Source organism: Chlorocebus sabaeus, chromosome 28 (genome assembly GCF_047675955.1).
Source record: "Chlorocebus sabaeus isolate Y175 chromosome 28, mChlSab1.0.hap1, whole genome shotgun sequence".
Classification (NCBI taxonomy): domain Eukaryota; kingdom Metazoa; phylum Chordata; class Mammalia; order Primates; family Cercopithecidae; genus Chlorocebus; species Chlorocebus sabaeus.
In genome coordinates this window covers 15,377,893-15,504,558 of record NC_132931.1, presented here as the reverse complement: position 1 = coordinate 15,504,558, position 126,666 = coordinate 15,377,893, and the positions used below count along the sequence as shown (strand labels likewise).

The 126,666-nt window shown below is 50.6% G+C and overlaps 2 protein-coding genes across 6 annotated transcripts; both read left to right on the top strand.

Annotated features, from left to right (window-relative positions):
- The first annotated feature begins 21,053 nt into the window (after window positions 1-21,053).
- Window positions 21,054-82,917, top strand: GRID2IP (Grid2 interacting protein). 4 transcript variants are annotated; one of them, XM_037995471.2, is made up of 22 exons: window positions 21,054-21,721; window positions 33,275-33,429; window positions 47,806-48,054; window positions 48,266-48,351; window positions 52,889-52,958; window positions 53,323-53,417; window positions 54,083-54,266; window positions 61,532-61,686; window positions 64,526-64,654; window positions 64,878-64,975; window positions 65,186-65,303; window positions 66,629-66,984; window positions 67,544-67,960; window positions 70,046-70,133; window positions 71,098-71,175; window positions 72,275-72,471; window positions 72,797-72,952; window positions 73,087-73,173; window positions 73,837-73,966; window positions 74,053-74,171; window positions 77,913-78,077; window positions 78,320-82,917. In XM_037995471.2, exons 1-22 carry the CDS (start codon window positions 21,293-21,295, stop codon window positions 78,389-78,391), a joined length of 3,633 nt encoding a protein of 1,210 aa, XP_037851399.1. In that variant the 5' UTR covers window positions 21,054-21,292; the 3' UTR covers window positions 78,392-82,917. The 4 variants fall into 4 exon arrangements, with proteins under 4 accessions (XP_037851399.1, XP_008016936.1, XP_037851400.1 ...); XM_008018745.3 differs by having other exon boundaries at window positions 64,523-64,654; XM_037995472.2 differs by lacking the exons at window positions 21,054-21,721; window positions 33,275-33,429 and adding an exon at window positions 43,049-43,191.
- Window positions 82,918-90,263: 7,346 nt separating this feature from the next.
- On the top strand, window positions 90,264-114,762 carry KDELR2 (KDEL endoplasmic reticulum protein retention receptor 2). Of its 2 annotated transcripts, XM_008018737.3 has the most exons (5): window positions 90,264-90,517; window positions 100,575-100,675; window positions 106,289-106,447; window positions 109,636-109,888; window positions 112,678-114,762. In XM_008018737.3, exons 1-5 carry the CDS (start codon window positions 90,427-90,429, stop codon window positions 112,710-112,712), a joined length of 639 nt encoding a protein of 212 aa, XP_008016928.1. In that variant the 5' UTR covers window positions 90,264-90,426; the 3' UTR covers window positions 112,713-114,762. The 2 variants fall into 2 exon arrangements, with proteins under 2 accessions (XP_008016928.1, XP_008016929.1); XM_008018738.3 differs by lacking the exon at window positions 109,636-109,888 and having other exon boundaries at window positions 90,302-90,517; window positions 112,678-113,137.
- Window positions 114,763-126,666: the final 11,904 nt, after the last annotated feature.

The following is a 126,666-nucleotide window of genomic DNA, read 5'->3' as shown; positions in this document are numbered from 1 at the left end:
AACTTTGACACTAAAAATAATTTTTTTTAAGTTTGTGTAGGAGGTAAAAGGACAAAAAGGGAGCTCTTTTTAAGCTAAATCTCCGGCCACCTTGCCCCCACACACTCACATACCCAGCTAATGCTAGCACGACTGTTGAGGGGAAGAGCAGCAGGTAGAAGGAACAGGAAGGGCAACTTCAAAGCATGGTCCACTAGGTTTATTTAAATTTATTTATTTATTTTTATATTCTTTTTTTTTTGAGATGGAGTCTTGCTTCTTTGCCCAGGCTGGAGTGCAATGGTCTGATTTCAGCTCACTGTAACCTCTGCCTCTTGAGTTCAAGCAATTCTCCTGCCTCAGCCTCTCCAGGAGCTGGGATCCCAGGCACATGCCACCACACCTGGCTAATTTTTGTTTTTGTTTTTGTTTTTTTTGAGATGGAGTCTCGCTCTGTCGCCCAGGCTAGAGTGCAGTGGCGCGATCTCGGCTCACTGCAAGCTCCGCCTACCGGGTTCACGCCATTCTCCTGCCTCAGCCTCCCGAGTAGCTGGGACTACAGGCGCCCGCCACCACGCCCGGCTAATTTTTTGTAGTTTTAGTAGAGATGGGGTTTCACTGTGTTAGCCAGGATGGTCTCGATCTCCCGACCTCATGATCCACCTGCCTCGGCTTCCCAAAGTGCTGGGATTACAGGCGTGAGCCACCACGCCCGGCTGAATTTTTGTGTTTTAAGTAGGGACGGGGTTTCACCATGTTGGCCAGGCTGGTCTTGAACTCCTGACCTCAAGAGATCCACCCACCTCAGCCTCCCAAAGTACTGGGATTACAGGCGTGAGTCACCACATCCGCTATTTTATTTATTTTTATATTTATTTTATTTTTATTTTTATTTTTTGAGGCAGAGTCTTTCTCTGTCACCCTGGCTGGAGTAAAGTGGCGCGATCTTGGCTCACTGCAACCTCCGTCTCCTGTGTTCAGTCAATTCTCCTGCCTCAGCCTCTGGAGTACCTGGGACTACAGGCACATGCAACCACGCCTGACTCATTTTTGTACTTTTAGTAGAGACAGGGTTTCACCATGTTGGCCAGGCTGGTCTCAAACTCCTGACCTCAAGTGATTCACCCACCTCAGCTTCCCAGAGTGCTGGGATTAGAAGTGTGAGCCACCATACCTGACCATGCCTGGCCAATTTATCAATTTACATTTAAATCTTAAATTTAAATATAAATTTAAATTTTAAATTTTAGAGACAGGATCTTGCTCTGTTGCCCAGATGGATCTCCGATTCATGGCCTCAAGTGATCCTCCCACCTCAGCATCCCAAAATGCTGGGATTACAGGCACCACTATGCCCGGCCCACTACACTGACTTCTATCAGCCTGCCTTATTCTAGGCAGGACTGGAGATGGCTGACATAGGCTCACAAAAAGAAGGTAAAATAACTTTAAAGAGACAAAGCACAGTGGCTCATGGCTATAATCCCAGCACTTTGGGAGGCCAAGGTGGGAGGATCACTCGAGGCCAGAAGTTCGAGTCCACCCTGGGTAACAAGAAAATACGAAAACTAGCCAGCCTTGATGGTGCACTCCTGAGTCCCAGCTACTCAGGAGGCTAAGGTGGGAGGATCACCTGAGCCCAGGAATTTGAAGCTGCAGTGAGCCATGATCATGTCACTGCACTCCAGCCTGGGCAACAGAGCGAGACCCTGACTCAAATAAATACATACATACATAACTTTAAAGAGATTAGAAGCGGGGCCAGGCGCAGTGGCTCACGCCTGTAATCCCAGTACTTTGGGAGGCTGAGGCGGGTGGATCACTTGAGGTCGAGGGTTCGAGACCAGCCTGACCAACATGGTGAAACCCATCTCTACTAAAAATACAAAAATTAGCTGGGCATGGTGGTGCACGCCTGTAATCTCACCTACCTGGGAGGCTGAGGCAGGAGAATTGCTGGAACGTGGGAGGCGGAGCTTGCGGTGATCCAGGATCGTGCCACTGTACTCCAGCCTGGGCAACACAGTGAGACTCTGAAAAAAAAAAAAGAGATTAGAAGGGGAAACAAGAAGAGGATGTAAACATAAGACAAGGTGAAGCTAGGCATACCCATGGGCTGTTCTTACTTCGAGGGGGAAGTGACGGGGCTCAGAGAGGCTCCCACAGACACCAGGGCTCACGGACCAGCACACTGGACTTTGATGTGGTCATTGATGAAACTTCAGTATGTAAAGCCACTGAGACTGGAGGTTGTTTGTTACAGTAGCTGATATTAACAGCACTAATACACTGTGCTGGCTGTTGGTGAAAGCCATAGCGTAGCCCAGTGCTAACCATCAAGCCTGCCTTCGAAATGCTGTTACATTGGCTGGGCTCAGTGGCTCATGCCTGTAATCCCAGCACTTTGGGAGGCCGAGGCGGATGGATCGCCTGAGGTTAGGAGTTTGACACCAGCCTGGCCAATGTGGCAAAACCTCATCTCTACTAAAAATATGAAAATTAGCTGAGCATGGTGGCAGGCACCTGTAATCCCAGAACTTTGGGAGGCTGAGGTGGGAGGATTGCTTGATCCCAGGAGTTTGAGACCAGCGTGAGCAACATAGCAAAACCTTCTCTACAAGTAATAAAAAAAATCAGTCGGGAACAGGTGCGGTGGCTCACGTCTGTAATCCCAGTACTTTGAGAGGCTGAGGTGGGAGGATCATTTGAGCCCAGGAGTTTGAGACCAACCTGAGCAACATACCAACACCCCTTCTTTAGAAGTAATAAAAAATCAGGCAGGCATGGTGGTACATGCCTGTGGTCCCAGCTGCTCTGGAGGCTGAGGCAGGAGGATGGCTTGAGCCTGGGAGATCGAGGCTGAAGTGAGCCATGATCATCACACCACTGCACTCCAGCCTGGGTGGCAGAGCAAGATTGTGACTTAAAAAAAAAAAAAAAAAATCCTTTGTTTGGACCCTGTCTCCTCAGTCCAGAGAGGCTGGATGCGTCAGGGTAGACTTGGCAGGAAGAGACCGAGATTGCCAGCCAATTTTAAACGGGTGTCTGGGTTTTCCCAATCATTCCCTGTCTGACCTCCTTTGCTGTCCTTGGCCAAAGCCTACCCAGGCTCTCAACACATCCAGAATGAAGAGCCCTTTAGCCATATTCTGATAACATTTCACTGTGGCCATGCATTCATTTGCTGGGGCTACCTTAACAAAATACTACAGCCTGGGTGGCTTTCACACCAGGCATTTATTTTCTTGCAGTTCTGGAGACCGGAAGTCTGAAATCAAGGCGTTGGCAGGGCTGGTTCCTCCTGAGGCCTCACTCCTTGGCTTGTGAATGACTGCCTTCATACTGTGTCTTCACATGGTCTACCTTCTGCGCGTGTTCATGTCCAAATGTCCTCTTCTTGTTTTTATGTATTTATTTTTTTAGAGACAGAGCCTCTCTCTGTCGCCCAGGCTGGAGTGCAGTGGCATGATCATGGCTCACTGCAGCCTCCACTTCCTGGGTTCAAGCAATTCTCCCACCTCAGCTTCCTGAGTAGCTGGGACTACAGGCATGCACCGATACATCCGGCTAATTTTGAATTTTTTTGTAGAGACAGGGTCTCGCTATGTTGACCAGTCTGGGCTCAAGCGATCCTCCTGCTTTGGCCTCCCCTAAAATTTCCTCTTCTTATAACGACACCAGTGAGTTTGGATTAGGATCCACCCTAATGACCCCATTTTAACTTAATTACCTGTTTAAAAGTCCTATTTCTAGGCCGGGCGCACTGCAGCCTGGGCAACAGAGTGAGACTCTGTATCTAAAAACAAACAGAAAAGAATTTGAACCTGTGTCCAAAATGCACACACAGAAACTCTTTAAAACAATGAAAACTTTTTTTTTTTTTGTTTGTTTGTTTTTTTGTTTTGTTTTGAGACAGGGTTTTACTCTTCACCCAGGCTGGAATATAGTGGCAAGATCGAGGCTCACTGCAGTCTCGACCTCCTGGGCGCAAGTGATCCTCCCATCTCAGCCTCCTGAGTAGCAGGGATTACAGGTGTGCACCACCATACCCACTTAATTTATTGTAGAGATGGAGTTTCGCCATGCTGCCCAGACAGGTCTCAAATTCCTGGGCTCAAGCAATCTGCTAGCCTCGGCCTCCCAAAATGCTGGGATTACAGGTGTGAGCCACTGTGTCTGGCCAAAACAGTTTTTTCTAAAGGACAAAATATGTGAATCAGTACATCATCAAAGGAGAAATACAGGTAGCAAATAAGGATATGAAAAGACACTAAACATCATTTGACATTAGGAAAAGGCAAATTAAAACTTCCCACTTGTAATCCCAGCAGTTTTTTTTTTTTTTTTCTTGAGACGGTGTCTCGCTCTGTTGCCCAGGCTGGAGTGCAGTGGCGCGATCTCGGCTCACTGCAAGCTCTGCCTCCCAGGTTTATGCCATTCTCCTGCCTCAGCCTCCCGAGTAGCTGGGACTACATGCACCTGCCACCACGCCTGGCTAATTTTTTTGTATTTTTAGTAGAGATGTAGTTTCACCGTGTTAGCCAGGATGGTCTCGATCTCCTGACCTTGTGATCCACCCACCTCGGCTTCCCAAAGTGCTGGGATTACAAGCGTGAGCCACCATGCCTGGCCAATCCTAGCACTTTGGGAGGCTAAAGCAGGAGGATTACTTGAACTTGGGAGTTCAAAACCAGCCTGGGCAACATAGAGAGACCCTGCCTGAATAAAGAGAGGAAAAAATGGCCAGGCATGATGGCTCACACCTGTAATCCCAGCACTGTGGGAGGCTTAGTGGGGTAGATCACCTGAGGTCAGAAATTTGAGACCAGCCTGGCCAACATGGCGAAACCCCATCTCTGCTAAAACTACAAACATTAGCCGGGCGTGGCGGCATGTGCCTGTAGTCCCAGCTACTTGGGAGGCTGAGGCTGGAGAATTGCTTGAACCTGGGAGGCAGAGGTTTCGGTGAGCCCAAGATAGAGCCACTGCACTCCAGCCTGGACAATGCAGCGAGACTCCATCTCAAAAAAAAAAAAAAAGAAAGAAACAAAGAAAAAGGAAAAGAAGGCCAGGCGCAGTGGCTCAAGCCTGTAATCCCAGCACTTTGGGAGGCCGAGACGGGCGGATCATGAGGTCAGGAGATCGAGACCATCCTGGCTAACACGGTGAAACCCGTCTCTACTAAAAAAATACAAAAAAAACTAGCCGGGCGAGGTGGCGGGCGCCTGTAGTCCCAGCTACTCGGGAGGCTGAAGCAGGAGAATGGCGTGAACCCGGGAGGCGGAGCTTGCAGTGAGCTGAGATCCGGCCACTGTACTCCAGCCTGGGCGGCAGAGCGAGACTCCGTCTCAAAAAAAAAAACAAAAAAAACAAAAAAAACAAAAAAAAAACTAGCCGGGCAAGATGGCGGGCGCCTGTAGTCCCAGCTACTCGGGAGGCTGAGGCAGGAGAATGGCGCAAACCCGGGAGGCGGAGCTTGCAGTGAGCTGAGATCCGGCCACTGCACTCCAGCCCGGGCGACAACACGAGACTCCGTCTCAAAAATAAATAAATAAAATAAATAAATAAATAAATAAATAAAAATAAAAAGGAAAAGGAAAAGAAAAAAAAGAAGTAAAAACAAAAATCAATGAGCATCAAGGAGATATCACAACATATCTGTTAGAATGTCTAAAATCCTAAAATCCCTCCCACCCAACCCCCCCCCCCCCCACCGAAAGCCTAACAATACCCATTGCCTGTAGACACGTGGAGTGGCTTGGGGATGCAAAGTGATGCAACCCCTTTGGAGACAGTTTGTCAGCTCCTCACAGAGCTAAACATAGACTTACCATATGATCTGGCAGTCAGGATCCTAGGTGTTTACCCAACTGATTTGCAAACTTATGTCTAAGCAAAAGTCTGTATGTAAATGTTTATAGCAGAGTCATTCCTAATTGCTAAAAGCTGGAAGCAACCAAGATGTTCCTTAGTAAGTGAACGTACACCTAAAACCACTATAACACAAAAAGCTTATTTTGAAAAACTGCAACATTGGGAAACATAACTGAGTTGTCAGAAGAGCATAATACTAGTGATTATAATAATAATCATAAAATAATGCTTACCTTGCGCCACATGGGAGTCTGTCTTGGAGATTTCTTTTTTTGTTTGTTTGTTTGTTTGTCTGTTTGAGACGGAGTTTAACTCTTGTTGCCCAGGCAGGAGTACAATGGCACAATCTCGGCTCACTGCAACCTCTGCCTCCCGGGTTCAAGAGATTCTCCTGCCTCAGCCTCCTGAGTAGCTGGGATTACAGGCATGTGCCAACACTCCTGGCTAATTTTGTATTTTTTAGTAGAGACGGGGTTTCTCCATGTTGGTCAGGCCAGTCTTGAACTCCCGACCTCAGATGATCCGCCTGCCTCGGCCTCCCAAAGTGTTGGGATTACAGGCATAAGGCACTGCACCTGGCCAGAGATTTCTTTAAGACTCCTGGGTTGGCCGGGCGTGGTGGCTCACGCTTGTAATCCCAGCACTTTGAGAGGCCGAGGCAGGCGGATCACGAGGTCAAGTTCGAGACCAGCCTGGCCAATGTGGTGAAACCCTCTCTCTACTAAAAATACAAAAATTAGCTGGGCGTGGTGGTGGGCACCTGCAATCCCAGCTACCCAGGAGGCTGAGGCTTGATCCTGGGAGGCGAAGGTTGCAGTGAGCCAAGATAGCACCATTGCACTCCAGCCTGGGCAAAAGAGCAAGACTCCATCTCAAAAAAAAAAAAAAAAAAGAGATTCCTGGGGTAGTTGGAGTGGCTCATGTCTGTAATCCCAGCACTTTGGGAGGCTGAGGTGGGAGGATCACTTGAGCCCAGGAGTTCAAGAGTTCAAGACCAACCTGAGCAACACAGCGATTCCTCATCTCTATAAAAATAACAACAATAATAATAATAAATTAACCTGACACAATGATGCTCACCTGTAGTCCTAGCTGCTCGGGAGGCTGGGATGGGAGGATCCCTTTAGCCTTGGAGTTGGAGGTTGCAGTGAGCTATGACTATTCCACTGTACCCCAGCTTGGGAGACACGGCTAGACCCTGTCTCTCTCTCTCTCTCTTTTTTTTTTTTTTTGAGATGGCATCTCACTCTGTTTCCAAGCTGGTGTGAAGTGGCTCCATTTCGGCTCACGGCAACCTCCACCTCCCAGGTTCAAGCAATTCTCCTGCCTCAGCCTCCCAAGTAGTTGGGACTACAGGTGTGAGCCACCACGCCCAGCTAATTTTTGTGTTTTTTAGTAGATACAGGGTTTCACTCTGTTGGCCGGGATGGTCTCAGTCTCTTGATGTCGTGATCTGCCCACCTCAGCCTCCCAAAGTGGTGGGATTACAGGCGTGAGCCACTGTGCCTGGCCCTTTTTTTTTTAGCGAGTCTCTCTCTGTCTCCTAGGCTAGAATGCCGTGGCGCGATCTCAGCTCACTGCAACCTCCACCTCCCGAGTTCAAGCCTTTCTCCTGCCTCAGCCTCCCAAGTAGCTGGGATTACAGGCACCCGCCACCATGCCTGGCTAATTTTTTGGCCTCCCAAAGTGCTAGGATCACAGGCGTGAGCCACTGCACCTGGCCAGAGACCCTGCCTCTTAAAACAAAAAACAAAAAAAAACGAAAAAAGTCAGGCTTCATGGCTCACGCCTATAATCCCAGCACTTTGGGAAGCTGAGGTAGGAGGATTGCTTCAGCCCAGGAGTTCAAGACCAGCCTAGGCAACATAGGGACACCCCGTCTTTACAAAAAAAAAATTACTTAGGGCAGCCTGGGGAGGGGAATGTACTTCTTCTGTTAAAGGAGTGGGGCTGCAGTGTAGATTTTATTAATGTCTTCATTCATGTCACAAATATTTATTAAGCGTCTGTGACTCGACAAACATTATTCTGGGTGCCACAGATACAGCAATAAACAAAACGGAGAGAAATACCCGCCCTCCTAGTGTTTGCATTCTCATGGGTGGAGAGGACAATAAACAGGATGAATCCATAGGACACCTGGGGACATGTCAGATGGTGATGCACCTCCTCCACTCTCCTCCCTGAAATTAGGGGAGGCTCATGGAACAGGAGACATCTGCACGGAAACTGGGAGCGGGGAAGTGGAGGCACGTAGACATGGGAGAAATGGTCCATTCAGAGGAAAGAGCTTGTGCAAAGGTCCTGAGGAGGAGCTCAGTGCTTGGCTTGGGCCAGGAGTGACTGGGCAAGGGGTCCTGTAGCAGGGGGAAAAGTCAGAAAGGTGCAAGGACCTGATTGGGGTCCTGCAGGCCGTGTGAGGACTTAAGTGATGGGGAGCAATTTCAGCATACAAGCCAGGTGCAGTAGCTAACTTCTGTAATCCCAACACTTAGGGAGGCAGAGGTGGGAGGACCGCTTGAGTCAGGAGTTCGAAACCAGCCTGGGCAACAGAGTAAGATCTTTTCCTCCACAAAAACAAACAAGTAAATAACAGCAAACAAACAAAAACAAGTTTGAGGCTGGGCGCAGTGACTCAAGCCTGTAATCCCAGCACTTTGGGAGGCCAAGTCGAGCAGATCACTAGAGGTCTGGATTTCAAGACCAGCCTGGCCAACATGGTGAAACCCCGTCTCTACTGAAAATACAAAAATTAATAGGGATTGATGGTGGGCACCTGTAATCCCAGCTACTCCGGAGGCTGAGGCAGGAGAATTGCTTGAACCCAGGAGGTGGAGGTTGCAGTGAACCAAGACTGTACCCCAGCCTGGGCGACAGAGCAAGACTGCCTCAAAACAGAACAAAACAAAACAAAAATAAAAACAAAAAACAACAACAAGTTTGAGCAGAAGAACTACAGGGTCTGACTTTCCTTTTTATAGGATGGCCTGAGGATACAACTTGTTCAGGCTGGTCTCAAACCCTGGACACAAATGATCCTCCACCTCCGCCTCCCAAAGTACTGGGATAACAGGCATGAGCCACTGAGCCCAGCCTGACTTTCCTAACAGCTCCTTCTGGGTGCTATGTTGACAATAGACTGCAGGGGGCAAGGGAAGATCGAGGAGGAAGTGGTGGAACCATTCCAAGACGTGGATGATGGCAGCTTGGACCAGGGTGGTGGCCTGGAAAGTGGAGAGAAGGGGGTGAGTTCTGGTTCTAATTTTATTTTATTTTTTTACTTTTTATTTTATTTTAGAGAAAAGGCCATGCTCTAGTAGGCCACAAGGAGCTACTCTTTTCTCTCTCTCTCTCTCTGTTTTTTTTTTTTAATTTGAGACTGGGTCTAACTCCATCACCCAGGCTGGAGGGCAGTGGCGTGATCTCGGCTCACTGCAACCTTAACCTCCTGGACTCAAGCTGAGGCTACAGGCCCCACCACACCCAGCTAATTATTTTTCCTTTTTTTTTTTTTTTTTTTTGGTAGTAATGGGTCTCATTGTGTTACCCAGGTCACCATAACTGAGCTCGAGTTGGGATGTTTTCCAGAAATGCTTTACCCAAAGAGGCTTTCCAGGTTAGTGTGTGTGTGTGTGTGTGTGTGTGTCTGTGTCTGTGTGTGTGTAATAGATTTGTCTATATGTGTTTTTGTTTGTTTGTTTGTTTTGTTTTGTTTTGTTTTTTGAGACGGAATCTCACTCTGTCGCCAGGCTGGGGTGCAATGGCGCGATCTCAGCTCACTGCAACCTCCGCCTCCCAGGTTCAAGGGATTCTCCTGCTTCAGCCTCCCAAGTAGCTGGGGCTACAGGACTACTGCGCCACCACGCCCGGCTAATTTTTGTGTTTTTAGTAGAGACGGGGTTTCACCATGTTGGCCAGGATGATCTCGATCTCTGGACTTTGTGGTCCATCTGCCTTGGCCTCCCAAAGTGCTGGGATTACAGGCGTGAGCCCCCATGCCCGGCCATGCTTTCTTATCTCATTTACATGATAAGCTGATTGCTGGGGTGTTCACAGTATATCCTCACTGAAAAAAAAAAAAAAGTCTGATGTTGTAATAGAATACATGTGAGATCACAGTTCCACATGCTTAACAGGCTGCTTAATTTGTGCTGGATGGTAATTGACATAAACAGTGGCGGTCACATGGGTGACTTGGCATACTCTTCGTCTTCTTGCATTCACACACTGATGTCTCTCCAGGATACTAAAAAATGGAGTTACCTGATACTGCTGATGGGAATATAAGATGGTAAAACCATTATGGAAAATGATTTGGCAGCTTCTTCAAGTTCAGTATACAACCCACTTGTCTTAGCCCATTTGAGCTGCTGTAACAAAAATACCATAAACTGGGTAATTTATAAGCAATCAAAATTTGGCTGGGTGCCGTGGTTCATGCCTGTAATCCCAGCACTTTTGGAGGCTGAGGTAGGCAGATCACCTGAAGTCAGGAGTTCAAGACTGGTCAACAGGGTAAAACCCCGTCTCTACTAAAAATACAAAAACTAGCCGGGCATAGTGGCACATGCCTGTAATTCCAGCTGTTCGGGAGGCTGAGGCAGGGGAACTGCTTGAACCCGGGAGGTGGAGGTTGTAGTGAGCCAAGATCGTACCACTGCACTCCAGCCTGGGAGACACAGCAACTCTGTCTCAGAGAAAAATAAAATAAAATAAAATAAAATAAAATAAAATAAAATAAAATAAAATAAAATAAAATAGAAATTTATGGTTCACAATTCTGGAGGCTGGGAAGTTTAAGATCAAGGTGCAGGCGGATTTGGTGTCTGGTGAAGACCAGTTCCTCATATGTGGTATCTCTTTTTTTTTTTTTTTTGAGATGGAATCTTGCTCTGTCGCCCAGGCTGGAGTGCAGTGACTCAATCTCAGCTCACTGCAAGCTCTGCCTCCAGGGTTCACGCCATTCTCTTGCCTCAGCTTCCCAAATAGCTGGGACTACAGGCGCCCGCCACCACACTTTTTTTTTTTTTTTTTTTTTTTTTTTTGTATTTTTAGTAGAAACGAGGTTTCACTGTGTTAGCCAGGATGTTCTCGATCTCCTGACCTCATGATCCGCCTGCCTCGGCCTCCCAAAGTGTTGGGATTACAGGCGTAAGCCACCACGCCCAGCCCATAGCTGTTATCTTTTATGGTGTCCTCACATAGTGAAAGGACAAATAGCCTCCCTGAAGCCTCTTTTATAAGGACACTAATCCTTCTAATTTATATCTCCCAAAGGTCCCACCTTTTAATATTGTCAGACTGGGGATTAAGTTTCAACCTATGAATTGTAGGGGATGTAAACATTCAGACCATAGCACTACTCACTCTACTTGTTTTAGTTCAGGCTGCCCTAACAGATACCATAGACTGAGTGGCTTAAACAGCAGAAATTTATTTGCTGACAGTTCTGGAGACAGGAGAGCCACGAGCAAGGTGCTGGCCAAATGGGCTCCTGGTGAGGGCTCTTTTTCTGGTTTGTAGACTGCCGTCTTCTTACTGTGTCCTCAATGATCTCTTGTTGGCACACTCTAAGAGATAGTAACTGAGCTCTTTGGTGTCTCTTCTTCTTCTTCTTCTTTCAATACATGATCTGACTCTGTTGCCCACGCTGGAGTCCAGTGGCTAACACAGCTCACTGCAGCCTCAGTCTCCTGGACTCAAGTGATCCTCCCACCTGAGCCTCCTACCTGCGCCTCCCAAGTAGCTGAGACTACAGGCACTTGCCACCATGCCCAGTTAATTTTTGTGTTTTTCATAGAGACGGGGTTTTGCCATGTTGCCCAGACTGGTGTTGAACTCCTGAGCTCAAGCGATCTTCCTCCCAAAGTGCTGGGATTGCAGGCATGAGCCACCATGCCAGGCCTGGTGTCTCTTCTTCTTCTTCTTCTTTTTTTTGAGACGGAGTTTCATTCTCGTTGCCCAGGTTGGAGTGCAATGGCACGATCTCGGCTCACGGCAACCTCCACCTCCCGGGTTCAAGCGATTCTCCTGCCTCAGCCTCCAGAGGAGTAGCTGGGATTACAGGCATGCACCACCATGCCTGGCTAATTTTGTAGTTTTAGTAGAGACGGGGTTTCTCCATGTTGGCCAGGCTGATCTCAAACTCCCGACCTCAGGTGACCCACCAGCCTCGTCCTCTCAAAGTGGTGAGCCACTGTGCCCGGCCTGTCTCTTCTTATAAGGACACTAATCCTATCAGATCAGGGTCTCAGCCTTCTGACCACAGTTGACCTTAATTACTTCCTTAGAGGCTCCAACTCCAAATGCAGAATTATAGGACATTCAGCTGGTGTCCACTGGAGACTTGCTTGGTGTGTATGGGAGCCCCCCCAATCTGATATTATAAATGTTTGTGTTGTTGGCTGGGCACTGTGGCTCACACCTGTAATCCCAGCACTTTGGGAGGTTGAGGCAGGTGGATCACTTGAGGCCAGGAGTTTGAGACCAGCCTGGCCAATATGGTGAAACCCTGTCTCTACTAAAAATACAAATATTAACTGGGCGTGGTGGCACACACCTGTAATCCCAGCTACTTGGGAGGCTGAGACACCAGAATTGCTTGAACTTGGGAGGTGGAGGTTGCAGCGAGGTGAGATGGCGCCAGTGCACTCCAGCCTGGGAGACAGAGTGAGACCCTGTCTCAGAAAGGAAAAAAAAAAAAGAAAGAAAAAGGCTGAGTGCTGTGACTCATGCCTGCAATCCCAGCACTTTGGGAGGCTGAGGCAGATGGATCACAATGTCAGGAGTTCAAGACCAGCCTGGCCAAGATGGTGAAACCCCGTCTCTACTAAAAATGCAAAAACTAGCCAGTCCTGGTGGTGGGTACCTATAATCCCAGCTACTTGGGAGGCTGAGACAGGAGAATCGCTTGAACTTGGGAGACAGAGGTTGCAGTGAGCCAAGATCATGCCACTGTACTCTAGCTTGGGTGACAGAGCAAGACTCCATCCCAAAAAAACAAAAAAGACAAAGAAGTGTTTGTGTTGTTCCATTGAGTGTGAGAGGAGTAGAAAAAAGCTTTTGGGTTATCCAATCTTTTACATCCACCTTTCAACCCTCAGGAGGACTCTGAGTCCAGTACTCTTTCTACCGGAGAAAGGGCATTGCTGCAATCCCAGCCTGACATCCTACTCCATACTCCATGTTCCATCTTCTTGCCAGCAGGAGGAGGAAGGGAAGCCAGCCCCAGGCCAGCAGGCTTTCCCGGGGGTGTCAGCAGATATGGAAAAGTCCCTGGAGACTCTTGGGTGGGTGCTGTTGAGAGGGGTTGGCGTCATTGACTTCTCTCTTCATTTTACACCCCAGGTTCAAATATCAGCAAATCCTAGGGACTTTGCTGGAGTTCCTTAGTTTTTCATTTCAAATTCAGAGTGCCTTAGTTTTTCCCTAAAGCTCTCTGATTTTTTGTTTGCTTTTGTGTGTTTGCTTGCTTTTGTTTGTTGTTTTGTTTTGTTGTGAGACAGGGTTTTGCTCTTGTTGCCCAGGCTGGAGTACAATGGCGTGATCTTGGCTCACCACAACATCCACCTCCTGGGTTCAAGCGATTCTCCTGCCTCAGCCTCCGGAGTATCTGGAATTACAGGCGCCCGCCACCATGCCCGGCTAATTTTGTATTTTTAGTAGCGACGGGGTTTCACCATGTTGGCCAGGCTGGTCTCAAATGCCTGGCCTCAAGCAATCCACCCGCCTCGGCCTTCCAAAGCGCTGGGATTATAGGTGTGAGCCACTGCGCCTGGCCCCCAAAGCATTTTTGCTATCCTGGGTCTCCCCTTCTGCCGATATTCTCAGCCTGTCAGGCTCCCACTGCGGCATTCTCTGCGGAACTGGATTCTCACGCCCTTTTGGGCCTCACAATCTCCTCCAGCATCACTGTTCCCTCTGAACCAAGTGATATACCCCACTCCAAAGCAACACCCCTGAATCCTCTCGACCTACCTGCCATGCTCTGGGACTCACCCCCCACCAGGAGTAAGCAGAAGGGGCCGGCCGGCTTGGGCCCTGGCCAAGCCATCCAGCCATCCTGCTGGTCCACCTGGTAACTGGGGCCTTCTCGGGTTACCCACAGGATCACTTTGCCTTAGAAACTCCAACTGTCACTGCGGGCGCATCAGTAACTGATGCCAAGGCCCTGAGCAGCAGAGGGCCGGCCACAAGCGAGTGTCCTTGGGCGTCCTGGGAGCACTGTGCTCTGAACTCCGTGGTCATTGCAGTCATCAGCGAGAAAGGTGAGCGGACCTGGGCTGGGGGCACAGCACCCACTCATCGGAGATCGGGGGCCCGGAGATGCCTCTTCCTCGTGCTCTGAGCTAGCCCAGGGATCCCCATTAAGAGCCTGCACTCCTGCTTCCAGGGAAGGTGAAGGAAAAGACAGTGGGCCAGGCTAGGGACTCTGATGGGCAGAAGAGAGGGCTTGGGTCAGTCTGCAGGGCTGGGGATACATCAGAGGACTTGCCAGGGTTCAGGAACCCTGGGGATCAGTACTGCGGGCTAACCCAACCAGACTGGGTGTGGAGGTGTTAGAAGTTCCCCGCTTCAGCCCCTGATGGGCGGCCCTGCCACCCACTCACAGGTGTGGGGGCCAGAATAGGTGTGCACGGGGATGCGGGAATTGTGTCTCAGCCCCCAATTCGGTTTCCAACCAGCCCTTCCTTTTTTTTTTTTTTTTTTGAGACAGAGTCTTGCTCTGTCACCCAGCCTGGAGTGCAGTGTCACAATCTCTGCTCACTGCAACCTCCGCCTCCCGGGTTCAAGCGATTCTCCCACCTCAGCCTTCTGAGTAGCTGGCATTACAGGCATGCACCATCACGCCTGGCTAATTTTTGTATTTTCAGCAGGAACGGGGTTTCACCACATTGGCTAGGCTGGTCTCGAACGCCCGAACTCTAGTGATCCACCTGCCTTGGCCTCTGAAAGTGCTGGGATTACAGGCATGAGGCACCGTGCCTGGCCAGCCCTTCCTTGATGATGGCGAGTGGAGTCTCCTCTCATGGTTGACTTTAGGCTCCTCCAGGACAGCGTGATGCCCAAACCCTACCTGGGCACAGGGGACCATGGGAGCCCAGTGCTTTGCCACCAAGCAACAGACGAAGTGTCCCTGAAGCTCCATGCCTAGGGGCCAGCACCACAGCCTAGCAGCTCAGGCTGAGGACCCCTGGGATGTGTTTGGATCTGATCCTGCCAGCCTCAGGGTGTGACAGCCTATTTCCCACCTAGTGCGAGGAGTTCTCTCATTGGGCCCTCTGGTGGCCAGGTGAGAACAGTTCTCACTGGGTGTCACTCAAGGAAATGTCCTTCTAGTCCATCAGAGGTCTCTTCCTCGTCCCCAGTCCCCAACTCCACAGCTTCCTGGAAGTGTTCCCCAGACCTCCTAGGAGAGGCTGGTTCTGCGAGGAAGACGGCCATGGGCAGATCTCCACACATCTGCAGGGGACTGAGTGGCACCCAAGCCCAGGGCCTTGCAAAACCAGCCCTCGGAGGTTCTTCCAAGCCAGCTCAGGAAGCCTTCACACGCTGACCAGAACGATACTGACCACACCACCTACTGCCTACGGTTTCAGAGGCTGCCATGGGCTCCTGCAAGAAACCCTTACTATAAACAGAAACACACACCAGGCTGAGGCGGGAGGATCACTTGAGGCCAGGAATTCAAGACCAGTCTGGGAAACATAGCGACGCCAGGTCTCTATTTTAAAACATGGGCCGGGTGCAGTGGCTCACACCTGTAATCCCAGCACTTTGGGAGGCCGAGGCAGGTGGATCATTTGAGGTCAGGAGTTCAAGACCAGCCTGACCAACATGGTGAAACCCTGTCTCTACTGCAAATACAAAAATTAGCTGGGGGGTAGTGGCACACACCTGTAATCTCAGCTACTTGGGAGGCTGAGGCAGGAGAATCACTTGAGTCTGGGAGGCAGAGGTTGCAGTGAGCCTGTCTGGGTGACAGAGTGAGACTGTCTCAAAAAAAATTTTTTTCTTGTTTTTGTTTTTTGTTTTTTTGAGACGGAGTCTCACTCTGTCGCCCAGGCTAGAGTGCAGTGGTACGATCTTGGCTCACTGCAACCTCTACCTCACAGGTTCAAGAGATTCTCCTGCCCCAGCCTCCCAAGTAGCTGGAATTACAGGCGCCCGCTACCATGTCCGGCTCATTTTTGTATTTGTCGTAGAGACAGGGTTTCACTATGTTGGCCAGGCTGGTCTCAAACTCCTGACCTCAGGTGATCTACCCACCTTGGCCTCCCAAAGTGCTGGGATTACAGGCCTGAGCCACCACTCCCGTCCTTAAAAAAATGTTTTAAAAGATAAAACAGGTTTTTTTAAAAAAAGACACACACAGATTGTTCCATCCAGCATAGTCCATCCTCACCTTTCCACTGGAGACGGATCTCGCTAGCTCAACTGGCCTCTTCTGGAGGACACAGCCACTTCCTCCCTGAGCCCAGGCTAGAGCTAGGAGCCCAGAGACTTGAAATCAGCTGTACCATCCTTCCCCCAGGAGGCCAAGAAGGAGAGTCTGGCCCCTCTCACCAAAAGTCAACAGGAAACGAAATGAAAGTTTCTTTTCTTTTCTTTTCTTTTTTTTTTTTGAGATGGAGTCTTGCTCTGTCACCCAGGCTGGAGTGCAGAGGCGCAATTGATCTTGGCTCATTGTAACCTCTGCCTCCCAGGTTCAAATGATTCTCCTGCCTCAGCCTTCTGAGTAGCTGGGACTATAGGCGCATGCCAGCACGCCGGCTAATGTTTTGATTTTTTTTTTTTTTTTTTTTTTTTTTGAGATGGAGTCTCGCTCTGTCGCCCAGGCTGGAGTGCAGTGGCGTGATCTTGGCTCACTGCAAGCTCCGCCTACCGGGTTCACGCCATTCTCCTGCCTCAGCCTCCCGAGTAGCTGGGACTACAGGCACCCGCCACCACACCCAGCTAATTTTTTGTATTTTTTTTTTTTTAGTAGAGACAGGGTTTCACCGTGTTAGCCAGGATGGTCTCGATCTCCTGACCTCATGATCCACCTGCCTCGGCCTCCCAAAGTGCTGGGATTACAGGCATGAGCCATGGCGCCCGGCCGATTTTTTTGTATTTTTAGTAGAGACAGGATTTCACCGTGTTAGCCAGGATGGTCTTGATCTCCCGACCTCGTGATCCTCCCGCCTCGGCCTCCCAATGTGCTGGGATACAGGCGTGAGCTACTGCGCCCGGCCGAGATGCAACTTTCATATGAGACCTCTTCTTGTTTCCTCTTTACTTAGAGATTTCTAGCACTGAGTATCCTGTTAGTTGCAAGCGATTGGAACTGAACTCTAAACAGCCTTAAATTTTAAAAAATTTATTTATTTACTTATCCATTTGTTTGTTTATTTTTGAGACAGGGTCTCACTCTACTCCCCAGGCTGGAGTGAAGTGGCACCATCATGGCCCACTGCAGCCTCCACCCCCATGGGCTCAACTGATCCTCACACCTCAGCCTCCCAAGTAGATGAAACTACAGGCACGTGCCACATGCCTGGCTAAATTTTTGTGTTTTTTGGGAAGAGATGGTGTCTTGCTATGTGGCCCCAGGCTGATCTCCAACTCCTGAGGTCAAGCAATCCACCCACCTCAGCCTCCCAAAGTGCTGGATTACAGGTGTAAGCCACCGTGCCTGGCCAATTTTTTTTTTTTTTTTTGAGACGGAGTCTCGCTCTGTCGCCCAGGCTGGAGTGCAGTGGCCAGATCTCAGCTCACTGCAAGCTCCGCCTCCCGGGTTTACGCCATTCTCCTGCCTCAGCCTCCGGAGTAGCTGGGACTACAGGCGCCCGCCACCTCGCCCGGCTAGTTTTTTGTATTTTTTTTAGTAGAGACGGGGTTTCACCCGGTTAGCCAGGATGGTCTCGAGCTCCTGACCTCGTGATCCGCCCGTCTCGGCCTCCCATAGTGCTGGGATTACAGGCTTGAGCCACCGCGCCCGGCCCGCCTGGCCAATTTTTATTTCTTTTTAGAGGCAGGGTCTTGCTGTGTCATCCGGGATGCAGTACAGTGATGTGATCATAGCTCACTGCAGCCTCAAACTCCTGGGTTCAGGTAATTCTCCCACCTCAGCCTCCTGAGTAGCTAGGACTGCAGGTGTGTACCACCATGCTCTGCTAATTTTTTAAAGACAGGGTCTGGCTTATGCCTCTAATCCCAGCACTTTCAGAGGCTGAGGTGGGTGAATCACCTGAGGCCAGGAGTTTGAGAACAGCCTGGCCAACATGGCGAAACCCCATCTCTACAAAAAAAAAAATATATATATACAAAAATTAGCCATGTGTGGTGGTGTGCACCTGCAGTTCCAGGTACTCGGGAGGCTGAGGCAGGAGAATCACTTGAACCCAGGAAGCAGAGGTTGCAGTGAGCTAAGATCGAGCCATTGCACTCCAGTGTGGTGACAGAGTGAAACTCCGTCTCGGAAAAAAAAAAAAAAAAAAGACAGGGTTTTGCGCTGTTGTCCAGGCTGTCTTGAACTCCTGGGCTCAAGTGATCCTCCTGTCTCAGTCTTCCAAAGCACTGAGATTACAGGCATGAGCCGCCTCATCCAGCCAAACAGCTTTAAAAAACAACAACCAAAAAGAGGAATGTAGGAGCCTGTGTTACTGAGAAGTCCTTTTGTCAAATGTAAGTTGGGTGCATTTCAGGCATAGCTGGATCCAGGAGTTCGGATGATGTCGTAAGAACTGATCTGCGGCCGGGCGCGGTGGCTCAAGCCTGTAATCCCAGCACTTTGGGAGGCCGAGACGGGCGGATCACGAGGTCAGGAGATCGAGACCATCCTGGCTAACCCGGTGAAACCCCGTCTCTACTAAAAAATACAAAAATCTAGCCGGGCGAGGTGGCGGGCGCCTGTAGTCCCAGCTACTCGGGAGGCTGAGGCAGGAGAATGGCGTGAACCCGGGAGGCGGAGCTTGCAGTGAGCTGAGATCCGGCCACTGCACTCCAGCCTGGGCGACAGAGCGAAACTCCGCCTCAAAAAAAAAAAAAAAAAAAAAAAAAAAAAAGAACTGATCTGCCACATGGTGGCAACATGGCTGCCAGCAGCCCCAAACCTTCGATGTCCATACAGCTAACAGACCCACAGAAAGACGGCTGTCTCTCAGGATCAACATATCAACTCTGCAGGGGCTCCGAAAAGCCCTCTGTGGGACACAGAGGACAACAGCTGAGATACGGTGATTGGTCAGCCTGGTCAATGCCCACCCCTGCCACCAGGGCCAGTACATAAATGTTTGTTCCCCAAATCCCAGGGTATAGGAAAGAGGACATCAACCCACTCCACCTCCTACAATACCGGTGAGGGGAAGCCAGGGAGGGCATTCTCAAGCCAGGCAGGAGATGTCTGGACAGAGGTTTGAGGCTTTGCCTGAGGTGTGTGGGGAGCCTCTGTGGAGAAAGCCTTGGATGGGGGCCTGAGGGCAACCTGGCTCTGCCATTCCCCAACTGTGTGACCTTGAGTTAAGGCCCTCTCCCGTCTCAAGGTGCAGACACAGCACATGCTGGGTCTGAGGAGGTTTCTAAATTCTCCTGCAGGCTGGGTGCAATGGCTCACACGTGTAATCCCAGCACTTTGGGAAGCTGAAGAAGGAGGATCGCTTGAGCCCAGAAGTTTGAGACCTGTCTGGGCACCAGAGTGAGACCCTATTTCTATAAAACTTTTTTAAAAAATTAGGTGGGCATGGTAGTATGCGCCTGTGGTACCAGCCACTCAGGAGGCTGAGGCAGGAGGATGACTTCAGCTTGGAAGGTCAAGTCTGCAGTGAGATATGATGACGTTTCTGCATTCCAGACTGGGCGACAGAGTGAGACTGCCTCTAAAAAACAAAGCAAAATAAAAGAAAGCCCCAGAGGCTGGGCGCTGTGGCTCACGCCTGTAATCACAGCAATTTGGGAGGCCGAGGCAGGTGGATCACCTGAGATCAGGAGTTGGAGACCAGCCTGGCCAATATGGTGAAACTCTGTCTCTACTAAAAATACAAAAAGTAGCTGGGCGTGGTGGTGGGCACCTGTAATCCCAGCTATTCGGGAGGCTGAGGCAGGAGAATTGCTTGAACCTGGGAGTCAGAGGTTGCAGTGAGCCGAGATCACACCACTACACTCCAGCCTGGGTGACAGCACAAGACTCTGTCTCAAAAACTAAATAAAATAAAATAAAGTCCCAGAGATATGAATGGTCTCTGGGAGACCATTCTGCTCCAACATTCTGGGCTTCAGGAAGTATATGATTCATGCCAGATCCTGAAAGGGAATTTTGGCAGATGGAGAGGGGTAAGAAGAGGGATTAAGGTGTAGGAAGTGAGGAGGGCCCATGGAAGCCAAGTATATCGTGTAAGACAGTAAAACAGACCTGTGGAAGCACGAGAGGCCCATGGAAAAGGGTGTGGCCACATTGGTTAAAAATCCAAGGCCCTAGGCCCGGTGCGGTGGCTCACGCCTGTAATCCCAGCACTTTGGGAGACCGAGGTGGGGTGGATCACGAGGTCAGGAGATCGAGACCATCCTGGCTAACACGGTGAAACCCTGTCTCCACTAAAAAAAAAAAAAAAATACAAAAATTAGCTGGGCATGGTGACAGGGGCCTGTAGTCCTAGCTATCAGGAGGCTGAGGCAGGAGAATGGCGTGAACCTGGGAGGCGGAGCTTGCAGTGAGCAGAGACCATGCGCCACTGCACTCCAGCCTCCGCGACAGAGGGAGACTCCATCTCAAAAAAAAAAAAAAATTCCCAGGCACTCAAAAGAAAACTTTAAGGAAGAGTCACTTTTCTTTTACACCCCCTCCCCAATTTTGTTTTTAGTTTAAAAAAAAAAAAAATAGGCCAGGCATGATGGCTCATGTCTATAATCCTAGCATTTTGAGAGGCCAAGGCAGATGAATCACCTGAGGCCGGGAGTTCAAGACCAGCCTGGGTAACATGGTGAAACACTGTCTCTACAAAAAATACAAAAATTAGGCAAGCCTGGCATGGTGGCTCATGCCTGTAATCCCAACACTTTGGGAGGCCAAGGCAGGCAGATCACCTAAGGTCCAGGAGTTTGAGACTAGCCTGACCAATATGGAAAGACTCTGTCTCTACTAAAAATACAAAATTAGCTGGGTGTGGTGGCACATGCCTGTAATCCCAGCTACTTGGGAGGCTGAGGCAGGAGAAATACTTGAATCCAAGAGGCAGAGGTTGTGGTGAGCAAGATCACGCCATTGCACTCCAGCCTGGGCAACAAGAGCAAAACTGCATCTCAAAAAAAAAAAGAACAGACAGATGGAAGGGAATTGAGACAAAGACAGAGTCAGAGAGATAAGTAGAGGCCGTCAGTGGCCCATGCCCTGGGCCTTTGAGTGGCTTTAAAGCCACGGACAGAGCCGCAAGGAAATCCCTGTTCTGTCTCCAGTTGCAGGTGCATGGCCACCGCTGCCATGCCGACCACCAACCAGGGCTGGCCGGAGGACTTTGGCTTCCGGCTAGGTGGCTCCGGCCCCTGCTTCGTCCTGGAGGTGGCCGAGGGAAGCAGCGCGCATGCCGGAGGACTGCGGCCAGGGGACCAGATCCTGGAGGTGGAGGGGCTGGCGGTGGGTGGTCTGAGCCGCGAGCGCCTCGTGCGCCTGGCACGGCGCTGCCCACGTGTGCCGCCCAGCCTGGGTGTGCTCCCAGGTCCCGACGGTGGTCCCGGCCCAGGATCCGGCCCCGCGGCCCCAACCACAGTCTTGCGGTCCCCGCGGTGCGGCCGCGGCCTAGCTCTGGGCCGCGAGCTGCTTCGCTTGGCTGGCCGCAAGCGCCCGGAAGCGGTGCACCGAGAGCGCAGGCGCAAGGCCCAGGAGTTCAGCCGCAAGGTAGGGCGCTGGGGGAAGGAGGAGCTGGAGAGACCTGGAGCGAGACGGACAAGGGAGCGGGAAAAGGGGGCGCTGGGGGGAGGGGCTTATAATGTGGGCGGGGAGTGGGCGGGCGCCGCTCCCCAAGGGCCAAAGGTAAGGAAACTTAAGGGGTCAGATTTAAGAGAAATGCGGGAGTGCTCAACTTCAAAACCTTGCATTTAATTTTGTTTTTTTCGTTTTTTTTTTTTGTTTTTTGAGACAAGAGTTTCACTTTGTCGCCCAGGCTGGAGTGCAGTGGCGAGATCTTGGCTTACTACAACTTCTGCCTCCCAAGTTCAAGTGATTCTCCTGCTTCATTCTTCAAGTAGCTGAGATTACAGGCGTTTGCCACCACACCAGCTAATTTTTTTTTTTTTTTTGTATATTTAGTAGAGACGGGGTTTCACCATGTTGGTCAGTCTGGTCTCAAACTCCTGACCTCAAGTGATCTGCCTGCCCTGACCTCCCAAAATGTTGGGATTACAGGCATGAGCCACTGCACCCGGCCTAATTTTGCAATTTTTATTCACTTGTTTTTCTTTTTTATTAAGGTACTATAGGTGTAAAGTGCATTAAGTGTTCAGCTCAATTTTCCATATGCATACTCCCTTGAATAACCACCCTCCTGATAATATATAAAATAATAGAATATAGATAAAAATGTAATGTAGACTATAGAATAAGTGACACCAGAAGGTTCCCACGTGCCCCTTTCCCTGTCTATCCTCCCCATTAAAACTTAACTGCAGGCCAGGTGCTAGCTGTAATCCTAGCATTTTAGGAGGCCAAGGTGGGAGGATCACTTGAGACCCTGAGTTCAAGGCCAGCCTGGGCAACATAAGGAGACCCCATCTCTATAAAAAAAAAAAAAAATCAAAACCTAGCTGGGCATGGTGGTGCATGCCTTATAGTCCCAGCTACTCAGGAGGCTGAGGCGGGAAGATCGCTTGAGCCTGGGAGTTTGAGGCTGCAGTGAGATATGATTGCACCACTGCATTCCAGCCTGGGTGACAGAGTGAGACCCCATCTCTAAAATAAAAAAATAAAATAAAAAGTGCCACAGATATCGTTTCTTGGCCCTTCATCTAAGATCAAATGTAAAAGAGCCAGTGGGGTGAGGTGGCTCACGCCTGTAATCCCAGCACTTTGGGAGGCCGAGGAGGGCTGATGACTTGAGCTCAGGAGTTTGAGACTAGCCTGGGCAGTGTGGTGAAATCCCATCTCTATCAAAAAAAAAAATATATATATATATATACATATATGTGTGTGTATATATATATAAAAGCAGTCAAGTGTGGTGGCTCACGCCTGTGGTCCCAGCTACTGAACGGGGTTGAGGTGGGAGGATTAATTGAGCTTGGGAGGCGGAGGTTGCAGTGAGCTGAGATCAAGCTACTGCACTGCAGCCTGGGTGACAGAGTGAGACTCCATTCCCTCCAACCAAAAAAAAAGTGTAAAAGAGTCACACCTGTTCTAAGCCCCCACAGAACCAGGATTAGGCCTGCCCTTGCACAGCGGCCTCTCTGGCTTGTTGGCTGCAGGAGGCCCTAGTTTGGGTTCACCAGTCTTCCAAAGGCATTTCCTCTTGACTTTGGCACAAACCAGGCTGTGATAGGTTGTAGGTGGAATATTAGAGTGGCCCTGAAGATTAAGAATCAGGAGCCTGGCCGGGCACGGTGGCTCAAGCCTGTAATCCCAGCACTTTGGGAGGCCGAGACGGGCGGATTGCGAGGTCAGGAGATGGAGACCATCCTGGCTAACACGGTGAAACCCCGTCTCTACTAAAAAAATACAAAAAAAACTAGTCAGGCTTGGTGGCGGGCGCCTGTAGTCCCAGCTACTCGGGAGGCTGAGGCAGGAGAATGGTGTAAACCCAGGAGGCGGAGCTTGCAGTGAGCTGAGATCCAGCCACTGCACTCCAGCCTGGGCGACAGAGCGAGACTCCGTCTCAAAAAAAAAAAAAAAAAAGAATCAGGAGCCTGGAATGGATCAGACCTTCAGCCACAAGAAGAACCCAAGACCTGAGTCACCTGCAGGAAGCGGGGAGTGGCCACAAGGCAAGATGGAGGCACCATTCAGAGACCCAGGACTGGGATGGAAAGAGGGAGGATGGAGTCAGTCTCAGGCCTGAATTTCAAGCAACCCCTGATTTGCAGGAACCTGCCATTTGCTGGACAGATCCAGGCAATTCCAAGAAACCTGGAATGTGACACTGTTATAAAAGAAGAAGCTGCCTAGTATGGTCACATCTACCCCAGGCCACTGACAAGGTCCCCGTACAGCAACCTTCCACACCACCCGCCTTCACTCCCGTCCTCCAGGGCTTTCAGATGGGATCCCAAGGCCTTTATTTCACTAATACTTGAATGGAACCAAAAGTGAGCCTGTGTGCAACTAGGAAATATTCCGGAGCCACAACACTCGGTCCCTACCCCTGCCTGGGCATCGGGCCTCTGTGGACGTGAAGCCTGGAAACTCAGTATTTGCTTGGCGGCTGGGACACTTGAGCTCATAGATTTTTTTTTTTTCTTTTTTCTTTTTTGAGACAGAGTCTCACTCTGTCACCCAGGCTGGAGTGCAGTGGCGCGATCTCAGCTCACTGCAACCTCCACCTCCCGAGTTCAAGTGATTCTCCTGCCTCAGCCTCCTGAGTAGCTGGGATTACAGGTGTGGGCTACCAGGCTCAGCTAATCTTTTTTTTTGATGGGGTTTCACCATATTGGCCAGGCTGGTCTTGAACTCCTGACCTCGTGATCCACCTGCTGCGGCCTCCCAAAGTGCTGGGATTACAAGTGTGAGCCACCACTCCGGCTGACTTTTTTTACATTATTTTCATTTTTAATTTTTGTGGGTACCTAGTAGGTGTGTATATTTATGGGGTATCTGAGATATTTTGATACAGGCATGCAATGTGAAATAAGCATGTCATGGACAATGGGGTACCCATCCCCTCAAGCATTTATCCTTTGAGTTATAAGCAATTTATCTACAGTCTAAGTTTGTATTATTTTTTTTTGGAGACGGAGTCTCACTCTGTTACCCAGACCAGAGTACGGTGGTGCAATCTCGGCTCACTGCAACCTCTGCCTCCCGGGTTTAAGCAATTCTCCTGCCTCAACCTCCCAAGGAGCTGGTATTACAGGAGCCCACCACCATGCCTGGCTAAGTTTTGTATTTATAGTAGAGACGCAGTTTCACTATGTATGTTGTCCAGGCTGGTCTCGAACTCCTGACCTCAGGAGATCTGCCTACCTCAGCCCCCCAAAAGTACTGGAATTATAGGCATGAACTACTGTGCCTGGCCTAAGATATTTTAAAATGTACAATTAAGTTATTATTGATTATAGCCACCCTGCTGTGTTATCAAGCTTACAGACTTTTCCCCTGCAGAGGGGAATCTGCTCAGTTCTGCCCCAGCAACACTTGGCTGTCGGGTTTGGGAGGTCAGGGAGCCTGGAAACTCTGTTGGAGTTTGACTATTGCAGAAATGCCTCCCAGCCCACTGCCCAGGCATCAGGTCTCCACCCACTCTGGCCTCCTCCAGTGCCCAAGCTTGGTCCAGTCCTAACCCCTTCCAAATTAACCCCCTCAGGAGTGTCTCCTCTATCATGTATCCTAGCCTGATCCCCCGAATGGGCTTTTCCGACCCTGAGCAGACCAGCCTCTGTGGCCAGGTACACACACTCGCATACACACAGGACTCAACTCCAGCTTCCCTCCATCACCAATGTCCAGATCTTCCAAAGCTGTGACTTTCTTCCTGTACCCACAACAGGCTCTGCTGCTATAACAAACAAATCCAACATTTTTTGTTGTCGTTGTTGAGACAGGGTCTAGCTCTGTTGCCCAGGTTGGAGTGCAGTGGTGCAATCATAGCTCACTACAGCCTCCAACTCCTGGGCTCAAGTGATCCTCCTGCCTCAGCCCCTCTAGTAGCTGGGACCACAGGTATGCACCACCACACCTGGCTGATTTAAAAAAAAAAAAGATTGGAGAGATGAGGTCTTGCTATGTTGCCCAGGCTAGTCTCAAACTCCTGGCCTCAAGCAGTTCTCCTGCCTCAGCCTCCCAAAGTGCTGGGATTATAGGTGTGAGCCACTATGCCTGATCCAAAATCAACATCTCAGTGCCTTTGCACCACAGAAGTTTACTTTTCAACCACAGAGTCCTCTAGGGGGTCAGGAGACCTTCTAGGGTGGCTTGATGTCCATACGAGGTCTCAGTATTTCAGACTCCTCCATCTCGATGTGAAGCTTCAGGATTCCCTATGGAAGAGGAAGAGAGCATGGAAAATTGTGCATCTGCTGTTAGGACAGCACCTGTCCTCAGTGCTCATTGGTCAGAACTGGTCACACTGCTGTTCCCTAAGGATGCTGGGAAATGTAGTCTAATATGTGTCCAGAAAAGAGGAAAGACCTAGAAATATTGGTGAGTGCAAGTAATGCCTGCTACAATCCCGGATCACCTGCCATGGAACCAAAGGTCTATCCCAGACTCCATCTAATCCCTGCAGCATTGGAAGGGGGCACGTTCAGAGCCCCAAACAGGGCAGGATGCGAAAGAAGACCTGCCTAAGAGCAGGGCTGGGCAGCACCCCGCTGAGGGTAGAATCCGACAGGCTGCCCAGGCCAGTTGCAGTGTGTTTTCAGGCAAGGAGGAACAGGGGAGTGGAGGATTTCGGTTAGGGCTTGCTGGGCACCCACAAAAGCTGAGAGTGAATCTCCAAAAATGACTGCCTCGGGAAGATGAAGGGCCTCCGTGGAGCCCAGTTGGTTTTCTTTCTATCTTTTTTTTTCTTTCTTTTTTTTTTTTTTTTTTTTGAGACAGAGTTTCACTCTTGTTGCCCAGGCTGGAGTGCAGCGGCGTGATCTCGGCTCACTGCAACTTCCACCTCCTGGGTTCAAGCAATTCTCCTGCCTCAGCCTCCCAAGTAGCTGGGATTACAGGCTTGCACCACCACACCCGGCTAATTTTGTACTTTTTTAAGTAGAGACCGGCCAGGCTTGGTGGCTTGGCTGGGCACAGTGGCTCACACCTATAATCCCAGCATTTTGGGAGGCCGAGGCAGATGGGTCATCTGAGGTCAGGAGTTCAAGTAGAGATGGGGTTTCACCATGTTGGTCAAGCTAGTCTCAAACTCCTGACCTCAAGTGATCCGCCTGCCTCTGCCTTCCAAAGTGCTGGGATTACAGGCATGAGACACTGTGCCGGACTGGTTGGTTTTCAATCACCAGCCCTCCAGTTGTCGCCTGCACTCTCTGCCTGCCCCAGTTTTTCCTCCTTGAAGTGGCTGATATTTAATAGAAAATCCATTAGTGTCCCGTGATGATACCTCATGCTTAGATGTAGGCTGAGAACATCTGGGTAATAACTGACACCGAAACCATACTGTGGCACAGGCCCCAGGAGGGAGGAACTATTTTCTCCTCTTTCTTACATAAAACATCTCTGCAGCCAGCCATGTTCTCCTTTGAATCGAGGTTGCTGCTGACTTTGATTTTCAAACCGGCAACCTTTCTCAGCACGGCGCGTGCACGGGGAGGGGGTGGCTGGTGCTGCCAGCCTGGCCCGCTCACAGGGAGGGAAACAGAGGTGAGCTGGGGGCCTGCAGGAAGTTCAATGCAAGGCTGCTTTTTGGTTCAGTCCCATCCACATTCACCGAGTGCCTAATATGTGCCAGGCCCTGTGCTTGGGGCTGGACAGGCATCACACCTGGGTTGGGGAGACAGACGGTTCCACAGACTCATGGTGTGTCTGTGCTAGGATTCAGACGTGCACAGAACGCGGCCTCTGACTGGAAACCTTCGAAGCCTCTTGCTACTTCTCCTCCCTTTTGGAATCATCTAGAAAGCAGGTGGATATACAGTTCTGGAGTTCAACAACGAGCTCTGGGCTGAAGATCGAGGTCTGGGAGTCACCGACTAGGGTTCTTGGCCGGAACAGGGTCGTGGAGAGCCACAAGTGCAAGAGTGAACTGCAGTGGCAAAGGGCAGTGGTACTGCAACAGCACGTGTAGACGGCTCTGGACTAGAAAAGGGAGGAGAATGAGCAGCTTTCGGGATCGAAGGAGGATTGTCTTTTGTTTGTTTGTTTGTTTGTTTGTTTATAGAGACAGGTCTTGCTCTGTCGCCCAGGCTGGAGCGCAGTGGTGTGATTATGGCTCACTGCAGCCTTGATTTCCCAGACCCAAGAGATCCTCCCACCTCAGCCTCCCGAGTAGCTGGGACTACAGGTGTGCACCACCACATCTGGCTAACTTTTTCATTTTTTAGAGACAGGGTCTGGTTATGTTGCCCAGGCTGGTCTCCAACTCCTGGCCTCAAGCGATCCTCTCACCTTGTCCTCCCAAAGCTCTGGGATTATAGGCATAAGCCGCTGTGCCCATTTATTTATTTATAGCTTGAGAGAGACTTGAACATTTATATAAGCTGCAGGGAATGGAGAAGTAGAGATACTGAAAACCATGCAGGCCAGGCGCAGTGGCTCACGCCTGTAAACCCAGCACATTGGGAGGCTGAGGAGAGTGGATCACCTGAGGTCAGGAGTTCCAGACCAGCCTGGCCAATATGGAGAAACTCTGTCTCTACTGAAAACACAAAACATTAGCTGGGTGTGGTGGCAGGTGCCTGTAATCCCAGCTACTCGGGAGGGTGAGGCAGGAGCATCACTTGAACCTGGGAAGCAGAGGCTGCAGTGAGCCGAGATCATGCCACTGTGCTCCAGCCTGGGCAACAAGAGTGACACTCCATCTCAAAAAAAAAAAAAAGAAAGAAAGAAAGAAAGAAAAAGAATATCATGCATTTACCAGTCACTGATCATGGGCCTGTGATGTGCAGGACAGGCCCACCTCTGGTGATCCGCAGGTGATCCGCCCACCTCTGCCTCTCAAAGTGCTGGGATGACAGCTGTGACCCACCACACCCGGCTGGAAGGGGGCCTCTTCAGCCTCTGAGAGCAGAAGATGGAAGGGAAGGTTGTAGAGTCTGTTGAGAAGTTTGTAGGCGGATCAGGGTGAGAGAGGACAGGGGAAACAGCCATGAGCAACACAGACAAGGAGCCTGACTTCTCACACCTAACATTACTGCAGGGGAACAGACAGTAAGCAAGTGGATTAATCAATACACAAGCTATTAAAGATCATGATAGGCCAGGCGCAATGGCTTACACCTGTAATTCCAGCACTTTGGGAGGCTGAGGTGGGCAGATCACCTGAGGTCAGGAGTTCAAGACCAGCCTGGCCAATATGGTGAAACCCCATCTCTACAAAAATTACAAAAATGAGCCAGATGTGGTGGCATTTGCCTGTAATCCCAGCTACCTGGGAGGCTGAGTCAGGAGAACTGCTTGAACTCAGGAGGTGGAGGTTGCAGTGAGCTGAGATCCTGACACTGCACAGAGCAACAGAGTGAGAAACAGAGTGAGACTTTGTCTCAAAAAATAATAAGCACAGTGGTGTGCACCTGTGATCCTGGCTACTCGGAAGGCAGAAATGGGAGGATCACTTGAACATAGGAGTTCAAGGCCACAGGGAGCTATGATCACACCACTGCACTCCAGCCTGGGCAATAGAGCAAGACCCTGCCTCCAAAAAAGAAAAAATAAAAGATGATGATGAATACAGTGGAGGCATAAACAGGGTGAAGTGAGAGTGATGGAACCCCCTTTGACAGGGTGGCCAGGAAAGGGTGGCCAGGAAAGGGTGGCCTGATGAGATGATCTTTGAGCTGAAAGCTGAATGACAAGTAGGTGGCAGGAAGAAAGGGTGGAGACTGGGAATGGTGAGGTGTCTGTGGCCTGGTGGTTTGGCATTGACTAGGAAAAGGGATTTTTTTTTTTTTTTTTTTTTACACAGTCTTGCTCTGTCACCCAGGCTGGAATGCAGTAGCACGATCTTGGTTCACTGCAACCTCCACCTCCCAGGCTCAAGCAATTCTCCTGCCTCAGCCTCCCGAGTAACCGGGATTACAGGCGTTTGCCATCACGCCCAGCTAATTTTTGTATTTGTAGTAGAGATGGGGGGGTTTCACCATGTTGGCCAGGTTGGTCTCGAACTCCTAACCTCAGATGATCCGCCCACCTCTGCCTCTCAAAGTGCTGGGATGACAGCTGTGACCCACCACACCCGGCCGGAAGGGGGCCTCTTCAGCCTCTGAGAGCAGAAGATGGAAGGGAAGGTTGTAGAGTCTGTTGAGAAGTTTGTAGGCGGATGAGGGTGAGAGAGGCGGGGCCTGACAGCCCCTGTTCAGGCTGAAGTTGCACCCACAAGTCCTCAAGAGAGGGAGACGTGAACGACTCATGGACTCACTCAGTCGCCCAGCCTTGCTTCCGGGTCAGCTCCAGCTGTCAGTGTTCAGAGACAACCAGACCCTCAGCCAACAAGGGAGGGGTCTCATGGAGCATGTGCTTTCAGTGGCTAAATTGTATGACGTGTGGGCAATTCGACGATTTTTAATCCATTCACAGAATTTTAACACCCATCACTACCATTCATTTTCAAACAATTTGCTCACTCTAACAAGAAATTTGCACTCCTTAGCCATCACTCCCTATTTCGTGGTTTTATTTTCGTATTTATTTATTGAAATGGGGTCTTGATCTGTTGCCCAGACTGTAGAGTGCAGTGGCACAATCTTGGCTCACTGCAGCCTCAACTTCCTGAGGTCAAGTGATCTTCTCACTTTAGCCTCCCAAGTAGCTGAGACTACAGGCGTGCACCACCATGCCTGGCTAATTAAAAAAAAACAACAAAAAAAAATGTTTGTAGAAATGGAGTCATGCTGTGTTGCCCAGGATGGTCTTGAATTCCTGGCCTCAAACAATCCTCCTGCCTCGGTCTCCCTAAGCACTGGGATTACAGGTATAAGCCACTGCCCCTGGCCCTGCCAGGATCTTGCCTCCCACCTACTTTGGGATTTTCTTTCTTTCTTTCTTTCTTTTTTTTGAGACGGAGTCTTTGCTCTTGTTGCCCAGGCTGGAATGCAATGGCAAGATCTCGGCTTACTGCAACCTCCGACTTCTGGGTTCAAGCAATTCTCTTGCCTCAGCTTCCCGAGTAGCTGGGATGAATAAAGGCACCCACCACCACGCCTGGCTAATTTTTGTATTTTTAGTAGTGATGAGGTTTCACCACGTTGGCCAGGCTGGTCTCGAACACCTCACCTCAAGTGATCCGCCCGCCTCCCAAAGTGCTGGGATTACAGTTGTGAACCACCGCGCCCGGCTGAGACTTTCCTCTTTGGTTTTGGCCTGGATAGCCAAGAAACTACAAATATCTCCCACATGGATGTACTGCAATTATTTAACCCCTACTGTCAGATGTTTATATTGCTGCCAACATCTCAGTGTTAGAAATAATACACAGGTGAACCACCTCACTCATACGTCATCATGCATGTGTCTTGCCAGGATGTATCTAAGAGAAATTCCTAGATGTGAGATCACTGGATAAAAGGATGGGCTTTGGACACACTTAACAACCTGCCTTCCAGAAACATGACCCTTTGCACGCTCATTTCCAACATGACCACTTGCACCTTCATTTCCAGCGTTCCCATTTGCACGCTCGTTTCCAACGTGCCCATTTGCACGCTCATTTCCAGTGTGTCCATTTGCACACTCATTTCCAATGGCCACACAGATATGCCTTGATTAGTATCAACTGGTTTGGGACAAAGACAAAGAAATAAAAGTTTGGAGAGAGAACCGGGGGAGTCAAAATTCAGGCCTAAGCTAATGTGCCAGGACTTTTTTTGTGGAGCCAGAATGTTCTCTGTGGGATCTCTCAGCGCACAGTATGGAAGGGAGTGTAGTATTATAATAATAGTAACTAGCAATTACTGAGTGCCTGGCATGGTTTTAAGCTTTTATATTCATTCCTTTGATCTTTACAATATTTTCCTAACAGCTCTCCTTGGGTTTGAATCCCGACCTTTCACTTTCGTCCCATGATGCCGTCACCTCTACCAGCCTCAGTTTCCTTACATGGAAAATGAAGATGCTGGCCAAGAGAGGTGGCTGATGCCTGTAATCCCAGCACCTTGGGAGGCCATGGTAGAAGGATCACTTGAACCCAGAATTTGAGATCAGCCTGGGCAATATAGCAAGACTCCATCTCTACAGAAAAAAAAATTTTTTTTTAATTAGCCAGGTCTCTTTAAGTAGATGAGGGATTATAAAAAAACAAAGTAGCCAAGCATGTAGGCACACACTTGTGGTCCCAGCTATTCGGGAGGCTAAGGAGGGAGGATCACTTGAGCCCAGGAGGTCGAAGCTGCAGTAAGTTATAATCACACCACTGCACTCCAGCCTAGACAACAGAGTGAGATGATGCCTATAAAAAATTAAACTAAAATAAATTGGCTAGGTGCGGTGGTTGACACGTGTAATCCCAGCACTTTGGGAGTCCAAGGTGGGTAGGTCACCTGAGGTCAGGAGTTTGAGACCAGCCTGGCCAACATGGTAAAACCCCGTCTCTACTAAATACAAAAAATTAGCCAGGTGTGGTCGCAGGCACCTGTAATCCCAGCTACTTTAGAGGCTAAGGCAGGAGAATCTCTTGAATTTGGGAGGCAGAGGTTGCAGTGAGCGGAGATTGAGCCATTGCACCCCAGCCTGGGTGACAGGGTGAGACTCTGTCACAAAAATGAATGAATGAATAAATAAATAAATATACATAAAAAATTAAATAAATAAAATGAAGATACTAACCATGTGACCAGGCCCACTTCGCAGGGCAGATATGAGGATATGAGGTTAGAAATGGCATGATATTGCCGGCTGTGGTGGCTCACATCTGTAATCCCAGCACTTTGGGAGGCCAAGGCAGGTGTATCACCTGAGGTCGGGAGTTTGAGACCAGCATGACCAACATGGAGAAATCCTGTCTCTACTAAAATTACAAAATTAGCTGGGCATGGTGGTGCATGCCTATAATTCCAGCTACTCAGGAGGCTGAGGCAGGAGAATCACTTGAACCCAGGAGGCGGAGGTTGCAGTAAGCCAAGATCGCACCACTGCACTCCAGCCTGGAGACAGAGTGAGACTCTCTCAAAAAAAAAAAAAAAAAAGAAAAAAAGGCCGAGTGCGGTGGCTCAAGCCTGTAATCCCAGCACTTTGGGAGGCTGAGACGGGTGGATCACCAGGTCAGGAGATCGAGACCATCCTGGCTAACACGGTGAAACCCCGTCTCTACTAAAAAATACAAAAAACTAGCCGGGCGAGGTGGCGGGCGCCTGTAGTCCCAGCTACTCCGGAGGCTGAGGCAGGAGAATGGTGTGAACCCGGGAGGCGGAGCTTGCAGTGAGCCGAGATCCGGCCACTGCACTCCAGCCTGGGCGACAGAGCGAGACTCTGTCTCAAAAAAGAAAGAAAGAAAAAAAAAGAAATGGCATGATATGGGCACAGCACTCAGGTGGTATGCCCACGTCAGCCATCCCGTGGAGGTAAACTGAGGGAGGAAAGGAAAGAGGAGAGCAGTTCTCCAGGGTTCCACTCTGGATCCCTTTTGGTCATTCACAGGACCCCTCCTTGCAGGTGGATGAAATCTTGGAGGACCAGCCGACTGCCAAGGAGCAGGTGTTTGCCGCGCTGAAGCAGTTTGCAGCTGAGCAGCGGGTGGATGACCTGGTGTGGGCTCTCACCCTGGCGCTGCCCCGAGAGGCCTGCGGGCCACTCCTGGACAACCTCAGGTACTGCAGGCAGGGGGCAGGATAGACAGGCAGGGTGGGTCTCAATTAGGGCCGTCATTCCCCCACAGCCAACCCAAGCACCCCTTCCAGCCCAGGTGGAAGATGGTAGATGGTAGATGGTAGCCTGCTCTCGAACTGCATGGCAACATACCTGCAACCCCCAAACAAGGGGAGGCCAATGACCCTGAGAAGGCAGCTTTTGGCTCTGCCAGATGCGAGGGTACCACCTTGAGTGATGGGAGAAGGGCTGGGACAGACCTCAGAAAGGATCCACCTTCTGATCTAAAGTCACCATCTTGACCAGGCACGGTGACTTCTGCCTGTAATCCATGCGCTTTGGGAGGCTGAGCTGGGAGAACCGCTTGAGGCCAGGGGTTGGAGACCAGCCCGCCCAACATAGAAAGACCCCATGTCTATAAGAAATAAAAATTAACTGGGTGTGGTGGCACATGCTTGTAGTCCCAGCTACTTGGGAGGCTGAGGCTGGAAGATTTCTTGAATCCAGGAGGGTGGGGCTGCAGTGAGCTATGATTGCGCCACTGCACTCCAGCCTGGGTGACAGAGCAAGACACTGTCTCAAAAAAATAAATAAATAAATAAAAAGATCACAGTCTGCCCTGCTCCACCCTAAAACCTAGATTGTAAAACTCTCCAACAGGATACCAGACACTTCCAATTATTTATTGAGACAGGATAATGGCACAATGTGAGGGCAGGGAAGCCCAGGACTGTGTCATGTGGGGCTCAGTACCCCCCACCACTGCCACTCTACAAATCGTGTCTGCTCTTGGCCCTTTGATTTCCTTTCTTTCCTTTCTTCTCTCTGTTGTTTTCTTTCTTCCTTTCTTCCTTTCCTTCTTTTCATTTTTTTTGAGACAGAGTCTTACTCTGTCGTCCAGTCTGGAGTTCAGTGGCGCGATCTCAGCTCACTGCAAGCTCCGCCTCCCAGGTTCACGCCATTCTCCTGCCTTAGCCTCCCGAGTAGCTGGGACACAGGCGCCTGCCACCACGCCCGGCTAATTTTTTTTTGTATTTTTAGTAGAGACAGAGTTTCACCGTGTTAGCCAGGATGGTCTCAATCTCCTGACCTCGTGACCATCCACCTCGGCCTCCCAGAGTGCTGGGATTACAGGCGTGAGCCACCGCACCTGGCTTGCTTTCTTTCTCTTTCTTTCCCTTCCTTTCCCTTCCCTTTCCCTTCCCTTCCCTCCTTCCGTCTTTCATCTTCCTTTCTTTTGAGACAAAGTCTCACTCTGTCGCCCAGGCTGGAGTGCAGTGGCGTGATCTCGGCTCACTGCAACCTCCGTCTCCCGGGTTCAAGCAATTCTCCTGCCTCAACCTCGTGAGTAACTGAGACTACAGGTGCCACCACACCCAGCTAATTTTTGTATTTTTAGTAAAGATGGGGGTGTCACCATGTTGGCCAGGCTGGTCTCGAACTCCTGACCTCAAGTGATCCACCCACCTCGGCCTCCCAAAGTGTGTGGATTACAGGCGTGAGCCACCGTACCCGGCCTGATTACTCTTCTTGTTTTGTTTTGTTTTGTTTTGTGACAGGATCTCCCTATGTTGCCCAGGCAGAAGGGCAGTGCCATGATCTTGGCTCACTGTAGCCTCCAACTCCTGGGCTCAAGTGATCCTCCTGCCACAGCCTCCTGAGTAGTTGGGACTTCAGGTGTGCACCACCATGCCCAGTTAATTTTTGTATTTTTTTTAGAGATGAGGTTTCACCATGTTGTCCAGGCTGGCCTCAAACTCCTGAGCTCAGTCAATCGCCCACCACGGCCTCCCAAAGTGCTGGCGTTACAGGCATGAGTCAGGTGCCCGGCCCTTTGATGCCTTTTGATGATGATGATGAATGTGTGCCAAGGACCTCAGCAGACCCTAGAGGAACATTATTTCACTGAATCACCCAAGAACTGTTATTAACCCCATTTCCCAGAGACAGCCACACAGCAAATTGGGAGCAGTCACAGGACCGGGGACAGGGTCAGCGGTGCACTTTCTGCTCCTCCGCTCTGTTTTACTCTAAGCTTTTTTGAATCGGAGTCTCGCTCTGTCACCCAGGCTGGTGTGCAGTGGCATTATCTCGGCTCACTGCAAAGTCTGCCTCCCGGGTTCAAGCAATTCTCCTGCCTCAGCCTCCCAAGTAGCTGGGCACCACCACGCCACCACACTTGGCTAATTTTTGTGTTTTTAGTAAAGACGGGGTATCCGCCGGGCACAGTGGCTCACGCCTGTAATCCTAGCACTTTGGGAGTCTGAGGGGGGCAGAGCATGAGATCAAGAGTTCGAGACTAGCCTGGCCAACATAGTGAAATCCCGTCTCTACTAAAAATACAAAAAATTAGCAGGGTGTGGTGGCAGGCGCCTGTAATCCTAGCTACTCGGGAGGCTGAGGCAGAGGAATTGCTTGAACCTGGGAGGCAGAGGTTGCAGCGAGCTGAGATTGCACCACTGCACTCTAGCCCGGTTGACAGAGTGAGACTCCGTCTCAAAAGAAAAAAAAAAAAAAAGAAAGAAAGATGGGGTCTCACCATGTTTGCCAAGCTAGTCTCGAACTCCTGACCTCAAATGATCCGCCCGCCTCAGCCTCCAAAAGTGCTGGAATTACAGACCTGAGCCACCGCGCCTGGCCTGCTCTAACTTTATTTGTCAGAAGAAAAAAAATCCTGGTGGGTCCTCACCTGGAGGGACCCAGGAATCTCGTGACTCCACCTCCATCCTTGGAGGCCCTCGCTGCCTGCCCAGCTTGGACCAAGCCCCCTCTAGGCTGGACTGCTGTTCTCCCTCCCTAGATCCCGCTGGGGTTCCCTCCTCACCCAGCCTCCCGGGCCTGCAACTGCTCCCCCATCCCTCCCCTCCCACTTCCCGGACTCAGCCCGCCCCCTCCCCTTGCTGCCATTCACCCCGCAGCCTGCCCCTCCCTCTGGGCCTGGCCAATGTCAGGGACTGGGCTGGCCACCCTCCCCGCCCCGCACCCCACCCCAGCCCCGACGCAGCTCTCGGTTCTGCAGCGGAGCATAGGCGACCACCACCGAAAGAGGCCACCATGAGCTGTCTGGGGTGAGTAAGGGGTGAGCCCCTTGCTAGGAGAATCATAAGAGGGGAAAAAAAGAAAAAAAGTTATTTCTAGAGCCGAATTTGCCGCGGAGATGATGCGCCGGCTCTGAGCGCTTCCTGGGGAGCTGATTGACAGGCAGCCCCCTGTCCCGCTCCTCCCCACCAGGGATGGGCCAGCGGGGCGCAGGCGGCCCAGCTGTCCCCCAGGAAGTTGGCTCGCTCGTCTCCAGGCTGCTGGCAGCCCGGCACGGCTGGAGGCCCTCTCGGTTCTCCTCCTCTCCCCAGAGCGCTGCTGGCGTCTGTTCCTGCCCCTCTCCCGGGCCAGCCCGCCTGCCCCCCGGGACAGCCCCAAGCCCGCCTTTCCCAGCCGCTGCTGGTCCCCAAGCCGCCGGCAGCCGCTGCAGCAGGTCGGGCAGGGCGCGGGAGGGGGAACACCCTTGGGTGCGCTCGATTTAGAGCCCGGGCAGCGGGAGCCCTGGACACCTGGGGATGCCCGGTCCCCGCAGCCTGAAACGGCAGCCTCTGCTGTAAGCGCCAGGAAAACTGGGGAGGCTACTGGAGGAAGGGGCGGCGCCCAGCTGGGCTTTGCAAGGAGAATGTTACCCTGGCAGTAGAGCTTCAGCCACCCCCTACCTCTTCAAACCCCCACTTACCAACAACTCCCTCCCCAGGGCTCGCCTGTCACCCATGGCCCCACAGTGTGCTGGTCTCTAGGGTGGCAGCAATCTCTGGGCAGCCCCATCTGGAGAGAGGTCAGAGGGGGCATGAAGGAGCCAGAGACGCAGCTGTGATTCCCAGGGTTGGGTGCCAGTTGATGGCTAACTCGGCACAGAGCAACCAGGGCAGGCTTGGAGGAGGCAGAAGGAGGTGGCGGTGCTGTGGCTTAGTGACTGGTGGAGTCTGGTGGTGCCTCCTGTGGATGTGGGAGGACGGTCCCCAAGGAGAGTTCAGATGGGCCAGGTGCTAGCCACACAGCAGAGGGCAGTGCCACCCTGGCCTATGGCATCCAACAGTCCCCAGCTGTGAACCACCCAACAGGGAGTAGAGGGGACCACAGAGGGCCACCACTTGGGCCTTAGGACCCCACACTGGGGAGAGACAAGGTTTAATTTTTTAAAGAATTTATAAATAGAAACAGGGTCTCACTATGTTGCCCAGGCTGGCCCGGCCTCAAGAGATCCTCCCATCTCGGCTTCCCAAAGTTCTGGGATTACAGGTGTGAGCCACTGTACCCCACCAAGAGGTAAGATTTGAGTGAGAGATTGAACAGCCAAAGGGTGGTAGGCAAAAAAATATACACATGTGTGTGTGTCAAAGCTCTGCAAGGAGGCCAGGACCCACCCAAATCAGAGAGGTGTGGCCTCACTAAAGTGTGATCCCAGTGGCCAGCATAGAAGGCTTGGGGAGAAGTAGAAGGGACCAGTGACACCATGAAGCTGGGCCATCTAGCACAGTAGTCACTAGCCACACATGGTTATTTAAAGTTAAATGTGGCCAGGCATGGTGGCTTATGCCTGTAATTCCAGCACTTTAGGAGGCTGAGGCGGGTGGATCACCTGAGGTCAGGAGTTTGAGACCAGCCTGGCCAACATAGTGAAACCCCGTCTCTACTAAAAATACAACAATTAGCTGGGCAGGGCCCAGCGTGGTGGCTCACACCTGTAATCCCAGCAATTTGGGAGGCTGAGGCGGGCAGATCACCTAAGGTTGGGAGTTTGAGACCAGCCTGACCAACATGGAGAAACCCCGTCTCTACTAAAAATACAAAATTAGTTGGGTGTGGTGGCACATGCCTGTAATCCCAGCTACTTGGGAGGCTGAGGCAGGAGAATCGCTTGAACGTGGGAGGCGGAGATTGCAGTGAGCCAAGATCATGCCATTGCACTCCGGCCTGGGCAACAGGAGTGAAACTCTGTCTTAAAAAAAAAAAAAAAAAGAGGCCAGGCGCAGTGGCTCAAGCCTGTAATCCCAGCACTTTGGGAGGCCGAGACGGGCAGATCACGAGGTCAAGAGATCGAGACCATCCTAGCTAACACAGTGAAACCCTGTCTCTACTAAAAAATACCAAAAAAACTAGCCGGGCTAGGTGGCGGGCACCTGTAGTCCCAGCTACTCGGGAGGCTGAGGCAGGAAAATGGCGTGAACCCAGGAGGCTGAGCTTGCAGTGAGCTGAGATCCGGCCACTGCACTCCAGCCTGGGTGACAGAGCAAGATTCCGTCTCAAAAAAAAAACAAAAACAAAAACAAAAAAAAATTTGCTGGGTGTGATGGCAGGTGCCTGTAATCCCAGCTACTTGGGAGACTGAAGCAGGAGAATCGCTTGAACCCGGGAGATGGAGGTTGCAGTGAGCTGAGATCAAGCCACTGCACTCCAGCCTCCAGCCTGGGTGATAGAGCCAGACTCTGTTCCAAAATAAAAAAGTTAAATGTAATTAATATTTGATAAAATATAAAGTTCAGCTTCTCAGTCTCACTAGCCACATTCCAAGCACACAACAGTGACAGTGACATATGGCTAGTGGCTACTGTACAGGACCAGTCGGATGTAGACCTTGTCCATCGTCACAAGATGTTCCCTTGGACAGCACTGCTGCTGTAAAGGGTGAGATGGGTCTGTGGTCACCATGTAAGCAGATTTCCTCTTCCTTCACCACAACAGTTAATCCTGCGACTGGGAGGCTAATTTGGGTCTTTCCCCAAAGGGATCCCGATCTGATGAAGTGAGAAAATGGCTTTCTAATTAGGACAGGCCAGGCAGTTTGGAAATCGTGACATGGCCAGGAGGGAACAGGAAAGCAGAGTCAGCTTTGCAGTCCACTAGTGTTTCAGGAAATATGGGTGGTGGGGTGGGGGGAACAGGGGTGTCAGGTCGGGGGCAGGTCATGGTAGAAGCTGGGATTCGGAATCCGGACAGACCCGGCTTGAATACAGGTTCACTCACTGGCAGTGCAACCTCAAGCAGGTTCACTGACATCCACAGTTTGTCTGTAAAATGGGGTTGGTAGTTTCTGGGTATTCCCAGCAGGGTTCTTGGTAGGAAACCATGTAAATGAACTCACCCAACTGAAAGCAGGAAAGAGGTGAGTTGAGAATCTAAGGGTGGCATGTGAGGGACCATCTGCACCCCGTCACCCTCTTCTGCTTCACTGCCAAGTGTCACAAACACCATAATATAGAGTTATTGGGGCTGGGCGCAGTGGTTCATGCCTGTAAGCCTAGCATTTTGGGAGGCTGAGGCAGGAGGGTTGCTTAAGGCCAGAGTTCAAGACCAGTCTGGGCAGCATAGTGAAACCCTATCTCTACAAAAAATACAAATAAAAAGTGTAGCTGGGTTTAGTGGTTCATGCCTGTAATCCCAGCATTTTGGGCGGCTGAGGTAGGAGGATCACTGGAGCCCAGGAGCTTAAGGCCAGTCTAGACAACATAGCAAGACCCCATCTCTTAAAAAAAAAAAAGTTTAAAAATGAGCTGGGAGCAGTGGTGCCTGCCTATAATCCCAGCGATTTTGGAGGCTGAAGCGGAAGGATTGCTTAAGGCCAGCAGTTGAAGACCAGCCTGGCAACAGAGCGAGACCCTATCTCTACAAAAAAAAATATTAAAATTAGCCAGGCATGGTGGTACATGCCAGTAGTCGTAACTACTTGGGAGGCTGAGGTGGGAGGATCACTTGAGCCCAGGAATTTGAGGCTGCAGTGATTCATGATCATGCCACTGCACTCCAGCCTGGGTGACAGAGCAAGACTCTATCTCTAAAAATAAATAAGAGAGGCCGGGCGCGGTGGCTCAAGCCTGTAATCCCAGCACTTTGGGAGGCCTAGACGGGCGGATCACGAGGTCAGGAGATCGAGACCATCCTGGCTAACCTGGTGAAACCCCGTCTCTACTAAAAAATACAAAAAAACAACTAGCCGGGCGAGGTGGTGGGCGCCTGTAGTCCCAGCTACTCGGGAGGCTGAGGCAGGAAAATGGCATAAACCCAGGAGGCGGAGCTTGCAGTGAGCTGAGATCCGGTCACTGCACTCCAGCCTGGGTGACAGAGCGAGACTTTGTCTCAAATAAATAAATAAATAGGCTGGGAGCGGTGGCTCACACCTGTAATCCTAGCACTTTGGGAGGCCGAGGCAGGCGGATCACGAGGTCAGGAGATCGAGACCATCCTGGCTAACACGGTGAAAGCCCGTCTCTACTAAAAATACAAAAAATTAGCCGGGCGTGGTGGTGCACGCCTGTAGTTCCAGCTACTCAGGAGGCTGAGGCAGGAGAATGACGTGAGCCTGGGAGGCGGAGCTTACAGTGAGCCGAGATCGCGCCACTGCACTCCAGCCTGGGCAACAGAGCGAGACTTCGTCTCAAATAAATAAATAAATAACTAAATAAATAAATAATAAATAAATAAATAAATAAGAGAGATATTGGGGGAATTCTATAAGATGTGTAGATGGAAGCACCAGGCATAAAATATGTGCTCAATTAGTATTGGCTTCTCTTAGGGAAGCTCTTTTTTCCCCAACAGCAGGTGTCCCAAGTAGGGCACTGCTGACATTTGGGAGCTGATATTTCTCTGTTGTCAGGGGCTGTCCTGCACATTATAGGATGTTTACCAGCATCCCAGGCCTCTACCCTCTAGAAGCCAATAGCACAACCCCCTGTCAGTTGTCATTTTATAACAAAATGCCAAGTGACTGCCAAATATCCTCTGGATGGACAAAATCACGACTGTTGAGAAGCACAACTCTGGAGGAATCTTAGGCAGTGCCTTTTGCTGGAGTAGACACTTCAGGGAAGTCCGGCTGTTGCCTGTCCCCTGGTGATGACTTGGTGACTGGGTGACCACCTCATGCTGCCCTGGGTCACCTGGCCACAGGCATGAACAGCTGGCCCCACGGTGCCCACAGAGACCTGGCCCTGGGGTAGTGTGCCTGGATTCGACCCTGGGCATCTGCTTCCTGGTTGCATCTCCTGTGCCCACAGCACGGTGGACGGTTTTCAGAGCCTTTGGCCATGCCTGGTTCTGGATTCTGGGCCACTGCAGCTGGCACAATACAACCAGGAATGGCTCCAATCATAATGGGATGGCTGGAGCCCCACAGACGTCAGGGAGCTGTGCTGGCTTGGAGGCTTGTCAGCTGCTTCTCTCCCTCGCAGAGCTGAGGACAGGGCTTGGAAAGGGCACGGCGTGAGTGGGCACTGGCTCTTGTTTCTGGCTGCTTTCAGGAAGAAGTACAGCCACGGGAGGTCACTTCAAGGTGATGGTCTTGCTGGGGCCAGGAATGGGGGGCTGTGGTGTGTGGGAGAGCAGTGTGGGGGCAGTACCAGAGACCGATGATCGGACCCACAGGGTCCTCCCTGTGCTGCCTACAGGTACCCACGGGCTGCCCCATGGGAGCTGTCCCTCTGAGTGAGACAGAGGGAAAGGCCTGGGGCATCCCGCCTCTGCTGTTCCAGCCTGTCTTTGGCGAGGGCCTCATGCTGATGTTCCTGGTTGGGGGTGCCCCTGAAGAGCCCCTCCCCAGGATGTGCCTTTAACTGGTTACCCCAACTCTATCATTTGTTCATCAGGCCTGATTCTGGGCCTCTCCAGTGGCAGTGGGGACTCCTTGAGACATGACAACACAAGCAGGCATGCTGGGGTCCCCTCCTGCTGCCGTTCAGGGGATGGCAGGCCCAGAGCCCCCAGGGAAGAGTCCAGACCTCCTTTCCTGTCGCCTTCCTCTCCTCTCCTTTAATGTTCCTCCCCTCTTCTCTCTTGGCAGGGCAGGATGCGCAGCTCAGGGAGGCCCTCTACTCCCTCCCTCCCCACTCACCTGGGGATTGTCACAGCCTGGGCGCCCTGTCCTCACTCGCACTCCCTGGGCCTCAGACACTCCACCTCCTCTGTGTTTTGGAATCCAGCTTCTTGTCCCACCCCAACAACCCCCCTCTGGGTCACCTCCCAGCATCACCCCGCTCCTGGTGTGCCAAAACTTTTGGATTCCTTCCACCTCTCCTTGAACCCTGAAACCCTGCCGCGGCTCCCTCCTGTTCCCAGAGTGGGGTCTCAGCTGCTGACCCCGGCGTTCAAAGTCTCCCTATCCAGCCTCTTCTCGGCCACAGCCGAGAATTAGCCAGACATGGTGGTACATGCCTGTAGTTCTAGCTACTCCGGAGGCTGAGGTGGGTCCCTCCCCGACCCCGGAGAAGGTAGAGAGGGCTGCTTCTAGCCGGCCGACTCCTGCTGAGCCCTGGAGTCCAGCGCAAAGGCCATCCCCTCCGGAAAACACTGCATGCTCTACCAAATGCCGTCGGGGCTTCCTCTAAACTGCAGGGACTCGCCACTGTGTGGGGGTTCGGGGCGCAGTGGCTGGAGAGGACGCAGGCGAGGATCCTGGGGAGGGAATAATGGACACAGCCAAAGGGGAGTGAGCGCGGCGGCTTCAAACCGCCCCCAGTTTCCGCTGCACCCCAGAACGACCAAAAGAGTCCCAGCAGGGGAGAGGCGGGGCCACCGGGAGGGGGCGGGGCCACCAAGAGGGGGCGGGGCGGGGCTGCGGGCCGGGACCGCTCGGGAGGGGCCGTGAGCGCTCGCCGGGCAGAGGTGCGTGGAGTCGCGGCGCGCTCGCTCCACTCCCGGGCTCGGCTACCCCCTGCCCTTCGGTACCTGCCGCGCCGCGATCCCCGGCTCCAGATGGGGAAGGACCAGGGCTTCTCTCGGCACTTTCGGTAGATTCGCCCATCGCGTCCGGCGCCTCCGGGAACCGTGCGCCTAGTGCGCCACGGATCCGCTTCGGGCTGGTTTGAAAGGGGGTGGGGCTGGAGCGTGGAGGGGCTTCCCTGCACTGGGTGGGCACCCTCCGAGCCTGGGCGGAGCCCGAGGCTCAGGGAGTTTGGAAATAAACTGGGTGGGTACAGGGGCGGCGAGGTCTAAGCGTTGGGCACTCAGAACCCGTGCGCGGCCCTAAAGAGTCGGTGTTGGGACAAAAGGCTGGGATTGAAAGCCCACTTTCCGCCGGGCGCGGTGGCTCAAGCCTGTAATCCCAGCACTTTGGGAGGCCGAGACGGGCGGATCACGAGGTCAGGAGATCGAGACCATCCTGGCTAACACAGTGAAACCCCGTCTCTACTAAAAAAATACAAAAAAAACTAGCCGGGCGAGGTGGCGGGCGCCTGTAGTCCCAGCTACTCGGGAGGCTGAGGCAGGAGAATGGCGTGAACCCGGGAGGCAGAGCTTGCAGTGAGCAGAGATCTGGCCACTGCACTCCAGCCTGGGCGACAGAGCGAGACTCCGTCTCAAAAAAAAAAAAAAAAAAAAAAGAAAGCCCACTTTCCTTCCTACAACTGGGCTGGTTGAGGGGACAGGACAGAGGGCCGAGACTGAGGTTGGGTGGTCTTGTGAAGATTGGGGGCATCTCATCCTGAGTTTGGGGGGCACGACCTCCCCACTGCCGTGCTCCCTATAGGGAACCAGGGCACCCTTGTCCACCCTTGCTACCATTTCGCTGGCTAATAATCAAAGGTGAGATAGAGAAAGCCGGGTGGGGGGGGGGGGGAGCAGGGGCGGTGGCTCACGTCTGTAATCCCAGCACTTTGGGAGGCCGGGAGGGGGGCGGATCTTTTGAGGTCAGGAGTTCGAGACCAGCCTGACCAACATGGTGAAACCCCTTCTCTACTAAAAATACAAAAAACAGCCGGGTGTGGTGGTGCATGCCTCAAGAGGCCGAGGCAGAAGAATCGCTTGAACCTGGGAGGCGGAGGTTGCAGTGAGCCAAGATTATATCACTGTACTCCATCCTGGGTGACAGAGAATCTCTCTCAAACAACAACAAAAAGGCCAGGCGCGGTGGCTCATGCCTGTAATCCCAGCACTTTGGGAGGCTGAGGCGGGTGGATCACGAGGTCAGGAGATCGAGACCATCCTGGCTAAAACGGTGAAATCCCGTCTCTTCTAAAAATACAAAAAATTAGCCGGGTGTGGAGCCATGCGCCTGTAGTCCCAGCTACTTGGGAGGCTGAGGCAGGAGAATGGCGTGAATCCGGGAGGTGGAGCTTGCAGTGAGCGGAGATCACACCACTGCACTCCAGCCTGGGCAACAGAGTGAGACTCCGAGACTCCATCTCAAAAAAAAAAAAAAGAGAGAGAGAGAAAGCTGGGTGGGAAGGGGACAGGAAATGGAGAGAGAGGACCCTACAAGGGGGCGGAGTAGTAACTTGGAGTTGGATTTAGACCTGACTCTGGCAGAGAGAACAGAACTGACCTGGGGTGCAAGGTCATTGTGTGACCCCCAGGGAGAGTCCTGTGGCCTGAGAGAGGCCTGTTGGCATAGCAGGCACTTCAGAGTCTCGGGACAGTGATTGCTGGACTGCCAGTCAGAGGGATAGTGACTGGTGGCAATAGTTGCTGTGGCCCCCCTGCTCCTGGCTCTGCTGGGTCAGTTGATTTAGGGCAGACCCAGGGCTGGGGACTCTGGGCCAGACTGAGTTGCATGGAGGGCCGGCAGGAGCCAGGTTGGATGTCTGGCTCACCAGGCAGCCTTGGCCTCTGTCTCAGCCCCAAAAACACCAAGTAAGGAAAGGGCCGCCCAGCCTTCTTCCATCTGTGCAGTTGGTGAAAGCCTGATTCCCACCTGGGGGACAGGGCCTTTTCTTTTTTTTTTTTGAGATGGAGTCTCACTCTGTTGCCCAGGCTGAAGTACAGTGGTGCAATCTGGGCTCACTGCAACCTCTGTCCCCCGGGTTCAAGCAATTCTCATGCCTCAGCCTCCTGAGTAGCTGGGATTACAGGAGCGTGCCACCATGCCCGGCTAAGTTTTGTATTTTCAGTAGAGACGGGATTTCACCACATTGGCCAGGCTGGTCTCGAACTCCTGACCTCAGGTAATCTGCCCGCCTCGGCCTCCCAAAGTGCTAGGATTACAGGCTTGAGCCACCGTGCCCGGACAACAGGGCCTTTTCTAGTTGCTGCTGGAAAGTAGAGCTGTGATGTCCTCTTGACTCTGCCCAGGTTGGACTCAGGAGTCGGGTGCATGGGGTGATGTTTTCAGAGTCTGTGGCTAGAGCCGTAATGTGATGGACAGTCTCAGGTGTGTTTCTTCTCGCCTTTGCCTGGATGTGAGACTTGAGGTCTGGGAGGCGCTAGGGAATGTCCAGGCCAGGCAGATGGAGGGGTCAGGTTCCGGAGACCTTAAGTGACCATCTTGGGGGGTGAGGCTGAGTTTCCGGATTTGCAGGAAACATTGCAGGTGGATGGGAATAGACACTGGGCAGAAGTGATCAGGACATTCATCCCATCCTGGCTCCTGGTTATCCCCCGGACTATCCAGACGTGGAGCAGAGCTCACTGCGGGGACAGAGCCTCCTCCCTGAGAATCCACACCCACTTCCTCCCACCAGACAACTTCTTTTGCCTGGCTGGCCTAATTACTCCTACCCACAGAGGTGGAGGGAAGTGTGAGGGCCGCTGGGACCCCGCAGAGGAGTTTGTATTTCAACTGCAAGGCCACTGATCCCTTCTCCCTTCTCCCCCTCATCTTGCCCTTGGCCCTGGCACCTGGTACAAGGAAGAGGGAATGGAGCCTTGGGATGCAGCCAGGGAGGCCTCACAGGCAACCAGACCTTCAGGGGCTCTCATTAGAGGTCCTGCCACAGTGCTGAGTGCTGAAGTCTGGGCTCTGATGCCAGCTATGTAACCATGGAGAGCTATGGGTCCTCTCTGTGCCTCAGAATCCTCTGCCACAGACCGGAGAGTCCATCAGGATGTTAACTGCTGCCGTTACTCAGAGATGGGGTTAGGCTGCTGGTGGACCTTCTGTTGACTGAGTTTCTCCTGTGTGCTGAGCCCTGGTCAGTCACTGTGGCTCAGGATTGAACTGTAGACCTAACCCTTGGAAAGCTTCTAAGGCTGGGTGTTGTAGCTCAGCCCTGTAATCCCAGCACTTTGAGAAGCGGAGGTGGGAGTATCGCTTGATCCCAGGAGTTTGAGACCAGCCTGGGCAACATAGAGCCTCAACTCTCCAAAAAATTTTTTAAAATGCCAGGCACGGTGGCTCATGTCTGTAATCCCAGGACTTTGGGAGGCCAAGGCGGGCAGATCACCTGAGGTCAGGAGCTCAAGACCAGCCTGGCCAACATAGTGAAACCCCTATCTTTACTGAAAACACAAAAATTAGCCGGGCATGGTGGCGTGCACCTGTAATCCCAGCTACTTGGGAGACTGAGGTGGAAGAATTGCTTGAACCAGGGAGGTGGAGGTTCCAGTGAGCCGAGATCTCACCATTGCACTCCAGCCTGGGTGACAGAGCAAGACTCTGTCTGGGAAAAAAAAAAAAAAAAAAATTAGCCTGGTGGCATGTGCCTGTAGTCCTCGCTACAAGGGAGGCTGAGGCAGGAGGATCCCTTGAGACCAGGAGTTCCAGGTTACAGTGAGCTATGATTGAGCTATGATCGTGCCACTGTACTATAGCCTGGGAGACAGAGCAAGACCCTGCCTCAAAAGAGAAAAAAGAGAGAGAGACAGAGAAAGAGTGTTTCTAGCCCCACAGCAGAGACCCCGGGGCCTTCCCCCTGCCTCTTACTTCCAAGGTAACCACTTTGAGAGTGGGAGCCACAGTCCCTTCAGCTTTGAACCCCAGTTCCTGGCTGGCACAGAGAGCAGGGGCTCCCTGCATACATGTAGGATTAAGTTGGAAGGAGGCCAGTGTTGAGTATGGAGCCTCATTCAGCTAAGGAAGCAAAGGAGTGGACCAGGCTGGGGCAAGAGCCTGGGCAAGAGCTTAGAGATAGGACTGAAGGCGGCAGAAGCGGTTTCTGGCAGGTATCTGAGTGGGCAGCTGCAGATAGGACTGGCCAGAGAAGCAAGCAGGAAGACTGGAGGCGTGGTGAGCGGCTTGTAGGTTCCAGTTTCCTCCTGCAGAGCCACCTAGAGACCAGGTGGGAGACAGTGGGTGGTGGGGATCCCTGACTTGGGGCTTGGCCTGGTGGGTGCAGAGGGAGTCAGGGAAGAGGCCAGAGAAGGAGGACAGAGGCAGGAGGAGGAACGGGTGTGTGGACTAGCTTAGAGGGGGCTCAGGCCCTGCAGTGGCCAGAGTCATGGAGGACGGTCCGAATGGGCCATTCCCGAGGTGGAGCGAGCAGGACGACACGTCCTAGCTGGGGGCGCAAGTCTGAGCACCGAGGGGGAGACTGGGGTGCCACCGGCTGCTGATCCCCCCAACCCTCCGCCGCTCCTGGGAAGAGGCGCGAGAGCCCAGGGCGGCGCCCGCGAGGACGCCCCTTCGGGCCGCGGTTTGCAGAGATCCGGGGTCCGGGAACGCGCCCCGACTCCGCCGTCCTCGCCGGCAGGATCTTCATCCCCAAGAAGCACCGGGCGCGCTTCGACGAGGTGGTGTCACAGGGCCTCCTGGGCAAGCTGTGCCGCGCCCGCCGGGCCCAGGGCGCGCAACGACTGCGCCGGAGCCGCAGCGAGGAGCGGCCCGAGCGCCTCCTGGTATCCACGCGCGCCAGCGCCGCGCCGCGCCGCCCGGATGAGCCGCCCCCGCGCAGGGCCTCCTTGCTGGTGGGCGGCCTCGCCGGCCCCGGGGGCGCGCGCAGGTACGCGGGGTTCACAGGCACTGGCCGCTGGCGCTTCCCTGCGGATGGGCTCGGACCGAAACCTGGGGAGAGGGCGCAGGGGTGGGGCTAGTCAGCTGGGTTGCAGAGCGGGACGGAAAGGTTAAGGGGAGAGGGACACGGGACATCTCCAACCTCTGCGCCCTAGGACCCCCTCTCCATCACGCTGCTCGCCCCTTCTTTTTCCCCGCAGGACTGTCCGAGTCTACAAAGGCAACAAGAGCTTCGGCTTCACACTTCGCGGCCACGGGCCTGTCTGGATCGAGTCTGTCCTGCCTGGTGAGGGGGTGGGCCGGTTGCCCTAAGAGTCCCTAAGGCCCAGGATGGGATTGTACCCCATGTAGGCTCCTGCTCAGCAACCCCTCCCTGCCAGGTACCATCCTTGTGTAGACGGTGTCCCCAGAGTGTCCCAGAGCCAGCAGATCTGAATTCCACTCCTACCTAAGATGCTTGAGGCCAGAGCCTTCTGCCTGAGTTGGGGCACCCCACCCCTGCCCCTCTAAATTCAGCATTACCCCAAGCCAAAGGAACCAGGTTCTGCATCCAGACCTTTTCTGTGGCCACAGGAAGGGCCGGGGACACTGTCTAGGACTCTGGGGCAGCCAGGACTGAGCTGGTGCCTACCCAGACTGTGCCCCCAGCAACACCAACTGCTTGGAGTGCCTGCGCTAAACTGGGCTCTTGCCTGGCGGGCCAGACTCAGAGAGCCAAAAGGGCCTCAGGGCATCTGCCTGCTGTCTAACCACCACCCCCTCCAATCTGGACTTTGCTCTCCTCCCACCCCACCTACCCCTTCTTGTTCCTGAAATCATGGCATCTTTTTATTTTATGTTACTTATTTTATTTTAGTTTAATGAGATAGGGTGTCACTCTGTCACCCAGGCTGGAGTGCAGTGGTGCAATCTTGGCTCACTGCAACCTCCATCTCCCAGGCTCAAGTGATCCTCCCACCTCAGCCTCCAGAGTAGCTGGGACCACAGGTGCATGCCACCATGCCTAGCTAATTTTTTGTATTTCTGATAGAGATGGGGTTTTGCCATATTGCCCAGGTTGGTCTTGAACTCGTGAACTCAAGTAATCCTCCTGCCTTGGCCTCCCAAAGTGCTGGGAGTACAGGCGTGAGCCATCATACCTGGCCTATATCTTAAATTAAATTAAAGTAAATTAAATTTTTTGAGCAGAGTTTTGCTCTTGTTGCCGAGGCTAGAGTGCAATGGCACGATAGCCCACTGCAGCCTCTGCCTCCCAGGTTCAAGCGATTCTCCTGCCTCAGCCTCCTGAGTAGCTGGGATTACAGGTGCCTGCCACCACACCCAGCTAATTTTTTGGTATTTTTATTGGAGATGGGGCTTCGCCATGTTGGCCAGGCTGATCTTGAACTCCTGGCCTCAGGTGATCTGCTCGTCTTGGCCTCCTAAAGTTTTGGAATTACAGGCATGAACCACCACACTCGGCCTATTTTATTTTATTTTACAGAGATGAGGTCGGCCGGGCATGGTGGCTCACGCCTGTAATCCCAGCATTTTGGAAGGCCAAGGAGGGCGGATCACAAGGTCGGAGATCAAGACCATCCTCGCTAACACGGGGAAACCCCATCTCTACTAAAAATACAGAAAAAATATTAGCCGGGTGTGGTGGCGGGCACCTGTAGTCCCAACTATTCAGGGAGGCTGAGGCAGGAGAATGGCGTGAACTCAGGAGGCGGAGCTTGCAGTGAGCGGAGATCCCGCCACTGCACTCCAGCCTGGGCGACAGAGCAAGACTCCATCTCAAAAGAAAAAACAAAAAAAAAAAGAGATGAGGTCTTTCTCTTTCACCCAGGCTGGAGTGCAGTGGCATGATCATGGCCCACTGCAGCCTCAAACTCCTGGGCTCAAGGGATCCTCCTGCCTCAGCCTCCTAAATGTTGGGATTACAGGCGTGAGCCACCACGCCCAACCATGGCATCTTGAAGAAGGCAGAATGTCCCCAGTGCAAGAATCCCTTTCTTCCTGCCCCTCCAGTGGGGCAGGGGTGCGTGTGCTTATATTCATTGTGGAAGGTGTTTGTAGGGCAGAGGTGTCTCCTAGAGCTAAATTGAATTCTCCCTCCCTGAACCATCTCCTCAGAACTGGGTCACCTGCTCGGTCCTGCATCCGTCCCCTCCTGGCACCTAAGTGTAATGCTCCTGGTTACACATCCCCATTGGTGGCCATGCCAGTGCGTTCTTTCCACACCCTGCGTGTCAGCACATCTCCAGTGTATGGATCTGTGAGCTGAGCATTGTCTGATCCTGTAGTCCCAGCCTGGGACTGATCCCATGCCTTTCCTGTCATAGGAAGCCAAATGGATGCTTAGATGGAAGCTTTGACAGATGGGCAAACTGAGATCTGTAGTCCCAGCCCTGGAAGAGCACTTCAGTGTCAGTGCATCATGCTCACAGGCTTCAGGCTGTTCTGAGACTTAATCCTGATAAGCGGCATGTTCGGGTTCTTCCCCAATTTGGGCATCACTAAATTGTTGACACCGTATTGTAAGCAAAAGGCCCAAAGCGGCTCTCTAGAGTTTCCTCTAGAAGTGATTCATCTCTCCTCTGTGGATGTGGCTGTTCCAAGCATGCCACCACCACCATCCCCATCTCCCAGTCTCTCCCACATGAGTAGCCAGAGATACCTGGCCCAGGGCCTTGTTAGAATCCAGGTGTGGCCGGGTGCAGCGGCTCACACTTGTAGTCCCAGCACTTTGGGAGGCCGAGGCAGGAAGATCACTTGAGCCCAGGAGTTTGAGACCAGTCTGGGCAATAGTGAGGCACGTGCCTGTAGTCCCAGCCCAGAAGTTCGAGGCTGCAGTGAGCTGTGATCGTGCCACTGCATTCCAGCCTGGGTGACAGAGCAAGACCCTGTCTCAAAAAAAGAAAAAAAAAAAAAAAAAATCCAGGTCTGCTGTTCTTCCCAACCGAACCTTCAAGCTAGTGGTCCCATGCCTTTCCTGTCATAGGAAGCCAAATGGATGTTTAGATGGACGCTTTTACAGATGGGGAAACTGAGGCCTGGAGAGGCTCTGGTAAATTAAGGATCAGAAACTGGGATCTCCTGACTCCTGGCCCAGTGCTCGTTGATCCCCTGCGACAACCTCTCTAGCTATCCCACCATTCCAGGCAGGCCAGATTGGATTCCCCACCACCATCACTCTCTCCTCCTTTTCAGTACAGGGAAAGGACTTCCCCCATCTCGCCTCTCCCAGGAAGTCTTCCCTAATTGTTCCCCCTCTTTTCTGGACAGTTTCCACCTCCCCCAGAGAGAACTTCTCGCAATGTGAGAGTATATTTTATTTAGCCATTGATCATTTTCCCTACTTTCCAAATTACATTTAAATGATGACTCATAAAAGAGGCAGAAAGGGCCGGGCGCGGTGGCTCAAGCCTGTAATCCCAGCACTTTGGGAGGCCGAGATGGGCAGATCATGAGGTCAGGAGATCGAGACCATCCTGGCGAACACGGTGAAACCCCGTCTCTACTAAAAAAAATACAAAAAAACTAGCCGGGCGAGGTGGGGGGCGCCTGTAGTCCCAGCTACTCGGGAGGCTGAGGCAGGAGAATGGCATGAACCCGGGAGGCGGAGCTTGCAGTGAGCTGAGATCCGGCCACTGCACTCCAGCCTGGGCCACAGAGCCAGACTCCGTCTCAAAAAAAAAAAAAAAAAAAAGAGGCAGAAAGGCCAGCGTGGTGGCTCACGGTTGTAATCCCAGCGCTTTGGCAGACTGAGGAAGGAGGATCATTTGAGGTCGGGAGTTTGAGACGAGCCTGGGCAACATGGTAAAACTTCGTCTCTACAAAAAATACAAAAATTAGGTGACCAGGCATGGTAGTTAATACCTGTAATCCCAGCACTTTGGGAGGCCACGGTGGGTGAATCACTTGAGCTCAGGAGTTTGAGACCAGCCTAGGCAATATGGCGAAACCTCGTCTCTACTAAACACACACACACACACACACACACACACACACACAGACACACACACACTAGCCAGGCATGGTGGCTATAGTCCCACCTATTCAGGAGGCTGCGGTGGGAGAATAGCTTGAACCCAGGAGGCAGAGGTTGCAGTGAGCTGAGAGATCATGCCATTGCACTCCAGCCTGGGTGATAGAGTGAGACTCCATAAAAAAAAAAAAAAAAAATTAGCCTGGAGTGGTGGTGGGTGCCTATGGTCCCAGCTACTCAGGCTGAGGTGGGGAGATTGCTTGAGCCTAGGAGGTTGAGGCTGCAGTGGCTCTGTGATCACACCTCTGCACTGCAGCAAGACCCTGTCTCTAAAATTTTAAAAATATATACAGAAGGCTGGACGTGGTAGCTCACGCCTGTAGTCCCCCCGCAAAAAAAAAAAGTATATATGTACAGAAAATAATTCTCTTGAAGCAAAGAGGAATCCCAGACCCTGACAGGAGCTTTCTTTTTTTCTTTTTTTTTCTTTTTTTTTTTGAGACGTAGTCTGGCTCTGTCGCCCAGGCTGGAGTGCAGTGACCGGATCTCAGCTCACTGCAAGCTCCGCCTCCCGGGTTCACGCCATTCTCCTGCCTCAGCCTCCTGAGTAGCTGGGACTACAGGCGCCTGCCGCCATGCCCGGCTAATATTTTGCATTTTTAGTAGAAACAGGGTTTCACCGTGTTAGCCAGGATGGTCTCGATCTCCTGACCTCGTGATCCACCCGCCTCGGCCTCCCAAAGTGCTGGGATTACAGGCGTGAGCCACCGCGCCCGGCCGAAAACAGGATAGCATTCTGCTCTCAAAGTAGTAACCTGCCGCTGACTGGCACACCCTCTCTTCTTGCTTCCAGGGAGTCCAGCTGACAATGCTGCCCTCAAGTCAGGCGACCGGATCCTCTTCCTCAATGGACTGGACATGAGGTCAGAGGCTATTGGGGACACCAGAGGTTGGTGATGAACTGCCCCCACCCCCTGCAAGACTCCTGCCTCTTGGGGCAACCAGGCCATGGTCACAATCTCCTCTCACCAGCTGGTCCCCAAGGTCTGTCCCTTTTCCAGTGGGAATTCTTGAATCTAACCCTCCTCCTCGCCAGTCTCCAACTCTAGCCAGGACCTCAGTTCATCCTTCCAACCAGAAAATACTCCAGCTCCATGCTGGGGACACAGAGTCACACAGAGGTGGTCTTGCTGTGTGGCCTCTGTGGGCAGGACAGGGAGGTCTGGCTGGTGGCCGTGGAGAGGGCTCACCCCAGTCAGGCCCTCCTGGGCCATCTCTGCTTGGCAGGAACTGTTCCCACGACAAGGTGGTGTCCATGCTGCAGGGCAGTGGTGCCATGCCCACGCTGGTGGTGGAGGAAGGGCTCGTCCCATTTGCCAGTGGTGAGACCCCCATGGACACTTGGCTTCCTTGGCCCACAGAGACCCTACCCGGGCTGCTATGTGTGAGATTCACAGTGCAGAGGACTCAGCTCTTCCCCTAAACCTTCAGCTTGCCTCCCCAGGGCTGCCCCCTAAGTGGTGCTGTAGAACCCCGGTGAGACTGGGCACGGTGGCTCATGCCTGGAATCCCAGGACTTTGGGAGGCCAAGGTGGGGGGATAGCTTGTGGCCAGGAGTTTGAGACCAGCCTGGGCAACATGGCGCAACTCTGTCTCTACTAAAAATACAAAAATTAGCTGGGCATGATGGCATGTGCCTGTAGTCCCAGCTATTTGAGGGGCTGAGGCAAGAGAATCACCTAAACCCAGGAGGCGGAGGTTGCAGTGAGCCAAGATCACGCCACTGTACTCCCACCTGGACAACAGAGCGAGACACTGTCTAAACAAACAAACAAAAAACCCTAGCATATAGTTTTAGGGACCCTTCCCAGGACTGACTCCCTCTATCCTTGGCCCCAGTGTCGCACAGCAGGCATGCCTTCCCATGCATGGCACTGGACAGCCACACCCCAGCTCAGGAGGTCCACTGACCTCAAAAGCCAGGGAGACTGCACCTGGCCTGGGGACTCTGGGTCACTCGTGCCTCTCCTGCCTGTGGTCCCAGCAGACTCGGATTCTCTGGACTCGCCCAACCCATCGTCGGCGCTCACCTCCCTGCAGTGGGTGGCGGAGATCCTGCCGTCCAGCATCCGGGTCCAAGGGAGGACCTTCAGCCAGCAGCTGGAGCACCTGCTCACGCCTCCTGAGCGCTATGGGGTCTGCCGGGCCCTCGAGAGCTTCTTCCAGCACAGGTGGCCGGACCAAAGCCGCGGTGGGGACCTGCCCTGGGTGGGCCCTAAGTCCTACCTAGACTCACATCCTAGTCTCCCTGCCTGAGCCTCCTCAGTCCTGTTCTCCTGGGGGATGCTCAGGAAGGTGGCAGCTGGTATCGGGGTCCCAGGGTGGTGGGCAATTAAGCTGCCCTGGAACAATCTCTGACTCACACCTCCTAGCCACGTGACCTTGAGTGAGTCTCAGCCTTCTCTGTGAAGTGAGGCAGACAGGGACCACCCGCAACATTCTTTTTTATTTTTTGAGATGGAGTCTCGCCCTATCACCCAGCTGGAATGCAGTGGTATAATCTCGGCTCCCTGCAACCTCCACCTCCTGGGTTCAAGCGATTCTCCTGCCTCAGCCTCCTGAGTAGCTGGGATTACAGGCATGCACCACCACGCCTGGCTAATTTTTTTGTATTTTTACTAGAGATGGGGTTTCACCGGGTTGTCCAGGCTGGTCTCAAACTCCTGACCTCGTGATCTGCCCACCTTGGCCTCCCAAAGTGCTGGGATTACAGGCGTGAGCCACCGCGCCCGGCCTCACCTGCAGCATTCTTGATGGGGCCTTCACCAGAGCCCCACCTGTGGGCGTTTGTCATGGGCCAGGCCCTTCGGGATAGGGTTTCTGTCTTTCTTTTTGGACCTCAGCTGCAGCCAGCTGCACTTATCACACTCCTCAGTCCATGGGTCATTATTACGGTCTCTGCAAAGCCTGTCACTTGTCCATACCTTTTTGTTTTGTTTGAAGGGTTTTTTTTGTTTTGTTTTGTTTTGTTTTTGAGACGGAGTCTGGCTCTGTCGCCCAGGCTGGAGTGCAGTGGCCGGATCTCAGCTCACTGCAAGCTCCGCCTCCTGGGTTTACGCCATTCTCCTGCCTCAGCCTCCCGAGTACCTGGGACTACAGGCGCCCGCCACCACGCCCGGCTAGTGTTTTGTATTTTTTTAGTAGAGATGGAGTTTCACCGTGTTAGCCAGGATGGTCTCGATCTCTGGTCTCGATCTCCTGACCTTGTGATCCGCCCGTCTCGGCCTCCCAAAGTGCTGGGATTACAGGCTTGAGCCACCGCGCCTGGCCTTGTTTGAAGGGTTTTTTGGGGTTTTTTTGGTTTGTTTTTTGAGATGGATTTTCGCTCTTTTTGCCCAGGCTGGAGTGCAGTGGCGCGATCTTGGCTCACCGCAACCTCCACCTCCCAGGTTCAAGTGATTCTCCTGCCTCAGCCTCCCAAGTTGCTGGGATTACAGGCATGCGCCACCATGCCTGGCTAATTTTGTTTTTTTGTTTGTTTTTTTTTTTTTTGAGACGGAGTCTGGCTCTGTCGCCCGGGCTGGAGTGCAGTGGCGCAATCTCGGCTCACTGCAAGCTCCGCCTCCCGGGTTCCCGCCATTCTCCTGCCTCAGCCTCCTGAGTAGCTGGGACTACAAGCGCCCACCACCTCGCCCGGCTAATTTTTTTGTATTTTTTTTAGTAGAGACGGGGTTTCACTGTGTTAGCCAGGATGATCTTGATTTCCTGACCTCGTGATCCACCCATCTCGGCCTCCCGAAGTGCTGGGATTACAGGCTTGAGCCACCGCGCTCGGCCCTAATTTTGTGTTTTTAGTAGAGATGGGGTTTCTCCATGTTGCCCAGGCTGGTCTCGAACTCCTAACCTCAAGTGATCCACCTACTTTAGCCTGCCAAAGTGCTGGGATTACAGGCGTGAGCCACCGTGCCCGGCCTGGTTTTGTTTTGTTTTTAAAAAAGAGGGGGAGGTCTCACTATGTTACCCAGGCTGGTCTCGAACTCCTGGGCTCAAGTGATCCTCCCAACGTGCTGTACCTGGCTCTGAAGAGTCTTAAGATGTAATTCACATGCTATACAATTTGCCATTTAATTATACAATTCAGTGGTTTTTAGTATATTCACAAATACGTGCAAACATCACCAAGGTCCATTTTAAAACTTCATGACATCAAAAAGAAACCCAGGCCAGACATCTATAATCCCAGCACTTTGGGAGGCTAAGGCAGGAGGATCGCTTGAGCCCAGGAGTTCAAAACCAGCCTGGGCAACAGAGCAAGAAGCCATCTCTACAAAAAGAAAAAATTAGCTAGGTGTGGTGGTGTGTACCTGTAGTTCCAGTTACTAGGGAGGCTGAAGCGGGAGGTTCACTTGAGCCCAGGTGTTCAAGTCTGTAGTGAGCAGTGATTGTGCCACTGCATTCCAGCTTGGGTGACAGAGTGAGGCCCTGTCTCAAAAAAGAAAAAAGAAAAAAACAGGCTGGGTGTGGTGGGTCACACCTGTTATCCTAGCACTTTGGGAGGCTGAGCTGGGCAGATTGCCTGAGCTCAGGAGTTTGAGACCAGCCTGGGCAACACGGTGAAACTCTGTCTCTACTGAAATACAAAAAATTAGCTGGGCGTGGTGGTGGGCACCTGTAGTCTCAGCTACTTGGGAGGCTGAGGCAGGAGAATCACTTGAACCCAGGAGGCAGAGGTTGCAGTGAGCCAAGATCACGCCACTGCTCTCCAGCCTGGGTGACAGAACGAGATTTTGTCTCCAAAAAAGAAAAAAAAGGCTGGGCGCGGTGGCTCAAGCCTGTAATCCTAGCACTTTGGGAGGCCGAGACGGGCGGATCACGAGGTCAGGAGATCGAGACCATCCTGGCTAACATGGTGAAACCCCGTCTCTACTAAAAAATACAAAAAACTAGCCGGGCGCGGTGGCGGGCGCCTGTAGTCCCAGCTACTCGGGAGGCTGAGGCAGGAGAATGGCGTGAACCCGGGAGGCGGAGCTTGCAGTGAGCTGAGATCGGGCCACTGCACTCCAGCCTGGGCGACAGAGCGAGACTCCGTCTCAAAAAAAAAAAAAAAAAAAAAAAATCATTATGCTTTATATCATGTTTTGTGTCTGACTTATTCACCAATTACTATGTGTTTAGCTCTGTCCATATTACTCTGTGTGTATTTCATACATGATTATAACTACAGCCAAATTCCTTTAGATCACAGTGGTGTCCAACTTTTTATTTTTGCTAGTTTCCTTTTTTTAATTTTTATTTTTTATTTGAGATGCAGTCTCACTCTGTCATCAGGCTGGAGTACAGTGGTGTGATCTTGGCTCACTGCAACCTCCACCTCCCAGGTTCAAGCAATTCCCCTGCCTCAGCCTCCCGAGTAGCTGGGACTACAGGCACTCTCCACCACGCCCAGCTAATTTTTGTATTTTTAATAGAGACAGGGTTTCACCATGTTGGCCAGGGTGGTCTTGATCTCTTGACCTCATGATCTGCCCGCTTTGGCCTCCCAAAGTGCTGGGATTACAGGCGTGAACCACTGTGCCTGGCCTATTTGTGCTAGTTTCTTAGCCATAAAAGTGACATCCTGTTATTTTTATTTGGTTTTCTTCTATCTATTTTATTTATTTATTTATTTATTTAGAGACAGAGTCTTGCTCTGTCACCCAGGCTGGAGTGCAGTGGCGCAATCTTGGCTCACTGCAAGCTCCGCCTCCCAGGTTCACGCCATTCTCCTGCCTCAGCCGCCTGAGAAGATGGGAATACAGGCTCCCACCACCATGCCCAGCTAATTTTTTGTATTTTTAGTAGAGGCGGGGTTTCACCATTTTAGCCAGGATGGTCTCAATCTCCTGACCTCGTGATCTGCCCACTTCGGCCTCTCAAAGTGTTGGGATTACAGGTGTGAGCCACCACACCCAGCCTTCTATTACTAATTATTTTAAATGCCTTTTAATATGCTTGTGAACTTTTTCTGGAATTTTCTCTATAAATTACCTGTTCATACCCTTTGTCCATTTTTATTTTCTTGGATTTTTGTCCTTGTTGACTGGCATGAAGTTTCTTGTATATTTTATTTTATTTTATTTTGTTTATTGTCTGAGACAGGGTCTTACTCTGTCACCCAAGCTGGAGTGCAGTGGTGCAAACACAGCTCACTGCAGCCTCGAACTCCCAGGCTAAAGTGATCCTTGTGCCTCTGCCCCCCAGGTAGCTGGGACTACAGGCGCTCACCTACCATGCCCAGCTAATTTTTGTTTGTTTGTTTTGTTTTGTTTAGTGGAGTCAGGGTTTTGCCATGTTGCCCAGACTGGTCTTGAACTCCTGGGCTCAAGTGATTTGCCCATTTTAGCCTCCCAAAGTGCTGAAATTACAGGCATGAGCCACTGCCCCCAGCCCCTTGTATATTTTGTTTTATTTATTTATTTTTTTTGAGGCAGAGTCTTGCTTTGTCGCCCAGGCTGGAGTCCAGTGGCACAATCTCAGCTCACTGCAACCTCTGCCTCCCCAGTTCAAGTGTTTCTTCTGCCTCAGCCTCCGAAGTAGCTGGGATGACAGGCGCCCACCACCATGCCTGGCTAATTTTTGTACTTGTAGTAGACATGGGGTTTCACCATGTTGGCCAGGCTGGTCTCGGACTCCTGACCTCAGGTGATCCCCCTGCCTTAGCCTCCCAAAGTGCTGGGATGACTGGTGTGAGCCACGACAGCTGGACACCTTTGTATATTTTAGATACTGATTTCTCCTTGATTTTGCAAGTTGTAAATTTCTCTCCCGTTTGTTACTTCTGTTATTAGGTCTGTTGTGTCTAATGTTAATGTGTCTAAGTTGGGCTTCCTTGAATAGATAACCTTGCTTTTGCATAATCAAACTCGCCACATTTTTGGTCCTATAGTTTTGTGTAGGGTCCAGCCCTACAGGGCCTGTGTGTTTTTATCTTCATGTGCGGAGACGAGAGATCATAGAAATAAAGACACAAGACAAAGAGATAGAAGAAAAGACAGCTGGGCACGGGGGAACACTACCACAAAAATTCAGAGATCAGTAGTGGTCCTGAATGCCTGGCCGTGCTGTTATTTATTGTGTACAAGGCAAAGGGGCAGGGCATGGAGTGAGAGCCGTCTCCAATGATAGGTAAGGTCATGCGAGTCACGTGTCCACCAGACAGGGAGCCCTTCCCTATTTGGTAGCCGAGGTGGAGAGAGAGGGGACAACTTACGTCATTATTTCTTCTATGCATTTTAAAGACTTCAGTACTTTCGCTAATTCTGCTACTGCTATCTAGAGGTGGAGCTGGGTGTACAGGGCAGAACATGAAAGCGGACCAGGAGCGTGACCACTGAAGCACAGCATCACAGGGAGACTATTAGGCCTCTGGATGGCTGGGGGCGGGCGTGACTGATGGCAGGCCTTCCACAAGAGGTGGTGGAGCAGAGTCTTCTCTAACTTCCCTGGGAAAGATAGACTCCCTTTCCTGGTCTGCTAAGTAACGGGGGCCTTCCCAGGCACTGGCGTTACCGCTAGACCAAGGAGCCCTCTAGTGGCCCTGTCCAGGCACAACAAAGGGCTCATACTAGTCTTTTGATCACTTCCTACTGTACTCCTTCAGCTCCTGTCTCTGTATGGCCTGGGTTTTCCTAGGTTATAATTGTAGAACAAAGATTATTATAATATTGGAATAAACAGCAATGCTATAAACTAATGATTAATAATATTCACATATAATCATATCTATAATCTATTTCCAGTATAACTATTCTTATTCTATATATTTTCTTTATTATACTGGAAGAGCTTGTGCCCTCAGTCTCTAGCCTTGGCACCTGGGTGACTTGCTGCCCACAGTTTTGGCTTTTGAATTTTTTTTTTTTTTTGAAATGGAGCCTCGCTCTGTCCCCCAGGCTGGAGTGCAGTGGCCGGATCTCGGCTCACTGCAAGCTCCGCTTCCCGGGTTCACGCCATTCTCCTGCCTCAGCCTCCTGAGTAGCTGGGACTACAGGCGCCCGCCACCTCGCCCGGCTAGTTTTTTGTATTTTTAGTAGAGATGGGGTTTCACCGTGTTAGCCAGGATGGTCTTGATCTCCTGACCTCGTGATCTGCGTGCCTCAGCCTCCCAAAGTGCTGGAATTACAGGCGTGAGCAACCGCACCCGGCCTGGCTTTTGAAATTTTAAGTTCTTCCCTGCTTCTGGGTCAAAAGATATTCTCCTACTTTATTATTTATTTATTTATTTATTTATTATTTTGAGACGAGGTCTTGCTCTGTTGCCCAGGCTGGGGTGCAATGGCATGATCTCAGCTGACTGCAACCTCCGTCTCTCGGGTTCAAGCGATTCTCCTGCCTCAGCCTCCCCAGTGGCTGGGATTACAGGCACGTGCCACCACGCCTGGCTAATTTTTTTTTGTTAGTAGAGAGGGGTTTTCACCACATTGGCCAGGCTGGTCTCGAACTCCTGAGCTCATGATCCACCCACCTCAGCCTCCCAAAGTGCTGGGATTATAGGCATGAGCCACCATGCGTGGCCTGCTCTATATGTTTTTTGTGTTTTTGAGACAGAGTCTTGCTCTGTCACCCAGGCTGGAGCGCAGTGGCGCAATCTCAGCTCACTACAACCTCCACCTCCCAGTTTAAGTGATTCTCCTACCTCAGCCTCCTGAGTAGCTGGGACTACAGGTACATGCCACCACGCCCAGCTACTTTTTGTATTTTTAGTAGAGAGGGGGGTTTCACTATGTTGGCCAGACTGGTCTCCAACTCCCGATCTGAGGTGATCCAACCACTTCAGCCTCCCAAAGTGCTGGGATTACAGTCATGAGCCACCATGCCTGGCCTCTTCTATACGTTTTAATCTTCACAACAACTCTATGAGGTAGATGCTATTTTTATCCTCATTTTACAGATGAGGAAACTGAGTCACAGAGAAGGTAAGTCACTTGAGAAAGGTCACTTAGCTGGTAAGTGGCAGAGCCGAGATTGGAGTCTGGCTACCCTATCCCTGGAGCCTGCCTTCCTGCCCACTTCTCTTTTTTTTTTTTTTTTTTTTTGAGTCAGAGTCTCACTCTGTCTCGCAGGCTGGAGTGCAGTGACGCAATCTCAGCTCACTGCAACCTCCGATTCCCAGACTTAAGCAATTCTCCTGCCTCAGCCTCCCGAGTAGCTGGGCTTACAGGTGTGCACCACCACGCATGGCTAATTTTTGTATTTTCAGTAGTGACGGGGTTTCACCATGTTGGCCGGGCTGGTCTTGAACTCCTGACCTCAAATGATCCACCTGCCTCGGCCTCTCAAAGTGCTGGGATTATAGGTGTGAGCCACCGTGCCCGGCCCCCACTTCTGTCTTTCAAGGGTAGAGATAGGGCATGAGGGCAGACACTGTGGCTTGGAAGTCCCGTCTTGTCTACGCCCACTCTGTGCATCATGGTAAGCCCGTGAGTATTGAGCCTCTCGTTCCTGCACCTTCCCCCAGGAACATCGACACCCTCATCGTTGACGTCTACCCTGTGCTGGACACCCCTGCCAAGCAGGTCCTGTGGCAGTTCATCTACCAGCTGCTGACCTATGAGGAGCAGGAGCTCTGCCAGGAGAAAATCGCATGCTTCCTGGGCTACACGGCCATGACAGGTAGGCGTCCTCTCCCCTGCCACTTCCCTGCCTGTAGCTGCTGACTGTCCAGCTCACCAGGTGAACATCCAGACACCTGTTCTCACCTGTGAAGTTTTTTTTTTTGGTTATTGTTTGTTCGTTTGTTTGTTTGAGACAGAGTCTCACTCCTGTGCCCCAGGCTGGAGTGCAATGGCGCGATCTTGACTCATTGCAACCTCCACCTCCCGGGTTCAAGCGATTCTCCTGCCTGAGCCTCCTGAGTAACTGGGACTAAAGGCGCCTGCTACCACACCCAGCTAATTTTTTGTATTTTTAGTAGAGAAGAGGTTTCACTGTGTTAACCAAGATGGTCTCTATCTCCTGACCTCATGATCCGCCCTCCTTGGCCTTCCAAAGTGCTGGGATTATAGGTGTGAGCCACCACGCCCAGCCTTTTTTTTTTTTTTTTTTTTTTTTGAGATGGGGTCTTGCTCTGTTGCCCAGGCTGGAGCGTCGTGGTGCCATCACGGCTCACCACAGCCTCAGCCTCCTGGGCTCAAGCAGTCCTCCCGCCCTGACATCCCAAAGCACAGGGATTACAGGTGTGAGCCACTGCGTGTGGCCTCACCTATGAGGTCTTACAGCTGATTTGGGCCCCTCCCACATAGATGTGTCCACAGCCATGCTCGTACACACCCAATACACCAGGGCTAGGCCCACATGTGGCCCCACGGATGTGCCTTCCCAGCGTGACCTTTATGCGGCGTACACAGCATAACCTGAGACTGTAGACACTGCACCTAACCACCTATGGTTTCAGTTTTTGCACCCACAAAATGGAAGTGATCTCAATGGCTGTGCTCGGTACTCTGAGAAGCGTGGCACAGATCAAGGAACTTGTGTAAGGCTGGACGCGGTGGCTCACGCCTATAATCCCAGCGTTTTAGGAGGCTGAGGTGGGAGGATCACTTGAGCTCAGGAGTTCAAGATTAGCCTGGGCAACATAGCAAGAGCCTGTCTCTACCAAAAAAATAAATAAACAAATAATACGTTTTAATTTAGCCAGGTGTAATGCGCAACTGTAGTCCCGGCTAGTTGGGAGGCTGAGGTGGGAAGATGGCTTGAGTCCAGGAGATCGAGGCTGCAGTGAGCTATGATTGAGCTACTGCCCTCAAAAAAAAACAAAAGAAGAAGAAGAAGAAAGAAAAGAAAAGAAAAAAGAAATTCATGTGGCTGCCGTTTACAGACGTGCCAACACCACCACCAGGATCGTGAGCCCACAACCGCATCCCACCTGGCCAGTGGCTCCCAGTGTACTCTTTCTTGCACATACACAGGCCTGTGGTGCCACGTGTGGCTGCCACCAGTCTGTTCAGCGTGCCCTTCGAATGCCCACAAACCCCTGCAACTCAGCATGCAGGCCATGTGGATGGAAGGTGTGCGGAAGCTTGTGTTCTACCCTGGTCTAGGCACCCTGCCCCTGCTATGAAAGCCGCTGCAGGCCAGGCTCGGTGGCTCACGCTGGTAATCCCAGCACTTTGGGAGGCTGAGGTGGGCGGATTGCTTGAGGTCAGGAGTTCAAGACCAGCTTGGGCAACACAACGAGACCCCCATATCTACAAAATACTTAAAAATCAGCCAGGGGTGGTTGGGCATGGTGGCTCACGTCTGTAATCCTAGCAGTTCGGGAGGCCGAGGCAGGTGGATCACTTGAGGTCAGAAGTTCGAGACCAGCTTGGCCAACATGGGACAACCTTGTCTCTACTAAAAATACAAAAATAAGCCAAGCGTGGTGGCACGCACCTGTAATCCCAGCTACTTGAGAGGCTGAGGCAGGAGAATCGCTTGAACCCGGGAGATGGAGGTTATAGTGAGCTGAGATCGCACCACTGCACTCCAGTCTGGGTGACATAGCGAGACTCCATCTCAAAAAAAATAAAAATAAAAAATTAGCCAGGCGTGGTGGCGTGCACCTGTAGTCCCAGCTACTTGGGAGGATGAGGTGGGAGGAGCACTTGAGTTCAGTAGTTGGAGACCAGCCTGGGCAACATAGCAAGATCCCTTCTCTACAAAAAAAATTTTTTTAATTAGCTGGGTATAGTGGCATGCACCTGTAATCCCAGCTACTGGGGAGGCAGGAGGGTCTCTTGAGCCTGGAATTCAAGGCTGCACTTAGCCTTGATCGCACTCCAACCTGGGGGACAGAGTGAGACCTGTCTAAAAAAAAAAAAAAAGGCAGGCGTGGTGGCTCACATCTGTAATCCCCCAGCACTTTGGGAGGCTGAGGCGGGTGGATCACCTGAGATCAGGAGTTCAAGACCAGCCTGGCCAACATGGTGAAACACCATCTCTACTGAAAAAAAAATACAAAATATTAGCCAGGTGTGGTGGTGCATGCCTGTAGTCTCGGCTACTTGGGAGGCTGAGGCTCGGGAATCATTTGAACCTGGGAGGTGGGGGTTGCAGAGAGCTGAGATTGCGCCACTGCACTCCAGCCTGGGCAATAAGAGCAAAACTAGGTCTAAAAAAAAAAAAAAGCAAAAAAAAAAAGACCTATTTTGCCCATAATCCTCTCTGGGCAGCAGTGACTTGGCCTGGGGCAAGCACAGAGAGTTGAGACTCTGGAAGCTGTTGTCACGAGATCTCTGCTAGGCCCCCGAGCTCAGGCTCGCTGCATTTTGGTGCCACTCCTGGCACCTGGTTTCTTGCCCCGGGGCTTCCCCTCAAGAGCTGTTCTGGAGGCAAGCAGGGCAGACCCCGTAGCCTGGGGTCCGCATATTGGTGCAGATGACATCTGCCCTCCCCTCTCTGTTTTGGAGGTCCCTTGTCTGGCTGAGAGGACAAGAGGGCCCCATATTCCCTGCATGTCCCACAGCAGAGCCGGAGCCTGAGCTGGACCTGGAGCCGGAGCCCACACCCGAGCCCCAGCCGCGGAGCTCCATGCGGGCTTCCTCCATGTGCCGCCGCAGCCTCCGGTCCCAGGGTCTGGAGGCTGGCCTCAGCTGCGGTAAGGCCGGTGTTGGGGGGAGGGTATGAAAGGAGCTCAGTTTTTCCACCTGCAAAATGGGCTTGGTGAGGTGGGGCATCCCAGGGAATGGGGCTAAGCAGGGCTCAGGATTGGCCCTCCTGGGTCTGTGGGGCCTGTTGGTTCTGGGCCGGGGCCTGAGCCTTAGAGCTCCGATACATTACCGTACAGACATCGTTACCGTAATGACATTGTTCCTCGGTAGGTCCTGGCGAGTGCCCTGAGATGCCTCTTCCCCTGATCCCAGGCGAGCGCCAAGCGGGCGATGGCACTTCCCTCCCTGAGACCCCCAACCCCAAGATGGTGAGACCTTCTCACTGCCCTCCAGGTGGGGTCAATAGGGGGCGGGGAATGGACGGTCCGTAGGACTGGGCCCAGGAGACCCAGGCCAAGGGGCTGCTTCAGGCTGGGGCAGATCCCTGCCTCCTGGCCCACCCAGGCCTGGCCTCTGAGGCCACATTAGGGCCATGAGGAGAAGCAGGGTGGGCTGGACTCACCCCCGCCTCCCTCCAGATGTCAGCCGTCTATGCAGAGCTCGAGTCTCGACTGAACAGCAGCTTCAAAGGGAAGATGGGGACCGTGTCCAAATCCCGGGCTTCCCCTCCGGGCCCCAGCCCGGCAGTCACCGCAGGTAGGGCTCCAGCCTCTGTCCTCTTGACTGTCCGGGTATTTCCCTCCACCCCAGGCTCAGCCCTGGAGCTGCTTCTCTGCTCCATCAGGGTCAGGGTTGTCCCAGTCCCTCCCATGTCCCTGTGACCCTCACCTCAGCTGTGGATCAAGACAGTAGCCTGGATACCGTGGGTTGTGCCTGTAATCCCAGCACTTTGGGAGGCCAAGGCAGGAGGATCGATTGAGCCCAGGAGTTTGAGACCACCCTGGCAACATAGTGAGACCCCGTCTCTACCAAAAAAAAAAAAAAAAAATTAGCTGGGCATGGTTGCGTATGCCTGTAGTCCTAACTCCTCAAGAGACTGAGCTGGGAGGATCACTTGAGCCCAGGAGTTCAAGGCTGCAGTGAGCTGTGATCGAGCCACTGCACTCTAGCCTGTAAGCAACAGAGCAAGACCCTATCTTAAAAAAGAAAAAGAGGCCGGACGCGGTGGCTCACGCCTGTAATCCCAACACTTTGGGAGGCTGAGGCGGGTGGATCACGAGGTCAGGAGATTGAGACCATCCTGGCTAACACGGTGAAACCCTGTCTGTACAAAAAATACAAAAAAATTAGCCGGGCGTGGTGGCACGTGCCTATAGTACCAGCTACTCAGGAGGCTGAGGCAGGAGAATCGCTTGAACCCAAGAGGCGGAGGCTGCAGTGAGCTGAGATTGCACCACTGCACTCCAGCCTGGGCAACAGCGAGAATCTGTCTCAAAAAGAAAGAAAGAAAGAAAGAAAGAGAGAGAGAGAGAGAGAGAGAGAGAGAGAGAGAGAGAGAGAGAGAAAGAAAGAGAGAGAGAGAGAGAGAGAGAAATAAGGCAGATGTTGGCAGATGACTGTTTCTGAAGAAGTCCCCGAGTTAGCAAGGGGTTATTGGATAAACTATCGAGTGCACGTGTTGTCCTGTGAATGGCACAGCTGGGAAGACAGTTGCTCTGCAGCTCAGAAGGCAGGACCCCTGCGAGATGCCCCGTGACTCTGGGTCTGGGCCCTAGAGAAGCCCCTCCACCCTTTGAGTTAGTGGTGTTCAGTGGCTCCCAGCTGGGACCCCTGGTGACCATTCCAAGGTGAGCTGGCATCCAGCCTGTCCTGAGGCTGAACAATGTCCGGCTCACTGGGTCTGGCCTTTGGTCATGCTTGGAAGGCAGGGCCACCCAGGGTCTTCCTGCACTGTGCCCAGAGAGGGAAAGGGGAGTGGCCCGGGACACAGAGCCAGTCTGCCCTAGGGCCCTCTCTCCAGCTTGCACCTGGAACCCCAGTGCTGGCTGAAGAGGAATCCTCATACTCCATTCCCCCTCCAGGGCCCAGGACCCTGTCCAGCGTCTCGTGGCCCAGCGAGCGACTCTTGCCCTCCCCCTGCTACCACCCGCTGTGTTCAGGGGGCCTGGCCTCCCCCAGCAGCTCTGAGTCCCACCCCTACGCCAGCCTGGACAGCAGCAGGGCGCCCTCCCCACAGCCAGGCCCCGGGCCCATCTGCCCTGACAGCCCCCCAAGCCCGGACCCCGCCCGCCCACCCAGCCGCAGGAAGCTCTTCACCTTCTCCCACCCTGTGCGAAGCCGCGATACTGACCGCTTCCTGGATGTGCTGAGCGAGCAGCTGGGCCCCCGGGTCACCATCGTGGATGATTTCCTGACCCCCGAGAACGACTACGAGGAGGTGGGCACGCAAGCAGGTGTGGAGGGAGGCGGGTGAGGCAAGGTGTGGCGGTCCACAAAGCAATAGTGTTCCTGGGCTCCTGCAAGGGGCCTGCTGCCCTTGAGATCTTCCCCGGGCTATCCCACTCCCTGGCTCAAGCTATCCCACTCCTTGCCCCAGGTTACCCTATCTCCTGTTTGAGGTTATCATGCTCCTTGTCTGAGGTTAGCCCGTATTCGCTGTCCCAGGTTAGCCCATTCCTTAGCTCAGGCTATCCCACCCACAGCCTGAGGCTAACCCGTGAGAGGGTCCTATCCTTATTCTAGGCTATCCCCCTCACAGCCTGAGGCTAACCCATGAGAGGGTCCTATCCTTAGCCCAGGCTATGCCCCTCACAGCCTGAGGCTAACCCTTGAGACAGTCCTGTCCTTATCCCAGGCTGTCCCCCTCACAGGCTGAGGCTAACCCATGAGATGGCCCTATCCTTGTCCCAGGCTATCCCATGATCCTTCACTTTGCACCTGCTCTAGTCTCTCTGGGCCCAGCCTCACCCTCCCCTTGCCTCTCTCCCCACCACCAGATGAGCTTCCATGATGACCAGGGCAGCTTCGTAACCAATGAGCGGAGCAGCGCCAGCGACTGCGTCAGCAGCAGTGAAGAAGGCAGCTCCCTGACCTACTCCTCCATCTCTGACCACATCCCCCCACCCCCACTCAGCCCCCCTCCACCACCACCCCTGCCTTTCCATGACCCCAAGCCCAGCTCCCGCGGCTCTGATGGTTCCCGGGGCCCTGCTCAGGCGCTGACCAAGCCCCTCACCCAACTCAGCCACCCAGTCCCTCCACCACCCCCACCACCCCTGCCCCCACCCGTGCCCTGTGCACCCCCCATGCTGTCCCGGGGCCTGGGCCACCGGCGCAGTGAGACCAGCCACATGAGTGTCAAGCGCTTGCGGTGGGAACAGGTGGAGAACTCAGAAGGCACCATCTGGGGTCAGGTGGGTGACCTGGGACCCACCAGTGCTCTGTACTGGGGGAGGATGGCTTGGGCAGCATCACTGAAGGAAAACCCATCTACCAGGCATCTTCCAACATCATCCTCCCTACCCCAAGCAGAGGATGAGTAGATGCCCAGCCCAAGGACATCCCCATGCTTGGGGGCCATTGCAGGCATTGAAGCCAATCTATGTCCCTAAGCCAAAGATACACACTGGGGACACCTGGAAATGCCACCGTACCCATCCTTGAAACCTATCGCTCTTGAGGCCAGACGAGTTCTCTTAAACCCTTAAAAGAGCAGCTGGTTCAAACTCCTGCACACCAGCCTTCACCCTTTCACTTTGATGCTTGAATTTCCTCCCGCACAACACTGCCAGGGTATGCTTGAACACCTTCAATGATGGGGAACTCACTACCTGTCAAGGTCTTCCTTTCCTCACTGGACGATTTTAACCATCCTTTGTCTTGCTCTGAAATCTTTTCTCCCCAGGATTCCCATGCCCTGTTTTCTTTCTGGCCCTCGAAATCAGGCAGAGCAATCTTATCCACAGACCAAACAATCTGCAAGATGAACAAGGTTCACCCCACCTCTTTTTTTTTCAGGTCATTCTCTTAGAACATGGTTTCCAGCCCCCACTCCAGTGTCCATGTCCCTGTCAAAGAGACATTCCCAGATGGAACCCCCAATGGGGGTTCCAGCTCAGAGGAGAGAACAGGGTTCTCACTTCCTTTGACCCAGACATCATACTCCTTTTAATATGGCAGGGACTCCTTCCAGCTCCTGGGGCTGCCCCAACCCAGTGCTCATGCTCACCATCATCCTCAACCGCATCTTCTTGGGATCAATAACACGCTCTCACGTGTAGTCACACTGGGCAGAAGCATGCTTGTGATTTTTTCCCCACTGCCATCTCCTGGGTCCCAATTCTGTCTCCTGCCTTCTCAGCCAAGATATCATCAGCCTACATCTCTAGGGACCCTTTCCAAGTTGCTAATAAAGATGCCCAGTGAGGCCAGTCTTGGTGGTTCATGCCTGTAATCCCAGCACTTTGGGAGGCTGAGGTGGGAGGACTGCTTGAGCCCAGGAGTTCAAGGCAAGCCTGGGCAACATAGTGAGATCTCATCTCTACAAAGAATTCAAAAAATTAGCCGGACATGGTGGTGCATGCCTGTGGTCCCAGCTACTCGGGAGGCTGAAGAGGGAGGATCACTTGATTCCCAGAGGTGGAGGTTGCAGTAAGCCAAGATGGCACCACTGCAGTTCAGCCTAGGGGACAGAGTGAGACCCTATCTCAAAACAACAACAACAACAAAAAAACCTCAGACAAGGGCACAAATAGGGACCTCCTGAGTCCCCTGGAGACCTCACTCCTGCCAACCTTAAACCAATCTCCAAGTCTTGCTCCACAGCACGGTTCTTCCTTTGGTTACCAAAGGCGGAGACGGACACAGGTCACACATCTGGCCAAGCCCAAATCCATCCTCAGTGTCCCTGCCCTGCAGCTGTGTTCTAAGACTTCATTCCCCTGCCTGCCCTCCCTTTGGGTCGTCTCCCTTTGGCAGGCACCCCATCCTCACTCCCTGTCCCAGCCCCAAGCTGTCACCTCTCATCTACGCCATTCATCACAGCCACGTGTCCAGCATCTGGCCCCTAGGCTGTCACAGCTGCAGTTCTCCCTGCACCAGCTCACTCTGCCCAGGGCAGCCCTGGTGAACTCACTGCCCTCCAAGGAGACCTGATGACAGAGCCAGACCGCTGAGCCACCTCTGGTAGCCCCTTACTTGGCTCTAGCCTCTTCACAGCTCCTTCATGCCCCCGCTTCAGTCCCACCTTGCTGGCTTCTGCACGAGTAGAGTTCCAAGTCTTGAGTCTCGATTGACCCCAAGAGGCGCTGGCTCAGCACCCAGTGACTCGGATAATCTTGCTTTTCTTGCAGTCTCCTCCGGCTCTGGGCTTGATCCCAGCGCCTGATGGGTGCTTTTGCTCGGGAAGCCCCCAGGGCGGCCCTCAGAGGGTGGGAAGTGGGAGGCCTGTCCAGCTGCTGCTGCTGCTCCTCCTTTGAACTTCCCATCTTCCCTGGCAGCTCGGGGAAGACTCTGACTACGACAAGCTGAGTGACATGGTGAAATACCTTGACCTGGAGCTCCACTTCGGCACCCAGAAACCTGCTAGTGAGTGGCCTGATGGCCTTAGGGGAACCCCAGATACCACACCGTCTGTGACAGCCCCAGGCTTAGCATCTCCCAGGGCTGCACTGACTGCTATTTAACCTGATGTGTCCTCAAGCCTTCCATCCCTGAGTTATTTAATAGCTGGCATTTAGGCCGGGCACAGTGGCTCACGCCTGTCATCCCAGCACTTTGGGAGGCTGAGATGGGTGGATCGCCTGAGCTCAGGAGTTCGAGACCAGCCTGGGCAATGTGGGAAAACCCCTGTCTCTACCAAAAATACAAAAAATTAGCCAGGCATGGTGGAGGATGCCTGTGGTTCCCAGCTACTTGGGAGGCTGAGCTGGGAGGATCAATTGAGCCTGCGAGGTGGAGGTTGCAGTGAGCCATGATCACACCACTGCACTCCGACCTGGTAACCTGGGTGACCCAGTGAGACCCTGTCTCAAAAAAAAAAAAAAAAAAAAGGTTGGCATTTATTGTGCAGTGATCAAATACCAGGGACTCTAATTTCTAAATCCCATGGCAACTCTACGATGTACATACTGTGATCACCACTCACTTCCTCATGAGGAAGCACAGAGAGGTGAGGTAATTTGTTCACAGTCACACCGTAGACAGGGGGCATCCACAAATATATCTTCCAGTCTCCCTTGCCCTCACCCTTTCCTGGGTATCTCCCTGTCATTGCTGGGTGGAACAGGCGGTCCCAGGGTGGAACAGAAAGACCTGGCCTCCTACAGCATGGAGGATGCACAGGGCACGGGGTGGGGGAGGTTACACACAGGACCTGAGGCCTGAGGGTCCCCGACCTGAGGAATGAGGGGACTATGGACATGCGTAGCTGATTAAGTCGAGGTCGTCCTTAGGGGGAATCGTGGCTGTTGGCTGTGGCCACACCACTCCTGGGCCTTCCCACTGCAGCCTCAGCCTAGCCCCCTTCGTAAACTGTCAGTTTCTTTTCCAGAACCGGTGCCGGGGCCGGAGCCCTTCCGGAAGAAGGAGGTGGTGGAGATCCTGTCCCATAAGAAGGCCTACAACACCTGTGAGGGTCCGGGGAACCCCAGGGGGTGTAGGGGGCAGGTGGCGGCCCTTTCTCTGGGCCTCAGACCTGCCCAGGTGGATGACAGAGATTAGGCGGTGGGGACCCGGACTCCTGTCGCTCAGCGCGGTGAAGGCCCCCTCCCAGGCCCCATAGCCAGCCAGATCCCACCTGGGCGCAGGTGCCGGCCCCGCCCTCACTGTGTAATCAACTCCCCGGCTCTGGCCCCGCCTCCAGCCTCATTCCCTCTCTCCTTCGCAGGCCCCGCCCTTGTCCCTGGCCCGACCCCCCATAGGCTCCACCCAGCTTTTTAATCTAGCGCCTCGAGAACCCCGTCCTCACCCTTAAATCGGTCGCTGAAAGACCGTCTCTATTTCAGGGCCCGCCCCTGCCCCGCCCCTACGGCACCCCTCGCAGACCCCGCCCCTGTTCCGTGTCTCCTCCATTCAGTCTCCTCCCTATAACCGAAGCCCATCTGGAAGCTCCGCCCTCTCCCTGCTGGGCCCCGCCCTCTACCCCAGCTCGATCTCAACCAGCAGCCCGGCTCCTTTTCCTTGCTCCTGCCCCCCAGGCTCCTCACAGTAGCCCAGGCCAATCCCAAAGCCCCACCCTCTTTCCACCTGAGTCCCGCCCCAGTTTATCCTCGTAGACCCCTCCCTGTTCACTCTCCCCCACCCCTCTGGAGTTCCTCCAGTAGCCCAGGCCCCGCCCCAGCTCTCCCTCGCAGGTCTACCCGCTTTCCTTGTCCTCTGCCCCTTCAGATTCCCCCCTGTAGCCTGGGCCAACCTGGAAGCCCCGCCCTCTTCCTGCCGGGCCCCAACCTCTCCTTGCCCCGGCTCACCGAGCGGCCCCGCCCCTTTTCCTGTTTTCTTCCCCTCCCAGGCTCCTCCCCTTAGCCCAGGCCAATCCTGAAGCGCCGTCCTCTCCCCACCCGGTACCCGCCTCAGCGCATCCTCTGGTCCCTGTAGCCTCAAGGCCCCGCCCTCTCCTGTAGGCCCCGCCCCGTCCCCGCTTCTCTCCGCCTCTGCCCGTCCCTCTCCGTCTTGGATCCCATCCGGCCCCGCCCCCTCCCCGCCCACTCACCGCGCCGCCCCGCCCGCAGCCATCCTCCTGGCGCACCTGAAGCTGAGCCCCGCGGAGCTGCGCCAGGTGCTGATGAGCATGGAGCCCCGGCGCCTGGAGCCCGCGCATCTGGCACAGCTGCTGCTCTTCGCGCCTGACGCCGACGAGGAGCAGCGCTACCAGGCCTTCCGCGAGGCGCCCGGCCGCCTCAGCGAGCCGGACCAGTTCGTCCTGCAGGTGCCGCGACCACAATCCCGCCCCGAGGCCTCGGCCGGCTCCGTAGGGGCTGTCGCTGTGGCCAGTGCTGCTGGAGTCCCGCGCCCCTTCGAGGGCCGCCATTGCGCCCAGGCCTCTGTGTCCCAGTTTAACATTAACCTTTAATGGCCAGGTCCCATCAGGGGTCCAAGGTACATGGGAGGTGGGCTTCCCCAGGGGTCGTGCTTATTCTTCCTACCGGAATATCGGGCCCAAGCATTTAGCAGACCCCCCACCCCAAAGCCTGCGGTGGGGCAGAGGGTCCCAGGAAGGGGATGGGTGAATCCTGGCTCTGCCTTCGAGGCAGATGCTGTCAGTTCCCGAATACAAGACGCGCCTGCGCAGCCTCCACTTCCAGGCCACGCTTCAGGAGAAGACAGAGGAGATCCGTGGCAGCCTTGAATGCTTGCGCCAGGCCTCCCTGGAGCTCAAAAACAGTCGGAAGCTCGCCAAGATCCTGGAGGTCAGGGGGCATACCCTCCCTGGCACCCTATCTGCTTCTCTGCCTCCTGGGGCTTCCAGCATGGAGGCCCATCCAGAGAGCAGGGTGGGTGGGTGGTGGTGGAGGACAGGACCTGCCCACCTTCTCGTCCACAGTTTGTGTTGGCCATGGGCAACTATCTCAACGATGGACAGCCCAAAACCAACAAGACCACCGGCTTCAAGATCAACTTTCTGACAGAGGTGAGGGGGCCTGCTGGCAGCAACTAACTGGTTTGCTCTAGCAGCAAGGCGCTGACGCCGAGCCTAGCTCAGTTGTGGCAGAGGGCAGGAGAGGACATTGTGACCAAGGAGGGCTCTTCTCCTAGCAGGAAAAGGGCTACATTGAAGCCAGGATGTGACTGCAGCAAAGGGTGGGGTGTAGTGGGGTGCGGGAACACACTCCCAGGATTTGGAAAAATGGAGTGAGGGAAAAGAGTTGGAAAGAGAGTGTCAAAGGCTGGGGATTGAGCTGGGTGTGGTGGCTCATGCCTGTAATCCCAGCACTTTTGGAGGCCAAGGTGGGAGGATCACTTGAGGCCAGGAGTTGGAGACTAGCCTGGACAACATAGCAAGACCCCAGTTCTACAAAAATAATTAGCCAGGCATGACACATACCTGTAGTCCAAGCTGCTTGGGAGACTGAGGTGGAAGGATCGCCTGAGCCTAGGGGTTTGAGGCAGTAGTGAGCGATGATGGAGCCACTGCACTCTGGTCTGGGCAATAGAGCAAGACCCTACTATTTTAAAAAAAGGGGGAGGGGCAAGAATTGATCACTGATGCCACAGTAGTCCAGGAGAAGCTGGGCCCATGTGACCCCATCTGATGGGGTCCTTGATGGGAATGTATGTTGGGGGTCACTTGCAGCTGAACTCCACCAAGACAGTAGATGGGAAGTCCACTTTCCTGCACATCCTTGCCAAATCGCTGAGCCAGCACTTTCCTGAACTCCTGGGCTTTGCTCAGGACCTTCCCACCGTGCCCCTGGCTGCCAAAGGTATGCTGGGTGGGTGGATGGGGCAGAGGCATGGTGTCCTGGGCTGGGAGAGTGGCCCCATGTGGCCTCTGTCCTCTTCCCTACAGTGAACCAACGGGCCCTGACCAGTGACCTAGCCGACCTCCATGGCACTATCAGCGAGATACAGGATGCCTGCGAGAGCATTTCCCCCTCCAGCGAGGACAAGTTTGCAGTGGTCATGTCGGCATCCTCTGAGCAGCCTGTTCCTGCACCAGGCTGGATCGTGGGATGGTTGGGTGGAGCTGGCTATGGCTCCAGTGGCCACTGGAGACCTCGACTTCCTGCAGAGATTCTGGGCACAGGCTGCTGTGCACCCAGGGTTCCTGGAAGAGGCGCCATGCTGGGTTGTTTATTGATTGATTGATTGATTGCTTGATTGGGACAGGGCCTCACTCTGTCACCCAGGCTATGCCTGGCTAATTTTTGTATTTTTAGTAGAGACAGGGTTTTGCCATGTTGCCCGGGCTGATCTCAAACTCTTGGGGTCAAGTGATCTGCCTGCCTCAACCTCCCAGAGTGCTGGGATTACAGGCGTGAGCCATAACACCGTGTCCCATCCTGGATTACAAATTTATTTTATTTTATTTTATGTATTTACGTATGTATTTATTTATTTATTTTATTTTATTTATTTTTTGAGACAGAGCCTTGCTCTGTTGCCCAGGCTAGAGTGCAGTTGGGCGATCTTGGCTCACTGCAGCCTCCACCTCCCAGGTTCAAGCTATTCTCTTGCCTCAGCCTCCCAAGTAGCTGGGATTACAGGCACCCACCACCACATCCGACTTATTTTTGTATTTTTGGTAGAGACATGGGTTCACTGTGTTTTCCAGGTTGGTCTTGAACTCCTGACCTCAGGTGATCCACCTGCCTCAGCCTCTCAGAGTGCTGGGATGACAGGCCTGAGCCACTGCGCTTAGCCCTGGGTCATTTACAATCCCAAGGCATTTATAATGCCAAGTCTGTGCGTAACTGAAGCCAGGGCTCTTTTGAGTGCCCCAAAGCCACTGTCCCATCTGTCCTCTGGGGCACTGCAGCCCAGAGCTAAGTCTCAAAATTACAAGGAGCAGCCTGTCAGGCCCTGCCAGCCAAAGGCAGTCAGGAGGGTGGGACATTTCCACTGAGCCCCCCAGCAGGGCCTGGCCAGTGGGTGACAGAGGCCCAGATAGGAAGACAGGCAAGAAGGGCATGTGGTACTTCTCCCTGCTCCCCATCTCTGGCTCCAACACCCCTTGGCAGGGAAAACAGAGTTTTCCCTAAGGCTGAAGCTAGGTAAGGAGGAGAGGTCTGGAGGCTGTGCCTGTGGCCAGGGCAGTAGGTGATGAAAGCCCATGTCACATATCTCTGACTGCAGCACATGGGGCCTGGTGCAGGTGAGTGTCTGAGTAGGAATTTGATGTCAGATCCACCCCTGCCCCTTCCTCTCAGGCAGAAGATCTGCAGAGAATCATTAAGCAAACTCTACAGCTTGGGCAAGGTGCTTTTCACCATCTCCTTTCACCCACTTCACACCCAGATTTTTGTTTCGTTTTGAGACGGAGTCTCGCACTGTCGCCCAGGCTGGAGTGCAATGGCGCGATCTCGGCTCACTGCAACCTCCACCTCCCAAGTTAAAGCACTTCCTCTGCCTCAGCCTCCCAAGTAGCTGGGATTACAGGTGCCCACCACCACACCCGGCTAATTTTTTGTATTTTTCAGTAGATACGGGGTTTCACTATGTTGATCAGGCTGGTCTCAAACTCCTGACCTCGTGATCTGCCCACCTTGGCCTCCCAAAGTGCTGGGATTACAGCTGTGAGCCACCGTGCCCAGCCCACCCAGATGTTTTGCAGATGTGAAAACTGAGGCTGTTTAGGTGAGGGTTAGTCCACTCTAGCATCCCTCAGTCTAGGGGTATTGGCCTGCTTCCTTGGGCTTGGAGGTCCCCAGAGATAAGACAGCTGGTCACATTCAAGGGTAGCCTCTGGGCCAGGTACAGTGGCTCATGCCTGTAATCCCAGCACTTTGGGAGGTCAAAGCTGAGAGATCGCTTGAGGCCAGGAGTTTGAGAACAGCCTGGGCAACATAGCGGGACCCCATCTCTACAAAAGAATTTGAAAATGAGCCTGGAGCCAGGCGCGGTGGCTCAAGCCTGTAATCCCAGCACTTTGGGAGGCCGAGGCGGGCGGATCACAAGGTCAGGAGATCGAGACCATCCTGGCTAACATGGTGAAACCCCGTCTCTACTAAAAATACAAAAAACTAGCCGGGCGAGGTGGCGGGCGCCTGTAGTCCCAGCTACTCAGGAGGCTGAGGCAGGAGAATGGCGTAAACCCAGGAGGCGGAGCTTGCAGTGAGCCGAGATCGTGCCACTGCACTCCAGACTGGGTGACAGAGCAAGACTCCGTCTCAAAAAAAAAAAAAAAAAAAAAAGGAAAATGAGCCTGGCATGGTGGTGCATGCCTGTAGTCCCAGCTACTCAGGAGGCTGAGGCTAGAGGATCGCTTGAGCCCAGGAGTTCAAGGTTGCAGTGAGGTACGATCACACCACTGCACTCTAGCCGGGTGACAGAGTGAGACCCTGTCTCAAAAATAAAATGAAGGCAGTCCAGGCACGGTGGCTCATGTGTGTAATCCGAACACTTTGGGAGGCCAAGGAGGGCAGTTCACCTGAGGTCAGGAGTTCGAGACCAGCCTGGCCAACATGGTGAAACCCTGTCTCTACTAAAAATACAAAAATTAGCCAGGTGTGGTGCCATATGCCTGTAATCCCAGCTACTTAGAAGGCTGAGGCAGGAGAATCACTTGGACCCAGGAGGCGGAGGTAGCAGAAAGCCAAGATCGTGCCATTGCACTCCAGTCTGGGCAACAGAGCAAGACTCTGTCTCAAAATTAATTAATTAATTAAAGGCAGCCTCTGCAAAGGAAATTGACCTGGCATATCAAACAGGCATAGGCCCAAATCCTGACTCATTTGCTTACCTGCTGTGGGACTATGGGCAAGTCACTTACCGTCTCTGAGCCGTTTTCTCATCAGGAAAAAGAGGGGTCATGAGAACTGCCACCACAGTGGTCATTAATTGATATGACCCTGGTGGGTTCAGCCGTGGCTCAGGTACCACAGTGCTTGCTGTGTGATCTTGGACTAGTTGCTAAAGTCTTCTGTGCTTTAATTTGTTCGCATGTGAAATAGAGATTATCTACCTCATAGAGGTGTTAAACGATGATTCAACAAGCTTGGAACAAAGCTTGGCACTGTTTTAAGTGCTGAAAAAATGATAGCAATTCAACCACCGAATCTTTTTGCATGTATCAGATGCTATTCTAAGCCCTGGAGGTGCAAGGAGGGAGCGAGCTTTCACTTAGGCGGTAGGAAATGAACTTATGAACAGTTTCAGATCGTGACAATGCTCTAGAAAACAGAGTAAGGCCTAAGGTCTGGCGCAGCGGCGCACACCTGTAATCCCAGCACTTTGGGAGGCCAAGGTGGGAGGATCACTTGAGTCTGGGAGGTAGAGGCTGGAATGACCTGTGAGCTGTGATCACACCACTGCACTCCAGCCTGAGCAACAGAATAAGACCCTGTCTCAAAAAAAAAAAAAGGTAAGGCCTAGAGAGTGACAGAGGGGCCTACTGTAAATGGCTGGTTGGGGAAGAAGGTGGCAGTGGAAGCCTCTGATCAGAGACCCAGGGCCTGGCCCTGCAGAGAGAACAGGGGTGAATGGTCTGAGGCCGCACTGGCTGTGACCAGTTCCCGGATGAGCTTAGTGGCCAGTGAGACTGGAGTCCCTTAACAGAACCCGGTTCCCTGTTGGACACAGGACCTGGCCCTTGGAAGGACTCAGGCCAACTGGGAATAGGGCTGCTAGGGGACCTGTCTGTCTGGGGCCACCACTCGAGATCCTGGGGGCATCAGCGGACTGGCTGTTTCCTTAACTGAGGCCTGTCAGTCCTTCCTGGAGACGGCCCAGCCGGCGCTTCGGGCGCTGGACGGGCTGCAGCGCGAGGCCATGGAGGAGCTGGGCAAGGCGCTGGCCTTCTTCGGGGAGGATTCCAAGGCCACCACCTCTGAGGCTTTCTTCGGCATCTTTGCAGAGTTCATGAGCAAATTCGAGGTGAGCCCCGGTGGAGACCTGAGGGGCCCTTTTGGAGAGGTGGGGACCAGAGGCCAAATGAAGGGATCCTCCATGAAGCCAGGGCTGGGAAAGGGGCCCCCGTGAGGGACACATCCCCCTAATCCCCTGATGGGGTGGGTTGCAGCCTGAGTGCTGGCTATCTAGTGTGGGAAGAGATAGGGAAGGCGTCACAGGTTCCTGGGACCACTGACCACCCCTACCTCTGTGTTCCCCCTCCCCAGCGAGCGCTGAGTGACCTGCAGGCCGGGGAGGGCCCGCGCAGCTCCGGGATGGTTTCACCCCTGGCCTGGTGACAGTGGCCACACCGCGTCCTCTGCGGCCTGAGCAGGGAGATGGAGGCCGAGAGGGCAGCCCAGACACTGCTGAGGTCCAGGGCCACTACGCCCTAGGCTCCGAGCACACCGCCAGCCTCTCCTGCAGCTACCTCAGCCGCCGAGCTGTGGCCGGGCCCTCTTCTGCCAACCCTTGTTCCTACCCCCAGCCCTGGAGCCAGATGCCCTAGGAGCGGGTGCTGAGTGTACCTGCGCCTGGAGGACCATGCTCCGTCGGCTTCCTGGGCCCACTTCCCACCTCGCTCCTGGGCTGTCAGGGACACCCGGAGGGTGGATTACAAAGTGGCCACATTCCTGGGACATGTGGACCTTTTTTCTGATCCTGCTCCTGGCGGGTCCCTACGAGGAGGCCGACACCCTTGAGCATGACCCTGCAGGTGGGCGCGAGATGGGAGAGGGCGGAAAGCAACATACAGGGGCCCTGGGGATGTGCACGCCCAGCCTGGGCCTTGGAAGCTGGCTTCAGGGACACAGGAGAGAGAAGCCTGGGAGAGATGCAGGGAAGGAAGGACTGTAGGAGGAAGACCTCCTATGTCAGGCTGCAGAATTGAGGTTTCATGCAGTAGACAAACCCAAACCTGTGTAGAAGTGGCCCAGTTGGAAGTGGGGAGCCTGGGAGTGGAATAGGCATAGTCAAGGTAGAGCATACAGAATGGGGAGGTGTTGAGGCAGGAGGGGAGCAGGATCTGGTGGCCGACTGCCAGGCTTCTCACCTGGATGGATGGTGATGTTCCCTGGAGCAAGTCACCAGACCAGGGCAGGTTTGGGGGCAGATGACACAATCTGGGATGTGTTTGGGACCCAAATGGTCATTTTCCATGTGCCTAGGCATATAGCAGGAGTTATCTGGATACGAGGAGCAGGTGCAGGTGGCGTGGTGGGCAGGGAGGGAGGATGTGTGAACTGTTTCACCTTTTTTTAAATTATCCGATTGGGCAGATCCTTGCATCAGACAGCTTCCCTCATTGCACCTTTCTTTTTTTTTTTGGAAGTCTGAAATGGGCTTTAATCCTGTCTCTTCAATTCTTTTTCTCCCACTGCAATCAAATGGCTTGCATTGCACCTGGGCAGTACTGGCGACCTGTTCCATTCTTCCCAGTCTCCCCTAGGCCCCTCTTGGAAGCCATCTTTGCTTTTTTGTTCCTTGCACACAACTACCATACAAAAACATCAAAACCAAAATTTATACTGCAAGGGGGATGTGGCTAGTGGGGTACATTTCTCCCTAGCAGCTCAAGCGGAATCGTTTCCGCAAGTTCCCAGTGCCTGTGTCTCTGGGAAACATGTCAGGAGGTCAGCTAAAACCTCTGCAGGCTGGGCGCGGTGGCTCATGCCTGTAATTCCACCACTTTGGGAGGCCGAGACAGGCGAATCACCTGAGGTCAGGAGTTCAAGACCAGCCTGGCCGACATAGTGAAGCCCCATCTCTGCTAAAAATACCAAAAATTAGCCAGGCGTGGCGGCACATGCCTGTATTCCCAGTTACTTGGGAGGCTGAGGCAGAAGAATCGCTTGAACCCAGGGGGCAGAGGTTGCAGTGAGCCAAGATCCCACCACTGCACTCCAGCCTGAGCGACAGAGTGAGACTCCATCTGAAAAAAACAAAACAAAACAAAACACCCTACATGAGATCTGTAGAAATTGTAGACTGCAACAGGCGTGATCTCCAGGCCTGGTTAGCCCACATGGCATTTTCCTACAAGTTAGAAACACGTGCCCCTTCCAGGAGTCCTAACCTCTTGGTTGCACAGTGTGGCAGGCCAAGCACCAGCTGGGCTTCCTCCCTAACATGCCTTGTATTGGTTTTCTGTTTGCTACAACAATAGTGCATAACAAACTGTCCCAAAACTCATTGGCTTCAAACAGCAATCACTTCCTACTCAGAAGTCTGTGGGTCCCAGTTCTGATCTGAGCTAGGCTCTGCATCCTCAGTCAGCTATGAGTCAGTGAAGCAGCTTTGGGAATCAGGCCAGGCAATCTCATGTCTGGGGCCTTTGACTGGAAAAGCTGGTAGAGCCCTGTGGGGTCTCTCATTCTGCACCCAAATAGCCAGGATTCTTTTTATGAGGGAACTGAGGGTCAAAGAGGGTGAACAAGCAAAGGCACAGAAGATGGCTTGAGGCTGAGGCTCAGAGCTGGTACACTGTGCCTTCTGCCACAATCTGCTGTCCATCCAGATGACAAGGCCAGCCGATTCTAGGGGAAGGGAAACAGGCTCTGCTGAGAGATGTCGCAAAGCCACTACACAGGGTGTGGATTCAGGGATAGACGGAGGATCAGGACTATTTTTGCAATTAATCTACTACATACCCTCTTGGCCAGGGGTGCAGATCCCAGCCTCCTTAAAATTCTCGATGGCCTTGGTGCTGCCTGGACCCAGCACAGATCTCGTTCCCCATCCCCGTGTACTCACCAGGTGGCATGCTTCTGTCTGTCTTACCTGGTCATCCATGAATTACCTGACTTCTCTCCAGACACAGTCCAGGCCGGGCGCAGTGGCTCATGCCTGTAATACCAGCACTTTGGGAGGCCGAGGTAGGTGGATCACTTGAGGTCAGGAGTTTGAGACCAGCCTGGCCAACGTGGTGAAACCCCGTCTCTACTGAAAATACAAAAATTAGCCAAGTGTGGTGGCAGGCGCCTGTAATCCCAGCTACTCAGGAGGCTGAGGCACAAGAATCACTTGAACCTGGGAGGCAGAGGTTGCAGTGTGCCAAGATTGTGCCACTGAACTCCAGCTCTGTTGACAGAGGGAGACTCTGTCTCAAAAAATAATAATAGTAAGTGTGCCACTGCACTCCAGCCTGGGCGACAAAGCGAGACTCCGTCTCAAAAATAATAGTAATAATAGTAATACATAAATAAATGAAATAGATACTTAGTCCAGTAGGCAGTGTGGTCTGTGCCTGCCTGGCAACCAGTCTCACCCTTCTGCTGGGAAAAGCTTCTTGTTTCTCCTTTCAAAAATTCTCTCTCCCCTATTCCCAGGGCCTGGAGCTGGGGTGACTGGATAAGGATGATCCTTTGACTCTGGCTGTGTGGCTCAGAGTCAGTCCAGGCCTCCAGCTGGCACTGTTTGAAAAAGAGATTCCCTTTGCTCTGGAATTTCTGGGTGTATAGAAGGTAGGAGTCAGGAGGGGCTTCCAAGACCACCACATGAAGGTCACCCGCCTGGATATAAAGCTAGTACAGAAGAGAAAAAGAGGGGAGAAGATCACCATATACATCCCACTGTCCCTGGATCTAGCCATACCTGAAGCACACACTGGACATGTCGGTCTTCAAGCCAACAGATTCTTCCTCCGTTTAAATTTTAAATGTATTTAAATTCCCTGGCTTAGGCTGGTTTGAATGGTTGCTATTACAACCCTGAAAGGGTTAACTAACAGACCCATTAACAGATGCTGATGGATGTTCAGTACTCAGTGAGAGCTCTTCCTCCATACACGCATTGGCCAATGCTTTTTATATTTTATATATTTAGTATTATTATTTTGAGACAGGGTCTTGTTCTGTTGCCCAGGCTGGAGTACAATGGCACGATCTTGGCTTACCGCAACCTCTGCCTCAGGTTCAAGTGATTCTCCTGCCTCAGCCTCTGGAGTAGCTGGGATTACAGGCACATGCCGCCACGCCTGGCTAATTTTTGTATTTTTAGTAGAGCTGGAGTTTCAACATGTTGGTCAGGCTGGTCTCAAACTGCTGACCTCGTGAGACGGAGTCTTGCTCTGTCGCCCAGGCTGGAGTGCAGTGGCGCCATCTCAGCTTGCTTCAAGTTCCGCCTCCCGGGTTCATGCCATTCTCCTGCCTCAGCCTCCCGAGTAGCTGGGACTACAGGCGCCCACCAGCGCGCCCGGCTAATTTTTTGTACTTTTTAGTAGAGACGGGGTTTCACTGTGTTAGCCAGGATGGTCTCAAACTCCTGACCTCATGATCCGCCCGCCTCAGCCTCCCAAAGTGCTGGGATTACAGGCGTGAGCCACCACGCCCAGCCCGGCCAATGCTTTTTAATTGCCTACTATGTACCAGGTGTATTGCTGGGTACGAACATCTTAGAAGGCAGCCTCTCTGAGTTTGGTTACCTGGGGTTACGTTTTATGGTGGTTCTACCCCGGAGTCCGTGCAAAGCCCTGTATGCGACTCGATATCTGTACCGCATCCACCCGGACCCCCTAGTTCCTCACCAGGTGACACAGTGTGAATGCAGGCACTTATGCCTCAGGAATGCATTTATCTCCAATAATACTAACAAAATAACGTAGCCTAATGATACACCACCTTTCCAGAGAGTAATATCCGTTAATGTTTGTTAGTTAGTGTGCTCAGTGTTTTTACGGATTTCATTTTACTTTCCCAAAAAACCCTCCAAGGTAGATTTCATTATCTCCTTTTTGCAGGTAAAACTCTGAAACTTAGGAAGGTTATGTGACTTGCTGGATCTAAAACCGAATTCTGTCTAAATCCAAAAGCCCCATCCTCTGAGTGAAAATAGCTGATATATATATATATATATATATATACATATATATATATATATATGCACTCTAAGAGCCACAGATGCTGGGGGTTTCAACATAAAGCCCTTACTTCTTTTCTCTCTTCCTGTTCCCTCTATTCGTTTGCTAGGGCTGCTATGATAAAATACCATAGACTGGGCAGCTTAAACGGAAAACAAAATGTGTTTTCCCACAGTTTTGGGGGCTGGAAGTCCAAGATCAAAGTGTCAGCAGGTTGGGTCTCCCCCAAGGCTGTTCTTGGCTTGCAGACAGGCTTTCTCCCTGTCTCTTCCCTTGGTCTTTTCTCCCCAGCACTCCCTGGCATTTCTTTCTCCTTCTCCGTCTCCGTCTCCTTCTCCTTTTTCTTCTCCTTCTCCTCCTTCTCCTCCTCCTCCCTCTCCTCCTTCTCCTCCCTGCCACCCTCCCTCCTCCTCCATCCTCCTCCTTCCTTCTTTCTTCTTCTTCTTCTTTTTTTTTTTTTTTGAGATGGAGTCTCGCTCTGTCGCCCAGGCTGGAGTGCAGTGTCACGATCTCGGCTCACTGCAACCTCCCCCTCCCAGGTTCAAGCGATTCTCCTGCCTCAGCCTCCGGAATAACTGAGATTACAGGTGAGTGCTGCCACGCCTGGCTAATTTTTGTATTTTCAGTAGAGATGGGGTTTCACTATGTTGGCCAGGCTGGTCTCAAACTCCTGACCTCAGGTGATCCGCCTGCCTCAGCCTCCCAAAGTGCTGAGATTATAGGCGTGAGCCACCGCACCCTGGCTCTTTTTTTGTTTGTTTGTTTCATGAAGACAGGATCTTGCTCTATCACTCAGGCTGGAGTGCAGTGGTACAATCATGGCTCACTGCATAATTGCAGTAAACACTAAGTAATGCAGACATATGGAGGATTGCTTGTGGATTCAAGCAATTCTCTTGCCTCAGCCTCTCGAGTAGCTGGAACCACAGGCATGTAACACCATGCTCGACTAATTTTTTTTTTTTTATTTTGTAGATATGGGGTCTTGCTATATTGTCCAGGCTTCTGCCTCTTCGATTAAGGAAGCCAGTCCTATTGGATTAAGCCTCCTCCCCTGTGGCCTCATTTACCCTTAATTACCTTTCTCCAAATACACTCACATTCTGAGATACTGTGCGTTAGGACTTCCACATATGAATTTGGTGGTGGGGGGAGAGTGGTATAATTCAGGCCATAACACCGTCTTTGCAGGTGCCAGAGATATAATAGTCCCAGTCTCAAGGAGGCCTCAAAAGATTTCTGTATGAGTTGACAATGCTTCACAGGGAAGATATTCTATCAGGCACAGGCTGCACCGTGGCTCATGCCTGTAATCCCAGCACTTTGGGAAGCCAAGGCGAGTGGATCTCTTGAGGTCAGGAGTTTGAGACCAGCCTGGCCAACACAAAGAAATCCCGTCTCTACTAAAAATACAAAAAATTAGCCAGGCGTAGTGGCGGGGGACTGTAAATCCCAGCTACTCAGAAGGCTGAGGCAGGAGAATTGCTTGAACCCAGAGGCAGAGGTTGCAGTGAGCTGAGATCGCGGTGCTGCATTCCAGCCTGGGCGACAGAGCAAGATTCCATCTCAAAAAAGGAAAAAAAAGAGCAAAAGAAAAAAAAGATTCTATCAGACAGGATTCTCCCACCCCATGCCTCTTCTACAAACTTGTATGCATCTGCTTCCGTCCTCATCACAGGGCATCCAGGCCTCCCTCCCCACTCCTCGAATTCAGAGTGAATTTCCTGTCTGTGCTGGGCACCTGCCTTCCCAAGCTCTCAGTCCATCAGTGACCACAAATCACTCTCAACTAGCTCTTTCCCCTTCACTTGTAAATATCCCGTTCCCACTGCTGTCCACGCAGCATGCTGGACAGTTCTAGACCTCGGCAGCTGCTGCCCTCTCCTTCCCCTTTTCTTTTCTTTTCTTTTTTTTTTTTAAATTGAGACGGAGTCTCACTCTGTCGCCCAGACTGGAGTGCAGTGGTGTGATCTCGGCTCACGGCCTCGGCCTCCCGAAGTGCTGGGATTACAGGTATGAGCCCCTGCACCCGGCCTACCCAGGTTCTTAAGAGATAGTTTTACTGGGTGCTATGGTTTGGATGTTTGTACCCTCCAAACTTCATGTTGAAGTTTGATTCCACTTTTTCCAACTGGGGCTTGGCAGAATGGCTGCTGCAAAGAAGGGTGGCGAGAAGAAGGGTCATTCTGCCATTAGTGAGGCGGTGACCCCAGAATACACCAGCGCATCGGTGGAGTGGGCTTCAAGAAGTGCCCCTCGGGCACACAGAGAGATCCAGAAATTCGCCATGAAGGAGATGGGAACTCCAAAGGTGCACATTGATGTGAGGCTCAACAAAGCTCTCTGGGCCAAAGGAATAAGGAATGTCCCACACCACATCTGTGTGAGGTTGCCCAGAAAACGTAATAAGGACGAAGATTCACCAAACAAGCTCTATGCTTTTGTTACCTACGTACCTGTTACCACTTTCACAAATCTATAGACAGGCAATGTGGATGAGAACTAACCACTGATGGTTCAATACATTAAGTAAAATTATTTTTAAAAAAGAAATTTGGGCTGGGCGCGGTGGCTCACGCCTGTAATCCCAGCACTTTGGGAGGCCAAGATGGACGGATCATTTGAGGTCAGGCGTTCAAGACTAGCCTGACCAACATGGTGAAACCCTGTCTCTACTGAAAACACACACACACACACACACACACAAATTAGCTGGGTGTGGTGGTGTGCACCTGTAATCCCAGCAAAAGTGAAAATAAAATAAAAAATAAAAACAAGACAAAAAAATATATGAGAAGTTTTCTTTTTTCTTTTGGGTAAAGACTATTAATTGGTATGTAATGGACTGTATCTACCTTCCTATATAAAAGGGTGTTCTGTATTTTTTTGTTTTTTAGACAGTCTCACTCTGTTGCCCAGACTGGAGTGCAGTGGTGTGATCCTGACTTACTGCAACCTCTGCCTCCTGGGTTCAAATGATTCTCCTGCCTCAGTCTCCTGAGTAGCTGGGATTATAGGTGTGTGCCACCATGCCCAGTTAATTTTTGTATTTTCAGTGGAGACTTAGGTTTCACCACGTTGGCAAGGCTGGTCTTGAACTCCTGACCTCAAGTGATCCACCCACCTCGGCCTCCCAAAGTGCTGGGATTATAGGCATGAGCCACCGTGCCCGGCCTGGTGTTTTGTCTTTGAAATCACTTTGATGGACTGCCTGTGATGCTCATCACAGTGTAGTCTGATGCTGATTCATTAATAAAACTATTTCATTCTTTTTTTTTTTTTTTTTTTGAGATGGAGTCTGGCTCTGTCGTGCAGTGGCCGGATCTCAGCTGGAGTGCAGTGGCCGGATCTCAGCTCACTGCAAGCTCCGCCTCCCGGGTTTACGCCATTCTCCTGCCTCAGCCTCCCGAGTAGCTGGGACTACAGGCGCCCGCCACGTTGCCTGGCTAATTTTTTGTATTTTTTTTAGTAGAGACGGGGTTTCAACGAGTTAGCCAGGATGGTCTCGATCTCCTGACCTTGTGATCCACCCGTCTCGGCCTCTCAAAGTGCTGGGATTACAGGCTTGAGCCACTGCGCCCGACCCTAAAACTATTTCATTCTTTTCTACATTTGGAGCAGAAGTTTTACTGGGTTAGCAGGAGATATTATTTTCATTATTTTTCCCCAACAGTTACAGTGAAGACATCAGCCAAGGTTGCATTCATCTGAAGGCTTGACTGGGGCTGGAGTCTTCTTCCAGGATGGTTTAATCATTTGGCTATTGGCAGAAGGCCTCCTTCTGGCTGTTAATAAGAAGACTGTTTCTTACCACGTGGATTTTTCCAGATGGCTGCTTTGGTGTCCTCATGACCAGAGAGTTAGCTTCCCCCAGAGGGAGTGGTTTGACAGAAAGGGGAGGAAGCTGCAACACCTTTTAGACCTAATCTCAGAAGTGACAAGCTGGCATCTCTATCATATTCTTTTCATTAGAAGTGAGTCAACCAGGTGCAGTGGCTTATGCCTGTAATCCCAGCACTTTGGGAGGCTGAGGTGGGCAGATCACAAGGCCAGGAGTTCGAGACCAGCCTGGCCAACATGGTGAAACCCTATCTCTACTAAAAATTAAAAAAAAATTGGCTGTGGTGGCGCACGCCTGTAATCCCAGCTACTCGGGAGGTTGAGGCAGGAGAATCACTTGAACCTGGGAGGCAGAAGTTGCAGTGAGCCGAGATTATGCCACTGCACTCCAGCCTGGGTGACAGAGTGAGACTCCATCTCAAAAAAATAAAGAAATAAAAAAGAAGTGAGTCACCAGCCATGCGTAGTTGGCCAACTGGACAGCACATGCCTGATGTCCTGGCTTCTCAGGAGGCTGAAGTGGGAGGATCACTTGAGCCCAAGAGGCTGAGGCTGCAGTGAGCTATAATGAAGCCACTATACTCTAGCCTGGGTGATGGACCAAGACCCTCTCTCAAAAAAATAAAAGAGTCACTAAGTCCATCCCATATTGAAGGGAAGGAGAATTCAGCTGCCTCTCAATTGAAGTGTCATATCCAAAAGCACTGAACTATTACATATAAGGAGTGCCAATAATCCAGTTAACTAGTATTACAAATCCAAAAATTATCACACATTAGTCCCTGCACAAGAAAACTACAAGTACCCTGAAATCTTGCAGCTCTTCTGTGAAAGAAATGTGAGAGTTTCCCAAATGTGACAGTGGCCCTAAAAATTTCCCGGGTATAACCAAAACAAGTAGAGAAGGTAAAAGAAATGTTTTCACACTATCAAAAACATTTTTTTCAATCAACCATGCTAGAGAAAAGACAGTTTTTCTATTCTTGCTATAGGAAATATGAAGAGGTAATCAAGGAGTGTACAGTGACAAAAACGTAAGAAAAAGCCAGGCACAGTGGTGTGCACCTGTAATCCCAGCACTTTGGGAGCCCAAGGCAGGAGGATCACTTGAGGCCAGAAGTTCGGGGCTGCAGTGAGCCATGATCTTGCCACTGCACTCCAGCCTGGGCAACACAGCAAGACTCCATCTCTAAATAAAATAAAGACAAATGGGAAAGTTCACGATCATTATTAAATTTTTCTATTTCTTCTTTACATAGAATGATGTTAAACAGCAAACAAGAAACAGCGCAAGTCGCAAAAGAGACTGCAAAAGGAAAAAGCTTTATCTTTTAGAATTTTAACAACAGTTTTCTGCATTGCTTTTATTTACTTATTTATTTTTTTGAGACCGAGTATCGCTCTGTCACCCGGTTGGAGTGCAGTGGCGTGATCTTGGCTCACTGCAACCACTGATTCCGGGTTCAAGCAATTCTCCTGCCTCAGTCTCCTGAGTAGCTGGGATTATAGGCGTGCGCCACCATGCCCAGCTAATTTTTGTATTTTTAGTAGAGATGGGGCTTCACCATGTTGGCCAGGATGATCTGGATCTCTCAACCTCATGATCCGAGGGCCTTGGCCTCGTGAAAGTGCTGGGATTACAGTCCTGAGCCACGGTGGCCGGCCTGCCTTTTTTTTTTTTTTTTTTTTTAATTGAGACAGGGTCTCACTCTGTTGCCTAGGCTGGAGTGCAGTGGTGGAATCTCCGCTCAATGCAGCTTTTGGCCCCTGGGCTCAAGCGATCCTCCCACCTCAGCCTCCTGAGTAGCTGGGACCACAGGTGCGCACCACCATGCCTGGCTGTTTTGTTGTTGTTGTATTTTTAGTAGAGACAGGGTCTTGCCACATTGCCCAACCTGGTTTTGAACTCCTGAGCTTAAGCGATCCTCCCTCCTCCGCCTCCCAAAGTGTTGGGACTACAGGAATGAGCCACGGCACCAGGTCCTTGCCCCCGCCCTGCTTTTTGAACCGGGAACTGTGCATTTTCCTTCTGCCCTCGGTCCCACAAATTATGTAGCAGATCCTGTTTGTCGGCTTTGTTTTGTTTGCAATTTCTTGTGACGTCCTCATCCCATAGAAATGTTTACTTTTTTTTCTTTTCTTTTTTTTTTTTTTTTTTTTTTTTTTGAGATGGAGTCTTGCCCTGTTGCCAGGCTGGAGTGCAACAGCATAATCTCGGCTTACTGCAACCTTCGCCACCTGGGTTCTAGAGATTCTCCCTGCCTCAGCCTCCTGAGTAGCTGGGATTACAGGCGCATGCCACCATGCCCAGCTAATTTTTTTTTTTTTTTGAGACGGAGTCTGGCTCTGTCCGCCCAGACTGGAGTGCAGTGGCACAGTCCCAGGTCACTGCAACCTTCGCCTCCCGGGTTCACACCATTCTCCTGCCTCCGCCTCCCGAGTAGCTGGGACTACAGGCGCCCGCCACCACGCTGGGCTAATTTTTTGTATTTTTAGTAGAGACAGAGTTTCACCGTGTTAGCCAGGATGGTCTCGATCTCCTGACCTCGTGATCCACCCACCTCGGCCTCCCAAAGTGCTAGGATTACAGGCGTGAGCCATCGCGCCCGGCCTAATTTTTGTACTTTTAGTTTCCTTATGTTGGCGAGGATGCTCTCGATCTCTTGACCTCGTGATCCGCTCACCTCGGCCTCCTAAAGTGTTGGGATTACAGGGATGAGCCACCACGCCTGGTCAAATGTTCACTTTTCTATCCGATTTGGCCTTCTCTTTCTTAAAGACAGTCCCCAGAATGGTAAAATCTTCAGACCCCTACATAAACTGCATCTTCCACCTCCACCTTCAATGTTGACCTTATCTTGAGTGAGGCAATCAGAAATCAATTTTTTTCCTCTTGTACTTTTGTTTTGTTTTGTTTTGTTTGAAACAGGGTCGCACTCTGTTGTCCAGGCTGAATTGCAGTGGTACAATCATGGTTCACTGCAGCCTCGATCTCCTGGGCTCAAGCAATCCTCCTGCCTCAGCCTTTCAAATAGCTGGTGCTACAGGCACGCACCATCAGGCCCGGCTAATTTTTTAAAACATTTTTGTAGAGACGTGGGGGGAAGTCTTATTAGTTTGCCCAGGTTGGTCTCGAACTCCTGGGCTCAAAGGATCCTCCGGCTTCGGCCTCTCAAAGTGCTGGGATTCCAGGCATGAGACACCGCAGCCTGCCTTCTCTGACACTTTTTCATACAGTAGGCATGTAAAGCTCTTTTGATATGTGGGAGGGAAAAAAAAGATCCCCAGGGATTGGTGTTATTTCCAAAAAGTAAAGGAAACTGCTGGCCCCCTAAGAGAAGCCGGAAACCCGGTAGGGAAAAGTTGGCAGACAGTCCGGGGTCTTCTTGCAAGGGAGTCCCTGCGAGCTGCCCTGCAGAGCCTGAGCTGGGGCGCGCCCCCTTTAAGGGGCGGGGCAGGGGCGGGGCCTGGCCCCACTCTCCCAGGCTGCCCCGCGCGCGCGCGCCGGCAGTTCGGCCACGTCCCTGGCCACGTCGCGGCTGCTCTCGCCATCTTCGCCGCTTCTTCTCAGGGGCCGCCGCTGCCTAAGCCGCCCAGCCCCGGGGCCGCCGTGCTGCGCCGACCGCCGCCGCCGCCGCCATGAACATCTTCCGGCTGACTGGGGACCTGTCCCACCTGGCGGCCATCGTCATCCTGCTGCTGAAGATCTGGAAGACGCGCTCCTGCGCCGGTGAGCGGCGGGGGAAGGCCCCGAGAGGCTCGGGCGCGGGGGCCGGGTCTCGCCGAGGACCTGCAGACCTCGGCCACCCCACGGGCCAGGGGCCTGCGCCGGCCCGACACACCCCCTCGGCCGGCCTAACGGGTGCCCGGACCCGGGGGGCAGCGGCCTGCGGGCCCTCGGGGTGAGCGCCGTGCCGGTGTTGCAGCGCCGGGCCCCGCTCTGCACTCGATCCCCGCGCGAACTTGAGCCGTCGGGGCGCACCTGGCTGCGCGGGGCCCTGCTCTGTCTGAAAAGTTGGCGTGAGGCGGGGGATCCGGCAGGCGTGGCCCCTCCCTGGGCTTGAATAGGGTCCCTTCTCCGGCCGAGATCCCGCGTGGGGGTCCCGGGGTTGCAGGGAACCCGCGAATCAATGGGACAGGCGGGAGGAGGATGGGCAGGACCGCGGCCGGCTGGGCCTGACGTGGCAGCCCAGCCAGCTCGGGAGGCGGGGCGGGCGCAGGGAGAGGTCACCCGGCTCCCCACCCTGCCCGTGCAAGGCCCGGGTTCTAGGTGTGGTGTAGTGGGGTCGGGTCAGGCCTGTCCTTAGAGTTGTGTGGGCATCACCCAAGCCCTTGGGTCCAGGATCACACCCCTTGCGGAGGGGCTTGCGGGGAGGTGTCCGCGATTTTCTTGGCGTAATTAATGCTGCTTTGGGAAACGATCTGGTTTGTCAAACTCTAAGTGCGTCCATCTAATAATGAGTTCTCTTAAAACTGTAGCGCCTGGGGGCCACCGAGGCCTCCTATGGGCTCCTGCAGTTTCTTACTCCACGTCACCAGTGAGTTGGCTGCTGCCCTGTTCAGGAGTACAGATGTCATGCAGGCACTGCTAGGAGGCAGTGAAAAGAGTCTTTCCCAGATAATAGTTTTGAACTTTTACATTTCGTTAAAGGTATAATACTTGAGAGTTTTTAACTTATTCTTTTTTTTTTTTTTTTTTTTTTTTGGAGGCAGGATCTTGCTCTGTCACCCAGGCTGGAGTGCAGTGTGCGATCACTGCTCACTGCAGCCTCTACCTCCCCTGGCTCAGGTAATCCTCCTGCCTCAGCCTCCTGAATAGCTGGGACTCCATGCGTGTACCACCAGGCCTAACTTTTTTTCTGGCTATTTTTCGTAGACACAAGGTTTCACCATGTTGCCCAGGCTTTAACTTTCTTAAAAATTCCTTAAACTTATTTTTGATGTTCAGCGAAATAATTTTTGTTGAATTCAAGAACTGAATTTTTTCAGAGGCAGTAAAAGATGATCCTGAAGGATCTGGGTGGCAGAGACTCTATTTACCTGATTTATTTCTAAAAATGTTGGCATCTAAAGTCCCACTCACTTCTCTGACTCTGCTGTCTGCAGGCCTCCCCTATCTCCTTGGATCATAACTGAGATCCAGGAAGTAAGCAAAGCCCAGAAGACCTTTGAGCAGTTAAAATGGGTGTTACAAAGTCCGTGTGCCAGTGTGTTTGACTTGGAGGTGATCTCTCAGTTGATACATAGTTCTGAGAGGCCCCATTGTATGGTTTCCAATGACAACACATCATTGCAGCAATGTGGATAAGTGACGTTGAGGCACTTGCTGTATATCAAGTAGTCAGCCGAGTGCTTTATATGGCTTATCCCAGGTAGTCATTAAAATAACCTTAGGAGGGCTGGGTGCGGTGGCTCATGCCCATAAACTCATCACTTTGGGAGGCCGAGGTGTGTGGATCACCTGAGGTCAGGAATTCGAGACCAGCCTCAGCATGGAGAAACCCCGTCTCTACTAAAAATACAAAATTAGCCGGCCGTGGTGGTGCATGCCTGTAATCCCAGCTACTCGGGAGGCTGAGGCAGGAGAATTGCTTGAACCTGGGAGGCAAAGGTTGCTGTGAGCTGAGATCGCACCATTGTACTCCAGCCTGGGCAACAAGAGTGAAACTCTGTCTCAAAAAAAATAAAATAAATAAATAACCTTAGGAGGTAGGTGCTATTGTTCCCATTCTGTGGAGGGGGGATCTGAGTCTTAGGGAGTCAAATAAATTTAGTGATAGAGCCAGGATTAAAGCACAATTAGTAAGTAACTCAAAGGATTGGATAGATGAATGTCTAAGGGAGCCTAAATAAACGTTTGATACCAAACCACGATGTTTAGATCCTTTTTTGTCACACGCAGATGATGTTACCTTTTTTTTTTTTTTTTTTTTTAAAAGAGTAGGACCGGTGTCTCACTCTGGCCCCCAGGCTGGAGTGCAGTGGCTGTGTCACGGCTCACTACAGCCTCAAACTCCTGGGCACAAGTAATCCTCCCTCCTCAGCCTCCTGAGCGGCTGGGTACAGGTGTGAGCCACAGTGCCTGGCGATGTTAGTTTTAATCTTTAGTTTTGCTCCAAAATCTTCGTGTGAGTCTCTTTATTTTTTTCCATATGTTTTTCAGAATCCCCTCCTCTGGCAAATCATTAAGCCTTGAAGTGTGCTGTCTCTTAAACTTTTATCCAAACTAAGATATTTGGGAGAATTCAATGCAACTCCAGAATAATGATTTGTTTTTTTTGTTTTTTTGTTTTTTTTTTTTTTGAGAGTAAGTCTCGCTGTTGTGCCCCAGGCTGGAGTGCAAGGGCGTGATCTTGGCTCACTTCAACCTCCGCCTCCCGGGTTTAAACGATTCTTTTGCCTCAGCCTCCCGGGTTCAAGCGATTCTCTTGCCTCAGCCTCCCGAGTAGCTGGGACTATAGGTGCCTGCCACCATGCTCGGCTAATTTTTGTATTTTTAGTCGGGATGGGGTTTCACCATGTTGGCCAGGCTGGTGTCGGTCTCCTGACCTCATGATCCGCCCACCTCGCCCTCACAAAGTGCTGGCATTACAGGCGCGAGCCACCGCGCCAGGCCGTTCATTTTTTACTATTCACTGTTTTCATTTGAGAGATTCAGGAGCATATCAGGAAAATATGAAATACTTCAGCTAAAATGCTAACGAAGGAAGAGAGAAATAGATTAGTTAACTTTGTGTGTGTGTTTGCCAAGTATTCCAGGGATATTATTAAACTGTTCTTGTTCTCAGACTTAGGATGATTTCTGTCCTTGTTTGTGTGTTTTCCTGATTTTAAGTAAATCACCCAGATCATTTATTCAGAATTAAATGCTAACTTTGACAAGCTGCTTTGTTTTTCCATACTAAATTATAAAAGTTGTTTAGAGTCTTTTGAAAGAGTAAGAATTTGATATGAGTTTCTCAGATGACTGGAATAGGAGACATGTGCATCCAGATTGTGTTTCTCATTTTGAAAATACTGATACTGAGGTTCATTTTTAGGATTTTAGCACCGATTTTGAAAATTCTGTTTTAGTCTCGGAACCATGGTGCTTTTTACCCCATAAGGGTCAGGGATGAAGCTTACTCGTGCAGAAGCTGGAGATTCTGTGTTCCTCGTAGTCAGATTCCAGAACAGCTGACTTTAAGGACCATTTTAAAGTGGGGGCGGTGAGTTGATCACGTTTGAGTCCGCATTCTCTTGTGGCTGTATCTGCTATTGTCTTTACAGAAGAGTGCCAAAATGGAGTGTGAGTTTCTCCTATTCTGAATTATTGCAGCTCGATCCATAGTATGCTCAAGTTGTCACTTTATTTTTGTCCTAAACACTGACCTACATAACCTTGGAAGAACAAGCGGTGGTTTTAGATGAAGGGCTTCCTATTCCAATTTTCCTGTAGGCCAATGGTTATTAGTGCCGTATCTACTGTAGTGCTGTATCTATTAGTAGTGTGTATCTACTGTAGCTAGTGATCAGTAGTGTGTATCTACTGTAGCTAGAGGAGTCTTGCTGAGATCCACGACCCTGGGCCTTCCCCCACAAGTCTCTCTCCTTCCCTCCTTCCCCTGTCGCTTAGGTTGTTGTTAGCTGTTACGTAGGTTGTAAACTTTTCATCCTACCAAACACCATACTGAAGCTTATGGTGTCCATACATTTCACATATGGGACAGTTGATATTTTTGGAGTAATATAGTGGGTAAGATGGGGAGTACTCCAAGAAGCTTTTGCATCACATGTGCAGCTCCCTCTGTAGCTGTTGTCGCCTCTGCTCCTTTGAGCGCCAGTCTCTGAGTAATCATTACTCTCAAACATTTATTAACCACCCACCACGTACAAGGCACTGGCACACAATTCAGAACAGCAGCTTGCAACTATTAAAAGTTTTTGTTCTTGGCCAGGCACGGTGGCTCACGCCTGTAATCCCAGCACTTTGGGAGGCCAAGGCGTGTGGATCACGAGGTCAGGAGATTGAGACCATCCTGGCTAACATGGTGAAACCCGTCTCTACTAAAAATACGAGAAATTAGCTGGGCGTGGTGGTGGGCGCCTGTAGTCCCAGCTACTCGGGAGGCTGAGGCAGGAGAATGGTGTGAACCCGGGAGGTGGAGCTTGCAGTGAGCCAAGATCGTGCCACTGCACTCCAACCTGGGTGACAGAGCGAGACTCCGTCTCAAAAAACAAACAAACAAAAAAAACAAAACAAAAAAGTTTTTGTTCTCGGCCCGACTTAGTGGCTCATGCCTGTAATTCCAGCACTTTAGGAGGCCAAAGTGGGTGGATCACTTGAGCACAGAAGTTCAAAACCAGCTTGTGCAGCATGGTGAAACCCTGTCTCTACCAAAAATACAAAAATAACCCAGCCGTGGTGGTGCGCTGTGGTCCCAGCTACTCAGAGGCTGAGTGGGGAGGATCACTGGAGCCCAGGAAGTCGAGGTTGCAGTGAGCCATGATCACACCATTGCAGTTCAGCTTGGGTGACAGAGTGAGACCGTCTCAAAAACAAAAAACAAAAATCAAAAAAAAAAAAAAGAAAAGTTTCTATTCTCAAGAAAGCTGTAATATAGTTGAAATGATATGAAAATGTACAAAAGATGGCCAGGCGCGATGGCTCACGCCTGTAATCCCAGCACTTTGGGAGGCCGAGGTGGGTGCATCACCTGTCAGGAGTTCAGGACCAGCTTGGCCAATATGGTGAAACCCATCTCTACTAAAATTACAAAAAAGTTACCTGGGCATGGTGGCTCGCGCCTGTAGTCCCAACCACTTGGGAGGCTGAGGCAGGAGAATCGCTTGAACCCAGAAGGCAGAGGTTGCAGTGAGCCGAGGTTGCGCCACTGCGCTCCAGCCTGGGTGACAAGAGCGAAACTCTGTCTCATAAAAATAAAAATAAAAAATAAATACTAAACTTTGCTGATGGACATAGAAGACGACCTGCATGTATGTTCATAATGCAGTCCTGGAGAGCACCCAGGCAGGCTGGTGAGAAAGAAAGATGACATCTCTCCAAATTGATTTCTTAATTCAGAATATTATCAAAGCTAAAGACAATAAACTGAGTGAAATAATCTGTAATATACCTACGTGACAAAAGGTTAATATCTGTAATAAAGTACTCCTGCAAATAAAAACCCAGCAGAAAAATGGGCAAAGTTGGCAATTCACTGAAGAATCACAAAAGACCAATGAAGCATGAACGGATGCCCAGTCTCACTAGGAGTTAGGAATTTGAATATTAAACTAGCAGTGCAGGCCAGGTGTGGTGGCAGCGCTTTGGGAGGTCAAAGCTAAAGGATCACTTGAGGCCAGGAGCTTGAGACCAGCCTGGACAACAGTGTGAAACCCTGTCTCTACAAAAAAAAGGAAACATTGGGTGGGCATGGTGGCGTGTGCCTGTGTCTTAGGTGCTCAGGAGGCTGAGGTGGAGAGTCACTTAAGCCCCGGGCCGCAGCAAGCTGTGATCATGCCATCATACCCCAGGCTGGGCAACAGAGTGAGGTTCTGTCTCAAAAAAAAAGGGGGAGGTGGGCAAATAAAGAAAAAAGAACAGCAGTGCATACCTCTGAGTAGGGAAATGTTGGCAAAGATGTGAAGAAAGGGTATTTTGATTTGGTGTTAGTAGATATGTAAATTGGCATGGCCTTTCTAAGAAGAATTTTGACAGTATCAAATTTTAAAATGTTCATGTCTTATTTTTGGTTTATGTGTTTTAATTTGCATTATTTTTTGTTAGGGCTTAAAATTTTTTAATTGATACATTATGATTGGATCTATTTATGGGGTACAAGTTGATGTTTTAATACATGTGTATGTTATATAGTCTAATCTGAGTAGTTATTTCCATCACCTCATGCGTTTATCATTTCTTCATTCGAAAACCTCTCTTCTAGCTATTTTGTAATGTATAATACCTCATTGGGAGGATTGCTTGAGCTTAGTAGGTCAAGGCTGCAGTGAACTATGATTGCACCAGTGTGCTCCAGCCTGGACCACCACAGAGAGAGACCCCATCTCCAAAACAAAACAGAAAACAAAAGACATTTAACCTAGCCCAGTAGGATAAGACAAGAATGATGTTAAGTTTAATGATTGATTTCCATGTAACAAGTTGTACTCCTTAATATGGGTGTTTGGTATATTTGGTATGGGGGTGTCAGTTTCAGAAACATTTACAAAAGTGAGTATTCTGGCAGAGCTTATTACCTGGTAACCTTAGCATGTTTTGATCTCAAAGTGGAGAGAAACTGACTAGGAGAGCTGCTCTGGTTTAATAGCAGATATTCTACCCCCAAACTCTCCAGGAGATTCTTGCCCCACCCCCTTCTGTCTTCAGCTAGGATTCCCGTTTTCCTATGAAGATAGGACAGTTTTGTTGTGTTAAAGGAAGAAGCTCGTACTTCCTAATTAGGATCCCGGGCTAGGGAGAATGGTGTGGGACCACATTAGCATCTGCAGATTTCCAGCAAGGCGGTCCTGCGTGGATGCTACTCCATGGACGGACTGCACACCACACACTGCCCTGTGCGCACTCGGGGCTCTCTCGCCCTCCAGCTAGTAGTAAATTAGGGCAGAGCCCTATTTACAGTCACAGAGACACAGTATGACCTGCACATTCTTCACAAGTGTTCTCCCAAAATACCACGAAATGAGAATGCCCCCATGACATGAAGATAAAATGAATTCCATTTTCTTTTGTCCATTTATTCATTCAGCAAATATTTTCTGAGCCCTGCTGTGTGTCAGGGCCCAGTGTCCCATGCAGGGAATACAAGATGGAATAAGGCATGACCGCAGCCTTTAAAGATCTTGGTATTGAGTGGGGTTTTGGGGGAGAGGAGAGGCAGGAACCACATCATCACAGTGTATTTTTTTAAGTACTGTAATTGGAGCTAGGGCAGCAGCTGGCATGAAGTAGTTCCCCTTATGTGCTTGCTGAATGAATCAACAGTCCTGAAGGAGGGTATCTTCAGAGATGACCTCCCGGAGGAGGTGGGATGTGAGCTGGGTCCCCATAGGGGGCTGGTAAAGACAGTATGATGGACCCTGGTTTTCAGTATAGGAATTCTGGGAATGAGGACACAATTTCAAATCTGCCTGACTTCCAAAGTTCTGTTAGAGTAAAACCCTTTCCCACAAAATTCATCTATCTGTATTCTGTATGCCTATATTTAAAATATTGGAAAGAACCATATAGGAAATACGCTAGAAATTGATTTCTCAAGGCTTCAGCGAACACCAGGTATGGTCTGACTGCTCCCTGTTCTTTCTTCTTCCCCCTCCGAAACCTCCAGTTTTCTTGGATAGCAGCAGCCTTGTTATTTCCCCTTTGGAACATTGATCTCTGTAGGAAAAAATAAGTTATCCGTTACTGGGGAAAAGACTAAGCAGAGCAGATTTACTGTCTGTGTCTCCTCCTTTGGCCCTTGAAGTTGGTTTCTATTGATGGATCTGGAAGGGTGGCGTCAACATTTTCTTCCATTTCTATTTAGGTGTGTATGTGAATAGGCTGGGACTACAGTTTTTCATCTGAGAAAGTAACATTCTTACATTCAGGCTTTCATCATCAAACTGCAAAATGATTGTTCCTAAAATATTGAAAAACAACGCCGGGCTTGGTGGCTCAAGCCTGTAATCCCAGCACTTTGGGAGGCCGAGTCGGGCGGATCACGAGGTCAGGAGATCGAGACCATCCTGGCTAACCCGGTGAAACCCTGTCTCTACTAAAAAATACAAAAAAAAAACTAGCCGGGCGAGGTGGCGGGCGCCTGTAGTCCCAACTACTTGGGAGGCTGAGGCAGGAGAATGGCGTAAACCTGGGAGGCGGAGCTTGCAGTGAGCTGAGATCCGGCCACTGCACTCCAGCCTGGGCTACAGAGCGAGACTCTGTCTCAAAAAAAAAAAAAAAAAAAAAAAGGAAAACAACGTGTAATACAAAAATTAGCCAGGCGTGGTGGCGCACCCACCTGTAGTACCAGCTACTCAGGAGGCTGAGGTGGGAGGATCACCTCAGCCCAGGGAGGCCAGAGGTGCAGTGGGCTGTACTTGTGCCACTGCACTCCAGCCTGGGCAACAGAGTGAGACCCAGTCTCAAAAAAAGAAAAGAAAAATAATGTGCTTTTCACGTTCCAGAGGAGTGTTGTGAATGATTTGGGTGAAAGTTCATTTAACATTTTTGTTAAATTCATACTTACTAAAATGTGTAATAGTGTGAAGTTTGCATTATAGATGAGGGTAGGTGGGTTCTGACATTTAGTTAGTCTTCAGTTTCTTTAATGCATTCGCTCAGTCTCCAGCATCTGAAACCCATAGTTCATGTCCTTTGTCAAGTAAATATTTGGTCAAATATAAATGTCAGAAAAGCTGTGTGCACACCACATAAATGTCCAGCCTTCCTGGCTGAGTGTGGCTGCGCCATGCAGTGCTCTGGAGGTGGGTTGGTGGTTGGAGGTGGAAACACAGTTTCAAGGCTTTAAAAAAGACAGCTGCTTTTGAAGACCGGCTGTAGTTGTGGGTTACCACCTTCATGTTGTCCTAGCATTCAGGAACATTTTTATACAAATACAGTGGAATTTCTGTTTATTTTATTTTAATTAATTTGTTTTTTGAGACAGGGTCAGGGATGTGACCACAGCTCCCTGCAGCCCCAACCTTCTAGAGTCACGCAATCCTCCCACCTCAGCCTCCCATGTAGCTGGGATCACAGGTGTGTACCACCTTGCCTGGCTGTCACTTTTTTATTTTTTGTAGAGACAGAGTCTAGTCTCAAACTCCTGAGTTCAAGCGATCCTCCCGCCTTAGCCTCCCAAAATGTGGAGATTACAGGCATGAGCCACTATGCCCAACTGAGACCGAAGCTTTAAAAATCTTAACATATCCAAGTAATTGCCGCTCTTAGCAAAGAAGTCACCATGGGAGGTGATGCCATTATTCCAGTGGGAGTTCCTACCCAACTCTTACCTGAGTCAGTGCTTCTCACTCGACTCCTCATCCCCCTTAATCACAGTAGACTCCATCTCCATTCTCAAAAGATTTCTCACCATGGAGATATTGTTTTACCTTGCAAAGAAAGGCCCAGGCGAGATGGCTCATACCTGTAATGCCAACACTTTGGGAAGCTGGAAGGATTGCTTGGGCCCAGGAGTTCAAGACCAGTGTGGGTAACATGGTGAAACTCCATCTCTACAAAAAATGTGTTTAAAAATTAGCTGAGTGTGGTAGCTCACACCTCTAGTCCCAGCTACTCTAGAGGCAGAGGTGGGAAGATTGCTTAAGCCCAGGAGGTCAGGACTGCAGTGAGCTATGATCGTGCCTCTGCACTCCACCCTGGGCAGCAGAGGGAGACCCTGTCTCGGGGGAAAAGAAAGAAAAGAAAAATGTGAATGTAAGAGACAAGTTATAACACTAAATGACAGCAGAATTATTGAGAAATTTGTTCCTGCCTGAGGAGATATGTTTGAGAAATATAAGATTCCTTTGAATGATACACATTCTGGCATAATGAAGCCCCTTTCCTGTGGTCGCCCTTTATAGTGAGACAGAAAAACCTGTTAGAGCCTCCCAAAAGGGGCATGTTTGGGAACGTTAAGGGATAGAAAAACTACAACTGCTCTTGTTCATTCAGAGCCCTCCCCAGACCTGGGCCTTTGACCCCACACACTCCTCCTTCCCTGCCTGCACTCCCTGTACAGTGTGATCCACAGGAATCCTAAAGCTCTGCAGGTCTTTCTAATACTTCCCTTCTGTTTCTCCAGGTATTTCTGGGAAAAGCCAGCTTCTGTTTGCACTGGTCTTCACAACTCGTTACCTGGATCTTTTTACTTCATTTATTTCATTGTATAACACATCTATGAAGGTATGGTATGCCATCCCCTGGAATGTATTTCATCAACAGTGCACAGGTCTATGGAAACTTAATTTATGTCAGCTGTATATTTTTAATTAAAATGCTCCAAAAATCATGTCTTAATATGCTGTTCTTGACTTTAAAACTTTCAGACCACCTTGTACATATAACTGGGAATAAACGAGTTATCAGTAAGCATACATTTTTGGTTTCAAACAGTAGTTAATTAAAATACTTTGAAGTTAGAGCTTTTTTATTTTAGGTTCCTTAAGTATGATAAATCTAAAGCTCTCGATAACTCTATAAGAAAGAGGGGTAACCATTATATTTTCAAGCCGTGGGAAATTACAGAGTCCCCAGAGAAATCCAGCAAGTTGGTACATAACAAGGAATGAAAGCAGGACTCCTAGTTGCAGTGTCTCATTTTGCTGCTGTGTGAGGAACTGTGTGTAGGTTTCTACCTTTTTTCTTTTCCACTGAGTCAGTTTTTCTTAAACTGTTGTGTATTTTTGTTGGCAAATTTTTATTACATTTGCCATGCTTAAATGATCTGTATGCCATCATTTACTTAGTAACATATTTTTTAAACCTTCAACTTGTCCGAAGCATTAGTATCTATAACACCTTTGTTGTCTTTCTTGTATTTTTTTGAATTCACATTAAAACAAATGTATAACTATTAAAATACAAAATGTTTGCACACCACCTAACACTTTGTGTTCCACTGGTGGTGCACACCCCATACTGGGGGAAGTTGTAGACTACATGAGCTTCAGTTCTTTCACACAGTGTTGAATTCATGCTTGTGAACACCTATAGAGCTGGGAACTGAGGATGTGGCAGAAAATAAGCAGAAGTTTCTATTCTGGTGTGGGAGAGTACACAGATCATGGCAGTACAAGTGACTGCAATTTATGGTGGGTGCTACAAAGGAAAAGTATAAGAGACTGTGAACCTATGGGTATAAAAAAAATGAAACAGGCTAGGCACAGTAGCTCATGCCTGTAATCCCAGCACTTTGGGAGGCCAAGGTGGGTGGATTGCTTGAGCCAAGGAATCCGAGACCAGCCTGAGCAACATAGTGAGACCCCGTCTCTAAATATGTGTGTGTGTGTGTGTGTGTGTGTGTGTGTGTATATATATATGCAGAAATTAGCCAGGCATGGTGGCATACTCCTGTAGTCCCAACTACTCGGGAGGGTGAAGTGGTACGATCGCTTGAACCCTGGCGGTTGAAGTTGCAGTGAGTCATAATCACACCACTGTACTCCAGCCTGGCAGCCTGGGTGACAGAGCAGGACCCTGTCTGAAAAACAAAACAAAACAGGGGCTCTCGGGATATGTAATAGGAGTCTGATTTCTTTCTTTCTTTCTTTCCTTCATTCTACAAATACTGAGCACCTGTGCACCAGGCACTATTCTAGGACATTTGGTTATTAGCACACCCAAGGAAGTAATATTTAAACTGAATCCTATTTGGTATGGCATCTAAACAACCTCCCCCCAACATTTTGTGTTCAGGAGCATTTTCATAAGCACTGTTGAAAGGAGACAAAGCAATATGTAAGTCTGGTCTTTACTAAAAAGCAAATTTGAGTCACTTATAATAGATTCTTCATTACCAAGTGATGGGAACCTAGTATTCAGGAAGTGAGCTTACTTAAAAATGGTTAGGGGCTCACGCCTGTAATCCCGATACTTTGGGAGGCCGAGGTGGGCGGATCACGAGGTCAGGAGATCTAGACCATCCTGTGAATGGCGAAACCCCGTCTCTCCTAAAAATACAAAAAATTAGCCAGGCATGGTGGCAGGTGCCTGTAGTCCCAGCTACTCGGCAGGCTGAGGCGGGAGAATGGCGTGAACCCGGGAGGTAGAGCTTGCAGTGAGCCGAGATTGTGCCACTGCACTCCAGCCTGGGCGACAAAGTGAGACTCCGTCTCAAGAAAAAAAAAAAGGTTAGGTCCCCACTTGTCTAGGCAAGTTAAAACTTGAGATGTGTGAACAAGAATCCTCCCTCCCACTCAGGATGCCCAGGTTTCAGAGGAATCCATGCTTGCTTGGTTGTAGTTTCTAAGCACAATGTCCTGAAAGTCTGTCCTGAGACCTGAGGCGCTCGTGTCTTTTTACTTTAACTTCTATGTGCTGGTGAGAGGAGAGAAGCAGCTGTTCTTCTCCAGCTGCTGCTAAGGCCTTAGTGGAAATAACGTCCATCAAGTTTTCATTAACGTTGAGCTGGCCACAGGCTAGGTCCTGGTGAGAGGCCTGTCTGCTGTGAGCCTTGGCTGGATGTGCTGAGGGGGTTCAGTGCACGTGTAGATGGATGTGTGTTTTGTTTATGCATGTAGATTTTGTTTTGTATTCCCATATGTGCACATATATTTGTGTGTGGAGAGAACTCCTGTAATAGTGTATGAATGTTCCTTGATTCCTTTTGGGGGTAGTTCTTTGGTATATGGGTATGAACAACAATTTTAATACCATGTTGACTGTTTATTTGCAAGTATGAAGTGTCAGGGTCAATTTAGTGTCTTCGTAGTTTTTTAAAAGCATATAAGGGCTTCATGACTGCTGTCAATTTCCTATTAAGTCATCTGCCTAGATGTTCTCACATTGTCTTTCCTGGGGAGAAGCAGTGCTAGGCAGGACAGCTAGCTCTCAGGTGTTGCTGTTCCTGGACTAAACCTGCTATTTGATCCTTGAGCCTTATTTCTGCAGTCTGAGAGTTGATGTAATTTTAGAATATCAGACTTTTCTTTGGGGTCAGAGGAATACATGTTTTTTGGCCTTTAAAAAAAAATTTTTGTATTTCCCGTAGAGACGGGGTTTCACCATGCTGGCCAGGCTGGTTTTGAACTCCTGACCTCAAATGATCCACTCACCTTGGCCTCCCAAAGTGCTGGGATTACAGGCGTGAGCTACTGTACTTGTATACCAGTTTCTTATAAAGTTAAACTTATGGCTGGTCATGGTGGCTCACGCCTGTAATCCCAGCACTTTGGGAGGCCGAGGTGGGTGGATCACAAGGTCAGGAAATCAAGACCATCCTGGCCAACATGGTGAAATCCCGCCTCTACTAAAAATTAGCTGGGTGTGGCGGCGTGCGCCTGTAATCTCAGCTACTGGGGAGGCTGAGGCAGGAGAATTGCTTGAACCCGGGAAGTGGAGGTTACAGTGAGCTGAGATTGCACCACTGCACTCCAGCCTGGCGACAGAGCAAGGCTCCGTCTCAAAAAAAAAAGTTACACTTAACATATGACCCAGCAATCTGACCCCAAAGTACATACCCAAGTGAAGTGAAAACTTACATTCACACCAACACTTGTACGCAAATGTTCACAGCAGCTTTATCCACTGTCCTCCCAAATCAGAAACCACCTGTCCTTCAACTGGTGAGTGAATAAATAAACTGGTGCATCCATACAATGGACCACCAATGGACACAGCTATAAAAGGAACAAATTATTAACACTAGGCCCTCACTTAATGTCATTGGTAGGTTCTTGAAGTGAAACAACATACACTGAAGCCAGTTTTACCATAGGCTAATTGACATGAGTAAGAGTTAAGTTCCTACAGCATATTTCTGGTCCCAAAAACACCACCAGACTTTTAAATAAAGACCCAAAACAGGCCGGTGCAGTGGCTCACGCCTGTAATCCCAGCACTTTGGGAGGCCGAGGCGGGCGGATCACCTGAGGTCAGGAGTTCAAGACCAGCCTGACCAACATGGTGAAACCCCGTCTCTACTAAAAATATAAAAATTAACTGGGCGTGGTGGCGGGCGCTTGTGTTCCCAGCTACTTGGGAGGCTGAGGCACAAGAATCGCTTGAACCCGGAAGGTGGAGGTTGCAGTGAGCCGAGATCGCACAACTGCACTCCAGCCTGGGTGACAGAGTGAGAGTCTGTCTCAAAAAAAAAAGGCCCAAAACAAATGTGAGCTATCAATTTTTTTTTTTTTTTTTTTTTTTTTTTTTTGAGACAGAGTCTCACTCTGTTGTCCAGGCTGGAGTGCAGTGGCGTGATCTCAGCTCACTGCAAGCTCCGCCTCCTGTGTTCACACCATTCTTTTGCCTCAGCCTCCGGGTAGCTGGGACTACAGGCACCCGCCATCAAACCCAGTTAATTTTTTGTATTTTTTTAATAGACACGGGGTTTCACCGTGTTAGCCAGGATAGTCTGGATCTCCTGACGTGGTGATTCGCCCACCTCGGCCTCCCAGAGTGCTGGGATTACAGGCGGGAGCCACTGCGCCCAGCCAGTGTGAGCTATATATTTAAGAAAGATTAATAAAAGCAACATAATTATTTATCCAATTTTTAGTGAATTGGTGCGTGACGGTGGGTCATAGTGGTGGTGGGTTAAATCAAGAAGTATATGTTTGCAGGCTGGGCGCGGTGGCTCACGCCTGTAATCCCAGCACTCTGGGAGGCCGAGGTGGGCGGATCACAAGGTCAGGAGATCAAGACCATCCTGGCTAACACGGTGAAACCCCGTCTCTACTAAAAAAATACTTAAAACTTAGCCGGGTGTGGTGGCGGGCGCCTGTAGTCCCAGCTACTCAGGAAGCTGAGGCAGGAGAATGGCGTGAACCCAGGAGGCGGAGCTTGCAGTGAGCCCAGATCACACCACTGCACTCCAGCCTAGGCGACAGAGTGAGACTCCATCTCAAAAAAAAAAGGTATATGTTTTCAAAGCAAAAATTATAAGGAGTACCTCCTACTACCATAAAGTTAAAAAACAATAACAATTATAGCAGGCTCACTGAGTGCTTTTGTACTACATTGTTTATTGTACGGTTGTATAATTATTGTATATTACTTTATGAATTTTTATTTTACCATAATTTGTATTCATTTTCCAACCCACTTCAGTTCAGGGTCCCAGGTGGCCAGAGCCTATCCCAGCAGCTCAGGTTCAAGAAGGGAACTTTCCCCCACTGCACAGGATGCCATTCCATCACAGGGCGTGCTCTCCCACACCCACACCCACACTCACACTAGGACAGTTCCCATGCCAGTTCACCTAACAAGCACATCTTTGAGATGTAAGAGGAAACCATAGTATCTGGAGAAGACCCACCTGGACCCGGGGAGAGCGTGCGAACGCCATGTGGACAGTGTCCCCAGCCGGGAACCAGTTTCTTTTCTCATCAATGTTACAACGAAAGGATGTTATTGGCAGACCTGCTGTATACACAATAAGTTTGGTTGACTCTCAAATGCATTAGGCTAACTGAAGTTGGACTCAGAAGGCGACATACTATATGACTCCATTTATGTGGCATTGTAGAAAAGGCAAAACTACGGGCGGAGAACATAAGTGTGATTGCATTGCAGGAGGTGAAGGAAGCCTGGGGGAGCTTGACTGCAAAGGGGCAGCATAGCAGAATTTTGGGGGTGATGGAACTGTTCTGTGTCCTAATTTTGGTGGTGGTTATGCCTCAGAACTGAACACCTCCAAAAAAGAGAATTTTACTATATTTAAGTTTTAAAATTCCAAAAACAGGCTAAGGAAGAAAATCTTGCCTTTCCAAATACATGGATAATAAAAAAAAAAAAAGCTGGGGGAGCTGGAATAGTGGCAAGGTATTGACACCTGGTATTTTTTTCTTTTGCTTGTAGGTTATCTACCTTGCCTGCTCCTATGCCACAGTGTACCTGATCTACCTGAAATTTAAGGCAACCTACGATGGAAATCACGATACCTTCCGAGTGGAGTTTCTGGTGGTCCCTGTGGGAGGCCTCTCCTTTTTAGTCAATCACGATTTCTCTCCTCTTGAGGTTAGTTTAAAAGGTTATTTAGGGCCAGGCGTGGTAGCTCATGCCTGTAATCCCAGCACTTTGGGAGACCGAGGCAGAGTTCGGCCTCCACTTTGGGTGGGTCATGAGGTCAGGTGTTCGAGACCAGCCTGGCCAACATGGTGCAACATCGTCTCCACTGAAAATACAGAAAATTAGCTGGGTGTGGTGTGCACGTGCCTGTAATCTCAGTTACTCAGAAGACTGAGGCAGGAGAATCGCTTGAACCCAAGAGGTGGAGGTTGCAGTGAGCCAAGATGACACCATTGTACTCCAGCCTGGGTTACAGAGCAAGACTCTTGTCTTGGGGGAAAATAAAAAAGAGGTTATTTAGGGCTGTGCCTGGTGGCTCATGCCTATAATCCCAGCATTTTGGGAGGCTGAGGTGGGCAGATCACTTGAGGTCAGAGGTTCAGGCATTCAGCCTGGCCAGCATAGTGAAACCCTGTCTCTATTAGAAACACAAAAATCGGCCATGCGCAGTGGCTTACGCCTGTAATCCCAGCACTTTGGGAGGCCGAGGCGGGTGGGTCACAAAGTCGGGATTGAGACCATCCTGGCTAACACGGTAAAACCCTGTCTCTACTAAAAATACAAAAAAATTAGCTGGGTGTGGTGGCGGGCGCCTGTAGTCCCAGCTACTTGGGAGGCTGAGGCAGGGGAATGGCATGAACCTGGGAGGTGGAGCTTGCAGCGAGCGGAGATGGCGCCACAGCACTCCAGCCTGGGCAACAGAGTGAGACTCTGTCTCAAAAAAAAAAAAAAAAAATTTAGCCGAGCATGGTAGTTAGGCGTCTGTAGTCCCAGCTACTTGGGAGGCTGAGGCAGGAGAATGGCATGTACCCAGGAGGTGGAGGTTGCAGTGAGCTGAGATCACACCAGTGTACTCCAGCCTGGGTGACAGAGTGAGACTCCATCACAAAAAAAAAAAGAGAAAGATAAAGAAATACAAAAATTAGCTGGGTGTGGTGTTGTGCACCTGTAATCCCAGCTACTTAGGAGGCTGAGGAAGGAGAATCACTTAAACCTGGGAGGCGGAAGTTGCAGTGAGCCAAGATTGAGCCACTGCACTCCAGCCTTGGCGACAGAGTGAGGCTCCATCTAAAGAAAAAAAGTTATTTAGTGGTCATTTCTGGTCATCTAGGTGAATGGACCTGTTTGTATGTTTGCAGATCATGTAGGTTTTCATGGGGTTTTTTGTTTTTATTTTCTGGTTTGGGAAACTCTAGTGCAATGTTCATGACTGGTGTAAAAAATCGTAGATGAGAATTAAGCACCCACATATTTGGGTGTCTGCTGACAGCTTACAGTCTGATTCATTTGAAATAGAAACTTGAAACTGTATTTCATTATCTTGACTTCTGTGGTACCAAACACAGCCCTGCCCGTACCAGTGTTGGAAGAACACAGTCTCCCTCCTGTAGCCCACATTTTGTTTCCTTTTCATGTACAGATGTGCACTGATGTTGTGTCTATTACCCTGCTTAGCAGCACTCTGCACCTCTTGCCTTTAGGAAAGGTGGTTTGTGGTGCCCCAGCACTGTGCAGTGCACTGATCTGCTCCCGAGTACCTCTTCTTTTACCTCTTCTTTCCTTACTGAACAGGCAAATGGTGCTGCTCCACATCCTGGGACCGATCAAGTCACTGTGCTACTCTGAGTGTCTGATGGATGCTGGGAGCGCCTGGATTTTTTTTTTTTTTTTTTTTGAGACGGAGTCTCGCTCTGTCACCCAGGCTGGAGTGCAGTGGCATGATCTCAGCTCACTGCAGCCTTTGCCTCCCAGGTTCAAGCAGTTCTCCTGCCTCAGCCTCCCGCGTAGCTGGGATTACAGGTACCCGCCATCTTGCCTGGCTAATTTTTGTATTTTTAGTAGAGACTAGGTTTCACCATGTTTTCCAGGCTGGTCTTGAACTCCTGATCTCAGGTGATCCACCTGTCTAGGCCTCCCAAAGTGCTGGGATTATAGGCGTGAGCTACCACGCCCGACCATGCCTGGACTTTTAAAACACTCAAGGACCCTCTGAAAGTCCTTCTGTTATCATCATGAATAAAGTCGTATGTTGGGCAGAGAATTTCTGTAATTACAATTCTGACTTCTACCCCTTTGATTTAACCACACCAGAAAGCTTAAGGAATAAGAAAAATAGTAAAAATATTTCAGTAGTCTGGCAAGATCAGTCAGCGAGGAAAAACAGCAGCAAGGAAGTAGAAGGAACTTATCAATTATCAGTATTGTCAACCCTGGCGGAAAGCAGGGTTGATTTGGTATCCCAGATCTGGAGCAGGACAAGCTTGTCCAGGAGAAATGTCTGTATGTAGATTCATAGAAAATTGAGGCAGGAAAAATAAACCTGGAGAGACAGGGTGATGAAAATTCAAAGTGGTAGAGATGTCCAGGTTACCCAGCTTGTCACACTGGCAGTGCCCTGCCTCTTAAAGGTTGCTTAAGTTTCTGTGATTTATGCCAGGAGTCCTCAACCCCTGGGCCACTGACTGGTCCCGGTTCATAGCCTGTGAGGAACCAGGCTGCCCAGGAGGAGATGAGCGGTGGGTGAGCAAGTGAAGCTTCATTGTATTTACAGCCGCTCCCCATCACTCACATTACCGCCCAAGCTCCACCTCCTGTCAGATAAGTGGTGGCATTCAGTTCTCATAGGAGTGCGAGGCATTCAGTTCTCATAGGAGTGCAAGGCCTATTGTGAACTGTGCATGTGGGGGATCTAGGTTGCGTGCTCCTTATGAAAATCTAATGCCTGATGATCTGTCACTGTCTCCCATCACCCCCAGATGGGACCATCTAGTTGCAGGAAAACAAGCTCAGGCTCCCACTGATTCTGCGTTATGATGAGCTATATAATTATTTCATTGTATATTATAGTAATAATAGAAATAAAGTGCACAATGATTGCAATGTGCTTGAATCATCCCGAAACCATCCATCCACCCTGCTAGTCTGTGGAAAAATTGTCTTCTATGAAACCAGTCACTGGCGCCAAGAAGGTTGGGGACCACTGGGTTATGCAGTTGCCAAGCTGTTGTTCTGTTTTGGGCCGACATGCCCCACTCCCCACTCATCTTAAGCTGCTTTGTGGTAAAGCAAGCAAGAGCGTTTCCTCTGAGCTTCTGGTGGGCAGTGGGTCCTGATGGAAGCTTGCATTTCTCTTCTAGATCCTCTGGACCTTCTCCATCTACCTGGAGTCCGTGGCTATCCTTCCACAGCTCTTTATGATCAGCAAGACCGGGGAGGCCGAGACCATCACCACGCACTACTTGTTCTTCCTGGGCCTCTATCGTGCTTTGTATCTTGTCAACTGGATCTGGCGCTTCTACTTTGAGGGCTTCTTTGACCTCATTGCTGTGGTGGCCGGCGTAGTCCAGACCATCCTATACTGTGACTTCTTCTACTTGTACATTACAAAAGGTATGTTGGATGTGGCCTGCGTTGTTTCTAGAGTCACATGTTCTTTTAGGAGCGCCCTTGCCTGGCACTCTTCTAACCGGGCACTCTCTCATAAACTGGCTCCAGAGAAACACTTTTGTGATTGACCAGTAACATTCTGGATCAGGATGTTGTCTTCTTAAATATAAGAATCCTTTTTCTTTTGCAATCACTTTTCCTAAAATGACACATTTTCACTAAAAAATTCATCTGGTGTTTCAGTAAACATAACACCAGATACCTCTCTGTGCATACACAGACACATGACTTAAACTGTACACGCTGTTCTATACACTGCTTTTATCCCACTCACATTTTTCATGTCTTTAGAAATCTACATAATTTTCAGTAGCCACAGAGTGTTTCATTATGTGCATGTACCATAATTTATTTACCCAGCCCCCTGTTCATGGCTGTTCAGGCTGTTACTGGTTTGCTGTTAAAATCCAGTCATTATATCAGCATCCTTGTATATATGTGTTTTTGCATTTGTATGAATATAGGACATGTGAACTTTACCAAAATTTGATGAAAGCTATCATCCTTGTTCAGAAAAAAAAAGCATATTTATGCCGGGTGCGGTGGCTCACGCCTGTAATCCCAGCACTTTGGGAGGCCAAGGTGGGCGGATCACGAGGTTAGGCGATCAAGATCATCCTGGCTAACACATGAAATCCTGTCTCTACTAAAAATACAAAAAAAATTAACCAAGCGTGGTGGCAGGCACCTGTAGTCCCAGTTACTCGGGAGGCTGAGGCAGGAGAATGGTGTGAACGCGGGAGGCAGAGCTTGCAGTGAGCCGAGATCGCGCTACTGCACTCTAGCCTGAGTGACAGAGCAAGACTGTCTCAAAAAAAAAAAAGCATATTTATGCATACGCACCCAAATGCATGCATATAGTTTTGGCAGATTCAGGAATCTCTGAAACCCAACCACAGATCCCAGGCTAAAAATCCAACTATACAATAAAATTCCTAATGGTGGAATTGCTAGGTAAAAAGCATATATAGATCGGGTGCGATGGCTCATGCCTGTAATCTCAGCACTTTGGGAGGCCGAGGCGGGTGGATCACCTGAGGTCAGGAGTTCGAGACCAGCCTGACCAACATGGTGAAACCCCAACTCTACTAAAAATACAAAATTAACTGGGTGTGGTGGCACATGCCTGTAATCCCAGCTACTCGGGAGGCTGAGGCAGGAAAATCTCTTGAATCAGGGAAGCGGAGGTTGCAGTGAGCTGATATCACGCCATTACACTCCAGCCTGGGGAACAAGAGCAAAACTCTGTCTCAAAAAAAAGAACATATATATCTTATATCTTTCCTTTTTTTTTTTTTTTTCCTCCAGAGCGAGTCTTTCTCTCTCGCCCAGGCTAGAATGCAGTGGCTTGCTCTCAGCTCACTGCAACCTCTGCCTCCCAAGTTCAAGTGATTCTCCTGCCTCAGCCTCCCGAGTAGCTGAGATTACAGTCACACACCACCACACCTGGCTACTTTTGTTTTGGTTTGAGACGGAGTCTCGCTCTGTCACCCAGGCTGGAGTGCAGTGGCACGATCTGGACTCACTGCAACCTCCACCTTGCAGGTTCAAGTGATTCTCTTGCCTTGGCCACCCTAGTAGCTGGGACTGCAGGCATACACCACCACACCTCGGCCTCCCAGAGTACTGGGATTACAGGCGTGAGACACCGCGCCTAGCCCTTTTTTTTTTTTTTTTTTTTTTGAGACAGAGTTTTGCTCTTGTTGCCCAGGCTGGAGTGCAGTGGTGCAATCTGGGCTCACTGCAACCTCCACCTCCCATGTTCAAGGGATTCTCCTGCCTCAGCCTCCTGAGTAGCTGGGATTACAGGTGCCCGCCACCACACCCAGCTAATTTTTATATTTTTAGTAGAGATGGAATTTCTCTATGTGGGTCAGGCTGGTCTCAAACTCCCAACCTCATGTGATCCACCCGCCTCAGCCTCCCCAAGTGCTGGGATGACAGGCATGAGCCATTGTGCCCAGCCTAATTTTTGTATTTTTGGTAGAGATGGTTGTGCCCAGCCTAATTTCTGTATTTTTGGTAGAGATGGTGTTTCGCCATATTGGCCAGGCTGGTCTTGAACTCCTGACCTCAGGAGATCCGCCCACCTCTGCCTCCCAAAGTGCTGGGATTATAGGTGTGAGCTCCCTCACCTAGCCATCTTTTGTGTTTGTTTTTTTTTAAAGAGACAGGGTCTCATGCTGTTACTCAGGCTGCAAGAATGTAGTGGTGTGATCCTTCCTCACTGCAGTCCCAAACTCCTGGGCTTAAGTGATCCTCCCTGCTCATCCTCCTGAGTAGCTGGGACTACAAGTGCATGCCACCACACCTCTTTCATTTAAAAAAATCTTTTTATAGAGATGGTTTCGCTCTCACTTTTTTTGCCCAGGCTGGTCTTGAACTCCTAGCTTCAAGGGATCCTCCCACCCTGGCCTGCCAAAGTGCTGGGATTATAGGCGTGAGCCACTGCACCCGGCCTTTATGTTTTAGTACCCAGAATTTCACAGGCCTCCCTACATAGCTATATTTTACTATATATTGATTAGGGTGAAAGTCATGGTAACAAAAAGCCACTATGAATTTAGTGGCACTTTCGATGAAATTTGTATTTTTAAAATACAATTGCTTATTTCCTATACCTTACTATGTAGAATCTTGTGTGTGAGTGACTTCTAGGAATGGGAAGAAGGAAGCTAAGTTTGTCAATATCAGTAACCTTTTGTTTTCTTTTCTTCTCTTTGAAATTCTAGTACTCAAGGGAAAGAAGCTCAGTTTGCCAGCATAAGTGCCAAAGACCATCACCAGCATCTGTCCTTCAGGGTGCTCGGACAGAATTCTTACCACAGCAAAGGCATAAGATGCTTGATACGGAAAATCAGAAACTTAACTCTTTTGTTGCAGATAGTCATCAGTGGCTCTGTAAGAACGCAGAGGAAAAGAGCCAGAAGGTTTCTGTTTAATGCATCTTGCCTTATCTTTTTTTATTACTGTGTACAAAGATTTTTTTACACAAAGAAACTTAATGCTGTATTAATAAATTCAGTGTGTAGCTTCAATTGGGATAGTTTCAAAAGTGAAGATTTTGTGAGGAATAAGTGCAAACTTTTTTTTTAATTTTAAAAAAATCTTTGAAACTGTTGAGTCTTTGTGTCTGCAATGAAATTGTACTCCTTGACAGTTGGTAGATTATATATTCTTCCATCCCTCAAACTTGCATTCCACTATATTTATTTGTTGGCAAAAGATGAGCTGTATTTGTTTGAAATCTGAGACACTATGTTCAATTGGATGTATCTGTTCAAATTTATTCCCATGTGACGTGGAAGTCCTTCGTTGGATGTCACAACACTACATTTGAGGTTGGTAAGGATGACTTGGAGGTCCGTGGTTTTCATTACCAACATTTTAAGATTCTGAATGTCGATGGAGTCTCACTGAAGAGTCACCAAAGGTGCCTGCCCTCTTCCTCTGCTGCGAAGTGTCAGTTGGAGACTGTCCCAAGGGTGCTGAAGAATCCAGCGGCAGGAGTTTTGGCTGCTTTCCATCTGAGTGTGGGATGGGAGGGGCATTCATGATCATTTGGATATAGGAATCTACTCCTCTGAGGAATGGAACACAAGTAGTTACCTGTCACTTTCCTTTATAATTCCAAAAGATGACTACAACCATGTCCATGCTCAGATTCAAACAGTTTTCCATATCACTTTTGGGTGGTAAGATGATTTACAATTTTTTTTTTAATTGGCAGCACCACTAACCATTCCTTATATTCTTTTTTGTGTGGTTGGTTTTTTTCTTTTTATTTAACCCACAGCTGACATCATAGTTTCTTGTTTTGTTTTCCAGAGCTCTTGCATGACTTACGTTACCATCCTAAAAAACACTGTATTAAACATAGACTAAATTGTCTTTTTTATGAATTAGGCTTTTTGAACATCCTATGTTGGGATGATTTTTTTTTTTTCAATTGGCAACAAAAGCTCTGTAGGGCTGCAAACATTTAAAGTCCACATAATCATCTGTAAGACATTATGTATTTTGTGGAAATACTAGAATTTTTTTCCTGATTTTGCCATTATATGGATTTGCTATTTTTTTATTAATGCAAAAGTATATGACTTTGTTTTTTATGTGATACACCATAAATATTAAAGTGTTGAATACTAACAGTGCTGATGACAAGAAGGATGTAGTATTTTTGCTTTCTGCATTACAATGTCTTCTGGAGGAAGGGAGCAGGATGAGTTTCATTTGTATCTAGTGTGTGTCTTAACATCTTTCTAAATCAGCAGTGTAACTGCATAGTTTAACTTCCTGTGTGCCTCATTTTACTTTTCCCTCCTTGCCTCATGTTTTGGCTTTTGTGTATCAGAGCATCTTTCCTTGCAGCATCCTAGTCTTGCTTTAGTTTCTGTGGTCTCTATCCTCCTTAAGGATTCTGAGTGTGGAAGGAGGCTGGGAAGTCTAGTGCAGTAGGTGAGCAGACATCTTGCTGCCCAGCCTGGGGTGGGTGGGGCGCATACCTGTCTTTGTGCATGCAAATCCAACACACCTGGCGCATCCTCTGGAGAGCATGACGCACGGAAAGGTCTGGAAGCTCTGCATAGTGATGCCTTCTGCAGTCATCCTACCCAAGTAAAAGTAACTTTGGCTATGTTGTTACCACCGTTTTGGTCACCCAGGAGGACATCTTAGCAAGGGTGCCTGCGAGGGAGTGTGGGACTGGGCCTCATCCTTGCCGGCGTTGGAAACCAAGGCCTTGTATGCCATGCCTTATGAAGCACTGTTTCACAGTTACTTTCACTTCCTGAATAAAGGTTACCAGGTAATTAATATTTTTATTGAGGTGTTTGTGTGTTTTTCAGTGTAAGCATCATGAGAAATAAAGCAAAGGTCAGAGATTTGCCCCGTAACTGGTATGATAGGAAAAGCTGCTTTCCAGCCAGGCCTGGTGGCTCATGCCTATTATCACAGCACTTTGGGAGGCTAAGGCAGAAGGATCACTTGAGGACAGGAGTTTCAGACCAGCTGGACAACATAGCAATACCAAATCTCATTTAAAAAACTAGTAAAAGGCCAGGTACGGTGGCTCACGTCTGTAATCCCAGCACTTTGGGAGGCCAAGGCGGGCGGATCACGAGGTCAAGAGATCAAGACCATCCTGGCTAACACAGTGAAACCCTGTCTCTACTAACAATCGCCCCCAAAAAATTAGCTGGGTGTGGCGGGTCCCTGTAGTCCCAGCTGCTCGGGAGGCTGAGGCAGGAGAATGGCATGAACCCGGGAGGCGGAACTTGCAGTGAGCCGAGATTGCGCCACTGCATGCCAGCCTGGGCGACAGAGCAAGACTCCGTCTCAAAAAAAAAAAAATTAGTAAAAATGAAAATTTTTAAATAATAAAAGAAGAAAGGCTTCTGGCCATTGGCTCCTTAACAGAGACCAATCTTTTCCCCTGTCCAGTTCAATCACAAAGAAACTTCAAACAAGTTTCCCTGCTTCCTCACGCTTGGGCTAAGAGAAGAGCAGGTGGAGAAGTGGTTTTAATGGAGATCATAGTGGTTTATGAGAACCCTAAGTAAGAAAAGCACATGCTTTGGGCCCTGGCATGTGTTGCGGCTTGGCTCCCTCACTGGTACTCCCTGGCCCTGGACTTCACGTGAGCCTCATTGCCTCCAGTTACATAGGTAAACTGCCGGGGATGCTATTGCTGGCAAAGCTCACGGCCAGAGCTTGGTACACATACAATAATCATATTTGCCCCTCCTGACTTTCTGCTTAGTTTGAGACAGCCCCTTCAAAAGCTGGTTGGAAACTGGTTCTGGCAGGAGTCCCTCTGACTCATTTGGTATAGGTCAGTTTTGCCAGAAGGTTCATAACCTTGTTAGATGCAGTGGCTCATGCCTGTAATCCCAGCACTTTGGGAGGCTGAGGTGGGCGGATCTCCTGAGGTCAGGAGTTTGAGACCAGCCTGGCCAACATGGTAAAACCCTCACTTCTAAAAATAAAAAAATAAGCCGGGTGTGGTGGCACACACCTGTAATCTCAGCTACTCAGGAGGCTGAGGCACAAGAATCACTTGAATCTGGGAGGCAGAGGATGGAGCTGCTGAGATCGCGCCACTGCACCCCAGCCTGGGCAACAGTGAGACCCCATCGCAAAGAAAAGGAAGAAGTTGACTCCTAGATACCTTCCTAAAGCAGCCACCCATCTGAGGCTTGCTTGATTGGATCTGCGTGCGTTTTTTCTGTGTGCCTCTGTCCTCTAGTGGCCAGATGTGGAATTTCCAAAAACCAGAGCTCTGCCCAGTACCACCCAGCCTTGGTCACAACTATCTGGGTTAACTGGAATCTGTAGCCTGGAATCTGCTGGAGGTGCTGTGGGTGTTTCTCTAGTTTTGAAACAATTCCTTTTGTCCCTGCACTTTAAAAGCCATTTGCAGCATAACACAGTACATATCCTTTTAAGCAATGACAAGGGTACTTTTTTACAATACTGAAATAAAAGACTGTCCTAGTTTCACCTTGGGCACTTAAAAGGTGAGAGTCACCAGGCATGGTGGCTGACGTCTGTAATCCCAACACTTTGGGAGGCCGAGGTGGGTGGATCACCTGAGGTCAGGAGTTCAAGACCAGCCTGGCCAACATGGTAAAACCTCGTCTCTACTAAAAATACCAAAATTAGCCAGGCGTGGTGGTGCACACCTGTAATCCCAGCTACTTGGGAGGCTGAGGCAGGAGAATCACTTGAACCTGGGAGGCGGAGGTTGCAGTGAGCCGAGATCCCACCACTGCACTCCAGCCTGGGTGACAGAGCCGAGACTCAGTCTCAAAAAAAAAAAAAAAAAAAATTATAAAACAAAAAAAACTGCCAAGAAAAATACTCTGTAACTTGCAAATTCTGAAATGCAAAGAAGAATATTAAGGTATTTTATTTTTCCCCAAAATTCATGATGGGATAAATAAATATGGCAGGATGGTATTCTGTGTTAAATCTACACAGTGGGCCCTTAGGTGTCAGGCATCTTCTCTGTATCTGAAATATTTCCATCATTTCAAAAAAGTCATTATGAGTCACTTTTGCAAGACCTGTGCTTTGATGTGGATAGTTCACCTGGGAAATAACAGTTTGTTAAGGATCTTTTTTTTTTTTTTTTTTTGAGACAGAGTCTCGCTTTGTGGCCCAGGCTGGAGTGCAGTGGTGGGATCTCGGCTCACTGCAACCTCCGCCTCCCAGGTTCAAGTGATTCTCCTGCCTCAGCCTCTCAAGTAGCTGGGACTACAGGCGCGTACCACCATGCCCGGCTAATTTTTTGTATTTTTAGTAGAGGCAGGGTTTCACTGTGTTAGCCAGGATGGTCTCGATCTCCTGACCTCGTGATCTGCCTGCCTCAGCCTCCCAAAGTGCTGGGATTACAGGTGTCAACCACCACGCCCAGCTGAAATTTTACTTCTTAAGAAAATTTGTGGGCTGGGCGCAGTGGGTCACACCTGTAATCCGTACACTTTGAGAGGCTGAAGAGGGTGGATCACTTGAGGCCAGGAGTTCCAGACCAGCCTGAAACTGGACATGGTGAAACCTCGTCTCTACTAAAAATACAAAAATTAGCCAGGCATGGTGGTGTGCGTTTGTAATTCCAGCTACTTAGGAGGCTGAGGCACGAGAATTGCTTGAACCCAGGAGCTAGAGGTTGCAGTGAGTGGAGATTGCACCATTGCACTCCAGCCTGGGGTACAGAGGGAGCCTCTGAAAAAAAAAAAAAAGAAAAGAAAAGAAAAGAGAAAAGAGAGAGAAAGGAAAAAAAAAAACAAAAAATTGTGGCTCATGCCTGTAATCCTAGCACTTTGGGAGGCTTGAGGTCAGGAGTTCAAGACTAGCCTGGGCAACATGGCGAAACCCAGTCTCTACTAAAAATGCAAAAAAATTAGCCAGACGTGGTGGCGGGTGCCTGTATTCCCAGTTACTCAGGTGGCTGAGGTGGGAGGATTGCTTGAGCCTGGGAGGTGGAGGCTGCAGTGAGCCGAGAGCACACCACTGCACTCTAGCCTGTGGGACAGAACAAAACCCTGTCTCAAAAATAAAATAAAATAAAATTTGTATAATACCAGTTTCCCAAAAGGTATCTCTTTGAAATTAAATTGTTTTGTAGGTTTTTGTTATTGTTTGTAACATTAAGTTCACAATACTTTTACTTATACTAACAAAAGTTTATGTAGAAACATTATCTTACTGCTAAGCTATACAAATCCTGTTTTTAAAAGAACTATTACTTTTAAGAATTTGGCAGGCATGAGGCTGGGTATGGTGGCTCATGTCTGTAATCCCAGCACTTTGGGAGGCCGAAGCGGGCAGATCACCAGAGATCAGGAGTTTGAGACCAGCCTGTCAAACATGATGAAACCCCGTCTCTACTAAAAAAAAAAAAAAAAAAAAAAAAAAAAAAAAAATTAGCTGGACGTGGTGGTGCATGCCTGTAATCCCAGCTACTCGGGAGGCTGAGGTCGGAGAATCGTTTGAACCAGAAGGCAGAGGTTGCAGTGAGCCGTGATTGCACCACTGCACTCCAACCTGGGTGACAGAGTGAGACTCTGCCTCAAAAAAACAAACAAACAAACAAAAAAGGATTTGGCAGGCATGGTAGTTCACACCTGTAATCCTGGAAGTTTGGGAGGGCGAGGTGGGTGAACTGCTCGAGCTCAGGAATTTGAGACCAGCCTGGGCAACATGGCAAAACCCCATCTCTACAAAAAATACAAAAATTAGCCAGGTGTCGTGCGTGCACCTGTAGTCCCAGCTACTTAGGAGACTGAGGCAGGAGGATCACTTGAACCTTGGGAGGTCGAGGCTGCAGTGAGCCAAGATTGGGCCACTGTGTTCCAGTGTGGATGACAAACTAAGACCCTGTCTAAAAAAAAAAAAAGGCCAGTAGCAGTGGCTTACACCTGTAATCCCAGCACTTTGAGGGGCGAAGGCAGGCAGATTATAAGGTCTAGAGTTCGAGACTACCTTGGCCAACATAGTGAAAACCCGTCTTTGGCCGGGCGCGGTGGCTCAAGCCTGTAATCCCAGCACTTTGGGAGGCCGAGACGGGCGGATCACGAGGTCAGGAGATCAATACCATCCTGGCGAACACGGTGAAACCCCGTCTCTACTAAAAAATACAAAAAACTAGCCGGGCGAGGTGGCGGCGCCTGTAGTCCCAGCTACTCGGGAGGCTGAGGCAGGAGAATGGCGTGAACCCGGGAGGCGGAGCTTGTAGTGAGCTGAGATCCGGCCACTGCACTCCAGCCTGGGCGACAGAGCAAGACTCCGTCTCAAAAAAAAAAAAAAAAAAAGAAAAAAAAAAAGAAAACCCGTCTTTACTAAAAATACAAAAAATAAGCCGGGCATGGTGACACACACCTGTAGTCCCAGCTACTCAGGGAGGCTGAGGCAAGAGAATCACTTGAACCTCGGAGGCAGAGGTTTCAGTGAGCTGAGATCTGCCACTGCATTCCAGCCTGGGGAACAGAGCGAGACTCCGTCACAAAAAAAAAAAAAAAAAAAAAAAAATATATATATATATATATACACACACACACACATGATCATAGGCACAACCTACTAACTTCTGAATTAATGGTGGGTCAGAGTTTTGGTTATATATTTGCATGCCACACATACATATCATGATATGTTTGTGTGTATATAATTACAGAGAGAGTAGGCAAAGTTGAACAAGCATCATTTGAAAATAAACTTTGTTTTCATGCATACATAAAATTATAGAACTTGTTTTACTTCACCCTTAAGTTTTAAAGTTTATTTTATTTATTTATTTATTTATTTCAGACGGAGTCTTGCTCTGTCACCTAGGCTGGAGGGCAGTGTGCGATCTCGGCCCACTGCAACCTCTGCCTGCTGAATTCAAGTGATTCTCATGCCTCAGCCTTCCAAGTAGCTGGGATTACAGGTGCCCGCCACCATGCCTGGCTAGGTTTTCTGTATTTTTAGTACAGATGGGGTTTCCCCATGTTGGCCAGGCTGGTCTCCTGACCTCAAATGATCCGCCTGCCTCAGCCTCCCAAAGTACTGGGATTACAGGCAAGAGTTTTGTGCCTGTAATCAAGTGCCTGGCCCAGTTTTAAGTACTAGAAACTCTTAGATGGCATATTTCATCCATAGATACTACCATATGTAGTCCTAATTGATAAAGACTTTTTATCACACCAACAAAGTTAGTAATTCTTAAATATCATCGAACAGTCTATGTTCAAATTTTCCTGTCTCAAAAACATCTTTTTATCTCTGATCAATGGTGTCCAGCAAAAACAAAAACAAAACCAAAAAAACCCCAAAACATCTTTTTTATGGTTTGTCAATTTGAAGCACATCCAAAGTAAGTCTGCACATAGCAGATTATCATCACTTTTTTTCTTTTCTTTTTTCTTTTTTGGAGAGAGGGTCTCTCTCTGTTGCCCAGGCTGGGGGGCAGTGGTGCCATCATAGCTCACTGCAGTCTTTAACTCCTGGGCTCAAGCAATCCTCCCACCACAGCCTTCTGAGAACATAGGACTACAGGCCCATGCCGAGACGCCTGGCCAATTCTTAAAATTTTGGAGAGACGGAGGTCTTACTATATTACCCAGGCTGGTCTCCAACTCCTGGGCTCAAGTGATCCTCCCACCTCAGCCTCCCAAAATGCTGAGATTACAGGTGTGAGCCACCATGCCCGGCCTGGACTACTTTTATAACTAAAGGCTTAAAACTCACCAGCAACAGCCAAGCTTTTAGAGTATATAGTAGTGCATGCTGTGGTGGTATTTAGTAACTAATCTATTAAAAAAAAGAAAAGAAAACTAATACATGCACATATATACATACTTTTTTTTTTTTTTTTTTTGAGTCAAAGTCTTGCTCTGTTGCCAAGCTGGAGTGCAGAGCGCGATCTCAGCTCACTGCAACCTCTGCCTCCCAGGGTCAAGCGATCCACCTGCCTCAGCCTCCCAAGTAGCTGGGACTATGGGTGCACGCCACCACACCCAGCTAATTTTTATATTTTTAGTAGAGACGGGGTTTCACCATGTTGGCCAGGATGGTCTGGATCTCTTGACCTCGTGACCTGCCCGCCTCGGCCTCCCAAAGTGCTGGGATTACAGGCGTGAGCCACTGCACCCGGCCTATACACATACATTTATTGTACATTTTATTGATTCAAACAATGTTGTGTTAGGGATCCCCCAAACCACCTTCAAGTTGAGTGATTTTTTTTTTTTTTTTTTTGAGACGGAGTCTCCCTCTGCTGCCTAGGCTGGAGTGCAGTGGTGTGATCTCGGCTCACGCAAGCTCTGCCTCCCGGGTTCACTCCATTCTCCTACCTCAGCTTCGCGAGTAGCTGGAACTATAGGCGCCACCACCACACCCGACTAATTTTTGGTATTTTTAGTAGAGACAGGATTTCACCGTATTAGCCAGGATGGTCTCGATCTCCTGACCTCGTGATCCGCCCGTCTCAGCCTCCCAAAGTGCTGGGATTACAGGCCTGAGCCACTGCGCCTGGCCGTGATTTTTTTTTTTTTTTTTTTTTTTTTTTGAGATGGAGTCTCCCTCTGTGGCCCAGGCTTGAGTGCAGTGGCGCAGTCTCGGCTCACTGCAACCTCTGCCTCCCAAGTTCAAGGGATTCTCCTGCCTCAGCCTCCCAAGTAGCTGGGATTACAGGTACACACCACCATGCCTGCCTAATTTTTGTACTTTTAGTATCAACATGTTGGTCAGGCTGGTCTCAAACTCCTGACCTCAAGTGATCTGCCTGCCTCGACCTACCAAAGTGCTAGGATCACAGGCATGAGCCACCATGCTCGGCCAAGTTCTGTGATTTGCTGGGAGCACTCAAACTCAGAAAGGCTGCCATACTTAAATGGTTGTAGCTTATTATAGTGAATGGATATGGATTCAAATCAGTAAAGGAAAAGGTGCATAGGGCAGCGTCCAGGAGACGCCAGGCATAAGCTTCCTTTCACAATGGAGTCATAGGTATATCCTTAATTTGCCCAGCAACAACGTGTGACAACATGCATAAAGTGTGTCCAACTAGGGAAGCTTCCCTGAGCCTGGGTGTCCCAGGGATTTTATTAGGCTCAGTCACGTAGGCATGGAGCATCCGTGTGACTCACCTTACCTCCTCAGTCTCTAGCCGCCCACCCAGAGATTAACCTAATACAGCATGGCACAAGGCTGCCACCACCAACCCACTGTTAGCATAAACTACTTGATGTTGCCCAAGGCCTGAGATACACAAATACACTCCTATCAAGTAGAATATTCCTAGGGCTTGCAAGTTATGTCCTAGGAGCAGGTCAAGAGCCAATCCTTTCTTTTTTTTTTTTTTTTTGAGACGGAGTCTCGCTGCGTCACCCAGGCTGGAGTGCAGTGGCCGGATCTCAGCTCACTGCAAGCTCCGCCTCCCGGGTTCATGTCATTCTCCTGCCTCAGCCTCCCGTGTAGCTGGGACCACAGGTGCCCACCACCACGCCCGGCTAATTTTTTTTTGTATTTTTAGTAGAGACAGGGTTTCACCGTGTTAGCCAGGATGGTCTCGATCTCCTGACCTCGTGATCCGCCCGTCTCAGCCTCCCAAAGTGCTGGGATTACAGGTGTGAGCCACCACGCCCGGCCACCAATCCTTTCTTTAGAATGTGCATACCCCAGACCTGTTGTGATAATACTGTACGGCACTGAAGTGTAGCAGATAATTTATTACACAAATAATGATAATGACATATAATGCTCTTCAGTGTAAATTCCATATAGGCTGTCACAGAATGTTTCTTTTTTTTTTTTTTTTTTTTTTTTGAGAGTCTTGTGCTCTCTCCCAGGCTGGAGTGCAGTGGCCCCATCTCTGCTCACTGCAACCTCCGCCTCCCAGGCTCAAGCGATTCTCCTGACTCAGCCCCTTGAGTAGCTGGGACTGCAGGTGCCTGTGCCACCATGCCCGGCTAATTTTTGTATTTTAGTAGAGATAGGGTTTCACCATGTTGGCTAGGCTGGTTTCAAACTCCTGACCTCAAGTGATCTGTCCACCTCGGGCTACCAAAGTGCTGGGATTACAGGCGTGAGCCACCGTGCCTGGCCAATGCCCACAATTTTCATCAGCCCAGTGAAATACTCTTGTCTAAAAATACATTTGCTCACAGACCTTACAAGCTTGTATTTTATTATTATTACAAGTTTTATTTATTCTGAAACTTTTGGTACAGATCTTGCAATGTTTTTAATTTTTGTTTTAAGAGACAGGATCTCACTATGTTGCCCAGGCTGGTCTCAGCCTCAAGCCAGCTTGCCGCCTGGCTGATGTTGCAATGTTAACATTCATTTCCCAGTACTGTTCTTTGACTTCCGTCTTCTCCTTTCCAAGCCCTGCCATTCCACTCCAGCCCCACCCTGCCTCTCATTCCTTCTACTTACTCTTTGTTTTTCAGACAAAGTCTTGCTCTGTCGCCCAGGCTGGAGTGCAGTGGCGGGATCTCAGCTCACTGCAATCTCTGCCTCCCAGATTCAAGTGATTCTCCTGCCTCAGCCTCCCGAGCAGCTGGGATTACAGGCACGTGCCACCAAGCCCAGCTAGTTTTTTTATTTTCAGTAGAGACGGGGTTTCACCATGTTGGCCAGGTTGTTCTCGAACTCCCGACCTCAAGTGATCCGCCTGCTTTGGCCTCCCAAAGTGCTGGGATTACAGGTGTGAGCCACCAAGCCCAGCCCCACTTACTCTTTACACATAATCAGTTATTCATTCATTGAGAATTTAAGAATGCCTAAAATGTGCTCTATTCCATTCATAGGAGTGAATAAGATGGACAAGGTGCCTGTGATCACGAAACTTACACTTTAAGGGAGGAGGTAAGAGATCATAAACATGATGTAATGTCAGGGGCTCATTATGTACAATGAAGGAAACTAAAGCAGCATAAGGAATAGAGACTACAGTTTTGCTGTTTTAGCTAAGGTGGTCAGGGAAGGCCTCTCTGAAGCAGTGACACCTGAGCTGAGGCCTGAATGAAGTGAGAGATAGAAATGAGGCACCAGCGGACACGATGGCTCACACCTGTAATCCCAGCACCTTGGGAGGCCGAGGAGGGCAGATCACTTGAGGTCAGGGGTTCAAGACCAGCCTGGGCAACATGGCAAAACCTCATTTCTACTAAAAATACAAAAATTAGGCTGGGCACAGTGGCTCTTGCCTGTAATCCCAGTACTTTGGGAGCCCAGGGCAGGTAGATCACAAAGTCAAGAGATCGAAATCATCTTGGCCAACATGGTGAAACCCCGTCTCTACTAAAAATATAAAAATTAGTGGGGCGTGGTAGCCCACACCTGTAGTCCCAGTTACTCGGGAGGCTGAGACAGGAGAACCGCTTGAACCTGGGAGGCAGAGGTTGCAGTGAGCTGAGATCGCGCCCTGCACTCCAGCCTGGCAACAGAGCAAGATTCCACCTCAAAAAAAAAAAAAAAAAAAAAAAAAAAAAAAAAGAGGCAGGAGAGGTTGGGCGTGGTGGCTCACGCCTGTAATACCAGTACTTTAGGAGGCCGAGGTGGGTGGATCACTTGAGGTCAGGAGTTTGAGACCAGCCATGGCTAACATGGCAAAACCCTGTCTCTACTAAAAATACAAAAATTAGCTGTGCGTGGTGGCATATGCCTAAAATCCCAGCTACTCAGAAGGCTGAGGCAGGAGAATCGCTTGAACTCAGGAGGCTGAGGTTGCGGTGGAACTGAGATTGCGCCATTGTACTCCAGCCTGGTCTACAGAGTAAGACTCCATCTCAAAAAAAAAAAAAAAAAGAAAAAGAAAAAGAAAAGAAAATGAGGCAGGAGAATTGGGAATGAGGGTAATCAACGGTTAACAAGGGTTAAGGTAGAAGCAAAAGATGAGCAGGTGCAGCCAGTTCCGGACAAGATTAGGCAGCATAGAGGCCACATCTGCACTTCTGTGATAACAAGACCGAAGTTTCCACTTCAGCCATGGGTGTTAACCGCATTCTTTCCGCTTAATAAATACCCCAATTGAGGGGTCTCTTGAGCTGTGTGGTCTCTTGAGCTTCGCATCAATCAATCTGTGCTTTTCACTCCATTTGTTTGTCTTTTGTTGGTTAGCTTTATTTTTGTTGTTGTTGCTTTGTGGGGTTTTTGTTGCAATTTTTATTTATTCATTCATTACTGTTGAGATGGAGTTTTGCTCTTGTTGCCCAGGCTGGAGTGCAGTGGTGTGATCTCGGGTCACTGCAACCTCTACCTCTCGGGATGGAGCGATTCTCCCGCCTCAGCCTCCTGAGTAGCTGGGATTACAGGCATGTGCCACCACATCCAGCTAATCTTTAGGAGAGACGGGGTTTCGCCATGTTGGCCAGGCTGGTCTTGAACTCCTGACTTCAGGTGATCCTCCTGCCTTGGCCTCCCAAGGTGCTGGGATTACAAGCATGTGCTACCACATCTGGCTAATTTTTAGGAGAGAGGGGGTTTCGCCATGTTGGCCAGACTGGTCTTTAACTCCTGACTTCAGGTGATCCTCCTGCCTCAGCCTCCCAAAGTGCTGGGATTACAGGCGTGAGCCGCTGCACCTGGCCTAATTTTTGTATTTTCAGTAGAGACAGGGTTTCGTCATGTTGGCCAGGCTGGTCTTGAACTCCTGACTTCAGGTGATCCTCCTGCCTTGGCCTCCCAAGGTGCTGGGATTACAAGCATGTGCTACCACATCTGGCTAATTTTTAGGAGAGAGGGGGTTTCGCCATGTTGGCCAGACTGGTCTTTAACTCCTGACTTCAGGTGATCCTCCTGCCTCAGCCTCCCAAAGTGCTGGGATTACAGGCGTGAGCCACTGCGCCTGGCCTAATTTTTGTATTTTCAGTAGAGACAGGGTTTCGTCATGTTGGCCAGGCTGGTCTTGAACTCCTGACTTTGGGTAATCCACCCGCCTCGGCCTCCCAAAGTGCTGAGATTACAGGCGTGAGTCACCGCGCCCAGACCCTTGTGTTGCAATTCTCGGTTCACCGCGCCAAGCACCTGACCAACTCATAGCCAAGACTTTCCATCTGGTAACAGAAATACCTGCAGGAGGACTACTCCTGGCAGAGGAAACACAGAATGTAGAACCTCTGGAGCAAGAATGACCCTGATGTCTTTTCAGAGGGGGAAAAGGTGGCAGGCAGTGGGGTGGGTGATGGAGGCAGAGTAGTAACCGGGGAGACAGATAAATGAGCCCTTAGAAACTTTTCATGTGTGACTACCAGGGAAAGGCCTTTGCCAGGGGCTGGAGTGTAATTTTTTTTTTTTTTTTTTTTTGAGACGGAGTCTTGCTCTGTTGCCAGGCTGGAGTGCAGGGCGTGATCTCAGCTCACTGCAACCTCCACCTTCCAGGTTCAAGCGATTCCCCTGCCTCAGCCTCCCAAGTAGCTGGGACTACAGGTGCGCACCACCATACCCAGCTAATTTTTTTTTTTTTTGTATTTTAGTAGAGATGGGGTTTCACCATGTTGGCTAAGATGGTCTCGATCTCCTGACCTCATGATCTGCCCACCTTAGCCTCCCAAAGGGTTGGGATTACAGCCGTGAGCCACTGTGCCCGGCCTGGAATGTATATTTATGTACAAAGTGCAGCCTTGCAAAGTCCCGGGCAGGGGGCAGGCTTTATCTGAAGGCTCACAAAGCCACACTGGCTGCTGAAGAGGGCACAGCACAATGAGAAAGCACAGTGGGGTGATGAGCCCAGG

Coding starts and splice junctions, on each gene's coding strand:
- KDELR2 (XM_008018737.3), top strand. CDS start 90,427: ATGAACATCTTCCGGCTGACTGGGGACCTGTCCCACCTGGCGGCCATC. Junction 90,518..100,574: donor GAAGACGCGCTCCTGCGCCG/GTGAGCGGCGGG, acceptor CTGTTTCTCCAG/GTATTTCTGGGAAAAGCCAG. Junction 109,889..112,677: donor CTACTTGTACATTACAAAAG/GTATGTTGGATG, acceptor TTGAAATTCTAG/TACTCAAGGGAAAGAAGCTC.
- GRID2IP (XM_008018745.3), top strand. CDS start 21,293: ATGGCCACCGCTGCCATGCCGACCACCAACCAGGGCTGGCCGGAGGAC. Junction 72,953..73,086: donor AGCTCGCCAAGATCCTGGAG/GTCAGGGGGCAT, acceptor TCTCGTCCACAG/TTTGTGTTGGCCATGGGCAA. Junction 78,078..78,319: donor AGTTCATGAGCAAATTCGAG/GTGAGCCCCGGT, acceptor CCCCCTCCCCAG/CGAGCGCTGAGTGACCTGCA.